This window comes from Pleurodeles waltl, chromosome 3_2 (genome assembly GCF_031143425.1).
Source record: "Pleurodeles waltl isolate 20211129_DDA chromosome 3_2, aPleWal1.hap1.20221129, whole genome shotgun sequence".
Classification (NCBI taxonomy): Eukaryota; Metazoa; Chordata; class Amphibia; order Caudata; family Salamandridae; genus Pleurodeles; species Pleurodeles waltl.
In genome coordinates this window covers 69,491,685-69,635,863 of record NC_090441.1, presented here as the reverse complement: position 1 = coordinate 69,635,863, position 144,179 = coordinate 69,491,685, and positions in this window count along the sequence as shown.

Here is a 144,179-nt window from a genome sequence, read left to right as displayed (position 1 = left end):
TCCCCATTATAACAAAGATGTTTCCAATGCAACAAACCTGCCTCTTTCAGGGGAATAGCCAGGACATCTTTAGTCCACTCCGGGGATCCAGTGGAATCCCAAATCGGTGCATATTCATTATAATATGACAACTTCGTAATCTTCCTCACGTCATACCACAACACTGCCCAATCATATAAGATCTTAAATCAATTTTTTTTAAAGAACTTCGGATCCCAAAATTTATACAAAAAACTTCTCTGAGCCTTCTGGCCTTCCATCATAACAGATAATACCTGCCCCAGCTCAGAGCGATGACATGCAACAAAACTCAGTCCTACATTTTTTAACAAATATGCCCATCCATAGTACTGTATATCAGGAGCTGCCAGCCCACCTTTTTCCCACTTTCTCCTGAGCTTTTTCCATGATATACGAACACCATTTGATGCCCATATAAAATTACTGATTTTCCCCTGCAACTTCTTTAAAGCAACCTTGTTAAACATTACTGGCAATGCATTAAAAATGAAAGTTAATTTAGGGACTATCACCATTTTTACCACATTAATCCGACCTATTATAGCTAGTGGGAGATTTAGCCATTTCCTTAGTAAAAGGTCCACCTCCCTCGTAACCCGAGCAAGGTTTATTTCCGCCATTTTACATAAATCCTGTGTCACCGTAATCCCCAAATATTTAACTTCTTTTTTACATTTGCCACCTCATCATTTAGTTCCATGTTCCACGCCATAACATCAGTCTTTTGATTGTTAACCGCATAACCAGAGATCCCCTCCAAAATCCTCTGTTAACACCTGTAGAACCGGATTAGCCTGGCTTAGATTCGCTGTGCAAATCATTAGATCATCCGCATATAAAGAAACCTTCTTAACCAGGTCTCCACACCGGAAAGGCAGTATTCTCTCATCTCTCCTAATTCTACAGGCTAATGGTTCAATATACAGATCAAATAATAGGGGGGATAATGGGCACCCCTGTCTCGTCCCTCTTTCTATCTTTACTAAAGGAGTAAGTGTACCATTAACCAATATTCTTGCACTTGGGTCCTGATAGATCTTCTTCAGTATTCTAATAAATTGACCTCCGATTTTATATAATTCACAAACCTTCATCAAATAACTCCAATTAACCCTATCAAATGCTTTTGTTGCATCCACCATTACCACCACCAAAGGCATATGTAATGACGTAGCTAAATCAATCAAGCCTACCAATCCCTGTGTCAAATCCTGCATGTGCCTACCCTTCAGAAACCCTCTCTGGTCTGTGTGTGTAAGTTTTCCCATCATCATAACCAATCTATCAGCCAGGAGTTTAGCAAAGATTTTATAGTCATAATTTAACAGTGAGATTGGGCCATATGAATCACACTTCCTGGGGTCCTTACCAGGCTTTAAAATTAGCGTGATAATCGCTTCTTTCCAAGATGGAGGAAGATCCTCCTCTCCCCCATGATCTTGTCACATAATTGCTTCAGGATTTTTTAAATGCTGCTACCCAGAGCTCGATAAACCTCCATCGGTAACCCATCTGGTCCTGCTGCCTTCCCCAATTTACCAGCTGAGATAACCCTTTGTACCTCACTAAGCCGTACCGGCTCATTAACCAACCTTCTCTCCTCTTCACCCAGGGTCTGTAGCTCTAATTCCCCAAGCCACTCCTTCAATTTCTCCTCCGACGGCTTCAAATCTTCCGTATATAGATCCTTAAAGAAGTTAAAAAACCCCTCTTCCACCTGCTCAGCATCTTTACTAATCTCACCCGAGTTCTCGTCTCGAATTTCTGTCACCCAATTCCTAACCCTATCTGATTTTATCTTCCAGGCCAACAATTTACTACAATTCTCACTATACTCGAAATGCACCACCCTATTAGCTTCACATCTCAATTTAACCCTGCGATCCAAAAGAGCTGCCAACTCCAAACTAGCTGTCTGACGTTGCTTATCAAAGTTGTGCAACCCCTCACCCTGCTCCTTACTTATCATTCCCTGCTCACATTGTCGTATTTGAGTCTCCAACCTACTTATTTCTACATTATATAATTTCCTCCTAAATGCAGCAATCGTAACCAGACAACCCCTCAAGAAGGCCTTAAATGTGTCCCAAACTATTGCCAAGGGGGCTGAACCCAAATGTATCCTAAAAAATTCCTCTGAATCCACCCGCAGTTCCGTGACCACCTCATCCTCCAGAAGCAGGGTTCTGCCTAGAGTCCACCTATTTTCCCTCCTTTTTGTTGGCAATCTAAGAACTAAACTAACCGCCGAATGATCTGATAAATGGGCCCCAATATTACAACTGATTCAACCAAGCCCCTGAAACCCATATCCAACAAAAAATATTCAATTCTGGAATGATGCCGGTACTTCTTGTTATAATAAGAATAACCTCTCTGTGAACCCCTTTTATCTCTCCAAACATCATATAACCCCCACTGGGACATCATTACCCAGATCTGACCCTGTATTTTCTCATTTACTTTAGACATACTACCCACTGATCTATCTAATTCGTAATTCAAAACAACATTAAAATCACCTGCCCATATAACTGGATCTAAATATTGTAAAAAAGAATCTGAGAGTTCCCTTAAAGGGCCTACGTCATCCCTTTTAGGACCATAATATCCTACCAAGGTAAAGCGATATTGAAAAGCCGACAGCCTCCCCACCACCCACCTCCCCGAGTTATCTATGGGGCCTTCCTGAAAAGTAATACTAACATGTTTCTTAATTAGAACAGCCACTCCTTTACTACCACTCAAACAGTTTGAGCTGGCTATCTGCTGGACCCACCCGCATGTCTTAAAAACTTCAAAACATTCCTCCCTGGAAAGATGAGTCTCCTGTAAAATCAGGACGTCGAACGGGACATCTCTCAAATATTGCACCAACCTTTTCTGCCTACTCCTTACCCTGAGACCATTTACATTCCAGGACAGGAATCTCAAGTTCTTCACCACCATTTTCCGTGATCCAAGCCGCCTACCTTCTTCCACCCCCCCAACCCTCCCCCACCCCCCAGGTCCGCCTTCCACACTGAGGATCTTTTTATCCCATAATATACTCCCCACCCAGTGCTCACCATCACCGCCCCTCCCTTCCTTCCCCCAAACTACTTACACCAAAAATAATCTTTTTTACCAGTAGTACCCACCCTACCCAGTGTCCCCCTCCACCCACCTCCTGCACCCTACCTAATCCCCCTTCTCCCCTGGGAACCCACCCAAACATTAACCTGACTCAAGTTCAGAGGGGGGATCGCAGCTCCTGAATTAGAACCTTACTCACAATACCTCCCTACTGGGGGAACACTCCAATCTTAAGTTAGACCTGCCTCGTTCCTGCCCTCTTTCTCAATTTTCATAATCAACTTGTCCACCTCCTTCCAGTCTGTAAAACTACACAGCTTATTATTTACCATAACTTTTAGAGACGCAGGAAATCTCAACTGAGCTGTAGCGCCCAGTTTTCTCAGAGTATCTATTCTTTTTCCCAGCTCCCACTGTTTATTCAAAGTCATGGCCGCAAGGTTTGACCTGATTTCAAAAGGGGATCTGTTAACCATCAACAATTTCTTTTTTAGTGCCTGGGTGAGAATATGTTCCTTCAAGGAGTATGTCTGAATGTAAGCTAAGATTTTCCTTGGTCCAACCCTGTTGGAAGGCATTTTAGCCGGAACCCGGTGCACCCTTTGAATGTCTTTGGCAATATCTTCCTCTGACATTTCCACATTCACCTCTTGCTTTATCAGATGTGCCAAAAACCCTTTTAAGTCACCTTCTTCCAGCCCCTCTGGGACCCTAAGAAACCTCAAGTTGTTGCTCCTCAAATTATTTTCCAGAGATTCCATTTTAGCCATCACCCCTATTTCTCCTTCTTTTAAACATCTTATCTGCTCCTTATTTTCTTCTACCACCACTCTTAACTCCCCTACTTCCTCCTCCAAGGCGGCAGTACGCCCTGCCAGATCGTCAATTTTCTTCCCCAGATCTTCACAGAGACACCTTATCTCCACCTGATTGGCATTAGATGTCTCAAAGCTGTTCTTCAGTTCCATGGATAATGCTTTTCACATTTTCGCAATTGATTGCCCATTATCCTCTCCGACAGGTTAAGAGACCTGCACCACATTCGCTTCAGTTTGCCTTTCTATGGAATTCACAGGAAGCGGATGTTGTAACCCACTTCCCCCATCCACCCGGGGGTCTGAGCCTCTGCCCTCTGGCCTAGCGGCCCCCTCTAGTCTGTCCATTTTGTCCAACTCTTGTGTACTTGCCCCTCCGGCTAACACCCTGGGCCCGCCTGGCAATAATCGAAAATACGACCTAACTGAAGGGGTGACACGTGCTTTCCTGTGACTCAGCCCACCAACACTCTTTGAATCCAATTGCCTCCCTACAGATCTATTATCTTGCGCTACTTTATTTTTCACAAATGACGGTTTCTGAAGCGAGGGGACTAGACCTTCAGTTTCCACTTTTTTCTTACTTTTCTTAACGCTGCGGAGGGAATACGCTACTTGACCAGCACAAGTACTAAAAGCCACCTTCCTCCCTTCTTTCCTGAACCCCACCTGCCCCTTTACCCTATCCACCATAAGTTCTAATAAAGTTTCTACAAAATTTATAACATTAACCTGAAAAAAGCCTTCCAATCTTGGTGCTTTCCTACCAAACTCAATAGTCCCCAGGTCCTCTGCCAGCTGGACACTCCTGAAGCACCTGTTCTTCTTGCTTCCCCCACTATCCACGCTTGTGCTGGCTCTACCTTGATTCCCCAGAAGGAAACACGAGCCACAGCCTCTCTGACCCGGTTGAGCTTCAGAGAGGCACTCAGCAACGGAACTCCGTGCTCCCAGGAATGCTGTCTCCCCGCCAGCATCTTCATCCTCGCTGTCCTTTGCTGCAGCCAAAATCAGAGAAAAAAAAAAGAAAAGAAAAAACAGAGAGAAAAGAAATCCGATCCCTTCAATCAAGGTTCCATCACAGTAAGGGATTATGTTAACCGCACATTGTTTTCCAGGAGCGGCGTTCCCCGCAACCGGCTACTCAGACGGCCGCCATGTTCCCGAGCCCCACCCCCGCTTGGTTTATTTTCTGTACAATTCGCCTTTTTCTCATAGTAATTTTTGTTTTGTTTTTGTTACTTCATGTTATTGACATTTTCAATTTTCAAGTCACATTTTCCTTATCATCACTGCATTCCATCCTCTTTCGTATAGATGCTGGATGCAGTAAAAGTGACACTTGCTGTCTTGTAAAGAAATAGAGCTCTTTAGTTAAACTCCGTAGACTTGTTCTTTGGCATACCTCATACTTTGTAATACAGCTATTATGTCAGTGTTGTTGGAAGTGGTAAGCAGTCTGTTACTATGCAATTTGTTCTTCTCATGACCATTGGCTAGCAGGTGGTATGAAGATGTGCATTTGTGTTGTATGCATGAGGTGGACAAGAAAACGTTTGTGCTGTTGTGAATTTTACATCATTATCTCTGATTGTAGTTGCTAAAAAGCCTTCTACATAGGAAACATTTTTCAAAAACTGAAACACATCAGTTCCATTTGCTTCTTCAACAAATGTACACTCAAACCACTTTGAGTAATAGTAATATCAATAATGTCTATGTTCTTCTGTTTGAGCAAATGGACCCAGGAAGTCTATACTATTCCCAGAGTGTGCCATACCTATGCTGGTGTGTGCAGAGGTTTTAATGATGAGACACTAGTGTACATAATTTTATTCACTGTGTTACACACAGTAACATTTGAAATGTAAATTTCACTACAAGTGTCCATCCTTGGCCACCAAACACGTTTTGTGAGGCATCTACTGAAAGGTCACTTAATTCAAAGCAAAGACTTATTTTCTTGTTAAATCTGAGACCACACAGGGGTGAACCCAATTGTGGTATCTTCATGTACTGGGCATCTCATCTCTATCTGTAGAATGCTATTATGTAAAAGGTTGTTGGAGTCTTGTGGGGATTCTGGAAGGTGGGAGGAGAACTGGTTGAGAGGAGGAAGATAGTGGGAGGTGTTGTGAGCTGCTGGATCGTTTATTGTGGATGAGATAATTACTTTGGACTTAATAAAATCCCATTAAAACAACCTACTTTGGATTATAACTTCACATTGGCGACGAGGATGGGATACGTTGGTGAAATTATCTCAACACAGATATTGGAACTTCTACTTTGAACACAGAACAGGAGCTCTTATATTGGATGACTTTATTTTGGATCCAACAATTGAAACAACAAGGTATGTGGCAAAAATAGGAGGACTTGTAAGGATTTATTTCCATAATTCGTTCTTTGGATTGTCTGACTTAAGCCCTGTCTCCTAAAAGAAATGACTTGGAATTAATAACTGTGATTTACAGTCTATGCAGAGGGCTTAATTGACTAAGGTCAGGTTTGCTGTACAATTTCATCAAGTTTAATAATACTCTATGGACTTGATGTGTTAGCCTTACCAACAGTTGCCGCACGACGCCGGTATATTTTTGAATATTTTGCTCACCGCGTGAAGCTGGCACGCGTCGTTTTCAATTGCCTGGTTCTGTGATTGATGCGAGCGCTCGCGCTTCCTCTGAAGCTGCGTTCCATCTCGTGCGCTCAACGATTTCCTAAATAAACAAACAGGAACTGCCGCGTGTGTGTCTTGTAAAGTGGAGCACGAGCGCACGCGCTTCTTCTGAAGCTGCATTTTCATCGCGTGCGCTTGCCGATTTATAAACAAACAAAGACGAACTGCTACGATTCACTGCGCCTCCCGGATTTTCAGTGCAGATGTTTAAAATGTTCCTTGGGCATTTTCTCAGTGTATAAACACAAGAAATACATTTACGAGTATTTATTACAGCCTCATTTTCATAAAACAAGACGAACTCAACGTAGAAAATAGCCTCTTCGTTTTGTGTATCACATTAAGGGCTCAAAGGTACTAAATGTTTGCTTGTATTTTAGACTGAATTTGGGGAAGACTATAAAGTGAAGGAGCCGTACATTAGACTTTACATTTTACATTTTAGTTCAAACATGCAGAATATACCACCTCCTCCTTTTTTCTTAACTGTACCTGGAGATGCTCTTATAATTTGGTCGAAATGGAAAAAGTAATTTCTTCATTACACAAGAGTTTGTGGTTCATCTATATCTAATGAAAGGAAAGTCTCACTCCTCATGCATTGTTTGGGATGTGAAGGCTTGGAAGTCTTTGAAACGTTACCTGAGCCTGAGGATGAAGGGGCAGAATTAAATGAATTTGAACTTTGCATAAAGAAACTGGATCTTCATTATCTTCCAAAGATTAGTACAATTTTGGAACGCTACCATTTTGGTATGAGAGAACAAGGACAGAATGAGTCTATAGAGTAATATATAACAGCCTTGAGGAAATTGGCTGCAACTTGCAAATTTGGGGTGACTCTTGAAGAACGCATAAGGGATCAGTTTATGTTGAAGTGCTCCAGTGACAAAATCAGACAAGAACTTTGGAGTAAGGATGATCCTACGCTTCATGAAGTGATAACTATTGCTAAAGGTGTTGAGCACACGTTGGCGTGTGTTGGTGAATTAGAGAAAAATAAGTATCCTTCTGTGAATAAAATTGGTCCGAAGAATGAATCACAAGAGAACAATGTTTTAGAGGTTGATGGAAAGAAGGATGAACTTAAGTTATCACAGATACAGAAATCTAAGTTTAAAGATACAAAATGTTTTCGATGTGGAAACCTGGGTCATTTTGCGTCTTATAAAGAATGTCCTGCAATTGCTGCTGTGTGCAAATTATGTGGAAAACGTGGACACTTTGCAAAATGCTGTAGATCACCAAAGGAATTACCTTCTACTTCTATTAAGGTGGTGCAAGACCGTATCTTGATGGTGGAGGACCGTGTCACTGAGAAGAAATATCCTAAGGACATTGTAAACCTGGGGGGTGTTATGTGTGAAGTCCTTTTTGATTCAGGAGCTTGGTTAACTCTTATGTCTAACGAAACATTTGATAAATATTTGAGTCATTCAGTGAAACTAAAAAATCCTGATGTGGTTCCAGGGGGTTATGGTGGCCAAGCTATAGATCTGAGGGGATATTTCGAATCTAAAATAGAGTTTAAATCTAATTCTATTGTGGGTAAAATATATGTACCAGTAAAAGGTGACAGTGTTATTAGCTGGCCACATCAGAAGGATCTTGAAGTTATTTTGGATCCTAATAATCCTACGCCTGTGATGTTGAAAAAAGATTTAAAAAATGATGTTAACAGAATATGTAAGATATCTGATGTGGTTAGTGACAGTGTTTTTCCAGATTTTGTGAACGAATTCAAGAGCGTGTTCACTGATACATTGGGATGCCTTACTAAGTATGTACACCGTATAAAGCTTAAAGAAAATGCAGTACCAATCGTGTGCAAGGTGCGACCCATACCAATTTCTGTTAGGGAGGATGTTCAGAAAGAACTACACAGGTTGTGTCAGTGTGGTATCATAGAACCTGTTGAAGCCTCGGAATGGGTTTCACCGGTAGTGGTGGCACGTAAACCATCTGGTGAAATTCGTCTCTGTGTGGATTTGAGGAATCTCAATAAAGCTGTTGTTAGTGATGTATTTCCTCTTCCCAATATCTCTGAGATGGTAACTTTGTTGCATGGAGCTAAATATTTTAGTACATTAGATTTAGCTTCGGCATACCATCAGATTATGCTCCATGTGGATTCTAGGGATCTCACGACCTTTATTACACCTTTTGGCACTTTCAGGTTTGTGAGGATGCCTTTTGGGTTGGTTTCAGCTTCCTCGGTATTTCAACGTGTGATGCATGATTTGTTTGGCTCAGTGGAAGGAGTGAAGTATTTTCAGGATGATATTTTGGTTTTTGGTCAGACAAAAGAGGAACATGATGTGAGGGTTAAGGGAGTTCTTAGAGTGTTGGGTGATCATGGTCTTACGTTGAAACTGAACAAATGCCATTTTGCGAAGGAGGAGATAGAATATTTGGGACATAGAATTACTTCTTTGGGGTTGTATCCCAAAAGAGAGCTGGTAGAGAGTATTTTGAATCTGCGACCGCCTGAGAGCAAAGAAGAGCTTCAGGCTTTCTTTGGTATGGTGGAATTTCATGGGAAATTTCTTCCAAATCTTGCTGCCAAAACTGAAAGTATGCGTAAATTGCTAAAGAAAGGTGTTAGTTTCAACTGGTGTGAAGGTTGTGAAAGGGAATTTATTGAGGTTAAGAATAGCTTATCTAAGGTAGGGTGTTTGAAATCTTTTAATCCTAATGAACCGTGTGTTGTTATGACTGATGCTAGTACTAGAGGTTTGGGTGCTGTGCTTCTACAAAAAGGTGATGTACATGATTTAAAACCTGTGGCATATTGTTCAAGGACTTTAAGAGGTTCAGAACAGAATTACTCAACTATTGAAAAGGAAGCTCTGGGTGTTGCTTGGGCGATAGGGAAATTGAAAAATTTTGTATGGGGAAGATCCTTCAATGTGTACACGGATCACAAACCATTAGTTGAGGTGTTCATGAAAAAGGGCCTTGATCAAATTTCATCCAGGATTAGTAGATGGGTAGTAAATTTGCAAGATTTTGATTTCAAGGTATTTTACGTTCCAGGGGCATGCAATAACACGGCTGATTGCTTATCAAGACTTACGTTGGTTTCAGAGGAGGACAGTTCTGAGGAACAGGAGGATAAGTTTAGTGTGTGTAGCATTACGGAGGGAGTTATTAGTCATGATGAATGGGTACGTGAGGTTGCTAATGATCCTATTCTACAGAGTGTATGTGATTTCATAAAGAGCAAATGGAAATTTGCAAATTTAAGGAACTCTGAAAAATTAAAAGGATTTTGGATGATAAGAGATGCATTGTCAATTTCTGATGGTGTGTTACTACGTGGTCAAAGACTAGTAGTTCCTGGTACTTTGGTGGATAGGATCATTCAACTTGGACATTCTGGTAATCAAGGAATAAGTAAAACCAAATCAAGAATTTGCTTGAATTATTGGTGGCCAGGAATGGATGTGGGTATAGAAAGGGTGGTCAGGGATTGTCCTGACTGTTGTAACAGTGACAAGATCTATAGAATGAGAGTACCATCGATGTGTATCAGAAGTCCGGCTAAAAGACCGTGGGATATTGTTGGCATGGATATCGTGGGTCCTATTTATGGTAGAGGTGGGATTAGCTATATTTTGGTTTTGGTCGATCATTTCTCCAGGTGGGTGGAGATCGGTATTGTGCATAGTGTTGAAACCAAGAGGATTATAGTTCTTCTGGAGGAAATCTTTGCTCGGGAGGGTTTTCCCAATGCTATTCTCGCGGACAACGGACCACAATTTGTTTCCAAAGAAATGGAAGAGTATCTCATGAAGTTGGGAATTAAACACAAGTTGTGTTCCCTCTATCATGCTGAGGGAAATGGAATTGTTGAAAGATTTAACAAATGTGTCAAAGAATGTGTTCAATTAGAAATGGCAGCAAGAAGATGTTGGAAGGAAGGATTGAAGAGATTTTTGATGGCTTATCGTTTTACTCCACATACTTCCACAGGGGTTGTTCCGTTTGAGTTGTTTAGGGGAAGGAAGGCTAATACAATGCTGGTCCCTGGTTGGGTTGGTGGAGGCAAGAATGATGCCGTGTCTTGGTCTGGTAGAATACATGAGGAGAAGGCGGCGGATAGGAGGAAGGATTATTTTGATATGACGAAACGTACTTGTGATGTGAATGTGGAAGTTGGGGACAAGGTTCTGATTAAGAGACCAACCTTTGGTAAAAGTGGGAGCAGGTTTTTGGGACCATTTACTGTTATAAAGTTGTTTCGAAATGCTGTAAAAGTGTGTGATGGAAGAATTTGGAATTTCAATCGCATTGTTGTGTCTAAAAAAAAAACGTGTGTGTAAAGATTCCATGTTGAATCTTTTCCTTGTTTATTATTCTACTTCTCTATATGCGTTTTTTTTTATCTTAGTATTATGATATTGTACAAAGTTTCTGCTGTTACATGTTTTTGTTTATTCTGTTTGTTTTGGGGGGAAAGATGTGTGGTATCTTCATGTACTGGGCATCTCATCTCTATCTGTAGAATGCTATTATGTAAAGGGTTGTTGGAGTCTTGTGGGGATTCTGGAAGGTGGGAGGAGAACTGGTTGAGAGGAGGAAGATAGTGGGAGGTGTTGTGAGCTGCTGGATCGTTTATTGTGGATGAGATAATTACTTTGGACTTAATAAAATCCCATTAAAACAACCTACTTTGGATTATAACTTCACACCAGTGTAAGGGAGTAGGGCAAAAGTAGGAATACACTGCTCCAGTGCTTGGTGATAGTAGCAGCTTGGAAACCCAGTAGTCATGGGGACATATTTCTGAAGGATACAGCAACACCTCTATAGGTAGAGATGAACATAGAGTTAGTGTGACAATGAGATAACAAGATTTCAAAGTGTAAGAGTTGCAGCAAATCATACACTAAGTAACTCACAGATTAATTGAAATCAAATGCATTAATGAACCCAAGGAAGATGAGGAACCGATCTTGATCCCAGAGGGGCGACTTCAACAAAGCACAGAGTGGCAGGAAGGAAAAGAAACTATCAAGTAATAACCAAGAAATGGTCAGGAGAGGACTAGAAAGGTAAAAAAACAAAAAAGTGAGCTGAGTGTGAACTAATGAAACAAGAAAAAAAGTCAATGCAAAAACAAGAAGTTGCCAGGCACAGACCAAAGGAGGTGGTTCTCTTTTATGAAGTTTCTCTCCTTCATGAACCAGATGTGACCTAGCAAATTATAAATTTATATGATAGCATGCATCCTAGCCAAGCCTCAGTACGTCACACTTTCCATGAATCATTTCTCCTAACAAATGTAACTCTGCCCTGCTCTGCATAAGAGCATGCAGTGAGTATGTATAACTCATTTTCTGAGTTATATGTTGCAGTAGGAACAATGTATTGTTAATATAGGGAGAAACACCTTGGTGGGTGTCTTTATGAGTAGATGGTCCCACTGTGTTGACCTTGACAAGTTTGTCTCTGAGTGTTCAGTTTGTTTTTGTTCTGTCGTGGTGACCAGACTTCTGTCTGAGATTGGTTATGAGAATTAGTCTATGGCCATACACAAATGCCCATCTTCCACTGAAAGTTTATGTTTTGCTAACAAAATGTCTAATGTTTCCAAGGTTACTGTCAGAAAGCATGCCAAGCTTGTTTCTCTTCGCTTTTGTCAGCATCCTCATCAACAACAGTGTTAGAAATGATACAGTTATCAGACATCAGTTAGTCGAATATTACATAAACAGTCTACAGTATAGAAGCATTTTCTTGCCAGGTATAAAGTCAACCTTATTTCGGTGCTCATTAAAGTGTGCAGCTAGTTGTGTCAATCTTGCAGAGCATCTTCACATTGTAATCACCAGCCATAATGTTATGACCAGAGTAAAGGAATGTGCAGATATCCCATAAGCCTCCCAGTGTCTTAGTGCCCTCAGTCCTGTGTGTACTGCAAAAGTTGGGGATGTAGGATGAGGGAAAACAGGGTTAGGGTGAACAAAAAAACAAAAAACATTTTTCCGGCAGCTCAGGTAATTAAGTCAGGAGCACACTTCTTCCTATACAAGGCAGAAAGCACAATGGACAAACAATCTCCATCACTGAACCGGTGACCATCTCCACCACCCCCTAAAACAGCCATGTGGGGGCCCCTAACACTCTGTGGTGCAGGTGGAGAAGTTAACAAGACAGGAATTTTCATTGTTGTGGAACATAGCTTTCCGCTGACTGTGGTCTCCCCATGGAGAAGTTTCAAATACTTTGTTTTTTGATTACGTAAGCTTACTCTGACATTCTTTAACAAACATACCAGGTTTCTCACAATACAGATATAACTTCTATACACATCTTCTTTCTATTTCTGCTTATAAAGTGGGCAAACAATGTCTAATTGCATAGGTTGATGAAGTTGTGGGTTTCTATTTTCATCTACTTTTGGACATACTGCCAATATTTTTGTTCAGGTAGACATTGATCTAATTCCACCGCCAAACTTATAAGCTCCACACAGTATCAGAAGTTTCTACTACCTATGCCAGCACATTCTGTGATTAACTTGGTAAACCTTGATAAAGAAGAATAATATGTTCACATCAGGCCATCCAGTCTCAACGATTAAATGATGAAGACCCATATTTATACTTTTTGACACAACTCAGCGCTAGCGCAGATTTTCATCAAAAAGTTTAACACCGGCTAATACCATTCCAACGCGCCAGCTGGGCGCCTTATTTAATGAATGATGGTAGCCGGCGCTGCGGGCTGGTTAGCGTCAAAATAAATGGCAGTAACCGGGCAGCGGAGGTGAAGGGAAGAATGGGGGTTGTGCGCCAAAGAATGGTGCATGTCAGGTTAGAGTCACAAATATTGGCTCTAAACTGACTAGCGCCATTTTTGGGCGCACAACCCCCATGGAAATGACTCCTGTCTTAGCAAAGACAGGAGTCATGCCCCCTGCCCAATGGCCATGCCCAGGGGACTTCTGTCCCCTGGGCATGGCCACTGGGCACAGTGGCATGTAGGGGGTCCCAAGTTAGGCCCCCCTATGCCACTAAATGTGTTTTTTAAAAAAAATACTTACCTGCACTTACCTGCACTCACCATGGATGGGTCACCCCATCCATGGGTGTCCTCCAGGGGTGGGCGGGGGTCACAGGGGGTGTCCCTGGGTGCAGGGAAGGGCACCTGTGGACTGCTTCCATGGTCTCCCACCATGGAAATGAGCCCACAGGTCCCTTAACGCCTGCCCTGACCCAGGCGTTAAAAAATGGCGCAAATCCTGCTTGGCGCCATGTTTTAAGGCCCGCCTCCTCCTTTGCGTCATTTTGACGCCAGAGGATAAATAAGGCGCACATGCCTTAGAGTCATTTTTTGCACGGGAACGCCTACCTTGCATATCATTAGCGCAAGGTAGGTTTTCACATACAATAAATGGCGCACACTCCATAACTTTGGCGCTAGATGAGTCATTATCCAGAGAAAGTGTATGTGAGTTTCCTCAAACATTTTTCGCATTTGCTCGCTGAAGGCAGAAAACTTATACACTAATGAATCATTCCTCTCACCAAGGGACACTCCATTTAGCAGCATTTCTGTGAAGACTAGCATAATGAAAGATACGTTGGTTGTATAATCAGGAAATATCATAGGATTGCATGGAACTAATGTACCTTTAGCATTTCGCTTGTTCTCCGATTTTCTGTGTTGAAGTGAGAGACTGGCCACCTTAAAGAAACTGCAACGTAAATAACATCCTTGTAAACAATCCTATATAACAATCAGCCTTAAGTCACTCTATAGTAAGTATAAGTACCAATGTGTGTATTCTGTATTGGTAGTATATATTTGTGATAGACTTGGCAAACTGTATTGCAATAAACTTTCCTCCGTATTGTATAGTTCACACTGAATACCAATGTATACTTCACTACCATCACCACTACCTTAAATATATTGGAGCTTATTAACAAAGGAAAATGTGCATATGAGTAAATCTGCACATTCAATTGTACAAAATTACTTTTACACTTAAGAATTAAACAAAGTGCCCTCTTTTTGGTTATTCACCTTTTCAGAGTGTAGATTTACTACAAAGTGTAGACTTAAATTTCTCCACACCCTGAAACAGGGGGTTGAGCAGTGTAAAGCCCACAGATCTAAAAAGGACCCAAAACAGTAGTAAATGTACTGTAGTTCAGACCTGGAGTAAGTCCAGTGCCATACATGAGCAACCACTGGTACTGCAACATTATTTCCTCTGGGGTTCTATATTAAGTCACTGGCTCCTTTATTGTATATCAGAGGGTGATGCTGTACCAGTAGTTGGCCATATGCGACTTTGGACTTATTGTAGGTCTGAGTTGGAGTATATATACTACTGTTTTGGGGGTGTTTCTGTTTGTAGTAACTTTAGAAGCCTAGTTTGTGAATAGTAAAGCCTTCCTTTTTTGTCAGTTGGTGTATGTCCCTCAATTCCTAGGCCCTCCCTAAATCCCTTTAAATCTCCCTAACCTCTCTACCCATTTAATAGTAGGAATTCTCCTTTCCCTAGTCATTCCCCAGTCCCTCCCACGTTTTCACCTAGGTTGTAAACATGCTTGTTCTTTCAAACATGAAATTGAGTAATGTTACAAAATGGCTATGTTATCTTAGTACAGTACTGTCTCTTAATATCACTCTAAAACAATTGATTCATGCTCAGATTCATATTGTGGCAGATGATCGAAGATGTAGTCCTTCACTGTCTAAGCAATGAAGCAGAATTGCAAATTTCTTTTCAGCTGCAAACATTTCACCATCAACAGCAGTTGTTTCATTTTTTCATTATTTTTTCCTGTTTTTTCATTTCTCAATGGACACTCTGGGTGATTGCAATCTAGGAGGGAAATGAGGACTGTGAGATTAGTGTATGCTGCAGTCATGGTGGACTGTTGCTACTCTGCCCTGGTTTGACCTTCAACAATGTTCTGCTCCATGAAACACATGCCACCTCTGGCACATCATTTTTTCAAAAGACATTACAACTGTCAACACCAGAGCAGTACGCGCTCTATTGGCGACAAAAATGCAAAAACCCAGCACTCTCAAAACAAAGTAATTTATGCATTGTGCTGATATGTTGTGGTTTAACCTTTTACATTGCAGACTTCAATCCTGAAAACCTATGATTAATATGCTTACAAATACTGTTCCTTTGCAATTTATTTGCTGCAGGTTTTCAGAGTGTGTTAGGGTGTGGCCCCTTTCCAGGGCCTTCCAGAGACTTTCCCTGCAACATGCCTGGGCGTGGTTCTGGGCTGGGCCAAGACTCTATAAAAGAGAGCCAGCCCAACTCCCAGTGCTTACTATTCAGAGGTCCCGGTGCAGAGCTGCAGCTTCTTCCTGAGCTCCTGTCCCGGCGGCCTATTTGGATCTTCCAGTCTTCTGCCCTAATCCTTCATTGGTGATCATTGTTTCAGGCGGTAAGACGGTGGTTGGACTGTCCCGACACCGTTATTTAGAATTTTCATATTCTTGGTTTAAATTCTTAAATGAGTAACAGATTACTTGCGCGCTACCATTTCTTGACATTTATATGGTAATTTACAAATAGGCAAGACACGCGATTTATTTCATAAAGGTTTGACTTTGTTATTCATTGCGCGCTACCATTTCTTGACATTCACATGGTGGCTTAAGAATTGGCAAGACGCGCAATTCGTTTTACGGTGTTTAAACATTGTTGTCCATTGCGCGCTACTATTTCTTGACATTTACATGATGTTTTATGAATTGGCAAGACGCACAACTCGTTTCATGAGCATTTAACCTTGTTGTTCATTGAGCGCTACCATTTCTTGACATTTTACATGGTGGCTTAAGAATCGGCAAAAGAAGCGCGATTCGTTTAATTGTACTTCGATCTTGTTATTTATTGTGAGCTGTTATTTCTTGACATTTACATCGTGTTTTACGAATCGGCAAGACGCTTGATTCGATTAATGATGATTTGACTTTGATATTCATTGCGTGCTACCATTTCTTGGTATTTTACATGGTAACTCTCGAATTGGCAAGATGCACGATTCTCTCCTCAAGTTTAATTCATGTTGTTTATTGTATGCTACTATTCTAAGATATTTATTATGTAATATTCGAGTTGACAAGTTATGTGATTTGTTTTCTGAATCCATATTGTGTTATCCATGGTGCACAATCCTTTTATGGTGTTTACTATATATATATATGTATACCTGCAATATGCGCAATTTGTGTTGAAACATTTTAAGAGTACACAGAAGGCCTGAGTTTCTAGATGCAATATTGTATGTTCCTAGTATACATTCTCAAAACAGGATTTATATGACTGGTTTAAAATTTAGTCAGAATGTTTTTTCTGATTCTCATGTAAAGGAAAGTACTTGAATAAGAAAGTTTTCCTTTAATTCACCTTGGTTCTCCTACAGGTATCCGGCCATCTTGAAATTTAGTCATTTTAAACTTAACTCTTAGATTGTTCATGTTTTCAGAGTGACTAGGCTTAGAATCATAGTCTAGTATTGATTTCAGGAGATATAATTTTCATATTGTGTGTTCTAACCTTTTTCTTACTACAGGTCTTCTTCCCAGCTGTTCCCTTCCTAATCCCCTCTTCCCCTCTTGAACTCTCTCAGTCTCTGTGATTTATCTATCAGAGTTTTGGAGCTGTTCAGTGGTGGACATGTTGGGAACGTGCACAGTGGGAGACTGCCTGAGGTTGGAAGGTCTCATCAATAGGCATCCTCACAAGTGGACCTGTGTGGCATTAGGCATGTGTTTGGGCCTGGAAAGAAAAGTTACCCCAAATTTTGATTTCTTTTAGGAAGCTCAGCATATTCTAGCAGAGATTGTCTCAGTGTGCTATATCTGAAGAGTGTGCCATGCATAAGTACAGGTAGTGCAAATGGCAGTCTGAATGGGAGCTTGCAGTAAAAAGGTTTTGGGAACCTGCAAAACCTCTGAGCTGGTCGACGTAGGAGATGTTATGTCATGTTTTTAACTTTTTATGTCTCTGTTGGATGGAAGTTTGAAGTTCTATGTTGGAGAGATTTCCACGAAATATGGACCTTGAATGGAAATTCAACTTATCAACTACAAAAATATTCTGAAGGTATGATAAATATGAATGCATATATATATATTAATGTGTAGATAAACTTATAAATATACTAAATCTACTTACCTATATATACACTTACGTTCATGATATTTTAGTTGCCAAAATTGTGCCTACAAGATTTTTGCAGTACAGTACTTTTGTAGTCTTTATTCTAACATATATCCGATGGTAGGGTGCAATGTTGGCAAGGCAAACTAGTTTTTGGGTCCAATACTGATGTATAGGGTTCTCTGTAAAGATCGATCCGCCTAAAAGGTAGTCAAACAGCAATTGAACTGACAAAACAAGCTAGAGTTTCAGATGCTTTTCTAACATTGCAGCTCCCGAAAACACAATGTTCTTGCACATGAAAATACAAGAAATAGTCCAAGTCTTAGTCCTTGATGCACAAAGAATGTGCACAACCAATGTACAAAGAATGCACAAATAATGTATTAATTCATGCAATTTTATTGTAAATAAATCAAATTAATAAAAACTTTGACAACACTGTCCTTGTCACTGGAAGTTTGTTGTCCAACATACTTCAATTGTCCCTGGTACGCTTGTAGGTAGATCGATAATTGGTTATGACGATAAGATCAGAAATCATCTATCATATTCAATATCTTTCACAATCGCTTCTACTTACTGTCTTTTAAGGTCTCGTGGTGATCGTTTCTATGAGCATGCTCAAATCAGTTTTTTGGACCAAGGCAGCAGGGTCACCCAACATTCGGAGAGGATCCATCCTGTGGTTGTCTTCCAAAACTCAGGCACCATCTTCAACCACAATTATTTGCATCTTTGATGTGCTGCTACAAGAATGTGTGTGGCCTGCAAGTGGACTGTGCATGCATCGCTGCTGAACCGCTACAAGACGCACCGATGAGCCACTACCAAATCACACAAAGAACACTTCAGGACAAGTGGATCATGGTCACAGCGTTCTGAAGACTGCATCAGGTTGTACTGGTTGAATATTGTCCGTTGGGTTGGAGTACAAAAAGTCCTTATTAGCGGGATATTGATGATCAGTCTGCCTCCATTCAGACTTGGCATGTGGGTATTGGCAATGCACATTTGAGTTGTTACTTTTGAGTGGAGCTAGTAGAGTAGCCTTGTCCTCATTTCACTGTGAGACACCTGTTGGTAACATTGCAACAGCTGTGACTTTTCTAACAATTTTAACTTTTCCAAACTGCAGTTACATTTAAAGTCTTGTCCACAGACTAAAGGTGCTCATTCAATGACGTGCGGCATTCTTCTTTTAAGTGTGAAGACTATTCTGGCACTTTGAGATGATAGTGTTACAGGCCAGTAGTTTGCTTGCAAGTAGCAGGACAAAAGATGAATCCGGGATGTGATTGTGAGGTTTCAGGACAGTGTGGAATGGTGGATCTGCTGCCTCTCTTAAAAAATCCACATCCTCAACATATGCGTGGCATTGTGGTTCTTTTTTGTGTTGGATGCTATTGCAGGTAAGGCAGGAGGAAACTGGTCTCTGATCAGTTGCTGTGAAAACTTAAGTGCAGAGACTGAAATGCAGGAGAAGTTACGTACCCTTTGTTCTCCTGCATGGTCATCGTGAATGTGCACCAGAGTAGAATAAGTACTTGGGGCTGGCTTAATCTATTGATCACCCTCTCTAGCCTTTATCTCCTGGGAAAGGGTCAATCCTCGTTCATAGATCCTTACCTGCTGAGGATTTCTTGACTGCTTCTTAAATGTACTGTTGGTGACAACTCCTTACCTGCTCTTCATTGTCACTGGGTACATACGCTTTTTTCAGAAGCTTGTCTAAAGATTCTGATCTAAAGAAGGATCTGTCCTTCAAATTATCTACAAGTTTGGAAGAATTTGGGAAAAGGTCTCTTCAGTTTGCTGTCAGACACCGAGGTTAGTGAAGGCTGGGTGGTTTTCATCCCTTTCATCTGTTGTGTGCTCGTCCATGGTTCAGTGATTCAGTCTCAGTATTTTGAGAGTTTTTCAGTGTTGACATCTTCAGACGTGATCAAGCCAAGTCACTGACTGCAGCTGGTTCTCTTCTGTGACATAATGAAGAGTGAAAGCGGGGCTGCATACTCAAAGACATTCACATTCGTTAGTGAGCCTAGTTCTCTTCCTCACACTCCAGGCCTGGGGTTCACTACTGGGCACTGGCAGTTCACTCTCTGTTTTTTTCATGTTGTAAGGACATGGCATCATCTTCAAATTAACGTCAATATGTTGTCTGCACTGTGCGGTACCTTCTGTCTTTGCACAGAGGGAGCGTTCCCATGTTAATTCCCATAGACTTTAGACATGCCTGCAGCCCGAGCCACTGGATGGAATTACACCAAATCTGGAAGAAAGGTAGCTTTTGGTCCTCAGTAGTTTAGGAGAAATTAAAGTAAATCCAAATTTGTATATTTGTAGGGTTGTTACAAATTTTGGAATAATTCTGATCTCGTGCAGAGATCTAATTGGCTGCAAAACACTTCAACCAAGAAGCCGAGTCAAAAAAAAACAAAAAAAAGAAGAAAAGGGGAAAAAACAGAAACAAAAAAGAAAAGGGGACAGGGTACAGTTACCCTAGCCCCTAGCCTTGGCCCAGGGGTCCCACATGACCCCCAGGGCGCAAAAACATTTTTTTCTAAAAAATTGACAGTGAAAATTGCAAATATTTGTGATTTTTGCAGTGATTTAAAAAGAACAAACAAAGCAAGCGTGGTCTCCCGTGCTTGCTTTTATGTTTTGCCCTGGTGTGGGCCAGGTCCTGTGGGCATATTATTTTAAGGAGGGTGACGCATGCCCCCCCCCACAGCTTACTAAAGACCCAGCCAAGTCTAAAAAAAAAATAGAAAGAAAAAGGGGACAGGGTACAGTTACCCTAACTCCCTAGCCTTGGTCCAGGGGCCTCCAGGGCCTTACAGGGCTAAAACAGATTTTTTTTTTTTTAAATGACCATGAAAATCAAGAATATTTGTGAGTTTCACTGTGATTTAACAAAACAAAAGCAAGCACAGTCTTCTGCGCTTGCTTTTATTTTTTGCCCCAGGGTGGGCCAAGTCCTGTAGGCATATTATTTTTAGGAGGGTGATGCATGGGGCACCCCTCCTACCGACCCAGGACCACCATCTTTCTGGGGCTATTGATATAAAGTATGCAGGGGCGCTTGTGCCACGGTACCACAACCTTCCCGGTACAAACTTCTAAATGAATATAAGGAGGGGTCCTGCGCACCCCCATCCCCTAGGCCCCAGGAACAGCCCTGTGTATTGGGGCCCGCCACCTACCCAGGGCTATGCATATAAAGTATGCAGGGGGTACACCCCCGTACCCCAGGGACCACCACTGCCCTGGAGCAAACTTCTAACTAAATATAATGAGGGGTCCTGTGGAACCCCGCCTCCCCCTGGGCCCCAGGAACCTCCACCTCCCCGGGCTATGAATATAAAGTATGTTGGGGGACATGCCCCCCCACATGCCCTGGGGACCACCACCTCCCCAGGGCAAACTAAATAGAAACTAAACAAACAAAATAAATATTAGGGGGAGTCCGCAGGGCACTGGGGACTGCCACCTCTGCGGCACTATGCATGTGAAGTATGCGGGGGCCGCACACCACCTGCACCCCTAGGACCACCACTGCTCTAGGGCAAACTTCTAAATAAATATCCCCCGCATTCCCCAGGGACCACCATATCCCTGGGGCAAACTACTAAGTAAACATAAGGCGGGGTCATACAACCCGCCACCTACCCGGGGCTATAGAATTAATTAGACAGGGGGTTTGTCACAGACTCATGGCTCCTGGGATCACCACCTACTCGGGGCTGCATGACCCCACTCATGGAGCCTAGACACCCCTGGGGACTGCCACCCCCCAGGGCCGGCTCCTGCTACCTCCAGAGGTGCACACCCTTGGGAAGTGGCTGTTTGATTTTTCAGCAAGCAGGAGCTGTCAGAGTTTTATCAAACTACATGCCCCATAATGCCTTAATGTGGGGTTGATGGGTATTTATATATATCTATATATATAGAAAGCAAGGAAGGACTGTGATCAAGACTTGTGTAAGTGGAAGTGGAAACATGTTGGCGTGGAGTTGTGGCATTACATTTGGAATAAAGGAATTGGCATAATTAATCTCCCTGGAGTGTCGTGTATATATATACAGAAAAAAAGAATAGGGGACAGGGTACAGATTTATATATATAAATATAGATATAGATAGCTATCTATCTATATGTATAGATCTATATCCATATATATATCTATGTATATGTATATATAGATATATGTGTTCTGATGTAGCCTCCCACAGTGTTCTAAAGAACAACTAGAGTGCTAACAATCTTACTTATGACAAAAGTGTAGCACATCTGAAGCCATCTTGATTGAATCAAAGTGGCAAAACTTAAAACATTTAGGGCCTTATTTTATATTTGGTGGACAGGAAAGCTTGTCTGCCAAACTCCCAACAGGGTGGCTGCGGCCGTAGTTGCGACCACCCCGCCGGACCTATTAGGTGTTTCCAGCTAGGCTGACGGGCAGAAACTGAGGTTTGTGCCCATCAGCCTAGCAGGAAACAGGTGACCGCATTGTTTTCGGCTCGTAATTGGGTTGGCAGCAATGCTGCCGCCGCAGGGTGCACAAGCACCCTGACAATGTTCACTGTCTGCACAGCACACATTGAACATTGCGAGGGTGCTGGGCAGGGGGCCCCCTGCACCGCCATGAAAAGGCTGGTGGAGAATGAGGTCGTGATCAGCATGGCGGCACTGCCTGGGTGATTGCGATCATCGCCACCGCCAGCCCGTCGGGATCTTGGTCTGACTGCCAGCCTCGTAATGAGGCTCCTAATTTAAAAAGGAATAACCTGAGAGGGTTCATTTTATTATAGAAGTTATGCTTAGTGCTTTAGAAAGAAAAATTAGGACTAGTTTTAAGTGAGTTCTCAAATATCTTCCTCTTCTATTTCATTAAAACATTCAGATATGCAGGCTGAAACATGCACTTTCAACACCAGCAGCAGACTGTCCCTGGTGATCAACAGCTCTACTACAGTGTTCTAATAAGCAACTAAAGTGCTAATGTTCTGAATTCATGCCAAAAGTGTGGCACATCTGAATGCCATCTTGATGGAATTGAAGTGGAAAACTGAAAGCATTTTCTACAGGGGATACTGAAGTAAATAAGGGAAATTAGGGAGCTTCATAAGAAATAAGTCTGCCAAGATGGCCTCCAGAGAAAAAAAGCCCAAATGTAGCACAAATAACACCCAAATGTAGCCCAAGTATATCAATGAGAGAAGTGTGCAAAAACACTTAGGGCCTCATTTACTAAGAAGTGGTGCAGCGCTGCCCTAAGTTTGGCAGCACTGAGTCACTTAAAAAATGCAGGGATGCGCCTTATTCAATACAATACGGCACTCCCTGTGTTTTCCCTAGCACTGGTGCTAAAATTAGCTGCCTAGTGCAAACACAGGCACCATTGTGCAAGAGTGCCTGCGCAGCAGGAAATGATTGTTTATGTGCAGGCAGGTGTCCTTTCCTCCACATAAACAATCAATAATGGCAATTTGCTAGTCCTATGTGTGCTGCACAATTCAGCACACATAGGAGTAGCAAATCATCATTATTTAATGATTGTTTATGTTCAGGAAGGGACACCTTCCTGCACATAAACAATCATTAATGGTGTTTTGCTCTTCCTATGTGTGCTGCAGAACGCAGCAAACACAGGAAAAGCAAAAACAAGAAGAACTAAAAGTATTTCTCTTCGTTGTGCCATGTTAACGCTACCCCTGGGGTGGTGTTCATTTTTGGCGCTGCCTCAGGGTTACCAATCCTCATACATCTATGGCAGTGTCAAAATGCAATTGGTGTTGCAGTGAAACGCCCACAGCAACACGCATTGCAAGCCCTTTTCAAGCAAAGTGATGTGTGTAAATAGGCTGTATTTATAAAGCAGCGTTATGCCACAAAACGTGGCTTAACACCGTTTTGCAAATATGGGGTATGGCATTACGCCACCGGAACGTTGGTAAAAGTGACGTTCCGGTGGCGCAGAGACCTCGTAAATGAGGACTTAGGGGGTCATTACGACCCTGGCGGACGGTGTTAAAGCTGCGGTAATACCGCAAACAGTGCGGCGGATAAAAAATTATGACCCTGGCGGAAACCGCCAAAAAAGACAGCCACTTTAACACACCGCCCACCACGGCGGTACAGACAAGCAGCGCGGCGGTCACCGCCAACAGACAGGCGGCACACAATGTACCGCCCATAGTATTACAACCCGCCAATCCGCCACCTTTTCCTGGGCGGATTCACCGTGGATAAAAACACGGCGGAAACAGCTTTTGCAATGGGAAAACGCTCACTTGAACACATCCCACGAGGAACGAGGACTCCATGGACCCGGAACTCCAAATACTCCCTGCCCTTGTGTTTCTGCTCCTCTACGACCAACATCTACGTAGGCGCCGAAGACAACGGTGAGTACTGCACCTACGACATGGGGGAGGAGGGAGGCAAAAGTTAGGGGGACACCCACCAAACACCCCCACCCCCAACCTCGCATAATACAACATACACACCATTGCATTCACAAAAATCACAGTAACAACCCACAACCCCCCCGGAAGAATGCAAAGACAAAGCGAAATTCGGTCAAACATTGTAATGTGGCAATATACATGTCATACAAAAATATACAGATATATATGAAAATCAGTCATAAATATATACATTACGAGAAGTAGTGCAGATATGTACATAACAATGTCCGTGCACCAACAGTCCAAAAATGCATGGGCGAGGCCCACAAAGGATACCTGACCACAATCGGAGAGAACACTGCAGGGGCATCAGATAGAAATACTACAGGCACCTCAGGGGGAAGGGAAGGGGGCGCACCTCAGCCGGATGACTGCAAAGCCAGATCCACGACGGGGCTCCATGTCCATTGATGTATCCTGGGAAGTGCAAAGCCACAGTCTCTCAAGTCTCTACAGTGGGTGGCTTGCCCACTGTGCCATCCTGGGGAGTGCAAAGCCACAGTCTCTCAAGTCTCTACAGTGGGTGGGTTGCCCACTGTTCCATCCTGGGGAGTGCAAAGCCACAGTCTTTTAAGTCTCTACAGTGGGTGGGGTGCCCACCGTGCCATCCTGGGGAGTGCAAAGCCACAGTCTCTCAAGTAGATGCAGGTCTCCACTGGTTCTGGAGGGGGACTGGTGCCCAGACTGGATGAGTCTCCCGTGAAAGTTCCTGTCCTGTCACTGTCCCAGCTGCACATGGGATAAGGATGCCTGATGTGGCGGTCTATTCATTCCTACCCGGTGCTTGCCCTGTTCAGCGGTCTTCACCATGGCGGTCTTTGCCCTGTTCAGCGGTGCTTTGACATGGCGATTCTGGACTGTTCAGCGGTGCTTTGACATGGCGGTTCTGGACTGTTCAGCAGTGCTTTGCCATGGCGGTTCTGGACTGTTCAGCGGTGCTTTGACATGGCGGTTCTGGACTGTTCAGCAGTGCTTTGCCATGGCGGTCTTTGCCCTGTTCAGCGGTGCTTTGACATGGCGCTTCTGGACTGTTCAGCGGTGCTTTGCCATGGCGGTCTTTGCCCTGTTCAGCGGTGCTTTGCCATGGCAGTTCTGGACTGTTCAGCGGTGCTTTGCCATGGCGGTTCTGGACTGTTCAGCTGTGCTTTGCCATGGTGGGTCTGGTACGGACATTGGTGTGTGGAATGACGTTCCCTACACTGCGCATTGGTGTGTGGCATGACGTTCCCTACACTGGGCATTGGTGTGTGGCATGACGTTCCATCATAGCCCACCTGGGCTGTGGCAGCCGGGGCCCTCCTGGGCCTTGAGTCCGGTGGTGTCGGTGGTCTCCTGACCAGTGATGATACTTGTGCCCTCCTGGGCACTGACTCCGGCGGTGGCGGTGGTCTCCTGACCAGTGACGATACTTGGGCCCTCCTGGGCAATGACTCTGGCGGTGGTCTCTGGACCAGTGACAAGACTTGGGCCCTCCTGGGCTGTGACTCCGGCGGTGGTCTCTGGACCAGTGACGATACTTGGGCCCTCCTGGGCAATGACTCCGGCAGTGGTCTCCTGACCAGTGACGATACTTGGGCCCTCCTGGGCAATGACTCTAGTGGTGGTCTCTGGACCAGTGACGATACTTGGGCCCTCCTGGGCAATGACTTTGGCGGTGGTCTCTGGACCAGTGACGATACTTGGGCCCTCCTGGGCTGTGACTCCGGCGTGGTCTCCTGACCAGTGACGATACTTGGGCCCTCCTGGGCAATGACTCTGGTGGTGGTCTCTGGACCAGTGAAGAGACTTGGGCCCTCCTGGGCTGTGACTCCGGCGGTGGTCTCTGGACCAGTGACAATACTTGTGCCCTCCTGGGCACTGACTCCGGCAGTGGCCTCCTGACCATTGACGATACTTGGGCCCTCATGGGCAATGACTCTGGCAGTGGCGGTGGTCTCCTGACCAGTGACAATACTTGTGCCCTCCTGGGCACTGACTCCGGCAGTGGCGGTGGTCTCCTGACCAGTGACGATACTTGGGCCCTCCTGGGCAATGACTCTGGCGGTGGTCTCTGGACCAGTGACAAGACTTGGGCCCTCCTGGGCTGTGACTCCGGCAGTGGTCTCTGGACCAGTGACGATACTTGGGCCCTCCTGGGCAATGACTCCGGCGGTGGTCTCCTGACCAGTGACGATACTTGGGCCCTCCTGGGCAATGACTTTGGCGGTGGTCTCTGGACCAGTGACGATACTTGGGCCCTCCTGGGCTGTGACTCCGGCGTGGTCTCCTGACCAGTGACGATACTTGGGCCCTCCTGGGCAATGACTCTGGTGGTGGTCTCTGGACCAGTGAAGAGACTTGGGCCCTCCTGGGCTGTGACTCCGGCGGTGGTCTCTGGACCAGTGACGATACTTGGGCCCTCCTGGGCAATGACTCCGGCGGTGGTCTCCTGACCAGTGACGATACTTGGGCCCTCCTGGGCAATGACTCTGGCGGTGGTCTCTGGACCAGTGATGAGACTTGGGCCCTCCTGGGCTGTGACTCCGGCGGTGGTCTCTGGACCAGTGATGATACTTGGGCCCCCCTGGGCAATGACTCCGGCGGTGGTCTCCTGACCAGTGATGATACTTGGGCCCTCCTGGGCAATGACTCTGGCGGTGGTCTCTGGACCAGTGACGACGGTGCTGGCGGTTGTGTCTTGACCGCCGGAAATGATGGCGCACTTCTCCGCCGTGACACTCACAACAGGCTGGGCAGACTTCCTCTGGCCCTTCCCCACCTTTGGTGGAGTCACAGCTGACTCTCCAATCCCCTTGGAACCCATGTGAGTTGTTTTCCCAACAGGAGTCTTCACACGGTCCAGTCGTCCACTCTCCAATTTTAGAGCCTTTACAGGGGGTGGGCTGCCAGTGCCTTGGCTCCGGGTCACACTGCCTGCCCTGGTGGGCGGTGCACTCCACAAACCTTGAACAGGCACCACTGGTATTGGAGGCTTTTTGGCTGAGGCGCTACGACGGGACTGATGAATTGGAGGGGGGGAGGGTGGGGGCAAAAAGGTCAACTTTACAGAGGGACAGTTTCTGACGAACACTGGGATGGGTAGTTGGAGGGGGCCTGGGAGTGGAGGAAGAGGAGGTGGTTGTCGGAGGTGTCACTTTAGGTGTTTTGGGTGCAGGTGCAGGTACTGGAGGCTGTCGTGAGGTGGATGGATGTTGGCTGAGTGATTGCCGGCGTTTGTATACTTTGGGAGGGGGCGTCACAGACACACTGGGAGAGGACACAGGGGACGTGTAAATGGGAGTGGAGGTGGTGAGTGCAGGTGAGCGGCTTGTGGTGCTGGGTCTCCTTGTGCGATTGTGCGTAGATGTGGTGCATGCAGGTGTGTGTAGACGAGACTGGGAGCGAGGAGGGAGAAGAGGAGGAGGGGGACACAGTGGAGGCAGTGGATGTTGCTGTGTCTGTATGTGGGTGAGGCTTGCGTGAGTGCCTGTGGGTTGTTTGGTGCCTATGTTTGCTTGAGCTACCTGTGTGTGCTGACTTGTGTGCATGCTGGTCTGTAGGTGTGCTTGGGATGGGCTGGGGTACAAGAGATTGGGTCTGGGTGGAGGAGGCTGGAGGGGGAGGCTAGACACAGGGACAATGGCTGCCATCAGTGCTGAGGCCAGAGATTGCAGGGTTCGCTGAAGGACAGCCTGACCAGAATGAATGCCCTCCAGGAATGCATTACCATGTTGCAACTCTCGTTCTACACCCTGGATGGCATTCACAATGGTAGACTGCCCAACAGTGAGTGACCTGAGGAGGTCAATGGCCTCCTCACTGAGGGCAGCAGGGGTGACTGGGGCAGGGCCTGAGGTGCCTGGGGCGAAGGTGATGCCCACCCTCCTGGGTGGGCGGGCACGGGGAGAAGGCTGAGGGGCTGCTGGGAGGGCGGTGCTGGTAGGGGAGGTGGCGGCTGTACCTGTAGAAGTGGGGCGCACAGATGGTGCCGCCACCACAAGGGAGCCCCCATCGGCGAACGAATCTGTGTCGCTGCTTGGTGATCCGGTGGCTGACGTGAAGCTCCCCTCGCCCTCCGTCCCACTGGTGCATTCTGAGTCCGTGGTGTGGCCCTCCATGGCCATGTGGGATGCAGCTCCCTTGTGCTCCGGTGCCACTGTACCTCCGCCTGATGATGCTGATGTACAAAAGGACAGGGAGAGCAGAAAAAGGGGGGGAGACAGAAGAAAGAGAGTTTTAGTGCATGACATACCGCTACCGTTGGCGGACAAGACAGACACAGCAGCCCCCTGCATTACGCCGTGCTCCTGCCCTCTGCACATGCAATTTCTGGGATATGACCTACATGGCAATGGTGGACATCTGCGCACATGGATGCCACAGGGGCAAATATACCTCGACTTGGCACTCTGCTGAGGTGGGGTAGAGTGCCATATGGCCTACATTACGGAGGGGCCTTGCCTACAGAACTCGCCCTGGCCTAGGGATGCCCACAGCCCACCTCCCCCACCCAGACCCCTCCACTGCACGCAAAGTCCACAGAATGAGAGTGTACTCACCCCCTTCTGTCTGCTGTGATGCCCTCAAGTGCCCATCTAACTCCGGGTAGGCCACTGCCAGGATCTGGAACATCAGGGGGGTCATGGTGCGACAGGCACCCCTCCCACGTTGGGAGGCCATCCCCAGCTGAGCCTCTGCCGTCTTCTTGCTGCAGCAGCGAATGTCCTCCCATCTCTTACGGCAGTGGGTGCCCCGTCTCTGGTGGGCCCCCAGGGTCCGGACCTCCTTGGCGATGGCACGCCAAATGTCCCTCTTCTGGTGGGCGCTGACCTACATGACATGCACAAGGAAAGAGGAACAGTCATTACCAACTGCACCGTCGTTGTGAGTGGCCCCCTCCCTACTCTGGCCATGTGGCCAATTCATTCCCATGCATTAATGTGCTATGAACTCTGCCCCCTTCCCTCTTCCAACCAGCCCTCTACACCCAGGCCTAGCCCATACAACGTGCTCCCTGTGTACTAACCTGTTGGTCTGGAGGACCATAGAGTAGCGTGTACTGGGGGAGGACCCCGTCTACCAGTTTCTCCAACTCCTGTGCAGTGAAGGCAGGGGCCCTTTCCCCAGACGCAGCAGCCATCGTCGCTTCCAGACCGAGGTCACAGCAGCACTTGCAGTGTAGGTCCTCTCCTGTCGAAGGTCAGGTATCTAGTGATTGAACAGATAGAAAATGGCGGTGACGTCCGCGGCGGTGACGTTCGCGGCGGTGCGCATCATCACCGCCGGCACACCTGTTCATTGGCTCCTGGGACCCATAGGGTCCAATGTTAACCAATGCAGCATTGCGCCGCGGTCTACGACCGCCTACTGCGACGGTGTGCAACGCCAGCGCAGTTACCCCACAATCCCATTGTCCCAGTTTAGAGGTCAGGCAGCCGCCATTTCAGGGGCCCACATGGCTTAATTTACCTCTGCGTCACACATAGCTAGGCCTAAACTCAACACACATACAGGAAGGGTTTTGTGAGTGGTGTAGTCTTGTGTGTAACTGTGGGTACATACCTGGAGGAATTATGACTGATTCGTCGCTGTTGTCCTTTGTAGGCACCGTCAGCTGGGACAGTTGAGAAGATGGCGGAATCCTCCGGTGTACCGACCGCTGGTGGACCTGTTGACAATGGAAGAGCGACATGTCATCGTCACCTACCCGTTTGACCGTGCCACAATCCAGGAAGTATGTACCCAGTTGGAGCCAGACCTGATGTCACCAATCCGCCATCCGACTGGAATCCCCCCTGACGTGCAGGTGCTGTCAGTGCTCCATTTCCTTGCAAGTGGGTCTTTTCAGACAACAGTGGTCATGGCATCAGGGATGTTCCAGCCTATGTTTTCCAACGTGTTGTCCAGAGTGTTGTCTGCCCTGCTGAAACACGTAAGGAGATACATCATTTTCCCTGAGGTGGCAGATTTGCCTACAGTGAAAGGTGACTTCTATGCCCTTGTACATATCCCCAACGTCATAGGTGCCATTGATGGGACCCATGTAGCTCTGGTCCCCCCCACAGGAGTGAACAGGTGTACAGGAACAGGAAGAGCTATCATTCAATGAATGTCCAGATGGTATGTTTAGCAGACCAGTACATCTCGCAGGTAAATGCTATGTTCCCTGGCTCAGTGCATGACGCCTACATCCTGCGGAATAGCAGCATCCCTGATATGATGGGTCAACTCCAGAGGCACCGTGTATGGCTATTAGGAGACTCTGGTTACCCCAACCTGTCCTGGCTATTGACCCAGGTGAGGAATCCCAGGACCAGGGCAGAGGAATGGTACAATGAGGCCCATGGGTGGACTAGGAGGGTGATCGAACGCACCTTCGGCCTCCTGAAGGCCAGGTTCAGGTGCCTCCATATGACAGGTGGATCCCTATTCTACTCACAGAAGAAGGTGTGCGAGATCATCATCGCCTGCTCCATGCTTCATAATCTGGCTTTGCGACGCCAGGTGCCTTTTCTGCAGGAGGATGATCCAGATGATGGTGTTGTAGCAGCTGTGGAGCCTGTGGAACCTGTGGACAGTGATGAGGAGGAAGCTGAGGAAGAAGACAACGACAACAGGGAGTCAGTCATACAGCAATATTTCCAGTGACACTCAGGTGAGAACATTTTCATGTTTGACATTACATTAACTTTCACAGGTCTACCTCTATCCTGTCTGTCGGTTTCAACCACTATTTGGTAACTGAGTTGTACCTTTCGATTACAGTTTCACAGGTGTGGTTACCAACGTGTCATCTGCTTGCATCCTTCAAGTACTTGTGATGTGTGACATAGGTATGTTAGCTTTACAATAGGAAACGCATTATCACACTGTCATTGATAATACATATTTACTAAATCACAGACTGACGCCAGATTGTTTTGTGTTTCAAGGGTGTTTATTGAAGTGCTAATTATTGGAGGGGTGGTAAAATGGTGATGGGTGATGGTGGAGGAATGTCCATGGCAGAGTCCAGTCTATTAGTCTCACAGGTGCACTGCCCATCTGGGCATAGGAAGTGGAGCTGGGGCTGTTTAAGTATGGACAGGGTAACAAGGTGGGACAGTGGGAGGACAAACAGGGTGGTCTCATTTCCTGGCAGGGGTCTTGCCATCTTGCTCTGTCCTGTTCCTGGATCTCAGGGACCGCTTGCGTGGTGGTTGTCCGTCTGCAGGGGGTGAGGTGCTGGTGTGATGGTCCTGTGGCGGGGCGTCCTGTCCACTAGCGCCGGCGGAGGTTGTGGGCAGTTCATCGTCCTGGCTAGTGTCAGGGGCCCCTTGGAGTGCCACGGTGTCCCTCAAGGTCTGCTGTATGTCCTTCAGCACCCCTACGATGGTGCCCAGGGCAGAGCTGATGGTCCTGAGCTCCTCCCTGAACCTCAAATACTGTTCCTCCTGCAGGCGCAGGGTCTCCTGCAACTTGTCCAGGACCGTCGCCATTGTCTCCTGGGAGTGGTGGTATGCTCCCATGATGGAGGATAGGGCCTCGTGGAGAGTGGGTTCCCTTGGCCTGTCCGCCCCCTGTCGCACAGCAGTCCTCCCAGTTCCCCTGTGTTCCTGTGCCTCCGTCCCCTGGACCGTGTGCCCACTACCACTGCCCCCAGGTCCCTGTTGTTGTTGGAGTGGTGGGTTAGCCTGGGTTCCCTGTAGTGGTGGACACACCGCTGATTGACCTGTCCTGGGTAGGGAGGTTTGGGCCTGCTGGGTGGGTGCTGTGCTAGTGTTACCAGAGGGTGGAAGGTCGGTGTTGGGCTGTGCCTGTGCAAGGGGAACCGACTGTCCTGAGGCCCACGATGGACCGGGCTGGTCATCAGGATCCAGTAGGGCAGAGCTGCTCCCATGTTGTTAGTTGTGGGGGAGGAGGTGGGGGTCCTCTGCCAGTCCTCTGAACCGCGATGTTGTGCCTGGAGACCGTTGAACGCACCTTCCCCCGTAGGTCGTTCCACCTCTTCCTGATGTCCTCCCTATTTCTTGGGTGCTGTCCCACTGCGTTGACCCTGTCCACGATTCTTCGCCATAGCTCCATCTTCCTGGCTATTGATGTGTGCTGTACCTGTGAGCCAAATAGCTGTGGCTCTACCCGTATGATTTCCTCCACCATGACCCTGAGCTCCTCCTCGGAGAAGCGGGGCTGTCTTTGGCGTGACATGGGGTGGTGTGTGTGATGTGTGGGGCGGTGTGAGTGTTGATGTGTGTGGTGATGTGTAGTGGTGTGTGGTGTTTTGTGCGTGGATGTGGGTTGGGTGATGGTGTTGTGTGCCTCTGTATGGTGGTGCTGTCTTGGCTGTGCAGTCTCTCTGGCCTTCGTCTCTAATTTGTGGTCGTAGGGGTTTGTGGGTGAGGTGGATGTGTGTTTTATATTGTGTTGGGTGTGTGGGAGTGGTGTTTGTATGTGTGTCAGGTGTGCGTATTTGGAATTGTTCAATGTGGGGGTGTTTTGGAGATGTGTGTGTATTTTGAGCGCGGCGGTGTGTACCGCCAATGGAATACCGCGGTTGAAAGACCGCCGCGTGGATTCGTGGGTCGCAATAGCATGGGCGTGTTTCTGTTGGTGTGGAGGTGGAGGTTTTGTTTTCGCCAGTTTATCACTGACCTTTGGTGAGTCGGTGTTGTGTGAGTGTCTGAATTTCGGCGGATTCCGAGATGTGGGTCATAATAGCTGTGGCGGGATTCCGCGGCCGCAGCGGTGTATTGGCGGTCTTCTGCACGCGGTAAGCGCCTTCTACCGCCAATGTTGTAATCACCACCTTAATTATTTTTTTTATGCAGATTTATATAGCGCAGACTTGACCCGAAGTTATTGCAGTGCTTTACATGAGCATCAGTTACATTACACAAGGACACATTCATTTTGGTTTTAGGCATGGGGAGATTAAATGATTTGCTCAGAACCATAGGATGTTGAGCTGATGCCGAATCTCGACCCTGGTTCCCCAGTTGCAAAGTCTGCAGCTCTAGCCATCATGCTGCATCCTCTCCTAAGTGTAACAGTGATCAACTAAGTAAAAAAACATAAAGATTGCAAATAATTTAAAAGTATTTGTCTCTATTTGAGAACTAAGTAAATATGCACGAACCATAATTTCTAAGGGAATAAGACCCTCTCATGTTTATAATTTCTAAAGGAAATGCTTTAGGTATTACTGTTTTGACTACATCAGGATGACGTCAGGCATGTAGCACTTTTATGATGGATATAGAATGTTAGCAATCTAGTTGTTCATTAGAATACAGTGGGGAGGAAGCGGTCAAGGGAACGAATGCTAGTAATTAAGGGCAGGGAGGAATGGCGCAGAAGCAACAAGTTGACGGTGCTGGCCAGGCGCGAGGGGCAGTGTCAGCATTATGGACCACAGTGGGCAGAGGAAATGGGAGCAGGGGCAACAGACCAACCATGCAAGACAGGCAAGAGATGCTGTGGCAATATAACAGACCATTGAGGGCAGTGGCTGTAGAATCATACATGCCAACAGACACGATTCAGGCAGACCCAAAATGTCTTTATTTTATCTGTCTCCTGCCTAAAATCTCCTCTTTTTCAATGCAAGTCAGTGGGGAAAATCAATTCACCAGTTTTTTTTTTTTTTTTTTTTTTAATTCTCACTCTTACCAAGGTCAAACTTTTGGCAAGTATGCCAAATTGGATCACTGAAAGCAGAAGGAATGGGGTAGAGATATGGATTTGGATAACAGAGGACAGGAGGAAGATGGGCAGGGGCTTAACTGACCTTACAAGGCAGGCATTAGGGGTCGCAGCAGCCCAATACACCACACAGGGCTAGCAGGGCGCAGTGCAGTACAACGGACTATGGAAAGCAATAGGGAGATGACAGGCCATGCACATGGAAACAGAGAGCAGAGGGGAAAGAGGCAATGACAGCAAGCTGACCATACTGGATGACAGAAGTTGCAGATCATGAAGGGCAGGAGGAGGGTGCATGGGCATGACAACATACCAGACAAGGCAGGAGGGAGAGGATAGGTCCCTGCACATGGAAAATGAAGGGGGGGGAGCAAGGTGACATATCAGGAGAAGCAAGCTGTCTATGGAGGGCAGGCTGGATGGGCACTAGAAGCACAACACACCTTGGAGGGCAACAGTGAAACTCTAATGGCATACACAGAGACAATGGAGGTAAGGCGGGAGGGGGTCAGGGGCAGCATGCTGACCACACAGCGCAGGTGGGAGGGGCTGTGGTAGCAGAAAAGACCATGCATTGCAGGGTGAAGGGTTAGTGGCAGCACAACTACCATGATGGGCAAGAGGGAGGGAACAGGGGCATGCACAAAAGACCACGGAGGACAAAAGGGAGGGTTAGGGGCTGGACATAGACATGAGATGGCAGGGGAAGGGGCTTCACAACAGACCACACAGGGCAGGCAGGAGGATCAGTTGGAGCACAACAGAGAATGAAGAACAGATGGGAGTGGTGTCAAAATGGACCATGGGGGACAGGAAGGAGGGGATAGGGGCGTGCAACTCGGACAGGCAGGGTGGAGGTGGCAGGGACAGATGGCAGCCATATGATCACGTTAGGCAGGAGGGAAAGGCAGTGGCAGCTCAACAGAATGCTCAGAGTAGACAGGAGGGGCATTGGCAGGACCATGGAACATGGTGAGCAAAAAGGAGGGAGCAGGGGCATGCACACACACACATCGGAGGGCAGGGAGAAGGAAGATAGCAGAAACCTCAGTATAGAGGCTAAGCAAGAGGGCAATGATGGGGCATATGGCTGGGCAACGGAGGGCAGGAGAAGTGGGTACATACAAAAAGCTCAATGGAGGGCAGGGGCAGCACATTGAACCATGCAGGGCTGGAGGACTGAGGCTTATACATGAACTTGTACAACAGAGGGTAGGGAGGAGGTAGATGGGGCAGCAAGCTTACTGTTCAGAGCTGTGGCACAACCACATCCACACGGGGCTGTAATGAGGGAGCAGGGGCATTGACTTGGACAATGGATGGCAAGGAGGAGAGGTGCAGGAGCAGCAAGCTTGAATGGGGCCAGCACAATGCCAGGGCAGGCCATAAAACATAAACATAAAAACATGTATAATTCAATCCAAAACATTAAATAAATCACAAACAAATACTGTTGGACTTTTTTGCTTATGTAGGGTCATCCCCAATCTTTTTGCCTCTTGCCTCCTATATTTTCTGACCTGTTGCTGTTGGCTTTTGAACTCTGAGCACTTTACCACTGCTAACCAGTGCTAAAGTGCATATGCTTTCGGTGTAAATTGTATGTAATTGGTTTATCCATGATTGGCATATTTGATTTACTAGTAAGTCCCTAGTAAAGTGCACTAGAGGTGCCCAGGGCCTGTAAATCAAATGCTACTAGTGGGCCTGCAGCACTGGTTGTGCCACCCACATAAGTAGCTTTGTAATCATGTCTCAGACCTGCCACTGCAGTGTCTGTGTGTGCAGTTTTAACTGTAAATTCGACTTGGCAAGTGGACCCACTTGCCAGGCCTAAACCTTCCCTTTTCTTACTTGTAAGGCACCTTAAGGTAGGTCCTAGGTAGCCCCAAGGGCAGGGTGCAGTGTATGGTTAAGGTAGGACATATAGGCCCTCATTCCAACCCTGGCGGTCTCTGACCGCAAGGGCGGAGGGCAGCGGAAGCACCGCCAACAGGCTGGCGGTGCTTCCAGGGCTATTCTGACCGCGGCGGTAAAGCCGCGGTCAGAAAAGGGGAACCGGCGGTTTCCCGCCGGTTTTCCCCTGGCCCAGTGAATCCTCCATGGCGGTGCTGCTTGCAGCGCCGCCATGGGGATTCCGACCCCCTTCCCGCCAGCCTGTTTCTGGCGGTTTTCACAGCCAGAACCAGGATGGCGGGAATGGGTGTTGTGGGGGCCCCTGGGGGCCCCTGCACTGCCCATGCCACTGGCATGGGCAGTGCAGGGGCCCCCTAACAGGGCCCCATACAGATTTTCACTGTCTGCTTTGCAGACAGTGAAAATCGCGACGGGTGCCACTGCACCCGTCGCACCCCTGCAACTCCGCCGGCTCCATTCGGAGCCGGCTTCCTCGTTACAGGGGCTTTCCCGCTGGGCCGGCGGTCGATCTTCTGGCGATCGCCCGCCGGCCCAGCGGGAAAGTCAAAATGACCCCCGCGGTCTTATGACCGCGGTGCGGTCTTTCGGCAGTTTCCGACTGGCGGGCGGCGCCCGCCGCCCGCCGAAGTCAGAATGAGGGCCATAGTAATGTGTTTTGTATGTCCTGACAGTGAAATATTGCTAAATTAGTTTTTCACTGTTGCAAGGCCTGTCCCTCTCATAGGTTAACATGGGGGCTACCTTTAAATCCGATTAAAGTGTAAATTCCCTTTGGGAGAAGATGGACATGTGGAGTCTGGGGTCTCTGAGCTCACAATTTTAAAATACATCTTTTAGTAAAGTTGATTTTAAGATTGTGTGTTTGAAAATGCCACTTTTAGAAAGTGAGCATTTTCTTGCTTATACCATTTCTGTGACTCTGCCTGTTTGTGGATTCCCTGTCTGGGTCAGTTTGACAGTTGGGATGGCTGCACCTCACACTAGACAGTGACACAAAGGGAGCTGGGGTGTAGCCTGCATATCCTGATGAGCCATCTGTGCTAGGAGGGAGGGAAGGAGTGGTCATTCACACCTGAAAGGGCTGTGCCTGCCCTCACACAATGCAGTCTCCAACCCCCGGTGAGTGTCTGGGGCCTGGACTGGGCAAGGCAGGATTTCTCATTCCAAAGATACTTTACTTTGAAGTAGGCCTACTTCAAAGGAGAAATTGGGTATAAGAAGGGCACCCAAAACCACAGACTTTAGAAACACTTCTGGAACCAAGAGGAACCTCTGCCTGGAGAAGAGCTGAATAGCTGAGGAAGAAGAGCTGCCATGCCTGTGACTGTGCTTTGTGGAGCTATCCTGCAGTTGCTGCTTCTGCCAGAGTAAGAAGGGAAAGACTGGACTTTGTGTGCCTTCCATCTTGAGAAATAATCTCCAAGGGCTTGATCTAGAACTTGCCTCCTGTTGTTTGAAGTCTCAGAAACAGCAAAGACTTCTCTCTGCCAGCACCTGGAGAGACTCCTACTTTGCCCTGTGGTGCCCATCCAGTTCCTGGGACCCTGAAAGGAGAAGCTGGCAGCCTAAAGACAAGAAAATCTACGCACAGAGCGCTGTGCCGGGAAAAGATTGACGCAAATCCGATCTGCGGCTGTAAAAACGATGCGCCGCCAGCTCCGCAGCTGAGAAACGACGCTCGCAGGAAACGCGACCGAAAACTCAACGCACGGAGCAGGAGAAACGACGCGCAGCATCGCTGACGGAGGCTGGGAGATCACAACCTGCGATGCGGGATTTTCGGATCATCGTGTGGCTGGATTTTTGACTCAAGTACCGCCATGCAGAGTTATTTTTGACACACACCCGCCCGTGCGGGGTTATTTTTGACGCACACCAGGTACATTTTCACTCTAGCAGCGCTAGTGTGTTTTTAAAACAACTTAAAGACTCTTTTTGATTTTTAATTGATAACTTGACTTCTGTATGGTGGATTTTTGTCCTTTTGGTCTTGTTTTGTTTAGATAAATATTTCCTATGTTTCTAAACTGGTGTTGTGTCATTTTGTAGTGTTTTCATTAAGTTACTGTGTGTGTTGGTACAAATATTTTACACCTAGCACTCTGAAGTTAAGCCTACTGCTCTGCCAAGCTACCAAGGGGGTGAGTAGGGGTTAGCTGACGGTGATTCTCTTTTACCCTGACTAGAGTGAGGGTCCTTGCTTGAACAGGGGGTAACCTGACTGTCAACCAAAGACCCCATTTCTAACAAATACAATATATTTTTTTAAAGAGACATTGACAGAAAAATACTATAAAAATTAAAAAAATGAATAGAAATATAAACAAATAGTATAAAATTAAAATTACAAATACATATTACTATTAAATATATTTAATCAATATGGCATCTGGGAATAATAGACATACTGGTCCTTGTGGTGGTGGTCAGGACCGCCGCTGCTGTGGCGGTCCAACCACCACATTAGGACCCTGGTGGTCAGACCACCAGGGTACCTCCAGCACTGCCTGGATCCATGATCCCGACAGCCTGGTGGTAGTGGAGATTGCAATCAGCCAGGGTGGCACTGTATGCATGCAGTGCCACCCTGCTGATTACAACCTCGTTCTCCTCCAGCCTTTTAATGGCAGTCTTACAGCCATGAAAAGGATGGTGGAGAACAGGCGGCATGGGTAGTGCAGGGGACCCCCTGACCAGCACCATCGCAGTGTTCACTGTCTGCATTGTGAGGGTGCTGGTGCAACAGTAAGGAACACATTGGGCATCAGATGGGTAAAATTTGTTATTCCCACTCCAGTCTGTGCAACAGTAGAGAAAACGTTAGACTTCAGAGGGGTTAAATTTACCATTTCCACTCGAATCCAAGCAGCAGTAGGTAAACTACTTCACTTCAAACACATTACATATTTGATAATCTTAATAGTTTAAAAAACAAATAAAACTCTTAATCTAAACATTATTACTTACATAATACATATATATATATACATATATATATATATATATATATACAATATAAACACATTAAACAATTTACAAAAGTCAGAAACAATGTCATAATTATTGTCAGTTGAAAAATATTTGTTATTTAATTATTACTTAATTAACTTGCCACCCTAAACCCCTACAAACTTAACAACCCATACCTAAAACACAACTAAATTAAATAAGTATAATACAATTTAAATTTATTGATAATCAATTACACATTAATTGGTAATTAATTATTACTTAATTAACTTTCCACCCTATAACCCTACAAATCCAGCAGTCCACACCTAAAAGATAACTAAAATATATAATTATTACACAATTTACATAATTATTATTAAATTAAATATGGAATTATACATTATTAAATATTTTATGATTACATAATTAACTTCCTACACTATACCCTTACAGGCCCAGCAACCTGCACCTAAAATATATTTAACTTAACCAGTATTACATAAGGTACATAATTAATAATCAATTAATTATTTAATCATACATTAATAATTAAATGTTAATTCACTATTACGTAATAAATTTCCCACCCTAGACCCCTACCAACCCATCAGCCCACACCTCAACTATAAATGACATATATGATTACACAATTTACACAATTAATAATCAATTAAATAATAAGTAAGACATTTAAATTAATTGTTAATTATTTATTACCTAATTAAGTTCCCACCATATACCCCTGCAAATGTACAAACTCACACCTAAATATAAGCACAATAAATCAGTATTACAGAATGTTCTGAATATCAATCGTATAATTACTTCAAAATTATTAGTTAATTCATAATAATTATTACTTAATTAATTTCCCATCCTATCCCCCTTAAAAACCCAACAACCGCTACCACACTATAAATTATTATTAGCAATTAAATTAAAATTTTAAATCACTTAAACCATATTTAAAAAAAACTAATAACAAATTTACAAACAATAGTAACGCATAAAATTCATAAATGAACGAAAACATTACCATAATTAAAAAAAAATTTTTTTACAACTATGTTATTAAAAACAATATTAGCAACGATATTCTTAACACCATTACTTACCTGAAAAAAATTACATTTTTGAGGATATTTCCACATCAAGATATTTTTGTATCACAATATTCAATGCAATATTTTGTCCAAATATCAAATAAACTGTTGATATGGCAAGGACATATATTTTGTTTTCATTAAAAAAGAAAAGAAAATCTAGGTCCGGTTATTCAATATGAGACAATTAATGCTCTGCAATTACAGCATGAGGTGAGAGCACTATCCCATGTAAAGATGAATTCAAACTTTTAAACACTAAGGGGGTGATTCTCACCCTAGCCAGAGTTCCCCCCTCCAAAATACCGCTCCGCGGTCGAAAGACCACTGAGGGTATTTTGCACTGGGTTGGCGGGCGACCGCCAAAAGGCCGCCCGCCAGCCCAGTGCAAATCATCCTTCCCACGTGGACGCCGGCTCAGAATTGAGCCGGCGGAGTGGGAAGGTGCGACGGGTGCAGTGGCACCCGTCGCGTATTTCAGTGTCTGCAAGGCAGACACTGAAATACAAAGTGGGGCCCTCTTATGGGGGCCCCTGCAGTGCCCATGCCATTGGCATGGGCACTGCAGGGGCCCCCAGGGGCCCCACGACCCCCATACCGCCATCCTGTTCCTGGCGGGCGAACCGCCAGGAACAGGATGGCGGTATGGGGTGTCAGAATCCCCCATGGCGGCGCAGCAAGCTGCGCCGCCATGGGGGATTCCCAGGGCAGCGGAAAACCGGCGGGAGACCGCCGGTTTTCCCTTTCTGGCCGCGGCTGAACCGCCGCGGTCAGAATACCCTGTGGAGCACCGCCAGCCTGTTGGCGGTGCTCCCTCCAACCCTGGCCCCGGCGGTCAGAATGACCCCCTAAGGCCCCAATTTGATTACTCGTGGACGGAGTATTTGTAATTGGCGGCCTGGGTGAGGACTTTACGTTCACCAGGCCCGGAATACTCCACCTAGCAGTGCCTGCTAGGCGGTCATTTACAAAACCATTGGCTTGAGCTGCTGTCACAGTGGTTCCTGTCAGTGCATTTTACTGTTTGCTGCAGGGCTGCATCATAGGTACGCAGCCCTACAGCAAACAGTATTCTCTTTGTCTTTTCAAAAAGAAGATCCCAAAAGGGGAGTTTTTTCAAAGAAAAAACACATGCTCCCCTCGTCACTGGAGACTTCTCCCACGGGGAAGGGAGCATTAGAATGGTTTTACTTTTAGGAACAGTAAAGGACAACTACATGTGCGACCCCCTAAATTGTGTGGGTGATCATGTGGCCATTTCTCTGACAGCCCTTACTCCCCAGGGTCATTGGAGGGATCACAGGAGAGACAGAGTAGTCTCTACAGCGTTTAATTTGAAGGTCTGCCGATATGTAAATGCAGCAGGCAGACCACTATATAAGCAAAGAGGGTACTCCATCGTTGTTATGCACACATAAACAGCTTTGGTTATTGACTGAAACTAGACATTTCAGACAGACATTACGGGCATTTCTGACAGCAGGCTATTGAAATGTGCAGGAATACGATTCAACTTTACACTGAAGCAGAGACTTCCTGCATTAAATTAATTATATATGCTCTCCGTGCCCCATGGAGTACCTGCATGTGTATCTTTAGTGTGGTGCAGACCTCCGGGGCTAGGTGCAGGGGCACAGTTTCAGTGCCACAATGGGACACGCACTATGCCCCAGCTTGAATAGCAGAGCTTCCAACTCACAGGATAACACGATATCAGCTCCCATCACACGGTCATCGGGTGAGGAGCCAATGTTACACGGTGTGCGCACAATTCGCTGGAGTCCCTGAAGAGAGCAGGTTTCCAGCTAACTTTTTGGAGGTTATGCTCAGCCGATGTCCATTACGAGGTGTTCGGTGGCAGCCTCAAAGCTTTGCTGTTGGTCTTTTTCTGTCAAATGGGAGAGAGGATTTGAGGCAGTGGCTTGAAAGTGCCTTGGGTTGAGACGGGAGACAGGAGGGTTAAAGGTTACCCAGGGATTAACAAGTCCCTCTTTTCAAGATGTTCCTTCTCGCTAAACTATAAAGGTGCAGTCGCCTGCCTCCCCGTCCCTTTCAACGTGAAATTCCTTGACCCTCCTCAGCTGCTGCTGTGTTAAACAGGGTCACATACCTCCACCAGGACACCTTGCCAGGCCCAGCATTATAACTGGAACAACATCCCATATCCATCAGGACTGCCTCAACACTGTTCCAATTTATAAAAGAGTTGAAGACTTGCCTCTTTAATCAACACTACATCACAGTGCATTAAATGGCCACAACTCAGCTTCCTGTCCTATTGCTGATTTGAGCCTGCTATTGACCATGTACAGTGCCCTGCTGCCTTTTGGCTAAATTTGTGCTATATAAATAATGCATACATACATAAATAAATACATTTGTACAAACGTACCTACATACTACTGCTAATTAGCCTCTTAGAGCTTCAGGCAGAAAAAGCATAGGTTTCTAAAAGTTTTACTGGGCTTGTATATTTATCAAAGTACAACTTCACAATTGAAATGAATTTTTCATAAACATTAAAATAGTGGTTGAATGAACTTTGAGGCTGCATCTAAACCAATGAGACAAACAAATGAATTTTAATTGTACTTTAACTTTTACAAGTCACCGCCTTACACATTGAAAATAGCTTTTGATTGCTTGTCACAGTATGAAAATGCCAACCCTAATTTCTTACATGTTTCACTTTTAAACACTAGGCAATCTACTTTGTGGGCTGCAAGACTTACTTGGGAGTGACTTACCCAATGTTTAAAAGTAGAGTTCCATCCTGTCAAAATGTGTTATTTTGACAGGTCTGCCTGCAGGTTTCAAATCTGAAGCAGTCAAGCTACTCATATAGGCCTGAACCCTTGTTTTTCTTGTCAGCTTACTGGATGACACAACGGGGCTCATTTACAAGCCCCTTGCGCTGCCGTAGCGTCATCTTATTTAAACTACGGCGGCGAAATACAGTCCCCCACCCCATGCCATATTTACAAACTGGGTGCAATGGTACCATTGCGCCAGTTTGTAAACCCTTGCATCACATTATACCTGCGCCAGGTATAATGTATGCCAGGGAGGCGTTCCCCAGCTAGTAGGCCCGCAGGAATGGCGCAGTGAAATCTATAAGATTTCACTGCGCCATTCTAGCGTCATTTTCTAACGCCTGCTCAGAGCAGGCGTTAACATGATGCTAGGCTGTTTTCAATGGGCCTTCTCGAGCTTTGCTGGCCTAGCATCAAAATGTTTGACGCTAGTCCAGCAAAGTGCCACAACTGCGTCAGAAATTCTGATGCAGCTGTGCTAACAAGCTCCATGGTGTGTTGTATTGTAAATACAACACTACCATAGTGTTGTTAGGGGGGTGCAGGGCGGTACAAGCAAACTGCTACATCATGAGCGATGCACCAGTTTGTTCTACATGAAGCCCTATATGTGCTGCAGTCCTCAGGTGGCAAGTTGAGTGTGAAACTAGTGATTAGCCAATGTAGCCAATTTTATCATGTTTATGGGGTCAGAGCACGTACACTAGGGCTGGCCTCAATGCCCCAGTGCTAAAAGTTAAAAAACGAGGAGCATAAGTCCACAAACAATGGGGGTGACCATGCAAAAAGGGGCATATTTTTAATGCATCAGAAAAAGTGATCAAACTATGGTGCCTGTCAAAAATGGAGCAGTTGTCCTCACCTTTACTAGAGCCTGGTCCAAATCACAAATATAAATTTCAACCAAGATGGTTGTGATTACACACCCCTACCTATCTCCTCTCTCACAACCTATCCTGGGTGTCAACTTAGTAGGTCCAGTTAATCTCACCTATGCCCAACTGGCATACTACAATTGCTACAAATAATAATGAGCCAACCTTGAGTGCCTTAGTCCATAGTATTAATACAGACTGTTGATAATTTAATAGCACTGAAGGCTGAAGACAAATCTATGAATGCAGAGACAAAGCACCAAGTTTGATTGCCGGTCTTGCAATTTTATCCAGTGCCACTACAGTCTGCATTGTAAACATAGCCACCATGTTAGAAATTGGGTTTCCGGTTAGCAGAGGTATGCAACTTGTCCAAGAAGAGACCACAATTTTAGTCAAGGTAAATCAGATACACACTATAAAATAACCTGTGCTCCCCCTCTGGTAGCTTGGCACAGAGCACTCAGGCTTAACTTAAGGGGCTATGTGTAAAGCATTTGTGCAACACTTCAAACAGTAAAACAAGTAAAACACAACACAAAAAGACACTGCACCTAGTTAGAAAAACAGAGTTTAATTTTATGAGTAAAACAAGACCAAAATGCACAATTCAATATGTAGAGGTCGAGATATGATTTTTTAAAGATTAAACCTCAATATAGTGCTTAAAAGCATAAAGCGCCAACCGGGGATTTCTGGTCACGCTAGACAGGGGTAAATCCAAAGGTTCAGGCTAACCATGATGGAGGTAAGTCCCGCTGAAGTTTTACCTTCTCAGAATTGAGCCAAGAGTCCTGTTCACAGGGAAGAAGTTCGCCGGGAGCAAGTAGAGTGTTGGAAAATGGGTTATTGGTAAGGGCAGGTAAGTATCTACACTTAGCAATAGGCCACCAACCTCCACTTAGGTCCAGTCAGGTCTCAGTAAATTAAACCCAGCTCAATACTTGGTAGCTTGTCAACGAGCGTCAAGGCTTAACTTAGGAGACAGAGTGTAAAACATTCAAATATCACAAAAAAGTACTTAAATAAAACACAGGAAAAGGTTTAAAAATCCAAATCCAATTCTTAACAATACATTATATTTGTATCTTTAAAATGACACAAAAACGAATAAAATCGGATAAGGGGAAACAGAGATATGAATTTTTAAAGAATCATTGTTTTTAGTGCCTAGAAACAAAAAGCGCCAATCTGGTCATCTGGTCGCACCTCGACCGGGGCAAAGTCAAAGTTTAAGGCCGACCGTGATGGAGCCCGGCTCGGTTACAGCCCGCGGGAGTTCTCAGTCAAAAGTTTACCTTCACACTTAGTCGTTTTTCTGAAGATTTTCTTCAGCGGGACGAACCTGCCAGTCCAATCCGACCTCCTAGAACTCTTCTCCAGATAAACGTCACGGGAGCCCTTGTGGAGATTTTTACAGTTGTTTTTTCAAGGTGAAAATCCTTCGACTGGGGTAAACCTGGATCTTGATCCGACGTCCTTGGAGCCCTTCTCGGATACGCTGGCTGGGAGGTCCCGGTCAACTTTCTACGTTCAGACTTAGGGGGTCATTCTGACCCTGGCGGTAATTACCGCCATGGCGGAGGTCGGCGGTAGCACCGCCAACAGGCTGGCGGTGCACCGCTGGGCATTCTGACCGCGGCGGTTCAGCCGCGGCCAGAAACGGAAAGTCGGCGGTGTTCCGCCGACTTTCCGCTGCCCTTGAGAATCCTCCATGGCGGCGGAGCGCGCTCCGCCGCCATGGGGATTCTGACACCCCCTACCGCCATCCAGTTCCTGGCGGTTCTCCCGCCGGGAACAGGATGGCGGTAGGGGGTGCCGCGGGGCCCCTGGGGGCCCCTGCAGTGCCCATGCCAACGGCATGGGCACTGCAGGGGCCCCCGTAAGAGGGCCCCAAAAAGAATTTCAGTGTCTGCCTAGCAGACACTGAAATTCGCGACGGGTGCAACTGCACCCGTCGCACCCTCCCACACCGCCGGCTCAGTCCTCGTGGGAAGGGTGTTTCCCGATGGGCTGGCGGGCGGACTTTCGGCGGTCGCCCGCCAGCCCAGTGGGAAAGCCAGAATGACCGCTGCGGTCTTTTGACCGCAGAGCGGTCTTTCGGCGGGAACCGCGTGGCGGGCGGCGACCGCCGTCCGCCGCAGTCAGAATCACCCCCTTAGTCTCTTTTTTGGAGATTTTCTTCACCGGGACGAACCTGCAAATCAGGCCGGGTCGTGGTTGAGGCAAGCCGGCTAGAGTTGCAGCGGCGGGTCGGTCTCTCTATGGAGCTTTTTTCCAAACGTACTCCAAACTTCTGGATCTTCTCCCAGATGTTCCTTTAAGGTTCTTTTGGGGTCCACAGCTCACCCCAAGGTTCCAGAAGCTCTGAGATGATCCTTGTGGGTGTGGACTATACCTCCCAGAATGCACCTAGCGCAGACTCTTTTTTGGCTACTGGACAGTAGTCAGCTGGTCGGTTTCTTCAGGAGTTGGTGCAGGCGACTCTGGTTAGCAATTTTTCTACTGTAGCAAACAGGGAGTCCCTCCTTGAACCAGTTGAAGCCATGCAAAGTCCTTCTTGTGGTGAAGCCCAAGTGTGCAGCTGGTGCAGTCCTTCAGAGAGCAGGGTCCAGGTGCAGGCCAGGGGTCCAGCAGGGCAGTCCTTCTTCCTCTGTACATCTTCCTGGTAGGGATCTGGTAGGGAACTGAGGTGTGGGTGCAGGTCTGCCAGTTTTATCCTTGCTCCTGGGTGAAAAACAGGGGGGTCCTGGTTCTCCAATCAGGTGCAGGGCCCTTCCCCCTGTGATGACCACTTCCTGGGAAGTGTGGCAAAAAATCAATCCCAGGAGGCAACATTCCTCAAAAATCCATCAAGGCTGAAAGTGATTTTTGGAGGTTACATCTGGCTGAGCCCACCCACTGGTGTTGCAAAAAATCCTAAACACACCCCTCTCCTAATCTAACCAAGGGGGCACCTAACTGTCTGGGTTTGCAGGATGTAGGGGTGTTGCTGGGTTGCTCCAAATGTCCTTCTCTGCCTTTGAAGACCAGTTTGGCAGCCCTCCCCATTCCTGCCACACCATCTGCTGAGGGGAGATCTCCTCCCACAGGCACACCTCTTTGTGTGAAGCCAGGCCACTTCACACCTCATCAAGGCAGCCTGGCCAGGCTGCCAGAGGCTGGCCAATCAGAGCACAGCAACAAAAGCACTGCAGGGCTGAAGTTGGCAACTTTTCAAGTAAAACTCTTTACCTGAACAAGTTATATTAAATCCAACAACTGGAAGTTGTGGGATGTATTATAACAATTAATTTGATACCAAACTCTTGGTATCCATTACTTAAGGGGATTTTAAAAATTAAAATAAAGTCTCCCCATTCTAGCCTATGGAGGCCATTCACTACAATGAAGGAAACAAGAATTTGGCTGTTTTACCTAACCAGGGCTTATAAAACTATTTGTATAAGGTCCCTGCTTATAGTTACATGGCACCCAGCCCTAGGGGCACACAGGGCACACCTTAGGGGTGACTTATATGTAAAAATGAGGTAGTTTAAGACTTTGGAACTACTTTGAATTCCAATGTCGAATTTGCATATAACTTTAATTTTAAAAGCAGCCAGGAAGGCAGGCCTGCCTTTAAAGTGACACTGGGCACCTCAGCAGTGCACCTATGGGTGCACTACCTATGCTGGGGTCCCTAAACCTACATGCCCTACCATATACTAGGGACTTATAGGTAGGTTGACTTAGCCAATTATGATTAGCCTAATTTGCATACTGATGTTACACAGAGCTCAGGCCATGTGACTGGTTAGCAGTACCCAGGGCACCATCGGAGTCAGGAAAACATCAGCAAAAAGTAGAAAATGGGGGCAAAAGGTTAGGGGGCCTCTGCAATCAGCCCTGTTCTCTCACAGAGAGCATCACTGGTAGTGGTCTGCAGGTGTGAGGAGTCGGTCGGTTGTTGCGGATGGGTAGACTGGAGCCTCCCGATCGCAAGCAGTGATGCTTGCTGTGCAAAGAAACAAACTTGCTGTGGCTCGCTCAGATTCTTCTGAAAACAGCGCAGTTCTGGTGTGAGCAGGCCCATGGTCGCAAAGAATACAAAAGTTTGCTTTCAGGAGCCACAAAACCACTTTCAAGGGCCCAGGACTGGATGGGCACCTCTTTGGAGTCAGGAGCTGATTGAAGGCTGGTGCAGGAGCTGTAGCAGGTAAGTTGGAAGTCTTTTGTGTCCCTGAGACCTCAGAAGAACAGGAAGCAAGCCAGCATGCTATTGGAGTCACTCTGGTTCTGGGTTGGAGAGATTCAGGCCCAGTCCTTCTCACCTCCAGGCACTCACTACAGAGGCTATGCAGCCCTTGGTTACGATGATTTCGGGGAGAGAGCACATACACTTTAGCACTGGTTAGCATCAGTAAAGTGCTCAGAGTCCTAAAGCCAGCAAAAATGATGTCTGAAAATTGAGGGAGGCAGGCAAAACGTTGGGGGGATGACCAGCATAAGGCTGTCAGGTGTAACCTCCATGAGAGCGGAGTAGTGTTGCCCCTCCCATGGAAAGCAGGAAACACAAAAAATACAATAGTAATAAAACAGATTTATTGCCACTTTATTTTTCAGATTGGCAACAGCCAAGTCTCAGGGTTAGGCAGAAGCAGGGAGGAATACCTTGCACTTCAGTTTAAAGTGCACATGTCACTTTGGCCGGCTGTTTTGCGATGGCGAGTCTGGCAAGCGCACTTTAAACACTCCAACCCAATCTGTCTTAAACAGCTGGGTAGAGAGTAAGCACAAACCCCCAGTGCTTTAAGGAGTGTCGCCCCAGCGTGCTTCAGCCAGTCCTGGTGCTTCTCCCATTATGAGGGAAGCATCTGGATTTGTAGAAGGGAGTTGCTGGCTGGAGCTCTGGGAGCCTGTGCTGCTGGGATGAAGAGGACCACCAAGCACGAGGAAGTAGGTAAGTCAAACTTTTTATTTTTTAAACTTTGTTTAACTCACTGACAGGCACTGTGAAAAAGTCGCAGTGCCCTCAGTCTCAACTCCAGAGCTCTCAATCATGGCCTGTTATAAATACTGCTTGAAACAGACCACAATTGAGAGCTTTGACTTTGAAACTAAGGACACTGCTGTTTTTTGTGCCCATCTGTGAGTTACATATTCTACCGTATTCCCACCTGTTTTGGGTGGCCGTGGCCGCCACTGTATAACACACTGTGAATTCAGTCTGCCTGGGTGGTAAAATCTTACGTTTATTAACCCATTCCATAAGGTGGTCTCCCAGGACCCAAACACTCTGGCACATGTAGATAACAGAGAAAATAGTTTTTCAGCCCCTGCGTTTTTCTGTCTTTTCGTGGATACATTTTAACTCTTAGACTGATCCTAGCCCACCAAACAAAAGAAATGTCACCCATTGAATTCAGTGAGATCACCTACCTAAAGACTTCCTCACCACCCCAAAAATGCCTAATCCCCCGTGATTTTAATTAGCCTCCTGAAGCTCTCATTCTCACCCTTCTGGAGACTCAAAAGGTTGCGAAGTATGTAGACATGCTGTTCCACGCAGAGAAAGTAGTTTAGCAAATTCTTTTTTAAGCTACCAGTACCATGGGCGTAGGAAGTGTGGGGGACGAAGGGGATGTATCCCCCCCAGATTTTGGAGGGTGGGGGATACGGGGGACGAAGGTGGGGGGGACAAGGGGACAAAATAATTTCCCCTTTTACATCTATTATTCAGAGGGCCATTAGCGCACAAAAGCGCTAATTATAATAGCCCTGTAGGGACCATCCTCCAATCTGATGGGAACAGAATGAAGGTGAGTCAGGAGGCCCCCTGCGCCCTCTGCCCTTTTGTTTGTCCTGTTCACAGCTGTGGGTATTAAGGGTGCTCATAAGAACAAAGGGCACGAGGGAGGTGGAGAAAAGAGTTTTGGATGATTACTGTCTGCATCACCTGCTGCCGCCTTGAAGAGGAGCACTCCAGGATGCCTTCAAGAGGAGCTGCAGGACAATTAGGAAGATCTATAGAGGAAACAGAGTCCCACTCAGCCTGATACCTGCAGGCTAGAAAGGAGACTCTGTGAAACACAATATTTGTATTTGCCTAAGATCACACCAGTTGGTAGAACAGTGAAGTCGAGATTGAGCCCAGATTTTACCTTTTCACACAACAATTTAGCTATTAGAAGTGTATATTTTTCTAACATTTATGTTTAATGTTTTGTCATCTAGGTAATGAAGGGCTTGATTACAGCTTGGCTAACAGGGAGAAGCCATATTTCATTTTGGGCCGTTATGCCTAGCGTTATAATTTATGTTGTTATCTTTACATACTTAAGCATATTGAAGTATATTATCTTTTCTCTATCTTTTCTTCACTCTACTCTGAAACAATTTACCCTATGCCACTGCACCCTACGCCACTTTTCTCCACTCTGTGCTACTCTACGTCACTGCAATCTATTCTGTACCACTCCACTCTACACCACGCCACTGCAATCAATGCTATTCTACTCTAACCATTGTACACTACACCCCTGCACTCTGCCAGTGCACTCTTCACCACTTTACTCAAAACCAATGCACTCTATCCCACTGCACTCTATGCCAATCTACTCTGCACCACAGCACTCTATTCCACTGCTTTCAATGCCACTGTACTCTGCGCCACAGCACTCTATGCCACTGCACTCTATGCCACTCTACAATACACCACTGTACTCTGCGACCCTCTAATCTGCAACATTGCACTCTCTGCCACTGAACTCCACGCCACTCTACTCTGCACACTGCACTCAGTGCCACTGTACTCTGTCCCACTGCACTCTTTTCTGCACCACTGCACTCTAATCTACTCTACACCACTCCACTGTAGGGCACTTCACTCTACTTTCAAATCATCTCCTCAATGCCACTGCAATCTACGCAACTCAACTCTATGCTATGCCAGTCTAATCTATCCTGCACCACTCCAATGTACCTTGCGCCACTCCAATCTGCTCTGCACCGCTCCATGCTACTGCACTCTACATCACTATGCTCGACTCTGCAACAATCCACCCTTCACCACTATACTGTACTCTGCAGCAATCTACTCTATGCCACGGCACTCTATGCAACTCTATTCTACTCTGCACCACTGTACTCTACGCCACTCTTCTCTACTCTGCATCACTCTATATCACTGCACTCTACACCAATGCATTCTATGCCACTCTACTCAACAGCACTGCCCTTTATGATACTCTACTCTGCAACACTGCACTCTGCCACTGAACTATACTCCTCTCTACTCTGCACCACGGCACTCTACTCTGCACCGCTCAACTATATGCCACTCTACTGCACTCTACACAAATGTACTATATGCCACTACACTCTATGTCACTCTACTCTGCATCACTGCACTCCACCACTGCACTCTACACCAGTCTACTCTACCTTGCACCACTCCACTCTAGCATGCAACGCATCACTCTATGACACAGCACTCTGAACCACTGCAATCTATGCTGTGCCACTCCACTCTGCTCCCCTCCACTCTTCACCACTCTACACTACTGCACTGTACGCTAAACCAGTGCAGTATTCGCCAATGCACTGTACACCACTTTACTCAAAACCAATGCCCTCTATACCACTACACTCTACACCAATCTACTTTGCACCACTGTACTCTATGCCATTTCACTCTAGATCACCCAACTCCACTCTATGACACTTTACTCTGACATTACACTCCATGATACTAGACTCTGACACTCAATTCCATTAAACTCTAACACTTTCTCCACTCTGTAACTCCCTACACAACTCACTATACGCCACTCCATTCCACTTTACTCCACTCTATGCCACTCCACACCACTCTATGCCACTTCAATCTACAATACTCTATTCAACGCCACTGCACAACCCTCTATTCCATTCCACTATACAACAATGTACTATGCTCAACAACACTCTACCTAACTTTCACTGTGCCAGTTCACGTTACTTTACTTCACTCTACTCCAGTTCACTCTTATTTATGCCTTTGCACTCTACGACACCCTGCCATTTCACTCTATGACACTCTATTACACTGTGACACTACTCCACTCTACTACTACTTTATGGCATTGGCATTTGATTAGAGATTCAGATCTCCATTGATTGCCTTCTCGCTCATATGACACGTGGGTCAGATTTATCTTCACCGTTTTAGTTACAAGCACTCTGTAACCCTTTTAACTCAAGCTTAACGGAGGCTTAGGATGATACTGATACTTGTCTAGGGGATTGAAATATCATCGGCCAAAGTACCTTGACTTGAATTTGTGATATTGCACATAAGTTGGCATAAGCATAGGTACTATGAGCTAATGACTTCTTGATTCACTATTTGAGTAATTCATGTAAAAGTCGGTGTATAAAAGCTTGTAAATCATTATTGTGGATGCTAACCTTGTAGGAAAGTAGCCTCTTTCTAGCTTTGTTACCCCCCACATTTGGCCTGTTTGCCAGTGTGTTTGAGTGTGTCTACTGGGATCCTGCTAATCAGGACCCCAGTAGTTATGCTCTCTCCCTTAAATTATGGTTGTTGCATACTGGTAATCCAGTATTTCACCCAAAATTGGCATACTGGTGCCCCCTTAAAAGACCCTAGTATATGGCACTTAGGTACCCAGGGCATTGGGGTTCCAAGAGATCCCTATAGGCTGCAGCATTTCTTTTGCCACCCATAGGGAGCCCATGCAAAGGCTTCTGCAGGACTGCCATTGCAGCCTGCTTGAAAAGGTGTATCTACCCTTTCACTGCCAGTTACACTGCACCAGGTCACTTATAAGTCACCCCTATAGCAGTCCCTCCAGCCCTAAGGGCCGGGTCCAAAGTACCTGTGTGTGAGTGCACCCCTGCCCCAGCAGAGGTGCCCCACGACCTCCAGGACCATTTTCCCCGACTTCATGAGTGCGGGGATGCCATTTTACATGTGTACTGGAAATAGGTCACTACCTATTCACAGCTACATAATGGTACCTCCGAACATAGGTATGTTTGGTATCAAACATGTTGGAATCATACCCCAAGGCTTTTGCAAGCATTGGTTGTATGATTCCATGCACTCTGGGGGCTCCTTAGAGGACCCCCAGTATTGCCATTCCAGCCTTCTGAGGTTTTCCAGGCAGCCCCTGCTGCTGCCACCTCTCAGAAAGGTTTCTGCCCTCCTGTTGCTTGAGAAGCTCAATCCCAGGAAGGCAGAACAAAGGATTTCCTTTGGGAGAGGGGAGTTGCACTCTCTCCCTTTGGAAATAGGTGTTACAGGCTTGGGAGGGGTAGCGTCCTTCCCCAGGCCACTGGAAAGGCTTTGAAGGGCACATTTGGTGCCCTCCTTGAATAATCCAGTCTACACCGGTTCAGGTAACCCCAGTCCCTGCTCTGGCACGAAACTGGACAAAGGAAAGAGGAGTGACCACTCCCCTGTCCATCACCACCCCAGGTGTGGTGCTCAGAGCTCCTCCAGAGGGTCGCTGGGTTTTCACATCTTGGATTCCAAGTTGGCAGCGAACTCTGGGAGCATCTGAGTGGCCAGTGCCAGCAGGTGGTGTCAGAGCCGTCCCCTGATAGGTGCTTACATGTTTAGCTGACCAATCCCCCTTTTGGGGCTATTTAGGGTCTCTCCTTTGGGAGGTTCTTCAGATTCAGATTGCAAGACTCCAGCAGGAATCCTTTGCATCCTTTACTTCACCTTCTCACCGAAGAAACTGCATCTGGACCCTCCAGGAACTCCACAAACATCAACAACGAAGCAAAGACGACTTCTACAACATTGTATCTTCTGCTCTTGCCAGCAAATGCAACTGTTTCCCGGCATGTCTTCAGCCTGCACCGGAAGAATGAACGAATCTCCCTTGGAGTGAAGGAGTCACTCCCCTGCTTCAGCAGGCACCTCTCTGCAACAACGACCATCTGCGTGGGTCCCCTCTCCTGAAGAGTTGCATGGATCCTGCATCACAGGTGGTGGACTGAAGTGGTCCTGATGGTCCTGATGTCCTACTGTCCAACTTTGGTGGAGGTAAGAGCTTGCCTTCCCACGCAAGACAGTACCCCTGTGCACCACGTGTTTTTCAGTTGCCAAGGCTTGTTGGCATCCTTCTATGAAATTCTTTGTCCACAATGAAGCTCCGGCCCCCAGCACTCCTTCCTGCGATGCACAGCTTCCTGAGTGGTTCTCTGGTGGCATGGAATCCTTTGTTTTTGTGCTGCATGGGCCTCCTTTTGCAACTCCTTTGCCCCATGCTGAGGGACTCCTGTGTGCGCTGGCTGGTCTTCTGTGGGCTCTCTGAGTTGCTAAGAGCCCCCTCTGACTCCTCCTCCTGGGTAGAGTCCACCAGGTCCCTCCTGGTCCCAGGCAATGCCATTTTCCGCTAACCGTGAGCTTTGCGTGTGCCAAGGCTTGTTGGAGGAATCCAGCAAACCAGACTGCAATCATCCATCCTGTGTGGGATATCATCTGCACCAACCAGGAACCCGCATTCATCTTCTTGGGTGCAGTACTGACTGTTGTTCTTCACCAGTGGTTCTTCTTTTGAACCTTGATTCGGGTTTGCAGGGGCTACTGTCCTCCCTGGACTCTTTTGTTCTTCTTGGACTTAGTCCCATTCTTCCACAGGTCTTTAGGTCCAGGAATCCACCCTTTGTGTCTTGAAGTATCTTCTGGTTCTTGCATTATCTTCTTTCTCGTGCTCTTGTGTGTTCTATGAAAGTTATTGTGATTTACTCCTGCTTTCCTGGGCTCTGAGGTGGGTTCTGTTACTTACCTTTGGTGTTTTCTAATACTCCCAGTGCCCCTCTATACTCCACACTTGCCTAGGTGGGAATCCGACATTCGCATTCCACTTTCTTAGCATATGGTTTGTGTTTCCCCTAGGCCCATTTCTAACCATTGTGATTTTCTCTATTGCTGCATACTAGTGTATATAATTGGTGTATTCCTTACCTCCTAAGTGAGTATAGTCTCTATGGTATTTTTGGCATTTGTGTCACTAAAATAAAGTATCTTTATTTTTGTAATACTGAGTATTATGTTTCATGTGTGTGAGTACTGTGTGACTACAGTGGTATTGCATGAGCTTTGCATGTCTCCTAGCTAAGCCTTGGCTACAGCTACCCCTAGAGAGCCTGGCTTCAAGACACTCCCTATATTTCACTAAGGGATAACTGGGCATGGTATAAGGTGTAAGTACCATAGGTACCCACTACAAACCAGGCCAGCCTCCTCCAAACCACTGTACTATGTAGGTTACTTTTTAAATTGTTCTTGTAATTGGTGACATTGGGTCATCCAGATAACTTGTGTAATGCCCGAATACCAGTCCTTCTCGATTTCCCCTGTTGCTGTTTTCCCACTACATTTGATCTTTTATATTTTGATTGAATAAATGCATGAAACACTCCATTTGAATACTACTTTAAAATCATTGTTTATGGGAGTGGTGTTGCATTTTATTCAAGGGACCCCTGTTCCTTTAAAGTTAGTTTACTGCTCCATTATAGGACACTCTACTTACTCCATGACACTACACCACACCAGTCAATGACACATCATTCACCTTTATGCCATTAACTTTGAGCCATGCTGAATAGTAGTTTCACTAGTGTACATCATGGCTAAAACACATTGGCAAAGGCAATAGAACTTGCATAGGTGAGACCTATTGGCTTTGCCAAGGCTTGTTTATAAGGTATGAACTTCAAGGTGACGTACAATATCCTATATCTTTATGTACGCAGGGGGTATTTTACCCCATATAATACATAGTCACACCACCAACTTTCCCACAAACCACTTAAAACCTTAGTGCATAGATTCTGTCATTCCAAGCTATTAAAGTAGAGCAAAGAAAGAAAAGCAACATTCCTTTTTTTGCTTTAAACAGCTGCATTAATTATGTTCTGGAACCCAATCTGCCTTTTACCTTGGCTGCTAGCTGTGGTAGAAGGCATTGTAATGTCAGAACTCAACTGTAATAACCCAATCCTAGTCATTTTCTGATGTATTTTCTTTATAATCAGTGAATGTCTTTTCTTTATACGCAGTGACTTGGTGCATCACAAACAGCCATTTCTAAATAAATTTGTGACTGCAATTTATACAGAGATTAGAGAATCCATGTTTATATAGCCTGTAACTCCAAGAGCTTCTTCAGTTGAAATGCTTCTAGTTATAACTGATGTGGAGCTGAGCATCCCAAGATCACACACAGGAGTAGAAGTGTTATTAGAACTATGGTTTCCGAGCACAGTTTACAACTGTTGTACCTAATCGCTTTTGATATCTCCTGTGCGGTTCCAACTGGCATGAGGCGAAGGGCATGATGGGTATGGGGCACAAAGGGTATGTTCTTACTTTTTACCCTTCTACCTTTATTTGCTTGGTGCATGAAGATACAAGGTTAATCAACATGTTATTTTCACATTTGAGCTAATTTCTTTGTGAATGTAAATAACAATAAAAGATACTTTCAGACTGTGAAAACATGCCTTCCTTTCTCCCTATTTCACTTCCAATATATATGATTGTGTATATTTATCGGAGCCTGCAGTTCGTAAACAACGAGCGATTTGTATAGGGTTGATTGAAAGTCCCCAAGGCTGTCCCTGTCCCCCCCAGAAATTTATTGGCTCCTACGCCCCTGACCAGTACTACATAGGGTCCCTCCTGCCTCCTCAGGGTCAAGTGACAAGTAGCTTCTCTTGGAACTCCGTGATATTTTTTTAATAATAAAATTCCTCTTGTTGCTTGTTCCTGTACAAACCGCACTGTTTTGCAATTTATTGCAGCAACAACCTAGAGTCTTTCTAAATCCCCACATTACCCATGTGTGGACTTTCCCTTTCTAGGTCTGGCTGGACTCTGTTCACTCACTGAATCCGTGGCCTTTAGTTTATTTTGCGTAATTTGACAACAGACGTCTAGCAGCACACCCTGTCCCCACCACCCCTCAGGTTCGTTTGTAAGTCTAAGTATGAAGGGGACGGGGGCCGGGGTGGGTGTGTAGACCCGCACAGTCTAGCATCCTCGCTCAAGACCATGGCCAAATAGCTAATACACACAATGTGAGCCAAAGCTTCAGGTGTTCAGTCCTCCCCTAGCGAATTTGTGCCAGTGGAGAGGCCCACCACAGAGGATGCGTGCGATTGGTGGGTTTCCTTAAGGGCGGACTCGGGGGAGGGAGTATGGGATGAAATCAACAGGTGTGCACCCACATACATAGTTGAAACAACAATGATGTTTATTTTATTTAGGCAGTGGTGCTGGCTGGGCACACCCACTATTTTCTCAGGGTGGTCCACCCTGACATCCACCTTGACAAGAAGTTGGGCCCCACTGTATAAGGGACTGAACTCCTCCTGGTGTAATTTAATTTTCAAACACCGGTTCACATTCAGCAGTACCTGCATGTGGTCTGCTTTTGATCTGACCAACAACGTGCAGACAGGGGTGTTTCCTATTTCGGACTCCAGCTGGACCCATAACAAAGACCTAATTTAAGTAGCCATCAGGCCTAGTTTTGTTGGATAATCCTGGCTGAGAGCTATCTGAGCCTCACACCTAGATGCAAATGCAGTGGAGGGCAAGCAAAGGCTCAAAGCTCTGTCTTCACAAGTAAAAGAGAGGCATGTTTTTTACTTTGTTCAGACCTTGTATATAAGAGATATGAATGTACTGTAATAATGTCAGATGTTTTGGTCGGTCCCAGTATTTACAGAAAATAATAATTTAAGTACTATTATTTTTTTTATTTATTTTATTGCGCTACTCATCCTAATGCAGAGCTCTTTACATTACATGTACATATTACATGGATAATAAATCATACAAGTTTGTAAATCATTGTACAGGATATGTTACATAAGACAGTGTATGTTAGGTGTACGAGTCACATATCATCCTTCATAGCTCACTGTGCCATATTAGGATTACAATGTAACTTCAAGTAACCTAATAACCTATCTACATAAAATTTAAATCTGTAATCTGTATTTTACGCAATGTGCTTTGCAGAAGACACATTAACCCTCTATGCTACTTTGAGACAAAAATGGGACAAGACAAAACAAAGATCTTTCCAGTAAATGCATTAACCACCAGAGTTATCTTACTATCATTATTTCCTCAGATTTTCTGGGAACACAAAGATCTCTGCAGCAGGTGACTAAACTCCAAAAGATATTTTAAAATACAGACTTTGCACCCAAGTAGTTAGTACAGATTTACTGTCACATTTCTCTTTGTTTCCAATTTCTTTGTGTCAGAGTTTAAAAAATAATAAATGTATAAGTTGAGGTCCTGATTTTGCATGAACGTTGCATCACTCTTCTGGCACATCGTGCTGCAAAATGTATTTTGGGTTTAACAGTGCCACACAAATCCTGTTTGAATGGTATTAGAAAAAAAACAGACAAAAAACTAACACAAGGTGGCACATTGCCCTGCCTTGCATTACTTTGCATCAGGTAGGCATTACATGGGTGTTGCTTTCTCGTTTCCATGCATGCACCTATGTATTTTGACGCAAACCCATATTTACAAAGATTTGTAAACATAGGTTTGCACCAGACTGGTGAGTCTACTTGAGGTGGGCAGAACAAGGAGAAATATCTTTATTTCTCTGCGTTATTTCCTCTTTGTAAGGATGCTGCATTCTGCAGCACACATAGAAAGAAGAAATAGCCTCATTGAATAGTTTCTGCATGTTTTTTAGAATTTGTTTTTTTTTAACTTACGCGAAACAGCGCATTGTGCTGCCTTGCATTACTGTGTATTAGGTAGGCAAAACATGTAGTGAATCGGTAATCACATACCCATGTTTTTGTGTACAAATAAATATACACAGCCTTCACAAGGCAGATACACTAGCTTTCTCTGGGTCAGCTCTTGAGTCCCACTTTCCTGTCAAAGGACTATGTTTATACCCGATTCATGTGAGGCAGCATTCCAGCTAGGCTACACTAGTGAGTTCAAGTCTTAGAAGTTCAATGATGGCTTTGAGAAAGTCAAAGTGCTTCAGTGCCATAGCATGTCAGTAGCAGTAAGTTGTCTCCGAGCCCTGGCGGCCCATTATCCTGTCTTACTTGCGCTCACTGAAGTGGAATGCCCTGGCATGTTTCTGCGGCCTAGTGGTGAACAGAAGTCTGGATGCTACGGTAGAGGCAGCAGGCGTTCACTTGCTCCTCCGCCTATGTGCTACGCCTTCCTAAATCTAAAGGCAGGGTTTGGGCCCTCCTGGATTGTTGGGTAATTGAATTGTTGCTCTTCCCGCGCAGGTAATGGCTTGCTTCTCCTTCACAGCTGCATGTTATAGGGCAATGGCCTTCTCAATTCACCTGAATCCACCTCCCCGCCGGGCATATGGGGTTCGTAACAGCACATACAGAGAAACAGCCCCTTCAGGTCATAGCATTGAATAGGGCGACAGCCAGGGTGAAAGCCCTCAGACATCACTGTGGCCCCCAACTGGCATACAGCATTCATGGGCAGCACACACTTTGTGCAATTCATCCATTAAATGCACATCTCCTTATTTCTCCTATTTCACATCAAAAGTTAATGTTTGGTCTTTAACTCTTGGCGGATGAGGTTAGAGTGTGGCTGGCAGGCAGACGTCATATGAAAGTCAAGAGTCTAGTGCATTCTATAGGTGGCCTAGATTCTTAATATACATGGTGCAACATTACAGCCTATCAAACATAAAAGAGAGATTGGCGTAAGATCACAGAATTTGACCATTCTGGGAAACCGGGATTGATCCCAGGCTTTCTGCTTTCACATTGTTCATTTCAACCATTTGATGGACATCTTTTTATTTCTCCTATGTTTCCTGTTTCACATCACAAGTTAATGCTTTGTTTGTAATTCTTGGCACATGAGTTTGGTGGCAGGCAGATGCTGCAACTGTGCATTTTTCACTTCAAATAAGAACTGCCTTACATAATCCTGATTGCTCCTTCATGACCAAAATATTTCAGTTTTGTGCAGAAGTAACTAAATCCGTCACACCAAATCAAAAAATGATTTCCAAACATTTGATATGATGTGCTCTATTTACCATTTCCAATCACTATGGCCCTCATTCTGACCTTGGCGGTCTTTTCGCAAGACCGCCGAGTTACCGCCGCGGTGAAGACCGCCGACCGCGGCGGTGTGCCGCTGTGCGCATTCTGACCGCTGGGAGCGTTCCGGCGGAAAACCGCCAGCAGCCACACTGGCGGTCGGTGGGAAAGTGGAGACTGGTCAACCTCCACCGCCACGCCAGCAGAACACCGCCCACAGAATTACGACCCACATTTCTGTGTGGCGGTCTTCTGTTGGCGGTCTTCTGTTGGCGGTCACGTCCCTATGGCTCCCGTCGCCTCCCGGAGGACCAACGCACAAGGTAAGTTGATCGTCCGTGAGGGGAGGGGGTGGGGGGGTGTTGTGTGATGTGGGCGTGCATGGGGGTGTGCGTGTGAGTGTGTAGAGGGGGTGTGTGAGTGCGTGTATGCGGGCGGGGGGTGGTGCTGTGTCTATGGGTAATGTGTGCTGTTCGGCAGGTGCGCATGTCGGCATGTATGTGTGCGGGTATGTGCCCCGTTGTGTATGTGTGTGTAGGGGGTGTGTATATGTGCATGTTGGGGGTGTGTGCATGTCGGGGTACATGTATGTGCATGTCGGGGTGGGGGTGGGGAGGGGGTTCGTACCACCTCTGGGGGGTGGCAGGGGGGTGGAGGGTGTGGGGGGAGGACTCGGGTGGGTAGTGGGGGGTGGGGGAGACCCCTATCAGTGCCAGGGAAGGAATTCCCTGGCCCCGATAGTGCTTACCGCCATGGTTCGCACGGCGGTTCCCGCCCGCAAGAAACCGCGGCGGTAGGCAGGGTCATAATACCCTTGGCGGTCTTGGGACGACCGCCGGGCCGGAGTGCGCAAACTCCAGCCCCGCGGTCATGACCGCCGTGGCGGTCGGAGTGGAGAAGTAGCGGTCGGTCGCGGCGGGGACCGCCGCGGTCAGAATGCCATTTTTAATACCGCCGGTCTGTTCGCGGTCCGACCGCCGTCTCTCCGCCGACCGCCAGGGTCAGAATGAGGGCCTATATGTTGAAGAGCTGTTTTTCTCGAAAAGAAGACAAGTTGCCTTCTTGTAGCTCTAGAAATTTGAGAGCACTGGATATGGCTGTGTTAAATTGTGCCAAGTTGTTACCCTACAAGATATGATTGGTCCTATTTTCTGCCCTTCTCACACCTACCTACAGCAGTGATGTACTGTATTATAACACAGTAACACAGGGTAGCTTTGTTGTTATGATGCTCTTATGTCTAGGAGACTGATGTAATTCAGAGTTTGCTATGTTTGAAATGCAAGATCATGTGTGCTAACTTAAGGCTGGTTCCTTCAGGATGAGGTTGCATTGAATAGGTGAGCCCACAGGTCACCATGTTGACAATGTAACATGTCTAGGATAAGCAAAGTTCTTATTAGCGAGCATAGCCTAGTGTAGATTCTGATTACTGGCCATAGTTAGTGGTGTCACTCGCTGTTCCTACATCTCCCCACTTGGGTAGTTTTTCTATGCAAACTAGTGATAGTTCCTTTTGAAGGTCTATATTTTCTTGCAAGTGCTAGTTGGGACTGGACTTGTATGTGCCATTTTCTTGTGCGTTACCTTTATCACCATTTGTTTCTCATCATTGGATACTGGGTGGCTTACACTTATTTTAATGTGGAGCTGATTACTTTGAAATTGATGGTTCATTCTTTGTGGGAGTACTCTGGTGGTACTGATTTCAGGGTCAGCTGCCAAGTTGCACTGGTGAATATGAGGGTAATGTAGTGAAATGGGGTCTTTGGTTGGCAGTCAGGTTACCCCCCTATCCAAGCAAGGACCCTCACTTTAGTTAGGGTGAAGAAGAATCACCCTCAGTTAAAGCTCACCCCCTTGGTAGCTCGGCACGAGCAGGCAGGCTTAACTTCAGAAGCAATGTGTAAAGTATTTGTACCAACACACACAGTAATACAGTGAAAACACTACAAAATGACACAACAAAGGTTTAGAAAAATAGGTAATATTTGTCTAAACAAAACAAGACCAAAATGACAAAAGTCAAGATATGAATTTTCAAAAGAATAAGAGGGTCATTCTGACCCTGGCGGCCGGTGGCCGCCAGGGCCACCGACCACGGGAGCACCGCCAACAGGCTGGCGGTGCTCCAATGAGCATTCTGACCGCGGCGGTTCAGCCGCGGTCAGAAGCGGAAAGTCAGCGGTCTCCCGCTGACTTTCCGCTGCTCTTTGGAATCCTCCATGGCTGCGGAGCGCGCTCCGCAGCCATGAGGATTCTGACCCCCCCTACCGCCATCCAGTTCATGGCGGGAAAGCCGCCATGAACAGGATGGCGGTAGGGGGGGTCGCGGGGCCCCTGGGGGCCCCTGCCGTGCCCATGCCAATGGCATGGGCACGGCAGGGGCCCCCGTAAGAGGGCCCCGAAAAGTATTTCAGTGTCTGCCTTGCAGACACTGAAATACGCGACGGGTCCCACTGCACCCGTCGCACCTTCCCACTCCGCCGGCTCGATTACGAGCCGGCATCCTCGTGGGAAGGTCGTTTTCCCCTGGGCTGGCGGGCGGTTTTACTGGAACCGCCCGCCAGCCCAGGGGAAAACTCGTAATACCCGCCGCGGTCTTTTGACCGCGGTGCGGTAATTTGGAGGGCGGGATCCTGGCGGGCGGCCTCCGCCGCCCGCCAGGGTCATAATGAGGCCCTAAGAGTCTTAGGGGGTAATTATGACCCCGGCGGTCGGCAGTGGTAATATGGAGGAAAGTACTGCCAACAGACTGGCGGTACTTTCCTCCATATTATGACATTGGCGATTTGGCTAAAGCCAAACCGCCAATGTACCACACCGACCGCCACAGCGGTAACGGCCGCCGGGCTGGAGACATCAATCTCCAGCCCGGCGGCCGTCACTTGCCCGCCTGCGGGATTATACCCCACCTACCACAATGGTTTTCATGGCTTCCTTACCGCCATGAAAACCATGACGAGACAGGCACTATCAGTGACAGGGAATCCCTTCCATGTCACTGATAGGGGTCTTCCCCACCCCCTCCACAGGTTCCCTCCTTTCCTCTCCTGACATCCCTTCATACACGCCCCTCCCTGCACACATGCATACACACACCCATTCCCACATTCATTCACACATGCATACATTCATTCATGCACACATCCACACACACTCACATACATATACGTAGACACGCATTCACACAACTCAACATACATGCACCCACACCCCCAAACATGCACACACATACAACACGCAATACACGCACGCACAGACGTACACACACACACCCACGCACCCCCACAACACCCCCCACCGCCCTCCCCTGTCAAAGCACCCACTTACCTGTGTCCAGGGGGTCCTCCGGCAGAAGACGAGGTGAGGCGCTGCTGCCAGCAGCAGCGTCCGCCAGTAAGAACACCGGCACGCGTATTCATTCTCATAATACGGCCTGCAATGGTCTACTGGCGTGGTGCTGCTGCTAGCAGCAGCGCCACCTTACCGCCATGCACCGCCATGGCCACAGCCAGATTTCTGCCATTCTTCTGCCAGAAATCTGGCTGTGGTCATAAGATGGCGGATGGCAGAAGCCGCGGCGACAGTCTTTTGGCGGCCGTCGCCGCAATGGTAGGTGTTTTTTACCGCCAATGTAATAACGAGGGCCTTAATCCTTAGAAAACAGTGAGAATGCTGTTGTTACACAAAATACCTGGTTAGCATAAAAAGAGAAGAAGCACGGGTGAGCGTGCATTGAAAAAGTCAGCAATGTGTTGATTCCTTACTCGCAAGTGGGGCCGTGCATCATTTCTTTCTCCGGTCAGGTCGGCGATGCGTCGTTTTTCTCCCCAGCAAGAGAGCGATGCATCAATTTCCATTCGGGCACCTCAGATCCACGCAGATGCGGGTTGACTTGGACGCCCAGGGACGATGTGTGGAAAATCCAGTCGCACGGTATCAGAAAAATGCGCTGCGTGGGGTTTGCGTCATTTTCAGCCTCCATTAGCGGGTGTTGCGTGCCATTTCTCCAGCTTCGTAACATCGACCTTCCAGCCATGATGCAGATGGAGCAGAGATTTCAGCCGTGAAGCCGGCAGCGCGTCGTTTATCAGCAGCGTCTTGGAAGGTGTGTCGAAAATTTCCCCACACAGCGGTCTGTGAGTGGATTTTCAGATCTTGTCTGCCAACTTCACCTTTCAAGGGCCCAGGAACTGGATAGGGCACCACTTGGCGGGGCAGGAGTCTCAGCAGAGAGTCCAGGTGCTGGCAGGGGAAGTCTTTGATGGCCCTGAGACTTTAACAACAGGAGGCAAGCTCAGTTCAAGCCCTTGGAGATTCTTCTAAAGAAGGAATGCACAACAAAGTCCAGTCCTTTTGCCCTTTCACAGGCAGAAGCACCAACTGCAGGATAGCCTGACAAAGCACAGTCACAGGCAGGGGCCTCACTTCTCCTCAGCTCTTCAGCTCTTCTGCTTGGCAGAAGTTCCTCTTGAATCCAGAAGTGATCTAATTTTCAGGGGTTTTGGGTCCACTACTTATACTCCTTTCTGCCTTTGAAGGAGCCAAACTTCAAAGGAAAGTCTCTGTTGTTTGTAAGAACCTGCCTTGCCCAGGCCAGGCCCCAGACACACAGCAGAGGGTTGGAGACTGCATTTTTTGAGGGCAGGCACAGCCCTTTCAGGTGTGAGTGAGCATTCCCCCCCCCTCCCAGCACAGATAGCTCATCAGGATGTGCAGGCTACACCCCAGCTCCCTTTGTGTCATTGTCTAGAGGACAGGTGCAAACAGCCTAACTGTCAAACTGCCCCAGACAGGGAATACACAAACAGACAGAGTCACAGAATGGTTAAAGCAAGAAAATGCCTACTTTCTAAAAGTGGCATTTTCAAACACACAATCTAAAAGCAAACGTTACTAAAAGATGTATTTTAAATTGTGAGTTCAGAGTCCCTAAACTCCATATTTCTATCTGCTCCCAAAGGGAATCTGCACTTTAATAATATTTAAAGGCAGCCCCCATGTTAATGTATGAGAGATAGGCCTTGCACAGTGAAAACCAAATTTGGCAGTATTTTGCTGTCAGAACATATAAAACACATTACTATATGCCCTACCTTAAACATACACTGCACCCTGCCCATAGGACTAGCTGAGTCAGAAGAAGCAGCAATGGATAGTGAGAGACGGCGGGGATGTTCCGAGTATGGAACTCCCCAGAGGAGAGCGTGCTCCGAAGGACGAGAAGGGGCAGCAGTAATGTGACATCATCTTAGAGCCATGAAATGTTGTTGGGGGGGGGGACCAATACAAGCAGCCAGTGGCCGCAACAGGACCGGGGGTGAGTAGACCTATACTCCTGGGTTCCCGTTAGGGAGAGGCCCGAGTGATGCCCTCTTAACAGCTGTAGTATTATGCAAAGGAAGCTTTGAAAAAACATGACAGATGCAAGGTTAATTCCGTTATGGTTTATTGTTTTCTAGAACTGGCTGCACAGCACGTTAAACAACATAAATAGAAGCAAATCAAAAACCATCATCCATTTAAACATTAACAGTCCAATCGACCTTGGTGCGAAGTTCTGTTTATTAAGCTAGGTTTAGCGAGCATTAACGCTGTAAAGACCAACTGCTGTTTTTACAAATACATCCCTTGTGTTTAGAACAAGAGACACATTCCAGCATGAGGGCAGATGGCTTTCAGTGATTTGTATATTATTAGATAAACTGTCCTCCAAACTTGCGTTTGCTTTATTCGGGTGATACAACGAAGTTTGAAGGCTTTAACATCTGTGCTGTGCAAATGTTCAACGATGTGAAACGTGACATAGCCGACTGTAGGTTCATCTACGGTATATATGTGGGTCCAAGCTTTGCATGTAGCCTAGGCCCTTTTTATTATGTCTGGCTTCCTGGTCACATATTCCGTTGATGTTCCCCCTACCATCTTCCCCCACCCGCCTCAATGTTGCGTTTCAGTGACCTTGTCTTTCTAGGTTGTGGAGTTAACAATCTTGCAGCGATGCCAGGCAGAGTGGGGTGCGCAGGGCAAGCAAGGGTCCCTGGGAAGCAGGGGGAGGAGATCGAACACCACTAGTTTGTTTTTGTTTCAAGGTCTTGACATCAATGAAAACATTAAAAAGACTGCACGCAAACTCATAGACACAAGAAAACAAAAAAAATCAAAGCGGTACAGGCAGGAAAAATACCGCAGGTGTGGAAAAGAGGGAGAGGCTGGCACGAGAGCTGAGCATACGTAGAGACTTGTGAGCAGCTTTGATGTGCTCCATGCAACTAGCTCTAACGGTTAGGGTGGGTGGAACAACACAGAATCTCACAGTCTTTGTGTAACTTCGCAAAATTCTTCAGAGTGCAACTCTGTGAATTCCACCCACCCATAAAGGAAGCTTTACACTGACAAAAAGCAAAATGTCTTTAGGTGCAGCTTCAAAAGCGTGAGTCTTCTGCCTAAATCAGGACTGTTTGCATGTAAATTCGTAATGTGCTCAAATGTACTCATGATAGACCTGCTAAACATATGTGTGAGGTCTGAAGATGTCACTTCCTGTAAAGTCAAGGCTTGTGGTGCCACCTCCTATGATGCCATGTGCGATTTCCTCTGCCATAATGTTACATGCTGTGATGTCACTTGCATACTGCCTAACTTGGTTAGTCCCCCCATCTTTTTTTAGGACTTGTGCCCGGTGGAGTGACAGTTAATGATACATTTTTGAGGGGGTTGATTTGGACTTCCAAATTATGGGTTCCATGGGACGTTGCTTAGAGGTGAGATAAGGAGTGCCCTCCGCTGTGGCTTTGGCAGATGCGAGGTGTCTGTGCCAGGGCAAAGGAGGTGAAGCAAAGGTTTCTGTATGGTTGGTGGAAGTTCAGGTGATGGTTCATGTATGCAGGTCCTTGGTCATTGAGGGCTTTTTAGACGTGGGTCAGTAGTTTGAATTGCCATTTTTTCTGGATGGGGAGCCAGTGGAGGTTCCTCAGGTGTTGGGTGATGTGGGTCTGTTTGGGCAGGTTGAAGATCAGTATGGCTGCTGAAATCTGTATCATCTGGAGCCTTCTCATGACTTCAGTGGTGGTTACTGCATGCTGTGAATTGCTGTAGTCCAGATAGCTTGTGATTATAGCTTACATGACTGTTTTTCTGGTGCTTGTGGGGAGCCATTTGAAGATTCTTCAGAGCATGCTGGGGGTGTGTTCAAGCAGGCTGAGAAGACTGTGTTGTTCTGTTGTTTAATGGTGAGTTTGCAGTCTAGGATGATGTTGAGGTTGCATTGTGGTCTTTTGGTGTGGGGGTGGGTCTGAGTTTAGCAGGCCACCAGGTGTCATTCCAGAGAGAGGGATGGTTGCCAAAGATCAGCAATTCGGTTTTGTCCGTGTTGAACTTCTGACAGTTTCCCTCCATCCAGGCTAACATCTAAAAACAGCGTGTTTCCTCCCAAAGCGCCCGGCAAACCTGCTTTGGATGTGCTTTATACTGAGTTATGCTACGATACAATGTGATAGAAACAAACTTGCTATCACAACAGGGTTTTCTATTTCTCATAGCATTAGAAATCATAGCAAAGTGTTTCAGTTGTAGTATACAGAGAGCAAAAGGCAGTGTTTTAAAATGAGCAGGTACTTTCCGGCAAGAGATTAGCCAGAAAATTAAAATACTCCCCACTTTGAACCAAAGCTCTTATGACACAAAAGAAATTAAGCAAGTCATTGCAACCCTCCCCAGAATACTTGTCTCTTCCATCAAAGCATCTATGCATTCATCTTTTCATCCTTTCATCCACACACTCATAACCACCATTTCATTTTTACATTCTGTTATCCATTCGTTCTTTCATCCAACATTCAGTCTGTCACCATTCTATCCATCTGTCTGCCCATCCATATCGGAACCTATCCATCTATCTTCAAACCTATCCATCAAATATATCCATCTTTTCACACAGTCATCCACCCCCCTTCGTCCATTCATCCACCCATCCATTCTTTCAGTCATCCATCCATCCTTTTGATCATCCACCCACCCTTTTACTCAAAAATCCTTTCACTCCATACATCCATCATCCCTTTCACACAGCGATCCATCCTTTCACTCATCCATCTACCCTTTGACTCTAATCTTTCTACTCATCCATCCATCAGTTTACCCTTTCACTGAGCCTTCCATCCATCTTTCACTCACTCATCCATTCATCCACCCTTTCACTCATTCATCCATTCATTTGCCCTTTAACTCATCCACCCTTCCACCCTTTCATCCAGCCATTCATCTACCCTCCGTTTCACTCATCCATCTATTCTTTCAATCATCCATACTTTCATCTATCTTTTCACATATCCATTCATCCATCCTTTCACTCATCCATCCATCTACCCTTTCACTCAATCCATCCATCCATTTACCCTTTCACTCATCAATTCATCCTTTCACTCATCCATCCTTTCTCTCATCATCCATTGAACCATCCATTCATCCTTTCACTTATCCATCCATTCTTCTTCCCTTTCACTCATCCACTCCTTCACTCATTCATCCATGCATCTACCCATTCACCTTTTCACTCACACATCCATTCATCCACCCATCCATTTAACCTTTCACTCATGCATCCAACCTTTTACTCACTTACTCATCCATCCAACCATTCACCCTTTCACTCTTCCATCCCTCCACCCGTTCATCTAGCCATCCATCCTCCCTTTCGTTCATTCATCCATTCTTTCACTCATCCATGCATCCATCCATGCATTCATCCACCCTTTCACTCCAGCCACTCATCCATCATCCATTTACCCTTTCATTCATCATCTATCCTTTCGCTTACTCATCCATCCATCCTTTCATACATCCATTAACCCTTCCTCCCATCCATCCACTTACTCGCCTTCCCGCCCTTTCTCGTTAATTATGATCCTTTGTCTGCCGGGTTGCAGACAGAAGAGGCCCATCAAAAACCCCACCCCACTGTAGCTGCTAAAGCGGAGGTTCACAAAGCCCCTGCTGTCCGGTACCGAGCACTTGCACTTCTCAGCACTACTACTACCATACATTCAATGGAAGAGTACCTGTACTTCTTAGCACTCCTCCTACCATACATTTAATGGGAGAGTGGTTGCATTTATTAGCAGTCCTAGCATACATTTAATGGGACAGTGCCTGCATTTATAAGCAGTCCTATTGTGCATTTAATGGGAGAGGGCCTGCACTTCTCAGCACTCCTATCATACATTCAATGGGAGAGGGCCTGCACTTCTCAGCACTCCCACCATACATTCAATGGGAGAGTGCCTGCACTTCTCAGCACTCCTACCATACATTTAATGGAAGAGTGCCTGCACTTCTCGGCACTCCTATCACACATGTAAGGGGAGAGTGCCTGCATTTTTCAGCAATCCTACCATTTAGTTAATGGGAGAGTACCATCACTTTTCAGGAGCGATCTTAGAGGGCACTTTCCCGCTATTTAGATTTAAAAAAACTGCGTGGCACTATCAGTCTCGTCTTTAGCTGGGTGCTGTGTAAGAAGTTCAAATGCAACTCCTGCTGTTCGAATCTTTTACCAACATTAAAAATTGCACTGTGGGTATCTAAAAAGAAAAGGGATGTAGCACACGTCAGACCCTCTCCTCCTGCACGCAGGCTTGTAGAATGGTGAAGCAAATGAGCACAGGGGAGGCAGAACCACATCTCTGATTGGCTCGTTTTTGGCTCGGGGGTCAGTGGGGCTTTTACTCGCTGTACCGGCTCTGGATGATACCGAGCTGACACTCAGACGTGCCGCAGCTTTGTACACACCAATATTCTCTAACAAGGGCTGTGAGGTCGGGCGGTCGCTCACCAGTCATCCTGACATTTCTAAGAACTGTTTTTTGTTTGCTTTTGAAGCAGCCATGGGTTGTGCTGTGGGACTTCTGCTGCCGCTGCCAGTCTGTTTACAGCCACAGAGAAGTCCAAAAGCGGGCCTGGCCAGATGGTAGGGGGCGAGGAATGAGCAAAAGAGAAAAGCATTGACTGCTGCACAGTCGTTTGTTTCCTAAAAGCTCAATCGATGTAAAACCATAAAACTGAATAAAAACAATTGGTTTCTTATGCCCCTTGTGGCGTGGGACTCATAATAAAACAGTTAACACCCGGCATAGTGTTTGCTACTACAGTTCTATAGCAATGCACGTATCAAACTGATGCTTTATGGTGTTATGGCCCGACTACAATGCGTCGGAGGAACAACAACAAATTCATCAGCAGGAGGATGTGAGGGCCGATTCCCAGAATCCACTTTAGGATGTTTTTTGGTCTGCAGTGGACCCTGCTATGAAATCACGTATGACGCTATAGGCTCTTCTGTAACTGCCTCATTTGGTAAATTCCTTTCACTGTTAACGCAATGTCATCGGGAAGTGGCTTACAAGTGAATTTCTCGACGCAGAATAGGAAAGTCTCTTGGATAACGAGGCAAGGCGGTATCACGATACAGCAAGTTCTAAGCTATCAAGTTCCAGAGAGGCAGCATTCTCAAAGAATGGGCTTGTATTTGAAAAACCTGAAGGAAGGAGCGTTGGACTGATTGGCAGTTTTCAGGCTCTCAGCCAGGCAACAAATAGAGGCCTTAAAAGTCATTGCACTTCGAGAGGAGCGAGCACCAAACTTGGAGACACCAAGGGCCAGATTTACAAGGCCCTAGTGCCTCCTTGCGCCACATTAGCGTAATTTTTTATGCTAATGTGGCTCAAGGAGCCAATTGTCACCGCACCATATTTTCAAAGTGGTGCAATGCATGCATTGCGTCACTTTGTGACCCCTTGCGACACATTATGCCTGCATCAGACATAATGTATGCAAGGAGGGCGTTCCGGTGTTAGAAGGCCCGCAAAAATGTCGTCATTTTTGACGCCTACTCAGAGCAGGCGTTAAAATGACGCACCCATTGAAATCAATGGGCCTCCTTGCACTTTGCTACACTAGTGGCCATTTTTTTGTCGCAAGTGTAGCAAAGCACCACAATAGCATCAAAAATATTGACACTATTGTTCTAATGACCACCATGATGCACCATATTATAAATAAAATGCACACATGGTGTTGTTAGGTGGGCCAATGGCGACGCAAGAAAAGTGGAGCCTCAGTATTTATGCACGACTTTCTTGTGGATCTGGCCGCAAGTTTGATCTTTGCCATGATTCAGTGCAGCCAGAGAGTGATGGTAGGAAGGCAAATACCATAAAAGAGCACCTTCAGGAGAATAAGGAAAATCACTATATGTCATATTCCTTTAACTAACCAGCCACTCATAACTAGGAAGAGTGAGGAAAATAAGGGTATTAGACCGGCAAGCAGCCAGTCATGCTTCTCTCTGAGAGAAGAAAAAAAAACGCACACAGATTAAGGAGAGAAGGACCCACATGTGATGGAAAGGGACTGCATATCCAAATCACGTTTAATGGAGGAGAGGCAGAGAAGAGTGGCTAGTTTGGTTGGAAGTTCCTTCGAATGTTGGTTGGGTTCATAAAGCCAGAGGAAACAGTAAAGAACTAGGTTGATGTCCCACTACAAAGAGTACCTTGGATGAAAGAGGCAGATTCCTCGCATCAATCTACAGACTAAGGGATCTTTTAAAATAAAGATGGACCTCACCAGGGGGTGACCTAAGCAAACCCTTGACGTGTACACATTAATGGTGTCAGAGGAAAGACCATCGGTGTGAAGGCAACCTAAAATATTGACCACCTGTGAGGAAGGAATTGATTCACACATCATTCTGCCCAATTGTGTCAGATACTTTAGTAGGCTCTTCTAGTGCTGGGTGTCAATGAAGCAAAAACAGGTCTGGAATTCTCTGATGATAGTCTCAAAAATTAGCTTTAACTCTTGAAACAGACTAGGCCAAAAGGAGAAAGTGGCCCTGGAGCTCTAGAGTGTGAAGGCTCCCTGAGGGATCCTGCAGAATGTTTGGGTGGTTGGGAAGCAGATGGGGGAGTATCTCATGCACACTCCAATATGGTAGGACATCATGCCTCAGGATGCCAAAAGGGGGTCACTGGGGCTAGACGAGTCAGACAAATGTGATTATGGACCATAATTCAGGGAATCATAGAAAACTGAAAAAACATAGATCTGATAGAAGCTTCAGTCTTGGAGTTCGGTGTCTGTTGCCTGGTACTGGTGCCTGCCCATGAAGTGGTGAATTTTGTGGCTCAAGTGGGAGGGAAAAAGGTCCACTTCTAGGGGTCCTCATAGGTGCAGGATTGCCTGAAAGACCATGGGATCTAGCATACAGTCACTGGGCTTCCTCAGGTTCCTCGAATACCAGTTGGTGACAGAATTGGAGAATCCTAGAAGTAACTCCACTTGGAGTGTGAGGTGTCTTGCCAGGCAATAAAACAAGAAACCCTTTGCTGAGACAGCTAGATTCCTTGGCATGGTTCCTCTCAACTTGTTATAATGGACGTCAGATATGTTGCTTATCTGAAAGAGAATGGTGCTATGGTAGCGCACCTAAGGGTAATGCAGTGGCACAAAAATGCATTTGAGTTATTACATTTCTCATTCACAATCAGGACAAATGGACTTTAGTAACTGTGCAGTTCATATATTGTGGTGACAAATGCGGTGTTCTCAAACATTCTGAAAGGCAATTTTCGCTCTAGAAACATACATAAAGGTATCCATAAAAGTAAGCTACCAATGCAAGGTGGCAAACGCAGCAAATGAATATCCATGCTAGTAGGACATCAGGTCCAACAGGTGCCCCTGCGAGGTAGCAGTGTCCAAAGTGTGGTGATTGGAATAACCTTCCCCAGAACCTCACAGCCAAGTAACAACCAAAGGCTCCACATAGAATATCCTCAGCAACACACAAGAAACAAACAACACTCATAAAAAAGTCGGAATATGAAAGACTATCAGCATACCCGTATTTCATAGATTAATGCGTGTGCAAATACATATTTGTAATTAGCTTATTTATGCAGATTTCTTTGCAGGGGAGGAAATCCACGTCAGTTTGTTTTGGTCCACAGGAGCAATCCTACCAATCTATGACTATCATAGATATCCAGGAATGCTCCTGAGGATGCTGTAAATCCATAAAAAACACAATTGTTCCAAACACTAGAGAAAAGCTCAAAGCTTTGTGAATCATCTCAAAGATATTTCCTTTTGGTGAGAGGAGGGGGGTGCACCGATAATGATGGCTATTCAAATAAAAATATTGAAAATTGGCACCTTATTTTCTAGAGATCAACTGGAACCATACTCCACATTCTGGGGCTTCGGCTGAAAGCACCTGACATAAGTTAGCCTTTTTCCTCAACAGTAAAGCTAGATCATAACTCCGAACAGCGGCTTCAGAATGTGCCTTCACTGGATGAAAACTGTGTTGGTGCCACCAATTGTGCTACTGGTTCTAGATTCTTTTGCATTTGACACACAGCGACTTAAGCAAACTATACCAAGTGGCTAATATGTGGTATTCACAAAGGCAGCCAAACATCCCTGTCTTAGAATAGTCTGTTAGTCTGGGCAGTTTTCTAGGCAGTACAAGAGCTGAGTATCACATTGACAAGTCTAGGTCAGCCCCAAACATTATATGTGATCTCATGGAAAATATAGGCCCTCATTCCGAGCCTGGCGGGCGGCGGAGGCCGCCCGCCAGGCTTCCCCCCTCCGAAATACCGCTCCGCGGTCGTAAGACCGCGGAGGGTATTCCGAGTTTTCCCCTGGGCTGGCGGGCGGTCTTCACAAGACCGCCCGCCAGCCCAGGGGAAAACTCCCTTCCCACGATGACGCCGGCTCGTAATAGAGCCGGCGGAGTGGGAAGGTGCGACGGGTGCAGTTGCACCCGTCGCGTATTTCAGTGTCTGCTTTGCAGACACTGAAATACTTTTAGGGGCCTCTTACGGGGGCCCCGCGACTCCCCCTCCCGCCATCCGGTTCCCGGCGGGAGAACCGCCAGGAACTGGATGGCGGGAGGGGGAGTCGGAATCCCCATGCCGGCGCAGCATGCTGCGCCGGCTTGGAGGATTCCTTTGGGGCAGCGGGAAACCGGCGGGAGACTGCCGGTTTCCCTTTACTGACCGCGGCTAAGCCGCCGCGGTCAGAATGCCCCGCGGGGCACCGCCGGCCTGTCGGCGGTGCCACCGCGTCCCACGGCCCTGGCGGACTTGTTCCGCCAGGGTCGTAATGACCCCCATAGTGTATCAGGATATATATTCCACTGAACTGGTTGTGGAACTTTGCAGGGTGATGTCTGGGCCCTTCAGCCAAACATCTGGAGAGGAAAGGGGAACAGTATAAAGATGACCTCCTGACCAATCCTACTTAATTAAATCTGTTGCTACAGCATCCAGGGCTAGTCTCCAGCTGAACAAACACTTATTGAGTCCGGAAGTCCTCATCTTCGGCTCCACCCCCTCTGCATGGGAAGACGCCTAGTGGCCTGCCAATCTCGGAACCGCTCCGACTCCCACTGACCACGCACGCAACCTAGGATTCATCTTGGACCCCTCACTATCCATGACCCAGCAAGTCAATGCCATTTCCTCCTCCTGTTTCAACACCCTCTGCATGCTCTGAAAGATCTACAAATGGATACCCACGAAACCAGAAGAACAGTCACCCAAGCCCTCGTAAGCAGCAAGCTGGACTACGGCAATGCCCTCTATGCAGGAACCACGCCAAACTCCAGAAGAGGCTGCAATGCATCCAGAACGCCTCCGCACGCCTCATCCTGAACATCCCCTTCCACTGCCACATCACAGACCACCTGAAAAACCTGCACTGGCTCCCAGTCAACAAGAGAATCACCATCAAACTCCTCACCCATGCTCACAAAGCACTGCTCAACACCGGACCAGAATACCTCAACAGACGACTCTCCTTCTACACCCTGACCCGGCATCTCCGCTCCGCCGACCTCGCAAACCGTCCCACATGTCTGCAGAACTACAACCGGCGGCAGAGCATTCTCGTACCTCACCGCCAAAACGTAGAACACTCTTCCCACCCACCTGTGCTAGACCAAAGACCTCCTTACCTTCAGGAAATTTCTCAAGACCTGGCTGTTCGAGCAGTAGCAGTACCTCCCTCCCCACCTTCTTCCCCCTCCCCGCCTCAGCGCCTTGAGACCCTCATGGGTGAGTAGTGCGCTTTACAAATCCCTGATTGATTGATTAAGATTTGAGATGCAAATCGATTCATGACTACAAGCTTCAAAATAATCTTGAGATATAAAAAACACAATGAGGAACAAGGGAATTGGCGAAATCCCTCAAGTGCCTGGAATGCAGTATCTACCTAGCAAGATAGTCTGTGTGGAGAAAGCTGACTCCTTTACATAGTAACAATGCCCCACAATGCTATAAGAAAAGAAATTAAAGTTAACTAACCTAATAAATCTCAAAGTACATTGGCAACATATCAGCATGCCTATGGATAACGGCTGGAGAACAGGATACTTATTTTTTTATCAGAAGTAGCAAAAAGGATGGGTAGGGGTCATAGTACTCGTACTGATTCTTGATTGTTTTCCTACTTCCCTTGCTTTAGTAGACCTTTCCCAAAACCTGATGGGAAGTGTAGCTTTTATTTCTTTGGCAGCTATTAAAAGGGTGCCAGGATTGGGCAAATACTAGAAGTCTCTGGTCTTGCCATAAATCATAGCATGCAGAATGCCAGGGGGCACATTAAAATAGGCCCATCTTGACAGTGGCAATGCTGCAGGTGGATAAGCATGCATAGGCAGTGACAGTAGACTAGACAAGAAGGCACATAGAAGCAGGATTGGTAAGGGGTAGCAGGTGGGATATGCAGGAAGTGATGGCAGAGCAAAGGCTGGTGTTAATGGGGTGTATCTAGTGAAATAGGCCTGACCACAACCTATAAAAAACAGTAACCATTTTGCACATTTCAGGATGCAGAATCTGATGAGACTCGCACCACTGTGTGATGCAGGAGAATAAATTCAGATGAGGCCGATGCCTGACTTGCTCTACCCCACCTGGTCCATGAGAATCTCATTCTAGAGCAGGAAAATGTGATAAGAAAGCAACAGTGACACTCATGCAGTGCATTCACCAAGAGCTCATAGGAGTTAGGTTTGAGGCCTAATGTAGCACAAAACAGCATGTATGCACAGTGGGACACACAAGCGAGAAAGCTGTGCACATTCAGTAGCGAAACAAGATGCTGCATAACTACAGAAAATGTATCAGCCATCCCCCCGAGTTCTCTGCTATTTACGTGTAGCACTTGGTGCTCTACTCACTGGTAGCAGCATTAAGATTAATCAGAATGCAAATGATAAACAGCTCTACTTCAAAGTCTCCTCTGCTTCAGATATTCCAATGCCTCTAAAAGTGCCTGCACACCATCCAGACCTGAATATCCAGCACCTACTTGAAGTTCAACTCAAAAAGACAGATTTCCTGTTGTTTGACAAGAACAAGAAACAGTTAAAACCTGTCTCAGTGACTTGATGACTTCGAACCCCAAGTTTCTCCAAATGCCAAGGCACTTGGATCCACAATGGACACCAGCCTCACCCTCAAGGAACACATTGCCAAAAAACAAAGATGGCCTGGTACCAACTTTCTCTGCTAAAGAAAGTGAAACTTTTTCTTCCAGAAAGTGACTTCAGAACTGCAGTGCAAGAGCTTGCACTTTTGCATGTGGATGGTGGTAACGCCCTGCCAAAATCTTTTCATTTTATGTGACTGAAATTGCCTCTGCTTCAATAGATGTCAATGGGGAAAATCCTTTCCCCTGATTATTTTTCAAAATCTCCCACTTCCCTGTTCTAAAATGTTGTCATGCACGCACTAGACCGCTGTCATATGGACAGACTGAAGCTGTACTTCTTAACCCCCACTGGTGACTGTAGAAGATGACTTTATCTATCAATACTGAGCCTGGTGGAAAATGCTATACTCATCAGCAGTGTGGAATATTCAGGATGTACTAACATTGAGGCCATTATGGAAAAAAGTTATTTTCTTTTTAAAAATAAAGGATCACAGATACAGACAAGAAGAACAATTCTATTGAGTCGCATATACCATATTCTTTAGTTGATCCATTTCTATCACACATTTATAAATTTTGCAGTAGTTATACAAAAAGATTAAAACTACAAATATAAATTGCACTAAGGTCTCTAGTTCTCAAAAATGTTGAGGCAAATTTAGTGTGATCTAATTTCACTGGATGTTTTAATATGTTTCAGAAAGTGTTTGACCTGACATGCCTTAGGGTGGTAACGCCTAACTTTTTGACTGCCTCCCTCCACTTTTTGGACCCTGTTTTGCTGGCTTTTAGACTCTGCGCACTGTACCACTGCTAACTAGTGCTAAAGTGCATATGCTCTCTCCCTTTTTAAACATGGTAACTTTGGTTCATACCTGATTGGACTATTTAATTTACTTATAAGTCCCTAGTAATGTGCACTATATGTGCCTAGGGTCTGTAGATTAAATGCTACTAGTGGGCCTGCAGCACTGGTTGTGCCACCCACTTAAGTAGCCCCTTTAACCTTGTCTCAGGCCTGCCATTACAAGGCCTGTGTGTGCAGTTTCACTGCCACTTCGACTTGGCATTTAAAAGTACTTGCCAAGCCTAGAACTCCACTTTTTCTACATATGTCACCCCTAATGTATGCCCTAGGTAACCCATAGAGCAGGGTGCTGTGTGGGTAAAAGGCAGGACATGTACCTGTGTAGTTATATGTCCTGGTAGTGTAAAGCTCCTAAATTTGTTTTTACACTACTGTGAGGCCTGCTCCCTTCATAGGCTAACATTGGGGCTGCCCTCATACATTGTTGAAGGGGCAGCTGCTGATCTGAAAGGAGCAGGAAGGTCATATTTAGTATGGCAAGAAAGGTAATAAAAAATCCTGCTGACTGGTGAAGTCGGATTTAATATTACTATTCTAGAAATGCCACTTTTAGAAAGTGAGCATTTCTTTGCACTTAAATCTTTCTGTGCCTTACAATCCATGTCTGGGTGGGCTTGGTTGACATCTCCTTGTGCATTCACTCAGACACACTTGCATAGATCTGCATTTTGAATGGGTCTTCCTGGGCTGGGAGGGTGGAGGGCCTGCTCTCACACAAATGACTGCCACCCCCCCTACTGGGACCCTGGCAGACAGGATTGAACTGAAAGGGGACCTGGTGCACTTCTTAGCCACTCTTTGAAGTCTCCCCCACTTCAAAGGCACATTTGGGCATAAAACAGGGCCTCTGCCCTACCTCATCAGACACTTGCTAGAGAAGAAACCTGAACCAGAAACTACATCCTGCCAAGAAGAACTGCCGGGCTGCTCAAAGGACTCACCTGTCTGCTTTTCTACAAAGGACTGCTGCCTTGCTGTTGGCCTGCTGCCTTGCTGAACTCTTGTCTGGCTGTGAAAGTGCTCTCCAAGGGCTTGGATAGAGCTTACCTCCTGTTCCCTGAAGTCTCAGAAGCAAAAAGACTTCTCTTTTTCACGTGGACGCTTCGTGTGCGAAATTTTTAACGCACAGCTTGTTCCGTGGCGAGAAAAATGCTGCACACCGACGCTGATCGATGCGACGCCTTCGGGACGACCGGAACTTCGACGCACGACCCCCCAAGGACCACGCCGCCCGACTTCTAAAGGAGAAATTGACACAACGCCTGCCGTGAGAGCGAAACTTCGACGCACAGCCCCGCAGAACGACACGCAGCCGGAAAACAAGCAGGAGAATCCACGCCCAGACCCGGGGCATCTGGTAATCCCGTGACCCATAGAAAGAGACTGTCCGTGAGCCGGAAAACGACGCACGACGCACGACTTCCCCGCGTGAAAAATAGCGACGCAAGTCCGTGTGTGCTGGGGAGAAATCGACGCACACACTTTTTTTCCACGTATCTCTTCTTCTGCGGCCCTTTGCAGAGATTTTCCACTCCAAACCAGGTACTTTGTGCTTGAAAGAGACTTTGGGCCTGATTCTAACTTTGGAGGACGGTGTTAAACCGTCCCAAAAGTGGCGGATATACCACCTACCGTATTACGAGTTCCATAGGATATAATGGACTCGTAATACGGTAGGTGGTATATCCGCCACTTTTGGGACGGTTTAACACCGTCCTCCAAAGTTAGAATCAGGCCCTTTGTTTGCTTTTTAAAGACTTAAGACACTTTATATCACTTTTCAGTGATATCTTTACAAATTCACATTGCAACGTTATTCGTTTTGACCTACAAATATCCTGATAAATATTATATATTTTTCTAAACACTGTGTGGTGTATTTTTGTGGTGCTATATGGTGGTATTGTATGATTTATTGCACAGATACTTTACACATTGCCTTCTAAGTTAAGCCTGACTGCTCGTGCCAAGCTACCAGAGGGTGGGCACAGGCTAATTTTGGATTGTGTGTGACTTACCCTGAATAGAGTGAGGGTTCTTGCTTGGACAGAGGGTAACCTGACTACCAACCAAAAACCCCATTTATAACATTGGTGATCAACGGTGAGGATAGGACTTGTATTTGTGCAGTGACATACAGAAGCTAAGTATTTCACTACCTACCCACAGTTGAAGGTCAACTTGATTTTTATCTCTTTTTGCAAATTCGTTTTTTCCTGACAATTTTCAAAAACTAAATCCTCACTCAACATGTCTCTGACTGGGTCTCAAATAGGAGACTTTGACCTAGTCCTGTTGGATACATATACGGTGATGTTACCACTGCAATTGTGCCCCCTTCCAGACCAGGGAGCAGTGTCTCTGTGCAAAGCCTGATCGCAGAGGAAAGGAGAGAGGAAAGGGAGTTCCAATTGCAAATGGCAAAACTGAAAATTGAGGCTCAACAGGAGGAAAGAAGGGCAGAGAGAGAAGCCAAGCAAGCTGAGGCTGAAAGAGCAGCCAAACAGATTGAAGCTGAAAGAGCAGCCAAACAGATTCAAGCTGAAGCTGAAAGGGTAGCCAAACAAGCTTAAGCTGAAAGAGCAGCCAAACAGGTGGAAGCTGAAAGAGCTTTGGCTGAAAAGAAACTATTGTTGGTTCATGAACTGAGTCTCAAGGAGCTGGAGATCAAGGTGAGACAATCTGAATCCAGCAATAATGGTGGCAGCATACAGACAGGACCTGCTGGAGAAAAGAAGGTTTGTATACCCAAAAATGTGGTGCCCAATTTTGTGGTGGGAGATGACATAGATAAATGGTTAGCTGCTTATGAAGTTGCACTAAGGGCTCATGAGGTTCCTGAAGGGCAATGGGGGGTAACTATGTGGGGTTATGTGCCGCCATTGGGGAGGGACACACTTCTCACATTGGATCAACCTGATCAAAACACATACCCACTTCAGAAAGCCACTTTACTTAGCAAGTTTGGGCTGACCCCTGAGGGATACCGTCAGAGGTTCAGGGACAGCACCAAACAAACTACACAAACATGGGTAGATTTCTTTGACCTTTCCAGTAAGGCACTGAATGGATGGGTGCGGGGCAACAAACTAGATAATTATAAAGGACTATGGCCCTCATTACAACTTTGGCGGGCGGCGGAGGCCGCCCGCCAAAGTTGCTCTGCCAGAATACCGCTGCGCGGTCCAGAGACCGCCGCAGGTATTCAGAGTTTCCCGCTGGGCGGGCGGGCGACCGCCTTAAGGCCGCCCGCCCGCCCAGCGGGAAACCACCTTCAACAATGAAGCCGGCTCCGAATGGAGCCGGTGGAGTTGAAGGCGTGCGACGGGTGCTGCTGCACCCGTCGCGCTTTTCAGTGTCTGCAAAGCAGACACTGAAAAGCTTAGTGGGGCCCTGTTAGGGGGCCCCTGCAGTGTCCATGCCATGGGCATGGACACTGCAGGGGCCCCCAGGGGCCCCAAGACGCCCGTTCCCGCCGGCCAGGTTGTGGCGGTAAGAACCGCCAGAGCCAGGCCGGCGGGAAGGGGGTCGGAATCCCCATGGCGGCGCAGCATGCTGCGCCGCCATGGAGGATTCCCAGGGCAGCGGGAAACTGGCGGGAGACCGCCAGTTTTCCCTGTCTGACCGCGGCGTTACCGCCGCGGTCAGAATGCCATGTGGAGCACCGCCGGCCTGTCGGTGGTGCTCCCTCTGCCCTCCACCCTGGCGGATGCAATCCGCCAGGGTCATAATGAGGGCCTATATGACTTGATTCTGAGAGAGCATATACTCAATGTTACCTATACAGAGTTGCGCCAGCACTTGGTAGATAGTAAGCTGACTGATCCCAGGAAACATGCTGAGGAGGCGGACCTCTGGGTTAGCACCAGAGTGTCCAAAAAGGTACCTGGGGGGACTCCCACAAAGGTGGTCAGGGTTCCCAACAGAAGAAAGAGGGGGGAGATAAACTTACAGATAAGGAATTCTCAAAAGGCCCCCAAAAGAATTCCCAGGGAGGGGGTGGCAACCATTCCTTTTCCAGATTTGGGAAAAAGCCAGGGACATATGATAGGTCAGGGAAATCCAACCCCAAATGCATGGAGTGTTACCAGTATGGTCACTATAAAGGCGACCCCCAGTGCTCCAAAAGGGCACCGTCCACCACCGGACAGGCACCTGTGTTGACTAGTGTAGTACTTGGAGGGGAAATGGACCCAGATAGCTTTGGGAGCAGGTAGAGATTTCCCTAGTGTCCCTGGGAGAAAGAGAAATGGTGCCCAAAGCCCACATGCCCCGAAATACTTCCAAGTACAGGCAGTGGGTCACCATTGATGGGCAGAAGGTGGAGGCTCTGCGTGACACAGGAGCCAGTACGTCTACTATCCAGAGTAGGCTGGTGTCAACAGAGCAGATAGTCCCTAATACATTCCACCAGGTCATAGTCGCTGACAATCGTGAGAGTCACCTACTGGTGGCTCTGGTTCCCTTTGAGTGGGGGGGGGGTCTCTGGTACTCTGAAAGTAGCTGTGAGTCCTGCCATGCCTGTAGATTGTCTGTTAGGCAATGATCTTGAGCATACTGCTTGGAAAGAAGTAGAGCTCAGATCTCACCTGGAGATGTTAGGGTTACCTGAGTGGGTCTGCATGACCACACGGTCCATGGCTGCCCGGGAAGGGAGTCAAGGGCGTCTGGAGCCTGGAAAGATGGCCCAGACAGGTGCAAAAAGGGGGGGCCTGGGGCGCGGGAAACCCGCCTCCAATGTTCCCACGGTGGTAGACGAGGCCCCTGAGGAGGAGGAGGCCCCTGAGCCAACCGGGGAGGACATAGCTGCCCTGGGTAACCTACCTGAACTTTCTGGCTGGCAAGTAGAGGGGGGCCAAGCAGGGAAGCATTCTGCAAGGCGCAGAAAGAATGCCCCACCCTTGAGGGTCTGAGGAAGCAGGCCACAGACCACACAGCAGGTGACGCCTCTGGCGCTCACCATATTTACTGGGAGAATGATCTCCTTTACAGTGAGCGTAGGATTCCAGGTCCTGGGGCACACCGTGTGCTGGTGGTCCCCCATTGTTACCGGGAATTCCTACTAGGCCTGGCTCACGACATTCCCCTGGCAGGACACCTGGGCCAAGACAAGACCTTTGACAGGCTTAACACTCACTTTCATTGGCCCAGAATGAGGAAAGCCTCAGATAACTTCTGCAGAGCTTGCCAGACCTGCCAGGCTAGTGGGAAGGCAGGGAAACGGCTTAAAGCTCCCCTGCTCCCACTCCCAGTCGTTGGCACCCCCTTTGAAAGGGTGGGCATCAACATTGTTGGTCCCTTGGACCCCAAAACTGCCTTGGGCAACAGGTTTATCATGGTTTTGGTGGACCATGCCACCCGCTATCCAGAGGCAATACCTCTGAGAACAGTGACTGCACAGGTGGTGACCAGAGCCCTGTTGGGAATATTTACCCGTGTGGGGTTCCCTAAGGAGGTAGTGTCTGGCAGGGGCACAAACTTCATGTCTGCATACATGAAGACCCTGTGGGATGAGTGTGGGGTGACCTACCGGTTTACCACCCCTTATCATCCTCAAACCAATGGGCTTGTTGAGAGATTCAACCAGACCCTGAAGGGCATGATTGGTGGCCTGACTGAGGCCATGAGGCGTAAGTGGGACTTTCTCTTACCCTGCCTGTTGTTTGCTTATAGAGAGGTGCCCCAGAAAGGGGTGGGGTTCAGCCCCTTTGAGCTTCTCTATGGTCACCCTGTCAGGGCACCCCTAAGCATTGTTAATGAGGGCTGGGAGAAAGCTCCCGAGGCATCTCCCCAGGATGTGGTCAGCTACATGCTGGCCCTCCGCAAACAAACCCAACGCTTCTGGAAGCAGGACCAGAGTAACCTCGAGGCCAGTCAAGAGGTGATGAAGGAGTGGTATGACCAGAAGGCCACTCTAGTTGAGTTCTCACCTGGAGACAAAGTTTGGGCGAGGGAGCCAGTAGAGCCCAGGGCTCTCCATGACCGCTGGACTGGCCCCTTTGAGATCAAGGAACGTAAAGGGGAGGCCACTTACCTAGTGGACCTCAAGACCCCTAGGCACCCCCTAAGGGTCCTTGTGAGAAAACAGGGCTGATTGCAGAGGCCCCATAACTTTTTGCCCCCATTTTCCTCTTTTTGCTGGTGTTTTCCTGACTTTGATGGTGCCCTGGGTACTGCTAACCAGTCCCAGGGCCTGTGCTCTGTGTAAAATGGATATGCAAATTAGGCTAATTATAATTGGCTAAGTTAACCTACCTATAAGTCCCTAGTATATGGTAGGGCATGTAGGTTTAGGGACCACAGCATAGGTGGTGCACACCTAGGTGCACTGCTGATGTGCCAAGTGTCATTTTAAAAGCAAGCCTGCCTTGCTGGCTGCTTTTAAATTAAAGTTATATGCAAATTCGACTTTGGAATTAAAGGTACTTCCAAAGTCTTAAACTACCTTATTTTTACATATAAGTCACCCCTAAGGTGTGCCCTATGTGCCCCTAGGGCTGGGTGCCATGTAACTATAAGCAGGGACTTTATAAAAATAGATTTATAAGCCCTGGTGAGGTAAAAACAGCCAAATTCGTTTTTCCCTCATTGAAGTAAATGGCCTTCATAGGCTAGAATGGGCAGACTTTATTTTAAATTTTAAAGTCTCCTTAAATGTTGCATACCAAGAATTTGGTATCAAATTAATTGTTGTAATAAATCCTACAACTTCCAGTTGTTGGATTTAATATAACTAGTTCAGGTAAAAAGTTTAGACTTTACCTAAAAAGTTGCCAATTTCAGCTCTGCATTGTTTTTGCTGCTGTGCTCTGATTGGCCAGCCTGCAGCAGCTTCTGCCAGGCTGCCTTGATGAGGTGTGAAGTGGCCAGGCTTCACACAAAGGAATGTGCTTGGGGGAGAGAATCTCCCCTCAGCAGATGGTGAGGCAGGAAGGGGGAGGGCTGCCAAACTGGTCTTCAAAGGCAGAGAAGGACATTTGGAGCACCCAGCAAAACCCCCACATCCTGCAACCCCAGACAATTAGGTGCCCCCTTGATTAGATTAGGAGAGGGCAGGAGAGGGGTGTGTTTATGATTTTTAGCCACACCAGTGGGTGGGCTCAGCCAGATGTAACCTCCAAAAATCAGATTCATCCATGTTGGATTTTTAGAGACTGTTGCCTTCTGGGATGGATTTTTGCCACACTTCCCAGGAAGTGGTCATCACAGGGGGACGACCCTGTCCCTGATTGGAGAACCAGGGCCCCCCTGCTTTTCACCCAGGAGCAAGGATAAAACTGGCAGACCTGCACCCACACCTCAGATCCCCACCAAATTTCAAGAAGAAAGAACTTAAGGAGAAGAAGGACTGCCCTGCTGGACCCCTGGCCTGCACCTGGAACCTGCACTCAGAAGGACTGCACCAGCTGCACACTTGGGCTTCACCACAAGAAGGACTTTGCCTGGCTTCAACTGGTTCAAGGAGGGACTCCCTGTTTGCTACAGGTGAAAAATTGCTAACCAGAGTCCCCTGCACCAACTCCTGAAGAAAGCGACCAGCTGACCACTGTCCAGTGGCCAAAAAGGAGTTTGCGCCAGGTGCATTCTGGGAGTTGAAGTCCGCACCCCCCAAGGACCATCACAGAACTTCTGGACCCTTGGGGTGAGCTGTGGACCCCAAAAGAACCTTAAAAGAACATCTGGGTGCAGCCCCAGAAGTTTGGAAAAGATTTGAGAATTTTTGGAAAAAAGCTCCAGAGAGGGACCGACCCGCCGCGGAAATTCTAGCCGGCTTGCCTCAACCGCGACCCGGCCTGACTTCGTGGTTCGTCCCGGTAAAGAAAAACATCCAAAAAAGAGACTAAGTCCGAAGGTAAAAAGTTGACCGGGACCTCCCAGCCATCGTATCCGAGAAGGGCTCCATGGACGTCGGATCAAGATCCAGGTTTACCCCGGTCGAAGGATTTTCATCTCGAAAAAACGACTAAGTCCGAAGGTAAAAGTCTCCACTGAGGAAACCCACATCGCGTATCCGGACAAGGGCTCCAGGAGGTCGGATTCAACTGGCAGGTTCGTCCGGGTGAAGAAAAACTTCAAAATAAAGACTAAGTCAGAAGGTAACTTTTTAACCGAGGCCTCCCGCGACCTGTAGCCGAGCAGGGCTCCATCGCGGTCGACCTGAAAGTTTGACTTTGCCCCGGTCGAGGTGCAACCAGATGACCCGATTGGCGCTTTTTGTTTCTAAGCGCTAGAAAAGTAATAATTCTTTAAAAATTCATATCTCCGGTTCCCCTGAACCGATTTTAATCGTTTTTGTGTCATTTTAAAGATAAAAATATAAACTATTTTTATAAATTGGTTTTGGATTTTTAAACTGTTTCCTGTGTTTTATTTAATTACTGTTTTGTGATATTTGAATGCTTTACACTTTGCGGGTCATTCCGACCCTGGCGGTCGGTGGCCGCCAGGGCCACCGACCACGGGAGCACCGCCAACAGGCTGGCGGTGTTCCTACGAGCATTCTGACCGCGGCGGTTTAGCCGCGGTCAGACGCGGAAAGCCAGCGGTCTCCCGCTGACTTTCCGCCGCTCGTAGGAATCCTCCATGGCTGCGGAGCGCGCTCCGCAGCCATGGAGGATTCCGACTCCCCCTCCCGCCATCCAGTTCCTGGCGGTTCTCCCGCCGGGAACCGGATGGCGGGAGGGGGAGTCGCGGGGCCCCTGGGGGCCCCTGCCGTGCCCATGCCTATGGCATGGGCACGGCAGGGGCCCCCGTAAGAGGGCCCCTAAAAGTATTTCAGTGTCTGCAAAGCAGACACTGAAATACGCGACGGGTGCAACTGCACCCGTCGCACCTTCCCACTCCGCCGGCTCTATTACGAGCCGGCGTCATCGTGGGAAGGGAGTTTTCCCCTGGGCTGGCGGGCGGTCTTGCGAAGACCGCCCGCCAGCCCAGGGGAAAACTCGGAATACCCTCCGCGGTCTTTCAACCGCGGAGCGGTATTTCGGAGGGGGGAAGTCTGGCGGGCGGCCTCCGCCGCCCGTCAGACTCAGAATGAGGGCCTTTGTCTCCTAAGTTAAGCCTTGACGCTCGTTGCCAAGCTACCAAGGGTTGAGCTGGGATTAATTTACTGAGACCTAACTGTACCTAGGTGGAGGTTAGTGGCTTGTTGTTAGGTATAGGTACCTACCTGCCCTACCAATAACCCATTTTCCAACATAATTGGAAGCAGCGACGGGATCCTGTACTTGTGTTCAATATCACGTTACAGTTTTAGGTAAAACAAATTAAAAATCCTTTAAATTGTCCTAGTGCAAAAATTGTTTTTAATTTTTAATTTGGATTAATTTCAATTATTGAATTTTTGTAATTTTTCTAAATTCTTGTTTCCAATTTTTGCAAAAAGTTTTTGTTGACACAAAACTAGGGAACCATGGAGCTTGATCTGGCTAGCCTACCCACACTGACAGTAGTCCATCTTAGGGGGTTGTGTATTGAAAGAGGGTTGCCTGCAACCACTGATCTCAGGAAGCAAATCCTGATCACATCCCTGACAGCATGGGCTGAGGCCCAAGAGGTAGAGTCAGAAGAAGCTCCAGAGGAGGGAGAAAGAAGGGAGGATGCAAGCTCTAACCACTCAGGGGAGGGAAGGCATCTGAGCCCAAGTGAGGATGAGGAAGAACGGTCCTCAGTAAATACAGTCACTAGGGGCAGATCCAAAGCTAGTGGTGGGAAGGGGGTCCTTTCAGGAGGAGAGAACCCATCCATCAGAGAAAGACAGCTGGAGGCCCAGCTAGCATACATAGCTTTGGAAGCAGAGAAGCTGGCCCTAGAAAAGAAAAAGTGGGCATACAAAGAGAAAAGAGATGGAAGCAGCGATAAAGAAGCTGAGGTGTCCATGGGTGGGGAAGTTTGCCCCAGATTACCCAAGGGGGTAGTTCCTGCTTATGTAGAGGGGGATGACATAGATAAGTGGCTGGGGGCCTTTGAGAGGGCACTCCAAATGAGAAGGGTTAGGCCTCAATACTGGGGTTCCCTTTTGTGGGAGTTGGTCCCCAACTCAGGGAGGGATAGGCTTCTGACCTTAAGGGGGGAGGAGGCAGATTCATACCCTAGTATGAAGAGGTGCTTAGCCAAGAAGTTTGGTCTGACCCCAGAGCAATATAGAATGAAGTTCAGGGACACCCAGAAGGTCAGTACCCAGTCTTGGGTTGACTTTGTGGACATTTCACTAAAGGCACTAGAGGGCTGGATTATTGGTAACAAAGTAGATACTTATGAGGGGTTATACAATCTGATCATGAGAGAGCACATCTTGACCAATTGTACCCAAGAAAGGTTACGCCAGCATCTAGTGGACTCTAAGCAGACCAACCCTAGAGAGCTAGGGGAGGCAGCTGATGAGTGGTTGAGAACCAGGGTGGTTGTCAAGTCCCAGGGGGGAGACTCCAAGAAGGGGGGGACAGGTCCCCAAAAACCTAAGGAGGGAGGTGGTATGCCCACCACAGAGACTCCCTCTGTACCCCAGAACCCTAAGAAGGAGGAGAGTAAATCCCACTCCCACTCTGACAAGCAGAGACAGGGAGACCCAGGGTTAAAAAAACTATTGGACAGTAGGGCTTGCTTTGACTGTCAGCAGACAGGTCACTTCAGAGGAGATGCAGCCTGTCCAAGGAAGGTGGTTAGCACTGGGCTGTCCAGTGTAGCCATAGAGGAGGATTCCTCAGATGATGAAGTCCTCCTAGCATTGTGCTGGGAGACAGGACCAGATGGTAAGCTGGTGATCCCTGAGGGTGGGAGTAGGCACTTCCACCACATTCAAGTGAATGGGATCCCTACCACTGGCCTGAGAGACACCTGTGCCAGTCACACTATAGTGAGTGACCGGTTAGTGACCCCAGACATGTATGTCCCAGGAAAGACAAAGAAAGTCAGGATAGCCACAGGGGAGGTCACCTCCAAACCTGTAGCCATAGTGCCCCTAGAGAGGGAGGGTATCCTTGACTGTTTTAGGGTGGTAGTCAGTGCTGACCTTCCCCTAGATAGTATCCTGGGCAATGACCTCCCAGAGGTGAGTCTGGTCACAGATGGGGTGGTCGCCCAGGGCGCCCCCCCAACCCAAAGTCCTGGGGAGTCAGTCCCTACAGTTAGGAGACAGGGGTCCCCAAGAAAAGGAAAGAAGAAAAGGAAGGGTAGGCCACTCTTAAAGAGAGTTCCAGGGAGCCAAGGGCCTTCTGCCCCAGTAAGGGGGGAGCCCAGAGTTGGCACTGGTGAGGCCTCACCTGACCCCAAGGAAGTCCTGAGTAGTCAGGCAGCTGTCCAGATGCAAGGTGTTGCCCCTGCACTGACAGAAGGAAGAGTGGAAGGAGGGTGTCTGCCACAGGAGGTGGTAGCCCCCCACTCTAGACAGCTAGAGGGGTGCCAGGACCCCAAAGATGCCCCTAAAGCAGCTCAGCCACCTGTCAGTGGAGAGCTTAAGGTGTGGTTCTGGGTACTGACAGCTGTCAGTAGCCTCTGCTGGGTGCTAGCCTTCCTGGCAGCAATGTACTTGGCCTGGGAGGCAGACCCCAGGGCCAATAGCAAAGTAGGCCCCCTGACCCTATTGGTCATGGTGGGGTTACTCAAGTGTTGGGTGACCTCTTTGGGTAAGCTAGGTGTTGCCCTAGCAAAGTTTGGAGTAGGGGAGGTGGGCACCTCACTACCCAAGTTGGCAGAGAGAAAGGAGGAAGACCCCCCTAGAGGAAAGTTTCAGTTTGAGTTGGGTCCTTTTACTGTTGGGATGGCTTCACTACCCATAGGGAGTGACCCTGACAGGAGGAAATAAGGCAGAGTAGGACCTGCAAAGGGACAGCCAGTTTTCTTCACTGTCTTCCTCGCCTAACAAGCCAGGAAGACTCTCCCAGGGTTGGGCTGAGTCTCCTGGGCGTGTGGGCTGGGGGGGGTTGTGTGAGAAAACAGGGCTGATTGCAGAGGCCCCATAACTTTTTGCCCCCATTTTCCTCTTTTTGCTGGTGTTTTCCTGACTTTGATGGTGCCCTGGGTACTGCTAACCAGTCCCAGGGCCTGTGCTCTGTGTAAAATGGATATGCAAATTAGGCTAATTATAATTGGCTAAGTTAACCTACCTATAAGTCCCTAGTATATGGTAGGGCATGTAGGTTTAGGGACCACAGCATAGGTGGTGCACACCTAGGTGCACTGCTGAGGTGCCCAGTGTCATTTTAAAAGCAAGCCTGCCTTGCTGGCTGCTTTTAAATTAAAGTTATATGCAAATTCGACTTTGGAATTAAAGGTACTTCCAAAGTCTTAAACTACCTTATTTTTACATATAAGTCACCCCTAAGGTGTGCCCTATGTGCCCCTAGGGCTGGGTGCCATGTAACTATAAGCAGGGACTTTATAAAAATAGATTTATAAGCCCTGGTGAGGTAAAAACAGCCAAATTCGTTTTTCCCTCATTGAAGTAAATGGCCTTCATAGGCTAGAATGGGCAGACTTTATTTTAAATTTTAAAGTCTCCTTAAATGTTGCATACCAAGAATTTGGTATCAAATTAATTGTTGTAATAAATCCTACAACTTCCAGTTGTTGGATTTAATATAACTAGTTCAGGTAAAAAGTTTAGACTTTACCTAAAAAGTTGCCAATTTCAGCTCTGCATTGTTTTTGCTGCTGTGCTCTGATTGGCCAGCCTGCAGCAGCTTCTGCCAGGCTGCCTTGATGAGGTGTGAAGTGGCCAGGCTTCACACAAAGGAATGTGCTTGGGGGAGAGAATCTCCCCTCAGCAGATGGTGAGGCAGGAAGGGGGAGGGCTGCCAAACTGGTCTTCAAAGGCAGAGAAGGACATTTGGAGCACCCAGCAACACCCCCACATCCTGCAACCCCAGACAATTAGGTGCCCCCTTGATTAGATTAGGAGAGGGCAGGAGAGGGGTGTGTTTATGATTTTTAGCCACACCAGTGGGTGGGCTCAGCCAGATGTAACCTCCAAAAATCAGATTCATCCATGTTGGATTTTTAGAGACTGTTGCCTTCTGGGATGGATTTTTGCCACACTTCCCAGGAAGTGGTCATCACAGGGGGACGACCCTGTCCCTGATTGGAGAACCAATGCCCCCCTGCTTTTCACCCAGGAGCAAGGATAAAACTGGCAGACCTGCACCCACACCTCAGATCCCCACCAAATTTCAAGAAGAAAGAACTTAAGGAGAAGAAGGACTGCCCTGCTGGACCCCTGGCCTGCACCTGGAACCTGCACTCAGAAGGACTGCACCAGCTGCACACTTGGGCTTCACCACAAGAAGGACTTTGCCTGGCTTCAACTGGTTCAAGGAGGGACTCCCTGTTTGCTACAGGTGAAAAATTGCTAACCAGAGTCCCCTGCACCAACTCCTGAAGAAAGCGACCAGCTGACCACTGTCCAGTGGCCAAAAAGGAGTTTGCGCCAGGTGCATTCTGGGAGTTGAAGTCCGCACCCCCCAAGGACCATCACAGAACTTCTGGACCCTTGGGGTGAGCTGTGGACCCCAAAAGAACCTTAAAAGAACATCTGGGTGAAGCCCCAGAAGTTTGGAAAAGATTTGAGAATTTTTGGAAAAAAGCTCCAGAGAGGGACCGACCCGCCGCGGAAATTCTAGCCGGCTTGCCTCAACCGCGACCCGGCCTGACTTCGTGGTTCGTCCCGGTAAAGAAAAACATCCAAAAAAGAGACTAAGGCCCTCATTCTGACCTTGGCGGGCGGCGGAGGCCGCCCGCCAAAGTCCCGCCGTCAGGTTACCGTTCCGCGGTCGAAAGACCGCGGCGGTAATTCTGACTTTCCCGCTGGGCTGGCGGGCGGTCGCCTTCAGACCGCCAGCCAGCCCAGCGGGAAAGAGGCTTCCACGATGAAGCCGGCTCGGAATCGAGCCGGCGGAGTGGAAGCTGTGCGACGGGTGCAGTTGCACCCGTCGCGTATTTCACTGTCTGCGCAGCAGACAGTGAAATACATGTAGGGGCCCTCTTACGGGGGCCCCTGCAATGCCCATGCCAGTGGCATGGGCACTGCAGGGGCCCCCAGGGGCCCCGAGACCCCCCCTACCGCCATCCGGATCTCGGCGGTCCGACCGCCGGGATCTGGATGGCGGTAGTGGGGGTCGGAATCCCCGCGGCGGTGCAGCAAGCTGCGCCGCCGCGGAGGATTCAATGGGGCCGCGGTACACTGGCGAGACCCCGCCAGTGGTGCCGGTCCGACCGCGGCTTTACCGCCGCGGTCGGAATCCCCATTGGAGCACCGCCGGCCTGTCGGCGGTGCTCCCGCGGTCCTCCGCCCTGGCGGTCAAAGACCGCCAGGGTCAGAATGAGGGCCTAAGTCCGAAGGTAAAAAGTTGACCGGGACCTCCCAGCCATCGTATCCGAGAAGGGCTCCATGGACGTCGGATCAAGATCCAGGTTTACCCCGGTCGAAGGATTTTCATCTCGAAAAAACGACTAAGTCCGAAGGTAAAAGTCTCCACCGAGGAAACCCACATCGCGTATCCGGACAAGGGCTCCAGGAGGTCGGATTCAACTGGCAGGTTCGTCCGGGTGAAGAAAAACTTCAAAATAAAGACTAAGTCAGAAGGTAACTTTTTAACCGAGGCCTCCCGCGACCTGTAGCCGAGCAGGGCTCCATCGCGGTCGGCCTGAAAGTTTGACTTTGCCCCGGTCGAGGTGCAACCAGATGACCTGATTGGCGCTTTTTGTTTCTAAGCGCTAGAAAAGTAATAATTCTTTAAAAATTCATATCTCCGGTTCCCCTGAACCGATTTTAATCGTTTTTGTGTCATTTTAAAGATAAAAATATAAACTATTTTTATAAATTGGTTTTGGATTTTTAAACTGTTTCCTGTGTTTTATTTAATTACTGTTTTGTGATATTTGAATGCTTTACACTTTGTCTCCTAAGTTAAGCCTTGACGCTCGTTGCCAAGCTACCAAGGGTTGAGCTGGGATTAATTTACTGAGACCTAACTGTACCTAGGTGGAGGTTAGTGGCTTGTTGCTAGGTATAGGTACCTACCTGCCCTACCAATAACCCATTTTCCAACAGTCCTCCATCACAACTGGCTCAAACCTCACTTTGAGAGGTCTGAGGTCAGTATGCTCCTGGTCACAGATGAGGGCATGGAAGAGGAGAGTGAACCTCTCCCCGACCTCCTCGCTGTCAAAGAAGGGGATGGGTCAGTAGGGGGTGTCATTCTCTCTGACTCCCTGACTCCAACCCTGAGAGGGGACTGTTATGAGCTGTTAGAGCAGTTCTCCCCCCTGTTCTCCCTTACTCCTGGACTAACCCACCTCTGTGTGCATGACATTGACACAGGTGACAGTTCCCCTGTAAAGAACAAAATTTACAGGTTGTCGGATAAGGTGAAGGCCAGCATCAAGGAGGAGGTCTCCAAGATATTGACTTTGGGGGTTATTGAGAAATCCAGTAGTCCCTGGGCCAGCCCTGTGGTATTGGTTCCTAAGGCTACTGCCCCAGGTGCAAAGCCAGAACTCCGGTTCTGTGTGGACTACCGGGGTCTCAATTCAGTCACCCGGACTGATGCTCACCCCATCCCCCAAGCTGACGAGCTCGTTGCCAGGCTAGGCGCTGCCAATTTCCTGAGTACGTTCGATCTTACTTCCGGGTACTGGCAGATTGGCCTGACTGAGGGGGCTAAAGAAAGATCCGCTTTTTCCACCCCTGATGGCCATTACAAATTCTGGGTGATGCCATTTGGGCTGAAAAATACCTCCACTACCTTCCAACGGTTGGTTAATGGGGTCCTAGCTAGTAAAGATGCCTTCTGTGCAGCTTACCTGGACGACATAGCTGTCTACAGTTCCAGCTGGGAGGAACACCTGCTCCACCTCAAGGAGGTACTTCAGGCCTGACTATCAAGGCTAGTAAGTGCCAGATTGGGCAGGGTTCCGTGGTGTACTTGAGACAACTAGTAGGTGGTGGCAATGTGCAGCCACTCCAGTCCAAGATTGAAACTATCAAGGCCTGGCAACCACCTAGAACACAGACTGAGATGAGAGCCTTTTTGGGCCTCACTGGATACTACCGCAGGTTCGTCAAGGGCTATGGTACCATTGTGTCCCCCTTGACAGAACTCACTTCCAAGAACCAACCTAGGTTGGTGAATTGGACAGAGGCCTGTCAGAAAGCCTTTGATTCTCTGAAGGACGCCATGTGCACGGCCCCCGTGCTCAAGGCCCCTGACTTCTCCCAGGAATTTATTGTGCAGACAGACGCTTCAGAGCATGGTATAGGGGCTGTTCTAGCACAGCTGAATGAGGAGGGCTCAGACCAACCAGTAGTCTTTATTAGCAGAAGACTATTACCACGGGAACAAAGGTGGAGTGCTATTGAGAGAGAAGCATTTGCTGTGGTCTGGGCACTGAAGAATCTAAGACTCTACCTGTTTGGGACTCACTTCCGGGTTCAGACAGACCACAGGCCCCTCAGATGGCTCATGCAGATGAGAGGTGAGAATCCAAAACTCTTGAGATGGTCCATTTCCCTACAGGGGATGGACTTTACGGTGGAGCATCGCCCAGGGGTTGACCACACCAATGCTGATGGTCTCTCCAGATACTTCCGCCTTTGCGATGAGAGATCCCAGGAGGTCGGGTAGCTCTCCCCACTTTCAGCTATGGGGGACACATGTTAGACCTGACATGCCTTAGGGTGGTCACCCCTAACTTTTTGCCTGCCTCCCTCCACTTTTTGGACCCTGTTTTGCTGGCTTTTAGACTCTGCGCACTTTACCACTGCTAACCAGTGCTAAAGTGCATGTGCTCTCTCCCTTTTTGGATCATACCTGATTGGACTATTTAATTTACTTATAAGTCCCTACTAATGTGCAATATATGTGCCTAGGGCCTGTAGATTAAATGCTACTTGGGCCTGCAGCACTGGTTGTGCCACCCACTTAAGTAGCCCCCTTAACCTTGTCTCCGGCCTGCCATTAGAAGGCCTGTGTATACAGTTTCACTGCCACTTCGACTTGGCATTTAAAAGTACTTGCCAAGCCTAGAACTCCCCTTTTTCTACATATAAGTCACCCCTAATGTGTGCCCTAGGTAACCCCTAGAGCAGGGTGCTGTGTGGGTAAAAGGCAGGACATGTACCTGTGTAGTTATATGTCCTGGTAGTGTAAAACTCCTAAATTCGTTTTTACACTACTGTGAGGCCTGCTCCCTTCATAGGCTAACATTGGGGCTGCCCTCATACATTGTTGAAGGGGCAGCTGCTGATCTGAAAGGAGCAGGAAGGTCATATTTAGTATGGCCAGAATGGTAATACAAAATCCTGCTGACTGGTGAAGTCGGATTTAATATTACTATTCTAGAAATGCCACTTTTAGAAAGTGAGCATTTCTTTGCACTTAAATCTTTCTGTGCCTTACAATCCACGTCTGGCTGGGCTTGGTTGACAGCTCCTTGTGCATTCACTCAGACACACCCCAAACACAGGGTACTCAGCCTCACTTGCATAGATCTGCTTTTTGAATGGGTCTTCCTGGGCTGGGAGGGTGGAGGGCCTGCTCTCACACAAATGACTGCCACACCCCCTACTGGGACCCTGGCAGACAGGATTGAACTGAAAGGGGACCTGGTGCACTTCTTAGCCACTCTTTGAAGTCTCCCCCACTTCAAAGGCACATTTGGGCATAAAACAGGGCCTCTGCCCTACCTCATCAGACACTTGCTAGAGAAGAAACCTGAACCAGAAACTACATCCTGCCAAGAAGAACTGCCGGGCTGCTCAAAGGACTCACCTGTTTGCTTTTCTTCAAAGGACTGCTGCCTTGCTGTTGGCCTGCTACCTTGCTGAACTCTTGTCTGGCTGTGAAAGTGCTCTCCAAGGGCTTGGATAGAGGACCAAAAAGACTTCTCTTTTTCACTTGGACGCTTCGTGCGCCAACATTTTTGACGCACAGCTTGTTCCGCGGCGAGAAAAATGCTGCACACCGACGCTGAGCGATGCAACGCCTTCGGGACGACCGGAACTTCGACGCACGGCCCCCCAAGGACAACGCCGCCCAACTTCTAAAGGAGAAATCGACACGACGCCTGCCGTGAGAGCGAAACTTCGACGCACAGCCCGCAGAATGACGCACAGCCGGAAAACAAGCAGGAGAATCCACGCACAGACCCGGGACATCTGGTAATCCCCGCGACCCATAGAAAGAGACTGTCCCCGCGCCGGAAAACGACGCACGACTTCCCCGCGTGAAAAATAACGACGCAAGTCCGTGTGTGCTGGGGAGAAATCGACACACACACTGTTTTTCCATGTATCTCTTCTTCTGCAGCCCTTTGCAGAGATTTTCCACTCCAAACCAGGTATTTTGTGCTTGAAAGAGACTTTGGGGGTTATTACAACTTTGGAGGAGGTGTTAATCCGTCCCAAAAGTGAGGGTAAAGAGACGGATATACCACCAGCCGTATTACGAGTCCATTATATCCTATGGAACTCGTAATACGAATGGTGGTATATCCGTCACTTTTGGGACGGATTAACACCTCCTCCAAAGTTGTAATAACCCCCTTTGTTTGCTTTTTAAAGACTTAAGACACTTTATATCACTTTTCAGTGATATCTTTACAAATTCACATTGCAACTTTATTCGTTTTGACCTACAAATATCCTGATAAATATTATATATTTTTCTAAACACTGTGTGGTGTATTTTTGTGGTGCTAAATGTGGTATTGTATGATTTATTGCACAAATACTTTACACATTGCCTTCTAAGTTAAGCCTGACTGCTCGTGCCAAGCTACCAGAGGGTGGGGACAGGCTAATTTTGGATTGTGTGTGACTTACCCTGACTAGAGTGAGGAAAACGAGCTGCACTTAGAAAAAAAAAAACGAAACCTTTTGTTTCTGATTTTTTCAGGGCAGGTAGTGGTCCCTTGGACCACTGCCTGCTCTGAAAAAATAATTTTGGGTCCAGTCACAAAGGGGAAGGGGTCCCATGGGGACCCCTTCCTGTTTGCGAGTGGGTTACCATCCACTTCAAGTGGATGGTAACTGCGACTCCAATTGCGACCGCGTACGCGGTCGCAAATGGAATTGTATACCACTGCGACTCGCAAATAGGAAGGGAACACCCCTTCCTATTTGCGACTTGGAAATGCATTTTGCGAGTCGGTTCCGACTCGCAAAATGCATTTCTACATAGCAAACACGCATTTGCGACTCGCAAACGGCGATTTTCGCCGTTTGCGAGTCGCAAAGTGTTTGCTACATCTGGCCCTTAGTCTGATATAGCACACTGTGTGCTAATTTGCATTTAAAGAAAACATATTTAATACTTAAATAGTGTTCACTGAGTAGTAACCAGCAAGTAATTCTGAAATCACACAGTAGGTTTGGACCTTTCTGACAAAAATGAAACCAAAATAGTGAATGTATTCTTGGGGTAATCAGCAAATCATTCTCAAAGCACCAGGAGAAAATTCATAATGTTAAAAAGAAAAGATGCCTGTGGAGGTCTTCAAATCACGTTCAAATCATCAAGAACAATTGGATCTTATCAAGTGATCAGATACTTATTCTTAAATCCTCCTGAAGTCATCAGGAACAGTCACACCTTGTGAAGTCATCAGATACTCATTCTTAAATCCTCCTGAAGTCATCAGTAATAGTCACACCTTGTGAAGTAATCAGATACTCATTTTTAAATCCTCTTGAAGGCATCAGAATTAGTCACACCTTTTGAAGTCATCAGATACACATTTTCAAGTCATCCGCGAATCATCAGGCTCAGGTTTCTAAACTTTGCTGCTGACTTCAAGAGCTTGATGATGTCTGATGATGAGGAAATGATCTCTATAGTAGTTGGATGATCTTCCAATGACTCTGGGATGGCTTCTAAAGTAATCCTGTATGACATGGGAATCGATGTAAAACCATAAAACTGAATAAAAACAATTTGTTTCTTATGCCCCTTATGGCGTGGGACTTATAATAAAACAGTTAACACCCGGCATAGTGTTTGCTACTACAGTTCTATAGCAATGCACGTATCAAACTGATGCTTTATGGTGTTATGGCCCGACTACTATGCGTCGGAGGAACAACAACAAATTCATCAGCAGGAGGCTGCGAGGGCCGATTCCCAGAATCCACTTCAGGATGTTTTTTGATCTGCAGTGGACCCTGCTATGAAATCACGTATGACGCTATAGGCTCTTCTGTAGCTGCCTCATTTGGTAAATTCATTTCTCAGTTAATGCAATGTCATCGGGACGTGGCTTACACGTGAATTTCTCGACGCAGAATAGGAAAGTCTCTTGGATAACGAGGCAAGGCGGTATCATGATACAGCATGTTCTAAGCTATCAAGTTCCAGAGAGGCAGCATGCTCAATGAATGGCCTTGTAGTTGAAAAGCCTGAAGGAAGGAGTGTTGGACCGATTGGCAGTTTTCAGGATCTCAGCCAGGCAACAAACAGAGGCCTTAAAAGTCATTGCACTTCGAGAGGAGCGAGCACCAAACTTGGAGACACCAAGGGCCAGATTTACAAGGCCCTAGTGCCTCCTTGCGCCACATTAGCGTCACTTTTTTACGCCAATGTGGCTCAAGGAGCCAATTGTCACCGCACCATATTTACAAAGTGGTGCAATGCATGCATTACGTCACTTTGTGAGCCCTTGCGACACATTATGCCTACGTCAGACATAATGTATACAAGGAGGGCGTTCTGGTGTTAGAAGGCCCGCAAAAATTGCGTCATTTTTAACACCTGCTCAAAGCAGGCGTTAAAATGATGCACCCATTGAAATCAATGGGCCTCCTTGCACTTTGCTACACTAGTGTCAATTATTTTGTCGCTAGTGTAGCAAAGCACCACAATAGAATCAAAAATATTGACGCTATTGTTCTAATGACCACCACGATGCACCATGTTATAAATAAAGTGCACACATGGTGTTATTAGGTGGGGAAATGGCGACGCAAGAAAAGTGGAGCCTCAGTATTTATGCACGACTTTCTTGTGAATCTGGCCCCAAGTTTGATCTTTGCCATGATTCAGTGCAGCCAGAGAGTGATGTTAGGAAGGCAAATGCCATAAAAGAGCACCTTCAGGGGAATAAGGAAAATCACTAAATGTCATATTCCTTGAACTAACCAGCCACTCATAACTAGGAAGAGTGAGGAAAATAAGGGTATTAGACCGGCGAGCAGCCAGTCATGCTTCTCTCTGAGAGAAAAAAAAAAACACATGCACACAGATTAAGGAGAGAAGGACCCACATGTGATGGAAAGGGACTGCATATCCAAATCACGTTTAATGGAGAAGAGGCAGAGAAGAGTGGCTAATTTGGTGAGAAGTTCCTTCAGTAGTTGGTTGGGTTTATAAAGCCAGAGGAAACAGTAAAGAACTAGGTTGATGTCCCACTACAAAGAGTACCTTGGATAGAAGAGGTAGATTCCTCGCATCAATCTACGGACTAAGGGATCTTTTAAAATAAAGATGGGCCTCACCAGGGGGTGACCTAAGCAAACCCTTGAAGAGTACACATTCATGGTGTCAGAGGAAATACCATTGGTGCGAAGGCCACCTAAAATATTGACCCCCTGTGAGGAAGGAATTGATTCACACATCATTCTGCCCAATTGTGTCAGATACGTTTGTAGTCTCTACTAGTGCTGGGTGCCAATGAAGCAAAAACAGGTCTGGAAGTCTCTGATGATAGTCTCAAGAATAAGCTTTAACTCTTGAAACAGACTAGGCCAAAAGGAGAAAGTGGCCCTGGAGCTCTAGAGTGTGAAGGCTCCCTGAGGGATCCTGCAGAATGTTTGGGTGGTTGGCAAGCAGATGGGGGAGCACACTCCAATATGATAGGACATCATGCCTCAGGATGCCAAAAGAGGGTCACTGGGGCTAGACGAGTCAGGCAAATGTGAATATGGACCGTAATTCAGGGAATCATAGAAAACTGAAAAAAACATAGATCTGATAGAAGCTTTAGTCTTGGTGTTTGGTGTCTGTTGCCTGGTCTTGGTGCCTGCCCATGAAGTGGTGAATTTTGTGGCTCAAGTGGGAGGGAAAAAGGTCCACTTCTAGGGGTCCTCAGAGGTGCAGGATTGCCTGAAAGATCTAGGGATCTAGCATACAGTCACTGGGCTTCCTCAGGTTCCTCGAATACCAGTTGGTGACAGAGTTGGAGAATCCTAGAAGTAACTCCACTTGGAGCGTGAGTTGTCTTGCCAGGCAGTAAAACCAGAAACCCTTTGCTGAGACAGCTAGATTCTTTGGCATGGTTCCTCTCAACTTGTTATAATGGACGTCAGATATGTTGCATATCTGAAAGAGAATGGTGCTATGGTAGTGCACCTAAGGGTAATGCAGTGGCACAAAATTAATTTGAGTTATTAAATTTCTCATTCACAATCAGGACAAATGGACTTTAGTAGCTGTGCAGTTCATATATTGTGGTGACAAATGCGGTGTTCTCAAACATTCTGAAAGGCAATTTTCGCTCTAGAAACATTCATAACGTTATCCTTAAAGGTAAGCTACCAATGCAAGGTGCCAAACGCAGCAAATGAATATTCATGCTAGTAGGACATCAGGTCCAACAGGTGCCCCTGCGAGGCAGCAGTGTCCAAAATGTGGTGATTGGAATAACCTTCCCCAGAACCTCAAAGCCAAGTAACAACCAAAGGCTCCACATAGAATATCCTCAGCAACACACAAGAAACAAACAACAATCATAAAAAAGTCGGAATATGAATGACTATCAGCATACCCGTATTTCATAGATGAATGCGTGTGCAAATACATATTTGTAATTAGCTTATTTATGCAGATTTGTTTGCAGGGGAGGAAATCCACGTGAGTTTGTTTTGGTCCACAGGAGCAATCCTACCAATCTATGACTATCATAGATATCCAGGAATGCTCCTGAGGATGCTGTAAATCCATAAAAAACACACTTGTTCCAAACACTAGAGAAAAGCTCAAAGCTTTGTGAATCATCTCAAAGATATTTCCTTTTGGTGAGAGGAGGGGGGTGCACCGATAATGATGACTATTCAAATAAAAATATTGAAAATTGGCTCCTTATTTTCTAGAGATCAACTGGAACCATACTCCACATTCTGGGGCTTCGGCTGAATGCACCTGACTTAAGTTAGCCTTTTTCCTCAACAGTAAAGCTGGATCATAATTCCGAACAGCGGCTTCAGAATGTGCCTTCACTGGATGAAAACTGTGTTGGCGCCACCAATTGTGCTACTATTTCTAGATTCTTTTGCATTTGACACACAGACACTTAAGCAAACTATACCAAGTGGCTAATATGTGGTGTTCACAAAGGCAGCCAAACATCCCTGTCTTAGAATATTCTGTTAGTCTGGGCAGTTTTCTAGGCAGTACAAGAGCTGAGTATCACATTGACAAGTCTAGGTCAGCCCCAAACATTATATGTGGTCTCATGGAAAATATAGTGTATCAGGATGTATATTCCACTGGACTGGTTGTGGAACTTTGCAGGGTGATGTCTGGGCCCTTCAGCCACACATCTGGAGAGGAAAGGGGAACAGTATACAGATGACCTCCTGACCAATCCTACTTAATTGAATCTGTTGCTACAGCATCCAGGGCTAGTCTCCAGCTGAACAAATCCTTATTGAGTCCGGAAGTCCTCATCTTCGGCTCCACCCCCTCCGCATGGGATGACTCCTAGTGGCCTGCCACTCTCGGAACCGCTCCGACTCCCACTGACCACACATGCAACCTAGGATTCATCTTGGACCCCTCAATATCCATGACCCAGCAAGTCAACGCCATCTCCTCTGCCTGCTTCAACACCCTCTGCATGCTCCGAAAGATCTACAAATGGATACCCAGGAAACTAGAAGAACAGTCACCCAAGCCCTCGTAAGCAGCAAGCTGGACTACGGCAATGCCCTCTATGCAGGAACCACGCCAAACTCTAGAAGAGGCTGCAACGCATCCAGAACGCCTCCGCACGCCTCATCCTGGACATCCCCTGCCACTGCCACATCACAGACCACCTGAAAAACCTGCACTGGCTCCCAGTCAACAAGAGAATCACCATCAAACTCCTCACCCATGCTCACAAAGCACTGCTCAACACCGGACCAGAATACCTCAACAGGCGACTCTCCTTCTACACCCTGACCCGGCATCTCCGCTCCGCCGACCTCGCCCTCGCAAACCCTCCCACATGTCCACAGAACTACAACTGGCAGTAGAGCATTCTCGTACCTCACCGCCAAAATGTAGAACACTCTTCCCACCCACCTGTACCAGACCAAAGACCTCCTTACCTTCAGGAAATTTCTCAAGACCTGGCTGTTCGAGCAGTAGCAGCACCTTCCTCCCCACCTTCTTCCCCCTCCCCGCCTCAGAGCCTTGAGACCCTCACGGGTGAGTAGTGCGCTTTACAAATCATTCAATGATTGATTGAGTGCGATATGAGATGCAAATTGATCCATGACTACAATCTTCAAATTAATCTTGAGATATGAAAAACACAATGAGGAAGAAGGGAATTGGTGAAATCTCACAAGTGCCTGGAATACCGTATCTACCTACCAAGATATTCTGGGGCATATTTATACTCCGTTTGCGCCAAATTTGCGTCGTTTTTTTCGACGCAAATTCGGCGCAAAACTAACGCCATATTTATACTTTGGCGTTAGACGCGTCTAGCGCCAAAGTATGAGGAAAGAGCGTCATTTTTTTGCGTGAACGCCTTCCTTGCGTTAATGAGATGCAAGGTAGGCGTTCCCGTCTAAAAAAATTACTGCGACGCAAATGCGTCGTATTTATACTCCCGGGCAAAAATCACGCCTGGGAGTGGGCGGGGCAAAAAACCCTGCATTTGCGCCTCTTTTTAATGCCTGGGTCAGGGCAGGCGTTAAGGGACCTGTGGGCTCAAAATGAGCCCACAGCTGCCCTCCCATGCCCCCAGAGACCCCCCCGCCACCCTTGCCCACCCCAGGAGGACACCCAAGGATGGAGGGACCCATCCCAGGGACATTCAGGTAAGTTCAGGTAAGTATATATATTTATTTTTTTTATAATTCTTTTTGGCATAGGGGGGCCTGATTTGTGCCCCCCCACATGCCACAATGCCCAATGACCATGCCCAGGGGACAGAAGTCCCCTGGGCATGGCCATTGGGCAAGGGGGCATGACTCCTGTCTTTACTAAGACAGGAGTCATGTAAATGGCGTCTGGGCGTCGTTAAAAATGGCGCAAATCGGGTGGAGGCGATTTTTTTGCATCAACCTGACTTGCACCATTTTAAGACGCCCTAACGACATTTTTCCCTACGCCGGCGCTGCCTGGTGTACGTGTTTTTTTTCCACGCACACCAGGCAGCACCGGTCTGCTAGCGCCGGCTAACGCCATTCAATAAATACGGCGCCCGCATGGCGCTTCAGAATGGCGTTAGCCGGCGCTAAACTTTTTGACGCTAAACTGCGTTAGCGCAGTTTTGCGTCAAAAAGTATAAATACGGGCCTCTGTGTGGAGAAAGCTGACTCTTTTACATAGTAACAATGCCCCACAATGCTATAAGAAAAGAAATTAAACATAACTAACCTAATAAATCTCAAAGTACATTGGCAACATATCAGCATGCCTATGGATAACGGCTGGACGACAGGATACTTATTTTTTTATCAGAAGTAGCAAAAAGGATGGGTAGTGTAGGAAAGTACCATCTTGCCTGGCATGTTACCCCCATATTTCACTGTATATATGTTGTTTTAGTCTATGTGTCACTGGGACCCTGCCAGGTATGTGCCCTGTATGTGTTCCCTGTGTGATGCCTAACTGTCTCACTGAGGCTCTGCTAACCAGAACCTCAGTGGTTATGCTCTCTCTGTTTTCCAAATTTGAATTTGTCACTAAGAGGCTAGTGACTAAATTTACCAATTCACATTGGAATACTGGTACACCCATATAATTCCCTAGTATATGGTACTGAGGTACCCAGGGTATTGGAGTTCCAGGAGATCCCTATGGGCTTCAGCATTTCTTTTGCCACCCATAGGGAGCTCTGACAATTCTTACACAGGCCTGCCAGTGCAGCCTGAGTGAAATAACGTCCACGTTATTTCACAGCCATTTACCATTGCACTTAGGTAACTTATAAGTCACCTATATGTCTAATCTTCACCTGGTGAAGGTTGGGTGCAAACTTACTTAGTGTGTGGGCACCCTGGCACTATCCAAGGTGCCCCCACATAGTTCAGGGCAAATTCCTCGGACTTTGTGAGTGCGGGGACACCATTACACGTGTGTACTATACATAGGTCACTACCTATGTACAGCGTCACAATGGTAACTCCGAACATGGCCATGTAACATGTCTAAGATCATGGAATTGTCACCCCAATGCCATTCTGGCATTGGGGGGACAATTCCATGATCCCCCGGGTCTCTAGCTCAGAACCCGGGTACTGCCAAACTGCCTTTCCGGGGTCTCTACTGCAGCTGCTGCTGCCAACCCCTCAGAAAGGTTTCTGCCCTCCTGGGGTCCAGGCAGCCCTGGCCCAGGAAGGCAGAACAAAGGATTTCCTCTGAGAGAGGGTGTAACACCCTCTCCCTTTGGAGATAGGTGTGAAGGCTGGGGAGGAGTAGCGTCCCCCAGCCTCTGGAAATGCTTTGATGGGCACAGATGCCATAAGCCAGTCTACACCGGTTCAGGGATCCCCCAGCCCTGCTCTGGCGTGAAACTGGACAAAGGAAAGGGGAGTGACCACTCCCCTGACCTGCACCTCCCAGTTGAGGTGCCCAGAGCTCCTCCAGTGTGTCCCAGACCTCTGCCATCTTGGAAACAGAGGTGTTTGTGGCACACTGGACTGCTCTGAGTGGCCAGTGCCAGCAGGTGATGTCAGAGGCTCCTTCTGATAGGCTCTTGCCTCTCTTGGTAGCCAATCCTCCTTCTTAGGTAGCCAAACCTCCTTTTCTGGATATTTAGGGTCTCTGCTTTGGGGATCTCACCAGAAAACGAATGCAAGAGCTCAACAGAGTTCCTCTGCATCTCCCTCTTTACCTTCTGCCAAAGGATAGACCGCTGACTGCTCAGGACGCCTGCAAAACCGCAACAAAGTAGCAAGACGACTACTAGCAACCTTGTATCGCTTCATCCTGCCGGCTTTCTCGACTGTTTCCAGGTGGTGCATGCTCTGGGGGTAGCCTGCCTCCTCTCTGCACCAGGAGCTCTGAAGAAATCTCCCGTGGGTCGACAGAATCTTCCCCCTGCAACCACAGGCACCAAAAGACTGCATCACTGGTCCTCTGGGTCCCCTCTCAGCACGACGAGCGTGGTCCCTGGAACTCAGCAACTCTGTCCAAGTGACTCCCACAGTCCAGTGACCCTTCAGTCCAAGTTTGGTGGAGGTAAGTCCTTGCCTCCCCACGCTAGACTGCATTACTGGGTACTGCGTGATTTGCAGCAGCTCCGGCTCCTGTGCACTCTCCCAGGATTTCCTTCGTGCACAGGCAAGCCTGGGTCCCCGACACTCTAACCTGCAGTGCACAATCTTCTGAGCTGTCCTCCGGCGTCGTGGGACTCCCTTTTGTGACTTTGCGTAGACTCCTGTTCACTCTTCTTCCAAGTGCCCAGTCAGGTACTTCTGTGGGTGCTGCCTACTTCTGTGAGGGCTCCCTGACTTGCTGGGCGCCTCCTCTGTTTCCTCCTCCAAGTGGCGACATCCTGGTCCACAGCAGCACCCAAAAACCTCTACCCCAACCCTTGCAGCTAGCAAGGCTTGTTTGCAGTCTTTCTGCGTTGGAACACTTCTGCAAGCTTCATCGCAATGTGGGACATCCATCCTCCAAAGGAGAAGTTCCTAGCTCTCTTTTTTCTTGCAGAACTCCAAGCTTCTTCCAACAGGTGGCACCTTCCTTGCACCCTCAGCTGGCATTTCCTGGGCTCCTGCCCACTGTCAACACTGTCACGAGTATTGGACTTGGTCCCCTTGTCTTACAGGTACTCAGGTCCAGAAATCCACTGTTGTTGCATTGCTGGTGTTTGTTCTTCCTGCAGAATCCCCCTATCACGACTTCTGTGCTCTCTGGGGGTAGTAGGTGCACTTTACACCTAGCTTTCAGGGTCTTGGGGTGGGCTATTTTTCTAACCCTTACTGTTTTCTTACAGTCCCAGCGACCCTTTACAAGCTCACATAGGTTTGGGGTCCATTCGTGGTTCGCATTCCACCTTTGGAGTATATGGTTTGTGTTGCCCCTATGTGCTCATATTGCAATCTACTGTTACTTTACATTGCTTGCATTACTTTTCTTGCTATTACCTTCATAATTTTGGTTTGTGTACATATATCTTGTGTATATATCTTATCCTCATACTGAGGGTACTCACTGAGATACTTTTGGCATATTGTCCTAAAAATAAAGTACCTTTATTTTTAGTACTTCTGTGTATTGTGTTATCTTATGATATTGTGCATATGACACCAGTGGTATAGTAGGAGCTTTACATGTCTCCTAGTTCAGCCTAAGCTGCTTTGCCTTAGCTACCTTCTATCAGCCTAAGGTACTAGTAACACCTCTTCTACACTAATAAGGGATAACTGGACCTGGCACAAGGGGTAGGTACCTCTGGTACCCACTACAAGCCAGGCCAGCCTCCTACATTGGTTTTGCAGCGGTGGGATAAGTACTTGTAACTACTTACCACTTTGTCATTGTGTACTTTTCATAAGAGAATAATATACAAAACAAGTTCAGTGTATGTACACCGAACCAAAAAGTTTTGCTTTTCTCCTCTTAAACTTTTTGCTAAGTTCTGAAAAGTACTCTAAAACTTCTAAAAGTTTTTAAAAAGTTAGAAAAAGTTTTTTCTCTGTCCTTTAAAAAGTTCTGAAACTTTTTCTTCCTTCTCATTGTCTCTAAACCCTTTACTATCATGTCTGTAGAAGACTCTACTCTTAAAATGGTCAATACTACTTATGAAAATTTGAATTACAAGAGCCTAAGGAGTCTCTGCTTAGATAGAGGTTTAGTGATCGGAAAGAACCCTACAAAAGAGTTTCTATATAACATGCTTCTTGTGAATGATGAGTCCCAAGCAGGCACTTCAAATGAGAGGTTAATAGAAGGTTCCCATTCTGACTCAGGGGATCTCCTTGAGGTAGGTGGGGAGGGTTCTGTTCCAGATCTGCCCCCTAGCAGGACACCTAGTAATGTTGGTAGTAATGGAGGTTCCCATCATGGTAGGGGAGTCTTTATTCCTGGAGGCCAAGTTATTAGGGTTCAGTCAGTTAGGGATAGATCCCCCTCTGTTGTTTTCAATTTATCTTCTGTGTCCAAGCATTCCCAACCCACCTACCCTGAAGACAATATGTTAGAAAGGGAACTCAAAACGTTGAGGGTTGAAGAGACCAGACTGAAGCTTAAACAGCAACAGCTGGCCTTAGATAGGGAATCCCTAGACCTGGAGAAGGAGAGACAGAGATTGGGGTTAGGACCCCATGGTGGCAGCAGCAGTATTCCTGATAGTAACCCTGTTAGAGAGCATGATTCCAGGAATCTGTACAAGATAGTCCCCCCTTACAAGGAGGGGAATGACATCAACAAGTGGTTTGCTGCACTTGAGAGGGCCTGTATGGTACAGGGGGTCCCTCAAAAGCAGTGGGCTGCTATATTGTGGCTATCTTTCAATGGAAAGGGTAGGGATAGGCTCCTTACTGTTAGAGAAAGTGATGCTAACAATTTTGCAGTTTTGAAGGATGCACTCTTGGATGGATTTGGCTTAACCACTGAACAATACAGGATTAAGTTCAGAGACACCAGAAAAGAGTCCTCACAAGACTGGATACACTCTGTTGACTGTTCAGTGAAGGCCTTGGAAGGGTGGTTACATGGCAGTAAAGTTTCTGACTATGAAAGCCTGTATAATCTTATTCTGAGAGAGCATATTCTGAATAACTGTGTCTGACTTATTACACCAATATCTAGTGGACTCAGATCTGACCTCTCCCCAAGAATTGGGAAAGAAGGCAGACAAATGGGTCAGAACAAGAGTGAACAGAAAAGTTCATACAGGGGGTGACAAGGATGGCAAGAAGAAGGATGGTAAGTCTTCTGACAAGGGTGGGGACAAGAGTACAATTGAGTCTTCATCAGACCCACAAAAATCCTCTGGTGGGGGTGGTGGGTCCAAATCCTCCTCCAATAATCAACTTAAAAAGCCTTGGTGTTATTTGTGTAAAGTCAAAGGCCATTGGACAACTGATGCCAGTTGTCCAAAGAAAAACACCAAGCCTCCCACTACCACAACCCCAACTGCAAATTCTAGTGCCCCTAGTAATAGCAGTGGTGGAGAGAGCAAACCTACTAATAGCCAATCCAAGGGAGTAGCTGGGCTCACTTTTGGTAATTTAGTTGGGGTTGGTCTTGTTAGGGAGACCACAGAGGCTGTGTTAGTCTCTGAAGGTGCCATTGATTTGGCCACCTTAGTTGCTTGTCCCCTTAATATGGATAAGTACAAGCAACTGCCCCTAATAAATGGTGTTGAGGTTCAGGCCTACAGGGACACAGGTGCCAGTGTTACCATGGTAATAGAGGAACTGGTGCACCCTGAACAACACCTACTTGGTCAGCAGTACCAAGTGACAGACACTCTTAGCCACCCCATGGCTGTTGTGAATCTCAACTGGGGGGGGGGGGGGTTACTGGTCCAAAGAAAGTTGTGGTTGCCTCAGATTTACCTGTAGAGTGTCTACTAGGGAACGATTTAGAGACATCAGCTTGGGCAGAAGTGGAGTTGGAGGCTCATATAGCAATGCTGGGCATTCCTGGGCATATTTTTGCTTTGACAAGGGCTCAGGCCAAAAAGCAAAAAGGACAGGGTAACTTGGATCCTGGAACAATGGACCAAGTGCTCCTTAAAGCTAGGGGTAGCAAGGGTAAATCCCTACCCACTATCCCTCCCTCTACAGATGATTCTCCTTCTGAGGAAGAATAATTTCCTCCCTGTGCAGAATCTTCACCAGATGAGCTGGCAGCAGACACTGCTGAGCTTTTGGGTGGAGGGGGGCCTGCCAGGGAAGAGTTGAGTGTGGCACAGCAAACCTGTCCCACATTAGAGGGTCTCAGACAGCAAGCTGTCAAGCAACAAAATGGGGATGTCAGTGACTCACATAGAGTTTACTGGGAGGACAACCTCTTGTACACAGAGGCAAGGGACCCAAAACCTGAAGCAGCTAGGAGACTGGTCATTCCCCTGCAGTACAGAGAGTTCCTCCTAACTCTGGCACATTACATTCCTTTGGCTGGCACTTGGGCCAGATCAAAACATGGGAAAGGCTTGTCCCCCTGTTTCACTGGCCTAGGATGTCAGAGGACACAAAAGATTTTTGCAAGTCTTGTGTGACCTGCCAAGCCAGTGGCAAAACTGGGGGCACACCAAAGGCTCTCCTTATTCCACTACCTGTGGTTGGGGTCCCCTTTGAAAGGGTAGGGGTTGACATAGTTGGCCCCCTTGACCCTCCTACTGCTTCAGGCAATAGGTTTATCTTGGTGGTTGTGGACCATGCCACAAGATATCCTGAAGCAATTCCTCTAAGGACCACTACAGCTCCTGCAGTGGCAAAGGCACTCCTGGGAATCTTTTCCAGGGTGGGTTTTTCAGAAGAGGTTGTATCAGACAGGGGTAGCAACTTTATGTCTGCATACTTGAAAGCTATGTGGAAGGAATGTGGTGTAACCTACAAATTCACCACTCCTTATCATCCACAGACTAATGGACTGGTAGAGAAGTTTAATAAAACTCTCAAAGGTATGATAATGGGACTCCCTGAAAAACTCAGGAGGAGATGGGATGGCCTGTTACCTTGCCTCCATTTTGCTTACAGGGAGGTACCCCAGAAAGGAGTGGGATTCAGCCCCTTTGGACTCCTCTTTGGACACCCTGTAAGAGGTCCACTAACACTTGTGAAGGAGGGTTGGGAACAACCTTTAAAAGCTCCCAAACAGGACATAGTGGACTATGTACTTGGCCTAAGATCCAGAATGGCCGAGTACATGAAAAAGGACAGTAAAAACCTTCAGGCCAGCCAAGAGCTCCAAAAGCAATGGCATGACCAGAAGGCTGTTCTGATTCAGTACCAACCAGGACAGAAGGTGTGGGTATTGGAGCCTGTGGCCCCAAGAGCATTCCATGACAAATGGAGTAGACCCCATCTGATTGTTGGGAAAAAGGGAGATGAGGTTTTGTGTAGACTACAGAGGTCTCAATCAGGTAACAAAAACTGATGCTCACCCTATACCCAGGGCAGATGAGCTAATAGATACACTGGCATCTGCCAAGTATCTAAGCACCTTTGATTTGACTGCAGGGTATTGGCAGATCAAATTGGCTGAGGATGCTAAACCTAAAACTGCATTTTCAACTATAGGAGGGCACTACCAATTTACAGTGATGCCCTTTGGTTTGAAGAATGCACCTGCCACTTTTCAGAGGTTGGCGAACACAGTCCTGCAAGGGTTGGAGGCTTTTAGTGCAGCATATCTAGGTGATATAGCTGTCTTTAGCTCCACCTGGGATGAGCACCTGGTCCACCTTTGGAAAGTTTTGGAGGCCCTGCAAAAGGCAGGCCTCACTATCAAGGCCTCAAAGTGCCAGATAGGGCAGGGAAAGGTGGTTTATCTGGGACACCTGGTAGGTGGAGAACAGATTGCACCACTGCAGGGGAAAATGCAAACAATCATGGATTGGGTTCCCCCTACAACTCAAACCCAGGTGAGAGCCTTCTTAGGCCTCACTGGGTATTACAGGAGATTCATTAAAAACTAAGGGGGTGATTCTAACTCTGGCGGGCGGCGGAGGCCGCCCGCCAGACTTCCCCCTCCAGAATACCGCTCCGCGGTCGGAAGACCGCTGCGGTGATTCTGGGTTTTACACTGGGCTGGCGGGCGACCGCCAAAAGGCCGCCCGCCAGCCCAGTGTAAAACAACCTTCCCACGAGGACGCCGGCTCCGAATGGAGCCGGCGGAGTTGGAAGGTGCGACGGGTGCAGTGGCACCCGTCGCGAATTTCACTGTCTGCAATGCAGACAGTGAAATTCTTTGTGGGGCCCTCTTACAGGGGCCCCTGCAGTGCCCATGCCATTGGCATGGGCACTGCAGGGGCCCCCAGGGGCCCCACGACACCCCATACCGCCATCCTGTTCCTGGCGGGCGAACCCCCAGGAACAGGATGGCGGTATGGGGTGTGTGAATCCCCATGGCGGCGCAGCGAGCTGCGCCGCCATGGAGGATTCAAAAGGGCAACGGAAAACCGGCGGGAGACCGCCGGTTTTCCACTTCTGACCGCGGCCGAACCGCCGCGGTCAGAATGCCCTGCGGGGCACCGCCAGCCTGTTGGCGGTGCCCCCGTCATTTTAGCCCTGGCGGTCGATGACCGCCAGGGTTAGAATGACCCCCTATAGCTCCATAGCAGCCCTACTTAATGATCTCACTAGTAAGAAGATGCCTAAAAAGGTATTGTGGACAGCTAGCTGTCAGAAAGCTTTTGAGGAGCTCAAACAGGCCATGTGCTTTGCACCTGTCCTAAAAAGCCCATGTTACTCCAAGAAATTCATTGTTCAAACTGATGCATCTGAATTAGGGGTAGGGGCAGTCTTATCACAACTGAATTCTGAGGGCCAGGATCAACCAGTTGCTTTTATCAGCAGAAGGTTGACCCCTTGAGAAAAGCGTTGGTCTGCCACAGAGAGGGAGGCCTTTGCTGTGGTCTGGGCACTGAAAAAGTTGAGGCCATACCTGTTTGGCACTCACTTTATTGTTCAGACAGACCACAAGCCTTTACTTTGGGTAAAACAAATGAAAGGTGAAAATCCTAAATTGTTGAGGTGGTCCATATCTCTACAGGGAATGGACTATACAGTGGAACATAGACCTGGGAGTACCCACTCCAATGCAGATGGACTCTCCAGATATTTCCACTTAGACAATGAAGACTCATCAGGTCATGGCTAGTCTTATTGTCCTTCTTTTGGGGGGGGGGGTTGTGTAGGAAAGTACCATCTTGCCTGGCATGTTACCCCCATATTTCACTGTATATATATATTGTTTTAGTCTATGTGTCACTGGAACCCTGCCAGGCAGGGCCCCAGTGCTCATAAGTATTTGCCCTGTATGTGTTCCCTGTGTGATGCCTAACTGTCTCACTGAGGCTCTGCTAACCAGAACCTCAGTGGTTATGCTCTTTCTGCTTTCCGAATTTGTCACTAACAGGCTAGTGACTAAATTTACCAGTTCACATTGGAATACTGGTACACCCATATAATTCCCTAGTATATGGTACTGAGGTACCCAGGGTATTGGGGTTCCAGGAGATCCCTATGGGCTGCAGCATTTCTTTTGCCACCCATAGGGAGCTCTGACAATTCTTACACAGGCCTGCCAGTGCAGCCTGAGTGAAATAACGTCCACGTTATTTCACAGCCATTTACAATTGCACTTAAGTTACTTATAAGTCACCTATATGTCTAACCTTCACCTGGTGAAGGTTGGGTGCAAAGTTACTTAGTGTGTGGGCACCCTGGCACTAGCCAAGGTGCCCCCACATAATTCAGGGCAAATTCCCCGGACTTTGTGAGTGCGGGGACACCATTACACGCGTGCACTATCCATAGGTCACTACCTATGTACAGTGTCACAATTCCATGATCCCCCGGGTCTCTAGCACAGAACCTGGGTACTGCCAAACTGCCATTCCGGGGTCTCCACTGCAGCTGCTGCTGCTGCCAACCCCTCAGACAGGTTTCTGCCCTCCTGGGGTCCAGGCAGCCCTGGCCCAGGAAGGCAGAACAAAGGATTTCCTCTGAGAGAGGGTGTAACACCCTCTCCCTTTGGAAATAGTTGTGAAGGCTTTGGAGGAGTAGCCTCCCCCAGCCTCTGGAAATGCTTTGATTGGCACAGATGGTGTCCATCTCTGCATAAGCAAGTCTACACCGGTTCAGGGATCCCCCAGCCCTGCTCTGGCGCGAAACTGGACAAAGGAAAGGGGAGTGACCACTCCCCTGACCTTCACTTCCCAGGGGAGGTGCCCAGAGCTCCTCCAGTGTGTCCCAGACCTCTGCCATCTTGGAGACAGAGGTGTTTGTGGCACACTGGACTGCTCTGAGTGGCCAGTGCCAGCAGGTGATGTCAGAGGCTCCTTCTGATAGGCTCTTACCTCTCTTGGTAGCCAATACTCCTTCCTAGGTAGCCAAACCTCCTTTTCTGGCTATTTAGGGTCTCTGCTTTGGGGATCTCACCAGATAACGAATGCAAGAGCTCATTAGAGTTCCTCTGCATCTCCCTCTTCACCTTCTGCCAAACGATCGACCGCTGACTGCTCGGGACACCTGCAAAACCGCAACAAAGTAGCAAGACGACTACTAGCAACCTTGTATCGCTTCATCCTGCCGGCATTCTCGACTATTTGCAGGTGGTGCATGCTCTGGGGGTAGCCTGCCTCCTCTCTGCACCAGGAGCTCTGAAGAAATCTCCCATGGGTTGATGGAATCTTCCTCCTGCAACCGCAGGCACCAAAAGACTGCATCACTGGTCCTCTGGGTCCCCTCTCAGCACAACGAGCGTGGTCCCTGGAACTCAGCAACTCTGTCCAAGTGACTCCCACAGTCCAGTGACTCTTCAGTCCAATTTTGGTGGAGGTAAGTCCTTGCCTCCCCACGCTAGACTGCATTGCTGGGTACTGCGTGATTTGCAGCAGCTCCGGCTCCTGTGCACTCTTCCAGGATTTCCTTCGTGCACAGCTAAGCCTGGGTCCCTGGCACTCTAACCTGCAGTGCATAACCTTCTGAGCTGTCCTCCGGCATCGTGGGACTCCCTTTTGTAACTTTGTGTGGACTCCTGTTCACTCTTCTTCCAAGTGCCTGTTCAGGTACTTCTGCGGGTGTTGCCTGCTTCTGTGAGGGCTCCTTCACTTGCTGGGCACCCCCTCTGTCTCCTCCTCCAAGTGGCGACATTCTGGTCCCTCCTGGGCCACAGCAGCACCCAAAAACTTATACAGCAACCCTTGCAGCTAGCAAGGCTTGTTTGCAGTCTTTCTGCGTGGGAACACCTCTGCAAGCTTCATCGTAATGTGGAACATCCACCCTCCAAAGGAGAAGTTCCTAGCTCTCTTCTTTCTTGCAGAACTCCAAGTTTCTTCCAACAGGTGGCAGCTTCCTTGCATCCTCAGCTGGCATTTCCTGGGCTCCTGCCCACTGTCGACACTGTCGCGACTATTGGACTTGGTACCCTTGTCTTACAGGTACTCAGGTCCGGAAATCCACTGTTGTTGCATTGCTGGTGTTTGTTCTTCCTGCAGAATCCGCCTATCACGACTTCTGTGCTCTCTGGGGGTAGTAGGTGCACTTTACACCTAGCTTTCAGGGTCTTGGGGTGGGCTATTTTTCTAACCCTCACTGTTTTCTTACAGTCCCAGCGACCCTCTACAAGCTCACATAGGTTTGGGGTCCATTTGTGGTTCGTATTCCACTTTTGGAGTATATGGTTTGTGTTGCCCCTATACCTATGTGCTCATATTGCAATCTACTATAACTTTACATTGCTTGCATAACTTTTCTTGCTATTACCTGCATAATTTTGGTTTGTGTACATATATCTTGTGTATATATCTTATCCTCATACTGAGGGTACTCACTGAGATACTTTTGGCATATTGTCATAAAAATAAAGTACCTTTATTTTTAGTACTTCTGTGTATTGTGTTATCTTATGATATTGTGCATATGACACCAGTGGCATAGTAGGAGCTTTACATGTCTCCTAGTTCAGCCTAAGCTGCTTTGCCATAGCTACCTTCTATCAGCCTAAGCTGCTAGAAACCCCTCTTCTACACATGAAACAATGGCTTCTACTAGTGAATTTATTATTTTGAGGATAGACTAATGATTTCTTGCACTTAAGTGTTTATAAAGTGTGTAGGGCTAAGGATGTCTCCGTATGATGATAGATTGGTGGATCGTATAATTTTCAATCGAGATTGGGGATTCCAATGTTTGAAAGCATTGCTATTTTATTGTATATAATATCAGGAATATTTCTTCAAGTGCAATTTTCACTAGCATGCCAGAGAAGAATTTTGCAGTGTTATAGACCATGCAGATGAACAGGGATTTTAAGACTTTTAAGTATGGTACATTAATCTCATTTGCGACACACATGGTGAGGAGAGTGCGTACAAATCAGGCCTGGTTGTATACTATCATGAGAGCCCTAAAACTTTAGAGTGTGTGGAGATGCGTTTAGGGTGCGTTACCGCCAGGGTTTTCGTGTCAGGGCTGCAAAAACCCTGGCGGTAAGCACCCTCCTAATACAGGCCCGTCGGTCTGCCCACACTGACGGCGATTTGGCTGTTTGCCGTCGGCCACACCACCTTGCTCCTGATACGGCGGTATTCTGAGTTTTGGTGGTGTTGTAGGATGCTCCATATAAAGGAGCTGCTCTCTGCTCATACTTGGGACCTACCCAAAGTTTCCTGCTTCCTTTTTTTTTTATAATTTATGTAGACCTCAAAGCCCAAAAGGGTGAAGCCTTCAGAGGCCTCTGGGAGGGTCGACTGATGTGTAGATTCTAAGATAAATGCCCTGTGTCAATCTAAGCAGGTAATGATAACTGGTCCGTAATCTGTCTTCCAACAAAAGTGCATGTTTGTCTTGCAATACCGTCCAATCAAAAAAAATCATATGGTACATATGCAATAAGAAGTGAGTTCTTTACTTACTTGGGAGTACTGCGCTGAGACATCACCAAGTCACCGACCACTGCACTTGCTGAAAAGGCATGTGTTGAACGACCGGGTAGGCCCATCTGGTAGCCCGGAATGCCTGTTTCTTCTCATGACTTCATCTCCAGAGAGGAATCTCAAGGGCCCTCCCAAATCCCACACCTCTAGTTTGACTGCTAACTAGTGCCTGGCGTACCACCCATGACTTCTGGTAGACACTAATCCTCTGTCCACATAGGATCCTTCCTCTGTGTTTTAACCTTGAAGCAAGCCTCTGCTCCATACAGAGGAACAGCATTGACAGTGCCATGTCTTGACTGAGGAATTGACATTGCAAAGGAGTTGGCACCTCACACCAGTGTTGGGACTAGTGGGTGTTGACCAGTTCTTTTTTTTTTTTAACTCTGTAATACCATTTTGCGGCCAAGAACCCAGAGTCTTGAGCCTGAGAGATTGTCATGCTACCTTCCATGCCAAATAAGCTTCCAAGCTGGCAACGCTAGATGGCAGGAGTATGCAAAGCATGTGCATCTATGCTCTACCAGCTGCAAACTGATTGAATAAGGGATAACTGGACCTGGCACAAGGTGAAAGTACCTCTGGTACCCCCTACAAGCCAGGCCAGCCTCCTACAGGTAGCGGTCATAATACTCGTACTTATTCTTGATTGTTTTCCCACTTCCCTTGCTTTAGTAGACCTTTCCCAAAATCTGATGGGAAGTGTAGCGTTTATTTCTTTTGCAGCTATTAAAAGGGTGCCAGGATTGGGTAAATACTAGAAGTCTCCGGTCTTGCCATAAATCATAGCATGGAGAATGCCTGGGGGCACATTAAAATAGGCACATCTTGACAATGGCAATGCTGCAGGTGGATAAGCATGCATAGGCAGTGACAGTAGACAAGAAGGCACATAGAAGCAGGATTGGTAAGGGGTAGCAGGTGGGATATGCAGGAAGTGATGGCAGAGCAAAGGCTGGTGTTAATGGGATGTATCTAGTGAAATAGGACTACCAAAACCTATTAAAAACAGTAACCATTTTGCACGTTTCAGGATGCAGCATCTGATGTAACTCGGACCACTGTGTGATGCAGGAGAATAAATTCAGATGAGGCCCATGCCTGACTTGCTCTTCCCTACCTGGTCCACGAGAATCTCACTCTAGAGCAGGAAAATGTGATAAGAAAGCAACAGTGACACTCATGCAGAACATTCACCAAGAGCTCATGGGAGTTAGGTTTGAGGCCTAATGTAGCACAACACAGCATGTATGCACAGTGGGACGCACAAGCGAGAAAGCTGTGCACATTCAGTAGCGAAACAAGATGCTGCATAACTACAGAAAATGTATCAGCCATCCCCCAGAGTTCTCTGCTATTTACGTGTAGCACTTGGTGCTCTACTCACTGGTAGCAGCATTAAGATTAATCAGAATGCAAATGATAAACAGCTCTACTTCAAAGTCTCCTCTGCTTCAGATATTCCAATGCCTCTAAAAGTGCCTGCACATCATCCAGACCTGAATATCCAGCTCCTACTTGAAGTTCAACTCAAAAAGACAGATTTCCTGTTGTTTGACAAGAACAAGAAACAGTTAAAACCTGTCTCAGTGACTTGATGACTTCGAACCACAACTTTCTCCAAATGCCAAGGTACTTGGATCCACCATGGACACCAGCCTCACCCTCAAGGAACACATTGCCAAAAAGCAAGGATGGCCTGGTACCAACTTTCTCTGCTAAAGAAAGTGAAACTGTTTCTTCCAGAAAGTGACTTCAGAACTGCAGTGCAAGAGCTTGCACTTTTGCATGCGGATAGTGGTAACGTCCTGCCAAAATCTTTTCATTTTAGCTGCCTGAAATTGCCTCTGCTTCAATAGATGTCAATGGGGAAAATCCTTTCCCCTGATTATTTTTCAAAATCTCCCACTTCCCTGTTCTAAAATGTTGTCATGCACGCACTAGACTGCTGTCATATGGACAGACTGAAGCTGTACTTCTTAACCACCACTGGTGACTGTAGAAGATGACTTTATCTATCAATACTGAGCCTGGTGGAAAATGCTATACTCATCAGCAGTGTGGAATCTTCAGGATGTACTAACATTGAGGCCATCATGGAAAAAAGTTATTTTCTTTTTAAGAATAAAGGATCACAGATTCAGACAAGAAGAACAATTCTATTGAGTAGCATATACCATATTCTTTAGTTGATCCATTTCTATCACACATTTATAAAACTTGCAGTAGTTATACAAAAAGATTAAAACTACAAATATTAATTGCACTAAGGTGTCTAGTTCTCAAAAATGAAGAGGCAAATTTAGTGTGATCTAATTTCACTGGATTTTTTAATATGTTTCAGAAAGTGTTAGACCTGACATACCTTAGGGTGGTCACCCCTAACTTTTTGCCTGCTTCCCTCCACTTTTTGGACCCTGTTTTGCTGGCTTTTAGACTCTGCGCACTTTACCACTGCTAACCAGTGCTAAAGTGCATATGCTTTCTCCCTTTTTAAACATGTTAACCTTGGATCATACCTGATTGGACTATTTAATTTACTTGTAAGTCCCTAGTAATGTGCACTATATGTGCCTAGGGCCTGTAGATTAAATGCTACTAGTGGGCTTGCAGCACTGGTTCTGCCACCCACTTAAGTAGCCCCTTTAACCTTGTCTCAGGCCTGCCATTACAAGGCCTGTGTGTGCAGTTTCACTGCCACTTTGACTTGGCATTTAAAAGTACTTGCCAAGCCTAGAACTCCCCTTTTTCTACATATAAGTCACCCCTAATGTGTGTCCTAGGTAACCCCTAGAGCAGGGTGCTGTGTGGGTAAAAGGCAGGACATGTACCTGTGTAGTTATATGTCCTGGTAGTGTTAAACTCCTAAATTCGTTTTTACACTACTGTGAGGCCTGCTCCCTTCATAGGCTAACATTGGGACTGCCCTCATACATTGTTGAAGGGGCAGCTGCTGATCTGAAAGGAGCAGGAAAGTCATATTTAGTATGGCCAGAATGGTAATACAAAATCCTGCTGACTGGTGAAGTCAGATTTAATATTACTGTTCTAGAAATGGCACTTTTAGAAAGAGAGCATTTCTTTGCACTTAAATCTTTCTGTGCCTTACAATCCACGTCTGGCTGGGCTTGGTTGACAGCTCCTTGTGCATTCACTCAGACACACCCCAAACACAGGGTACTCAGCCTCACTTGCATAGATCTGCATTTTGAATGGGTCTTCCTGGGCTGGGAGGGTGGAGGGCCTGCTCTCACACAAAGGACTGTCACACCCCCTACTGGGACCCTGGCAGACAGGATTGAACTGAAAGGGGACCTGGGGCACTTCTTAGCCACTCTTTGAAGTCTCCCCCACTTCAAAGGCACATTTGGGTATGAAACAGGGCCTCTGCCCTACCGCATCAGACACTTGCTGGAGAAGAAACCTGAACCAGAAACTACATCCTGCCAAGAAGAACTGCCTGGCTGCTCAAAGGACTCACCTGTCTGCTTTTCTACAAAGGACTGCTGCCTTGCTGTTGGCCTGCTGCCTTGCTGAACTCTTGTCTGGCTGTGAAAGTGCTCTCCAATGGCTTGGATAGAGCCTGCCTCCTGTTCCCTGAAGTCTCAGGACCAAAAAGACTTCTCTTTTTCACTTGGACGCTTCGTGCGCCGAAATTTTCGCCGCACAGCTTGTTCCGCGGTGAGAAAAACGCCGCACACCGACGCTGATCGATGTGACGCCTTCGGGACGACCGGAACTTCGACGCACGGCCTCGCAAGGACAACGGCGCCCGACTTCTAAAGGAGAAATCGATGCGACGCCTGCCGTGAGAGCGAAACTTCGACGCACAGCTCCGCAGAACGACGCGCAGCCGGAAAACAAGCAGGAGAATCCACGCACAGACCTGGGACATCTGGTTATTCTCTGCGACCCATAGAAAGAGACTGTCCGCGCGCTGGAAAATGACGCACAACTTCCCCGCGTGAAAAATAACGACACAAGTCCGTGTGTGCTGGGGAGAAATCGACGCACACACTATTTTTCCACGTATCTCTTCTTCTGCGGCCCTTTGCAGAGATTTTCCACTCCAAACCAGGTACTTTGTGCTTGAAAGAGACTTTGTTTGCTTTTTAAAGACTTAAGACACTTTGGTGGTCATTCTGACCCTGGCGGTCTTTGACCGCCAGGGCGGAGGACCGCGGGAGCACCGCCGACAGGCCGGCGGTGCTCCAATGGGGATTCCGACTGCGGCGGTAAAGCCGCGGTCGGACCGGCACCACTGGCGGGCTCCCGCCAGTATACCGCCGCCCCATTGAATCCTCCACGGCGGCGCAGCTTGCTGCACCGCCGCGGGGATTCCGACCCCCCCTACCGCCATCCAGATCCCGGCGGTCGGACCGCCGTGATCCGGATGGCGGTAGGGGGGGGTCGCGGGGCCCCTGGGGGCCCCTGCAGTGCCCATGCCACTGGCATGGGCATTGCAGGGGCCCCCGTAAGAGGGCCCCTACATGTATTTCACTGTCTGCTGCGCAGACAGTGAAATACGCGACGGGTGCAACTGCACCCGTCGCACAGCTTCCACTCCGCCGGCTCGATTCCGAGCCGGCTTCATCGTGGAAGCCTCTTTCCCGCTGGGCTGGCGGGCGGTCTGAAGGCGACCGCCTGCCAGCCCAGCGGGAAAGTCAGAATTACCGCCGCGGTCTTTCGACCGCGGAACGGTAATCTGACGGCGGGACTTTGGCGGGCGGCCTCCGCCGCCCGCCAAGGTCAGAATGAGGGCCTTTATATCACTTTTCAGTGATATCTTTACAAATTCACATTGCAACTTTATTCGTTTTGACCAACAAATATCCTGATAAATATTATATATTTTTCCAAACACTGTGTGGTGTATTTTCATGGTGCTATATGGTGGTATTGTATGATTTATTGCACAAATACTTTACACATTGCCTTCTAAGTTAAGCCTGACTGCTCGTGCAAAGCTACCAGAGGATGGGCAAAGGCTAATTTTGGATTGTGTGTGACTTACCCTGACTAGAGTGAGGGTTCTTGCTTGGACAGAGGGTAACCTGACTGCCAACCAAAAACCCCATTTCTAACAGAATGAATGAGACATTTATCCATTTCAGAAGAGCAGTCCGCAGTTGAAGAAGAGATCTCTGGTCTCACGCTGCAAGTCCTTTTCAGTAGTCAGAACATCAGTGTCTTCCTTCTGCTTTTTGTTTGTGGCTGAGGTTAGCTGAGGGTGAAAACCCTCAAGTCATGGTATTGAAAGATGTTGGATTAGCAATAATGTGGAGAAATGCATGGAGTTGAAGGTGTAGCTGAGGTGCAGGTGCAGTGTGTGCCTCCACTGCAGCGCACGCATGGTTTGCAGTCCATGACCTGCAGAGGAAGCTCTCCATGGGCGGACTGATACACCTATTCCAGCAATAAAGTGGCAGGAGGGCTGGTGAAGAAGAAATACTCCTCTGGGCTAAACCAAATGAACTGACAGTTCTGCCAATGAATGGATGAAGGAAGCCGACTCGGAGCCTACATATGGGAGCAGTGTGACAATATTTACTTTACTTTCTCAACGTTCATCTTCACCATTTGAGATAGGAGTCTGCCCCTCGTGAGAGCCAAGTAAGATTGGAACACTGCAAGCTTGATAGATAGGCCCCTGGTGAAGAGCTGAGACTCAAACCGCTTTGAATGGAAATTAATTAAAATCCATTGATATTAGAAATAAATTATGAATCTTATGTTAAACGAAGAAACGAAAGTGAATGATTAACAATGAAAAATGGACCAAAGGAATCATAATAACGATTGTTTTTATTGACATTTTAACAGCTTTCAAGAAGCTGGAGTCAGGTATACATGTTAGAACACATTATTATACTGTTGCCAAGTTTCTAGCTCGACATTTTTTAGGAAACAGTAGAGAGAGTTTAAGGACCACAGACCCTGTCCAGAGGCACGCTGCAAAATACTTCACCATTTGTAACAAAATGTCAAATTAGCAGAAACAGGTGCAGCATTCGGTGTGCAAATACTGCGCGCATCTGTATTGTTATTTGAACATCCCTGGCAGGACCTGGAATCTGCCAAACTGCGCCCACTACTGGTGCTCTGGGGCCAGGTCCTTGTCAGTGGCAGCTGCCAAACTACGGAACAGCCTTTCCGTAGAAAATAATCAGAAAAGGACTGACATGCTAGCTTTTTAATCAAAACGTTTATGTTATGTTGGTCTATTGTAGCTGGATGTCAATCTGAGGTTATGTTGTTTACATCTACAGCAGCCTGAAGGATAGTAGAAATGTGCAGTGAATGAAATTAACAGAACAACATTGTCCACCTCATATATCGGTCCCACATTGTCCCATCAGCCAATAACTTGTGTTTGAGCCAATAGTAGTTCACAACTAATGTCTAGTAATCTTACCTATTCTAGCCCAGCCATTCTGATCTCCTGTTAATTGCAATTGGTTTACCCTTTGGCCTGTGAAATGCTGGACTGTAAAACGAGTTTATTTGCTTTGCTGTGGATTGGGATCATTGCCCCTTTCTCATAATGTATCTCGAGTTACATGCCCTGCAAGATTTTATGACTAGTGCTCTCATTCCTGAAAGTAAATGGTGCGGATTCAGCAAAACAATGGAGGCTTATTAGAATCTTGCTCGAGGGGGATAATCTTCTCAAGAAGATACAATTACTAAATGCACAGTTGGAGAAGAGGCATCTGATGTCTGTAGAACACAGCAGAAGATAGAAACCTTTGGACACAACCACAGTATGCCTGTGCTCCTGTGTTCCCTGGACACCAATGGGCTTATTTACAATCCCCTTGCATTTCTGGTGCGTCACTTTTTATATGGGAAAAAGTGGCGCTGCAGCGGAGCAAGGGGCTTGTAAATAAGGCCCCAAAGGTCCACGAAGGTCCTCTGCCCTGAATTCTCCTAAACTATTTCTTGTTTCATGTGTTTATAGAATGTTGAGTCAAAGAAGCATCCTAAACACATAAAGTAATGTGCTTACACACAGCAGTACAAGGGCACTTCTTGCTTCTGACGTATGCCACACTTCATCCACAGGTCCAACCTATCCTGCAGAGACTATGCTCCTTTCCTCCACTCTTAGGTTTCACATTACGAATGTTTGCCCCAGGAATCAACTTCTGAAGAGTGTTGCGAAATGTGATCCTTGTTATAGAGAGAAAGAGAGAGGGGAGAGAAAGAGTAGTGGTGTACCACATTTTGTTGGATAGTTTCAGTTCGGTTTTGTTCTGAAAGGGGTTTGAGTAGCTGTGAAAGAGAAACCTCTACATAAGCTAGTTTACCAGTTTCACTGACAGTGACTATGACTACTGGAGTCTTTTTGGGAAAGGGAAACTCATGAAGGAAGTGAAAGCTTGTGTGTTTCACTACTCTTTCATGGATGACTTGTCAATGCCAGAGTATGACCCACTGTGATGGAAATGGCAACAAAGCTTGGAACCACCTCCACCCAGCACCCAACATGTCAGTGACCAAAGCTTGGTAGCCAATACTACTGCTGGCAAAGGCTACACACCTGATAAAACAGTGGGCAGATAATGGTTTCCTAACACCATCAATGAATAATGTCTGTGATCCAAAGACAACTTTAATGAATAATAGGAACCAGTACACCAAATGGCAATTATAACCAGTGCTTAATTTGTAAAAATTGCCAGGACCCTCGTCAAGAGGCCACTGCAGCTTGCACTACACATTGCCCCTGCCAGTACTGCCACTGACAGTATCAATACAACTACTAACCCAGTGGTGGCGCACGGGGGTTTAGCAGACACAGGCTCCCAGCCTGCCCTTCGGCCAATCCTGATGCTGCTCAGAGCAGCATTAGGATTGGCTGGGAGCAACTGTGTTTGGCCGGCCCGAGAAAGCTGTCCAAGCATACACGTGCAGTGTGGGGAAGTGCACTCCTCATCATCCCCACTGCCCGCTCCTTTAACAACGAAAGGATGATAAACTTAGTTTATAATCCTTTCATTGTTAAAGGATTTGCAGCGGTTGCTGCTGGCAGGGGGCGACGCACCTCCGCCATAGCGGAGGAGCCGCCACTGTATTAACCATCACAATCCACTCCTACATTTACATGCAGGCCCCTTGTCAACAGGAGCACTGAGCTGCTGTTTACCTGACTCAGCACTAACAATAAAAATAAGTTAAATAGCCCGGCACACATTTATTTCTTTTTTTTTTTGGAAAGGTAAGGTATCATACAACAAATACAAATGAGAAAACAAAACAATTTTAGCCCAGCAGGGGATAAACCTTTGGGAGACACATGACCATCTCTTTACATGATGACATACCATTTTGATTTAAACATTTAATTATTATGAGCTAACATCCAATCCTGAAATGCCCCCCAAATTACCCTCCCTTTCCTCCTTGCATGTTTCCCTTTACGTTCATATAATGCTATCTCCAGATGATACACAGCCAATAATCTGGCCAACCATTGCTGCCAGGACGGAGGTCGGACATTAAGCCAGGCGGATGATATACACAATCGAAATACTGCCATGGCCACAAAAATAAATGCTTCATACAGATTGTCCGTTTCGCCACTAACCCCTAGGACCATTACCTCAGAGGAAAGGATTAAATCATATCCCAGAACTTCTTTCAATACAGATTGAATACCTTCCTTCAAATCCTTCTATTCCCCGCATGTAGCCATGACGTGTATAATATCTGTTCCATACATCCCACATCTTGGACAGCTTGTTCCCAGCAAGCTGCCCCATTTGACAAGATGAGCTGGGGTATGATACAGATCAAATACGGTTTTATAATGTTGCGCTTGGAGGGAGGAGGAAAGTAGAATAGTGTGTCCTAATTCTAATGACCTTAAAAAGATTTTACTCCCATCTTCCAATTTCTTACTCCACTTTTCACAATTCTTCTCTAAGTCATCGGGCTGTTCTGACATTAGTAATCAATAGATTGACCTAATTGATATATTAGGATTAGCCAAAATATCATCCAGCACTTGAACACTCCTAAATCCCTGCACCCCTCCTGTTTTCCTTAAAAGGAAGTCTCGTATCTGTAGATATTTAAAAAAATCCCTCCGCTCTAAACCATAACACTTCTGTAAATCACCAAATGCCTTAACCCCGGAATTGTCAAAGAGATTCCCCAGCCTCTCTATTCCTACAGAGACCCAGCTTGCCATACATTTATCTTTAAATATGTCGGGGAGCAATGGATTCTTTTCTATCATGGTATACCAATTATATCTGCCAAATCCTTTCTTTTTATACCATGGCCGCCAGCATTTATAGGCCGCCTCCAATACCTTATACCGAGTTTTCTTGTAGTACCCGGGCTCATGAAATGTTACCAGGCACCCATTAGCTGCTGCTCCTATCTGCAGCTCATATATATTAGGGCAGTCCTCTTCATGTATCCCTTCTTTTTTGGAACCCCATAAAGGGCGCATATACTGAAAGGCTGCTGCCATTTGGTATAATTTTATATTCGGTAAAGACCACCCCCCCCCTTTCTCGGGGGAGAGACATAAATTTACTTGCTCTTCTACATTTACCATATGCCCATATGAATCTCATAACCACTCTATCTATCTCTTTAAATCTAGGATTATTAAAGCCCAACGGTATAGCCCGAAACAAATACAGCAACTTAGAGAGAAAAATCATTTTTACCATATTACACCTCCCCATAATAGTTAAATGTAAATTATTCCATCTGCACATATCTTGTCTTGCTTTAGTAATTATGGGATCCAGATTTAACTTAACAATTTCTCCTACTTGTGGCGTAATATCTATGCCCAGATATACTGCATGATCCACCCTTCGAGTATCCTGAGTGCTAGTGTATTGATTAATCAGTATCTGCGTTTTATCTTTATTTAGAAGGTAACCAGAGAATCTTCCGAACTTCATTGCCACCTTTTCAACCTCACTCAATGCCGGATCAGGGGTGGGAGTTAATATAGCAATATCATCTGCATAGGCTAGTACTTTTATATCCCATCCCTGCCTATGAATTGGTGGAATCTTGTTGTTATCTTCGATCTGTCTAAGCAAAGGATCTATATATACAGCAAACAAGAGTGGAGAGCATGGACATCCCTGTCTAGTACCTCTCTTAACCGGGACACTCTCCGATTGTCCCCCCATCAGTTGTATTTTTACTGCCGGTGATCTATATAGGGCCCTTATTGCTACAATAAATTTCTTCCCTAGCCCATAATACTCCAATACATGCCATAAATACTTCCAGCTCACCCGATCAAATGCCTTTTCCGCATCAAGTAATGCCACTGCCATCGGTTCCTCATCCACTTCTGTAGCATCCAAAAGTGCTATGATTCTTCGAATATGATCGGTGGTATCCCTTCCTGGGACAAACCCATGCTGTCTAGGGAAAACTATCTTCCTAATCACCAGAGATAGTCGAGCGGCTAATATCTTTGAGTATATTTTAGTATCGCTATTGATTAGTGTAATTGGCCGGTATGACGCCGGATTTGATGCGGGTTTCCCTTTTTTCAAAAACATTACTATATTAGCCGTATCCCATGATGGAGGAATTGCCCCTCCACTCTGCACCTGAGTAAACAGCTCTAACATTACCGGAAGCAGAATGGCTTTAAATATTTTATAAAATTCTAGAGGAATTGCATCGGGACCTGTGGCCTTACCAATGGCTAAATCACCCAAAGCTTTATCAATTTCCAAGATATCTATCTGTTCCCCTAGGCTTAGGATATCACTCTCCGTTAGTTTGTTAACTTTGATGTGGCTTAAAATTTTTAACATTTCTTCCTCTGAGTATATAGATGTGTCATCATATAATTCCGTGTAGTATCTGTGGAAAACCTGCCTAATTTGATCCACTTCAACAACCATTTGTCCTTGCCAATCTTTAATCCCTCTAATAATCCCGGATGCTGTTTTCTGGCTTGCCCGTATTGCTAATAAACGTCCTGCTTTTTCTCTGAACTCATATCCTAATGAACGCTGTGCTAAATATTTCTCCGCTATTTTTTGGGTCAGAGTTTCGTTAATTGCAGCTTTAGCTATTAAAACTTCCTCCTGGGCCTTTTTTACATCACCCCCCGTTTCTATTGCTGAAGCCAGTTGTCTCTCCAACCTACTTAATTTCATTCGAAGATCTTTAACTCTGTTTTGGGTGTTTTTTTGCTTTATCATGCTAAAACTCAATGTTTCACCACGTATTCCGGCTTTTAAAGTATCCCAGACTATCTCTACCGGAGCTGTCCCTTGATTAAACCCCAGGAATTCAGCTAACCACTTGCTCATGAGTGTACAATATTCCGGGTTCCTAAGAAGTCCTCTTTCAAATGTCCACCTCCTCTCCTTTGGTTCTAACCCATCCAATTCCAATTCTAGTACTAAAGGATTATGATCTGATACAACCCGCGGATATAGCTCCATCTTACCCTGGTTTAATAACACAGGAGAGATCAGAAAATAGTCAAGTCGTGCTACTTTCACATGTGGGGCAGAATAATAAGTATATCCAGGATCTGGCTTACATAATCTCACCCATGCGTCCACTAATCCTAGTTCTTTCTGAATAGCGACCATTGCATTATATACTCGGGGTTTCCGCCCTTGATACTTCTTTGTAGGAGCTAAAACATCCTGTAATCCCTCCCAGGATCCATTAAGATTACAATCACCACATAGAATATACGGGGGGGCCCATCCTGTTAATTCTATAGCCAGGGTATCTAACACTGTTGAGTCATCCGTGACCGCGCCATATACCGAACAAAGTGTAAAGCTACCATGTCCATAGCCACATTCTACAATTACCCATCTCCCTCCCCTATCCGCCTTCTGCCTAGTAAAATTTAATTTATTAGTCCGATCTAATATCGCCACCCCTTTAGTTCTACCCTCTTGTTCTGATCGAACAATTACTTTCATACCGAGTGTGCCCAAAATTCCATCATTCTTATATTCCACATGTGTCTCCTGTAGGCAGTAAATGTCTGCTTTAAAAGTTTTAAGTTCCTCTGCAACTTTACTTCTTTTACGAGGGTCATTTAACCCACATATATTAATCGAGGCAATTCGAAGTCTAACCATTTGCTATTTCAGGTTTCCTTTCTCTCTTTTTGTTCTCACAGGTTTTTATATCTAACTGCACTTTCTCTTGAATTTCCCACTCGATTTGTCCACCTCCTTCTATCTCTCCTACCCCTGGTTTCTGCTGCTCCCCTTGTTGCATTCCTACTCCCCTTTTTTTCCATTTTACTCCCCTGTTTTCTATCCTTTCCCTCCCCTCCCCTCCCCTTCCCCTCTTCCTTCGCCTCGTCCGCAACCCCTCCCTCCTTACCCTTTCCCCCATCTCCCCAACCTCCGCCCCTCCTCCCTCCCCTCCCTTCCCCAGGCCAGTCCCTACCACCCCCTTCCCGAGTGTCCTCCCTCCCCGAGACTGGCCCACCATCCTGTGGAGCAATCAGACCACTCATGGCCTGAATGTTAGCGTTGTGTCTGTGCGCCCCCACCCACCAGTTACTGGAGCACTTTTGCTTTTCCAAGTAACTTTATTTCGCTATCTGCCCCCCATCACATATTCCTTTGCTTTAATCTCAGACGTGAATACTTCTGTTTTCCCATTCAATATTATTTTGAGACGAGCCGGGGCTAGAAAATACGCTTCCCCGCCTTTCTCTAAGACTGGTTTAATAAGTTGTCGGAGCCGCCATCTCCGTTCCACAGTGGCATGACAAAAATCAGGACGGGTGAAAAAAGTCACCCCATCAACAGTGCGAGGAGTATTTGGACGGGTTTTATCCAAGATCTCCTGCCGTAATAAATAATTCCCAAAATAAGCTAAAACTGCCCTAGGGTATTTAGAGTCCGCGCGTTGGCCCCCCTCTCGCCGGTTTGACGGAAACCTATGTACACGCTGCAATTCATTCTCCCAACTCCAGCTCCCTAGTTCCGGGAAGGCATTGCGCAAAAAGTTAATCATGTATGTCCTTATATTGTTTCCCTCTAGCCCCTCTGGTATGCCCAAAATTCGGAGATTATTTCTTCTCTGCCTATTCTCAAAGTCTTCCAATTTCCACATTACGTCCGTCAGTTGTTCGTCCTTCATAGTATTCTGTTCTTTTAGATTGACAACATCCTCCTCGACTGCTACAATCCTTTCTTCCATTAAGGACAATTTAGATTCAATTTCTGTGCATGATTTTGCTACTTTGCGCACTGTCCCCTGTAGTTTCTTCGTAGCCACCCTTGCACGTCGACTTTCAATCCTAGTTTCTGTCTGCAGCTCTTTAATTGAACTATAAATTGATTGCAGCATTCCTACCTCAGCCCCCATTGCTGACGGACCATAAGTGGGGGGGCCTATATCTGATTCCTTGTTGCCATTAGCTGAGCCCTGAATAGTTATAGATGAAGAATCCGTGAGTCCGATACCTGAATAGTCCCATTTCAAAGTTCTACCGCCCGAGGCTAGCGCATTTTCTAGGGGCCCCTGGGCACAAGGCCGTGTGTTAACCACTTTACGCTGTCGGCGCAGCTGTCGCACTGTAGGTTCATTGCTTGAAGTTTTGTTTTCTGTCTCCGATGTTTCGCTATCCTCAGACCCGCCAAGACTATGATCGCCACTGCTGAGATCAGACTCTTCCGTCAGAGAGTAAAATTTATCACTATTGTCTTTCCCCCATTCCACCGCTTGGGGGTCTTTTCCTGCCATTTTACTCGGGTTTTTGGTATTTGAGACAGTCTTATATAGGTTCTCTCCTTCTGTTAAAGGTCTAAATATAGATACACCTCCTTCCCCCTCCTGATGTTCCAATCGTTCAGACCAGTCATATTGTTGTGCTTGAGGCTGCCTAGTTTTGGCAGTAGGGCCGGATTTCTTTTCCTTTACCTCCGTCTGGTTGTCTTCCGCCTCAGGCATACTCTCCGTGCCTTGTTTAAAGTTCACAGGAGGATCATTATTCATTTTACCCCCGCTTATGCTGCTACTGTTCGGAAGAGAGTCTATTCCTACCATCTCATCGAGGGGGGTTAAATGAGCAGACCGTATATCCTGTGCCCCCCCTGCAAGAAAAGTTATGATAGTAGATTGACTTTTGCCCTTGACCTTAATTTCAGGTGGGGGGGTAATACTAATATTCTCACTTGTCTTAACGCTACTCAACATATTTTCCCCGGCTGGTTTAGCTGCAGTTGTCATCAGGCGTTTATTAGTTCCCGTCAGCTCTCCTTTGCCTCGGCCAGCCCGTGTCACTTTTACACCTTCTATCTTTTCTATCCTTTCTCCCAGATTCCGGAAGGGCTTGGGAGGCATCTTGTTCTTTAGTACATGTGCCAATAGCCTAAATAGTCCTTTTACCCCGGACGATACTACGGCTGAATCCGCGATTATTTGTTTTGCCAAGTTTTTCCAGAGCCATAAGGGGGTATATAAATGCAAACCGGAGTTATTTTGCAGCATCTGAGATCTCAGATATTTATTCTCTCTTAGTATTATTTCCCCCTTCTTTTTTCCCCCTTCTTCCCCCCTTTCTCTTCTTCTTTTTTTTTTTTCCCCCTTTACCTCTCCACTTTACCCATTGTTCTTCTCTCCCCTTTATTTTTTATCCTTTCCACCTTACTGTAGAATGGGGCGCACCTGGAATGACTGTTTCCGCCTGATTTCCATCCGAACTGTCTGTCTGCTCTTCTTCCTGGTTTTCCTCCTGGTAATTCACCAGTCTGCTCATCTGGGTGAAAGCAGAGTTCTCATCCCGATAATCTTTTTCTCCTTGGTCCACACAACTGCAAAAATCTGGTTCTGGAAAGGACTCTTCAACCCCTTGTGCCTGGGGGGTCGCAAAAGGACTGTCCAAACACTTGTACAGCCTCACCGTGCAGCTTTTTCCCAAACGCCACTAACTTGATGCAGTTTCTTGATTCCTCCGTGCAGGAAAAGAGAAAAAAAAAAAAAAAAAAGAAACCCGACAAGCCGAGATCGGCCTGGTTCACTGCTCCGCTCCGTGACGGCCACCTCGGAGCCGCTACACCCTCCACTCCCCCCGGAGGCAGAATCGCGGGGGAGGGAGAGAGAAGAAAGCGGGCCGAGTTCGGCCCCGATCCACCGTCCGGCCGTTTCTGGCCGTCTGGCCGTCTGGTTGGCCGCACCGCAACGGCCGCCTCGGCCGCCGCAGCCGTTTATGCCGCGGGGGAAATACGGGCCTCCTAGGGCTAATCCTGCCCGGCTGCTCTACTACGGCCGTCGCGGCCGCCGTGCCTTCGGCTCCCCTTCGGCTTCCCTGATGGGCGGGACTGCGAGAGCGCAGTTACGCCGACGCTGACGCCATGTTGCTCCTCCACGCATTTATTTCATGGTTAATTTGTTGATAAAGAAAAAAAGTAACTAGGGAGTCCTGCCCTTAACTTTCATTTTTAAAGACATCTTGCAGCAAAAGTGTACAAATATGACCGTTGCTTCAAAATTCAAAAAGTGTATTTAACATGCAGAACCTATTCACCTTAGTACAATTGATTATATCAGTGCATTGAGAAGTATTAATTTAAAATTGAATTTAAAAACTTTATTTCATGCATCTACCATGACAATAGCACCAATAATGAACTAAAGTGGCACGTCAGATGTTATGTGCACTCTTTGAGTGGTCTGAGTTCCTATTATGCATGAACAACATTATAGTTCAATAAATCAAACACAGGGGAAGGTTTTGTACAGTCCATCCTCTGAAATCATACATTTCGAGGTCCTGTTATATGTGAAAATGAAGAAAAAAGAGGGAAACCAAAAATAAACAATTACCTAGGATCACACAATTTGGTAAAGTGGGGAAGCTAGGATTAATCCCAGGTTTTCTGGCTTCATATTGCTCATTTCAGCCTCTTCATGTTTATCCGCCTACACCCACCTTACCACCAATCCCCTCAACCCCTTTGCTCGACCGCCACCCTGCTGGCATCAATGTGACACTCGAGCACATCATAGACCAAACTTTATGGCCTCTGCGAAAATGTTTGAGAGTACTCATGGTTTAAACTGAGTCAGTCCTCTTCATTGATACAAATAAGCATACTTCATGCTAACTACTCATCCATTCTTTCTCTTTTTTCTTAAACGCAGAGAAAGTCTTGCTCTCAGAAAGGAACCGGAGGTTATTGAAAGTATCGCTGTGAAGTGTCACATCCTTGCTGATACATTAACCATGGCTATTCCTTGATCATCTGAAACCTAACAACTAGATGTCAAAACAGGATTGTGCAAGGGCAATCCTGCAAACAGTTCCTCTCGGAGCCTGCACAGCCGTGATCGGTCGAATCACTGCCTTGTGTATCAGCAAGGGAATGCATGGGTAAAGATATACAACAAATGCACTGCATCCCCTAAAGAGAGAAGCCTAGTGGGAACCATAATTACAAGTATCACACTTCCCTGGTCAGTGTCTTTGTGCCTCGTGTACACTCTGTCAGTCAATGCAGAAGCTTCCATCTCTGACTGTGGGGCAATCTGCCAGTGTAGATCAAGCTTCTACTAAGAGAGTATTACTCTCTCATTACTTCAGCCTCTTCACCGCAGTGGGAACTTCCCAGGGTGGAGCCAGGGCTCAGTTTCCGAATTTCCCTACAGTGGAGCACTCAACGCTACAGTGAAAGTTGCACACGTGTCCACATTCTGTGACCAAAAAGAGGTAGGTTGTTCAGGTGTCAAAACTGCTAATTAGCATACTAATGACATCTTCTGAAATTACCTCATAAACCAAAAGCACAAAATAAAATCCTAATTGTAACATGGCCTGCGAGAAAACTTCTCTAAATAATTCCTGCCTATGTTTCTGCTGAAAGGAGTTCACAGCACATGCTTGGTAGAAAATAACAGGCCGTCCGCAGCCAAAAGATGTGCGAAAATGCTGTAAACTCGGTCTGCAGCGGGAATGGTAGCCTACTGACTACATCCGCAGGGTATGATAAGGTTAGACATTCAATGGTGCCAGAAACAAAGCTTGGTACCAAGCTATGCAACGTTTATTGCTGGGCACCCACGCAACAGATGCAAAAGCTGTGCCTACCATCACGGAAATCAGCGGGCCGCTCAAACTGTACATTTCAAAATGCACTGCCACATCTTTCATGCTGAGGCCTTGTCTCTACTGCTGCACAGTTTACGTTTTGCAATAGCTCTTTGTGCACAGGAATGGTGTTGCAACGGTGCCCACCATACAATCATTGAGACACATTCCTGTACAATGCAGCACTTCTGCCAGTGGTATCTGTGGCTTTGTAGTGGTTCAAATGTGTGCCTTAACGTGGGCCAAGTGCACCCCCACTTTACTCTCAGGGGAGTGAGCAGTCGAAGGCCTCTCCGGGAAATAGTTTGCAAAGTATAGACTCAGAGCTCAAGCAACCAACTGGTGATTGTCCAGCCCACTGTTTTTCTTTCACGAAAAAAAAGCTCTTTAATCACACCAAAGGTAACATACTGCCTAGAGAAAATATAGCGCTAACTGGTGCACACTACTGGGTCTTCGGGGTTTACTACATAGAGAAATAGGAAGTCTTCGACTAAACTGGAGCTGCAGGCTTACTATGATGAAGTGGGCCATCTTTCCTTTATGTTGTTACCTGTAAACTAGCTTGTAATATTTGACTATGCAATAATTGTATGCGAGTTGCAGTTATCTTTAAAAGTCCCACCAAAACCTGTTTAGCCATCTTAAAGGTTTTTGTTTCTGATGTGTTCAATTTTAACTGATGTGGCACTCACTTGGATTTTCCAAGTGCAGATGTGCAGTTTTTGTCTCTGCAGGGCTAGCAGTTGTCTGTGGTCACCAGAGCTTGTTTGATCAGTCCCGGCTCTTTGCAGTGGCTCAGTGAACGCACTTTAGATGACTGGTCCAGCACTTGGAGTGGTGGGATGCTCCCCATTGTCTCTGGTACTGAATCAAGGTTCTCGACAAAGGCAGAAACCCCACAGATTCTCTGTCTCCCTCTTTGGTGGTCACAGGAGCAGGCACTCTGGTGGCTGTTCAGGTAAAAGAACAGTCTTTCATCAGAAGTAGGGTCAGAGCACACTGCCACCCATGCCAGATCTCAAATATCCTCAATGCATCATGGTAAATGCAGTGCATGATAACACTTACTTCAGCAGTAGGCTTTAATTTTTCACCCTGGTTGGTGCATCCTGTGCTGTGTAACTCTAGACGTGTTTCTGGATTCATTCTTTCATCAGCAGAGAGCAACAGGTAATTTCGGGGGTGCTGGAAATGCTGCCCTTTTCCTTTTGTGATTGGCTGCTTGATGCTTTAGAGGGATAACGAGCTCTGGGATGCACCTGTGCTCTGGTAGTGGTACTAAACCAGAGAAGACTGTAAGCAGCATTGCCAGCACCCCCAAATTCCACTTGTTATTTTCTACTGAAGAAGGACAACAGACCTGAAACACGTCTAGATACACAGGACTGGCTGCACCAACAATGGTGAATACTAAACACCTTCTACAGAAGTGAGTGTTATCAAGCACTTCAGTTATCAAAATGCCTCTGGGCTAATTGTGTACTGACATGCCAGGCAGTGCGCTCCGTCCTCCTTTTGTGATAGGGTCTTTAATCAGGCATATAGGCTGCAAGACCCTCGGATTCACCCAGCTTGGCTCCAGGACACAATTCCTTGGCAATCTGCTTCTTCTAGGCTGCTCTACGCTTTGACTCAGCAGCTGGGCGTCCTCAGGCAGCTATCTCCTGCAAAACGAGGTACACCCTTCTCTCCTCTCGGTAGACATGCAGGCTCCCAGGTCTTAGGCATGGCCACAACTTCTGCAGAAAAATCCACACAGTCACTTTCCTTGCACCTTGAGGAGACTGACTATTGGCTATACCAGCCCTGGATCACAGCAGCTCTTTGAGCACTCTACGGAGTGCCCCAAACATGGCCAGTGAAGCAGCATCAAATTGGAAACAAGTGGGAAGGTTTGGGTCCCAGTTTGATTAATGATTTCGAGACAGGAGAGGTAGATCCACTGTCTACAGTTTAGACACTTGATTTGGGGTGATTCCATTTCATAACTACATCTTCTTTCTGCCTTTCAGACAATTCCACACCAGGTAATTATGATATTGGTTCCAAGCAGGAGTACCCATAACACAAGCACAATAAGTATGAAGGTCTGAATCTTATGGACATCTGTCTTCTTAGATGCATCACTCAAAGGCGTAAGAAAGGCCCAGGCTCTGCCTAGAAACTTTCACCCTTCTAACAACCAGATCTGTTGACTTAACACCAAGCCCCACCGGGAACCAAAGTGTAGTACTCAGGAAGGATGAATCAGCAACACCTTGCTAAATAAGCCACATTGTGTCATTTGAAAACCAAGAGCAATCTAAAATAGATTCCAGGAACTACTGCATATGAACACTCACAACATGGAGTCGTGTTACCAGGTACCCTACACACAAAATGACTAAAAATAGATGTGAGCGTAGGGTCTGGGCATGATGCGCAAGTGGAACTTTACACAAATGTTCCATGGATTAAACAGGCATTGACAAAACCAATAGGTCTAGTGTTGTCCACCAGCCTTGAGGCAATTCTTCTTGTGATTTCTCGTGGTTTTTTCAAAGTTCTGTTGTGCAGGAAGGTGCCAATTGTTCGTCAGTCTAAAAAAACAAACAAAAAAACAACAACATTGACTACAAACAAAAATGCTTTTGGTCCCAAAAAAGCACACATTACCATAGTACTTCTGGCACTGAAGTGAGCTATTATGGGCCTCATTACAAGCTATGGTGGCGGCTGCGAAAAGACCGCCATGTTGGTGGTCATCCGACTGCGTATTAAGAGTCACACTGTGAAGACCGCCAAAAAACTGCCAAAAATCCAAAACTGCCAGGACACTGGAGGGTGGAAAAGAGGAGGTTCCACCACCAGCACTATCAGCCCAACAAAAATCCACCCAGCAGATTACAAGCCTCAAATCACAAAGGCGGTCGTTCTTCCATGGCGGAAAAACATTGGTGGTGCGAACTGCCGTGGTCACAACTCACTACTAACAGAACACAACACCACATTGGATAGTTAGAATGCCCCACAACTGACACACATTCACACACCCGACACACCCACACACTGCACTGTATAACACCCCCCCACACAACCCACAATCTTTTGCAACAAAAATGCCATTCAGAGACACCGAGAGCAGGGAAATATATTGAGATAGCACCCTTGCAGCATAGGCTCACATACACATCACACACAGCACAACAAACGTATTAGACACATAACAAGGACACACAACCCATGACAACCACCTCACCCTCACAGTGAACCTCCCACACCTCACCAATCACCCAACACTGCACCCTTGCACTCACAGCACCCCCACACACTGTCTACCCAACCACTACCATGTCCCCACAAAAACACCCACGTTTCACTGATGACGAGTTGCAGGTCGTGGTGGATGAAATTGTTAGGGTAGAGCCACAACTGTTTAGATCACAGGGCCAGCAAACATTGATTGCCAGGAAAATGGAGTTGTGGCAAAGGATAGTCAGCAAGGTCAATTCAGTAGGAAGCCATCCACGCAGGGACGACATCAGGAAGAGGTGGAATGACCTACGGGGGAATGTGTGTTCCATGGCATTACACCGCCAGGTCGCCCTGCAGAAGACTGGCTGTGGCTCCCACCTCCTCCCCCACAGTTCACATCTTGGGAGGAGAAGGTCCTGGACATACTGCATCCATAAGGCCTGACTGGAATACCTGGGGGACTGGAGTCTGGTAAGTTCCCACAACATCCATGTCACACATTTGTCTTGTCCTGCATGTTACCTCAACACCCAAATACTCCCTAATTAACTGAATGTCCCACTACACCTACCACCTATCCACCCAATGGTCCTCACCTGCATGCCCCACCCCACTCAGCCCAACTGCTCACAAAGCCCTGGGCAAAGGCACCTAAACTACTGGTTAATCATATCACTATGACTCCCAGAATGCACTAACCCATCAATGTGAAAACCTGGCATGTGCATACACATCACATCTAATGCATGTACATCTAAAGTACCAGCCACACCATCTAGATTGTTCTAGTGGGGACCAGTGAAATGACAGCAATGCAATGGCACACTCACAGTAGCAACCAAAGCAAAACACAGCTACAACTCACTTTCCATTCCTAATGGCCACTGATCTATATCCCCTATCCTGAAATAGACTCACCATGGGTTGGAAAGTATGATGGCAGACTCCATGCACATGCACAACATCCAGAGACAGGACTATTACCCTTGCATACTCACACACTGTGTTCCCACTAGGACACAATTGTGCAATGTGCAGCTGTAATGTGTGACATCTAGTGAGCATGACTTATCACTAGGTAGCAGAGCTGAACAGTCATGTCAAGTACCAGAACCCATCCGCAGTAAAATATGTACCATACTTGTATGACAGCTCCCAACATGGAGTATGGAAATCAAGCCACAGAGTTGTATGTACAAAAAAGGTATGCTGTGCAGCATCTGTCAATGTCATTGCAGAGAATCATGTTAAGCCACTGTCTGCATCCGAAAAGAGGTAACCTAACACACTTTCTAAACTGAACTTTGTGTCTCACTTCCTTCAAAGGGAACCCTGCCATTGCCACCATGTAGAGGCTACCAGAGACTGCCAGTCCCCCTCAGGATGAAGGCCCCGGTGCGGAGAACATGCCTGGATGTCTGGACAATGACGAACAACCTGGCCCATCTGGGACACCTGGTCAGACAACAACTCCCTGCCTCACCCTTCCCACATCAACCCCTCCCACCCATGGGCCATCCACAACACATCCAACCAATCACACCCAAACCTGTGCCCAAGGACTGTTCAATCAATTGTGTGCCCCACAGTACAGGGACCTGAATCGAACCTTAACATCCCAGACAATGATGGTCCTGCTACCACTGGGAATAGGCACAGGCACCTGGGGGCAGGGTATGTGGGAGGGATGCTGTGGGCCAGAGGATGGGGCCTTTAGGGGGCTTAACTGACCAGAAAACCATCTCCCAAGTCTTGGGAGCATAATAAAGTTTCCAGGACAGGATGGGCCAAATTATCACCATTTTGGGGGAAAATCATAGGTTGCAGGGGGAATACCACCAGGAAGTCATGCAGCAGTAGCAAGGACACAATGCCACCATGGCTTCCATTGCAGGGGTCCTGAGGGACATCAACACCATCCTGCATGGTTTCTCAACACACCATCAGGCCCCTTCCACTAGCAAAGTAACATCTACCCCAACTACATCAGTGGCAGCTAGTGGGATGGAGGCCCTGCCATGGGAACCACATGCCTTAGACACCCCTACCTCTGTAGTTGAAGAACTCTGCCCCACAAACACTTACGTCCATCCAGACATCCGGCTGGAGCAGATTCCAAGACCAAACCCACTGCCAGGAAGCGAACCTCTCCTGATTTGTCCCCCTTGTGTTCTACTGAGACACCCTGTTGACTGTTCAGAGACATTACTCCATTTTCCCATGGTACAAGAGCACAGAACGTGTGTAACCAACTGTTGTAGCAGCCACTCTGATGAATCCATCTACCATGACTTCACTCATCACCTTCTTATTTATGTGTTCACATTTAATTTGGCTTTTTCCATCCTGAATTGCACAATAAATAACATTTGGACACAGCTATTGTATATGTGTCTTTAATGATACAACAACATTTGTCATGCTTGCCAACTGTGGTCTGGTAATGCCCCCTGAATCGAATAGGCAGTGTTTGAGATTAAGGCTCCCTTGGCAGGACATACGTGACAATAGAAATGTCACTGGACAGATGTCAGAGATGTTGAAATCCAGAGAAAGAGCAGGGTTTAATCAGCATTCCAATTTGCAATTAGAGCATGACAGAGAGTACGATCAGAATGGAAGGCATGGTGGCATACTAAGCACATTTACAGGTAATAGAAGTCATGCCCATGGTAGACTACCTACAAAGCCGGGGCACCCAGTTTGGACCACAGTTACCTGCACCTTGGACAGCAACATCAATGTACAAACACAGCTAGGTCCCAAACCCATCACTAAGTACCCCATTTATTGTGAAGGCACAGGTCATGATGTAAACATCACACATGGGCCACTAACCACAACTGGCACATAACAGACCATTTCACATGCCCCTCAAGCCCACTGGGAATAGGAAAGGATTAAGCAGTCACAACCCCATTTGTATGGAGGAAGCACTAAGAAGGTGCCACCCACTGTGCCTGCATCCATATTATTACCCATCTGTCTGGTACACCTCTCATGGCTGTCAGAAATTACCATTGCCTAAGGACAATGAATAACTCAAGCCATGTTTGCAGAGCCAAACAGGAAATGGCTATATCATTGAGTGGAAGGAAAAGAGAATAAGGGAATGCAAGACACATAGGCCCTCATTCCGACCCTGGCGGTCATTGATAAAGTGGCAGTAATACTGCCAACAGGCCGGTGGTAACTCCCGCCAAATTATGACCATGGCGGCGAGATCTCCAATAGACAGCCAATGTACCACACCGACAGCCAGGGCGGAAACAGCAGCCACCACAACAGTAGCCACCTGCAGCCAGGAGGAACACTGACGCTCACCATATTAAGACACAGCAACCGCCACCTTTTCTGGGGCGGTACCTACGACACCAAAAGCCTGGCGGAAACTGAGCTCAGAAGGGAAAGGGCTCACCATTGGAGACACCAGGAACAGCCATGGAACTTGAACTGCATGTCTTCCCAATGATCTTCTACGTTCTGCTCCACCACGAACACCAACGCCGGCGAAGACAACGACGGTGAGTACAGCCGCCTAGCACACAAGGGAGGGGGGAGGAAAACGAGAGTGACATACACACACGCACAACACACACCCCACACACACACACCATACACACAACCAGATTCATTACAAAAACATTTTTACCCCGTAACTTGGCCGAATAATACAAGGACAAAACGATTTTGCAAAAGTGAATGTAATGAGATCAACACAGTATGAAAAATAAGTTAGGCAAGATAATAGATATAAACATATGTACAGAAAAAGGGACACAGCCCAGTCCCCAATTTGCGTAGGCCACATGGCCACAGGCCAAAGTCCAAGGCCACATATGTCACCTGCTTCAACACGGACAGAAACCTGCAGGGGCATCAGTTGGTAAATAGGCAGGCCCTTCAGGGGGACGGGAGATGGGTGGCACCTCAGCCGGGAGATGTATCAAGACCACTGGTCATGAAGGGGGCAACATGCCCTTTGTGTTTGATCCTGGGGAGTGCAAGGCCACAGTCTCACAGGTGGGTGTCATACCCACTGGTTCTGGAGGGGGCAACATGCCCTGTGCTTGATCCTGGGGAGTGATGGGCCACAGTGTCTCAGGTGGGTGTCATACCCACTGGTTCTGGAGGGGGCAACATGCCCTGTGCTTGATCCTGGGGAGTGCAGGGCCACAGTCTCACAGTTGGGTGTCATACCCACTGGCTTTGGAGGGGGCAGGCCTCACAGCAGCCCATGGAGGCAGGATTACATACCAACCGCCGACGGTGATAGTTGCACAGTGGTTTTGCTGCTGGTGGGGGAGGCTCCTGCCCATCCCCTGCAACCTCGGAGGGCTGCACAGTGGTGGTGGTGCTGCTGGTGGGGGGAGGCTTCTGCCCATCCCCTGAAACCTCAGATGGCTGCACATTGTTGGTGCTGCTGGTGGGGGGAGGATCCTGCCCATCCCCTGAATCCTCTGACGGCTGTACAGTGGTGGTGCTGCTGGTGGGGGGAGGCTCCTGCCCATCCCCTGCAACTTCAGACGGCTGTACAGCCATGGTTGGTGGTGGGGGCTCCGTCACAGTTCCTGGCCCATGCCCCTTGGTCTTCCTGCCGGCTGGTGCAGGCTACTTGGTCTTCCTGGCTGCTGGGGCAGGCTCCTTTCCCTTCTTGCCTGCTGGGGCAGGTTCCTTGGTCTTCCTGCCTGCTGGGGCAGGCTCCTTTCACTTCCTACCTGCTGGGGCAGGCTCCTTGGTCTTCCTGCCTGCTGGTGCAGGCTCCTTTCCCTTTAGGCTGCCTGGTGCAGGCTCCTTCCCCTTCAGGACATGTGGCCTGGATCCCTTTCCACCAGGAGTGGGTGTGGTGATGACTGGGCCCATGGACTGTGTGGCGGAGGTACTTGCCTGGGTACTTCTTACCCTGCCTTTATGTGCAGGACGGGGGTAGGGGTAGGGAAGAGGTGTACTGCCATTTGATGGAGTTTGTTTTGACCAATGACTTTGTGTTTCACCACTGCGCATATTAGTTGCTCAATGTTCACCAGTAGCACATGGTATGTTTTGTTCAGTTGAGCCGCCTATGGGCTTTGACATGGCATTAGCCATTACTTTCTGTATTCAGTTGAGCCGCCTATGGGCTTTGACATTGCATTAGCCATACCTATTGGCTTTGACATGCTGTATCCAGTCTAGCTGCCTATTGGCTTTGACATTGCATGCCTATTGACTTTGACATGATGTATTCAGTTTAGCTGCCTATTGACTTTGACATGCTATTAGATATTCTGCCTATTGGCTTTGACATGATATTATATATTGCATTTTATATTCAGCTTAACTGCCTATTGGCTTTGACATGATATTATACATTGCATTTTGTATTCAGCTCAGCTGCCTATGGGCTTTGACATGATATCATATATTACATTTTGTATTCAGGTATACATTGCATTTTGTATTCAGCTCAGCTGCCTATTGGCTTTGACATGAGATTATACATTGCATTTTATATTCAGCTCAGCTGCCTATGGGCTTTGACATGATATTATACATTGCATTTTGTATTCAGCTCAGCTGCCTATTGGCTTTGACATGACACTAGACATTGCATTTGATATTTAGGTTAGCTGCCTATTGCCTTTAACATGACATTGCATTTGATATTTAGGTTAGCTGCCTATTGCCTTTAACGTGGAGTTAGACATTGCAGTTGAGAATCCAAGCTGTATTTTTCCAAGCTGTGTTTTTGCACCAGAGAACCAAGATGTTTTTCTCACAGTAGACTAGACCTGATAAGAGAGGGTACATGGTGTTGTTCTCTCTGCTTGAGCTTGGGAGCAGGAGTAGTCTTGGAGACCTGGCCAGTCTCCAAAAGGCTTGCTCAGTTTCCCAGGTCTGAGAGGAGGGGGCACACCTTTGTAACGAATGTAACAGGCTGCAGAGGGTCAGATTGAATCTGCCGGACCTCGTGCTGGAGCTTGGCGCCAGCTGCCAGCAATCCCGTGTGGGTAGATGAATCTCTTTCCCGCGGCTGACAGGGGTCATCAGCTTGCAGACCTTAGAAAGATGAAGCTGTACATAGTTCCCACACGGTGAAGTATTTGTTTTGCTTTGCATTCAATATCTTATAAATATAACCTGCTGTGTATATTGCAAACTGATATATTTTGTTTGATTAACGCGGACTTGAAAGCTACTAATTCGTCATACATAAAATATTGTGGTTGGGGAAGAATTAACAACAATAAAAGTCTTCTTTGACCTCAGAAGTGCATTTCTGTTGTGTTATGTTAGTGCTTAGAAACTAGATAAGAGGAAAGCACTACAATTGGTACCAGGAGTGGTGGGTTCGGTCATTAAGAGGTGATTAAGAGGGTGTTGACGAGTTGGTAGATTTCTAAGTGCACACTTTAAAAGTGTAATTGTTTTTGTTGTTTGGAGAATTACAGAAATTGTTTTTTTTGGAGAATCACAGTAGCACGGCAGACCATGTCTGGGAATGCATGTATTGGTAAACTGCCTGATGGTGCTACGAAAAACTGTGAATTGTTTTCTGTTTGGGGAATTACAGAAGAAAATGCATGTGTAGCTAAAATGCCTGATGGTGTTTTGAGAAATAATTCCTGTTGTACATATGTAGAAAACGTGTCTTTTGGAAGTAATGATGACAGAAAGGTTTGGATACCTTTATCTGCTTACAGAGAAATGCAGGAGAAATGTAAGAAGTTGGAACATGAAAATAGGAATTTACGTGAGCAAATTAGCCAGGATACAATAATTCAAAATAATGCTGAAAGTTATAAAAATGAAGAATCTTTCTTTTCCCATTCCAGTAATGAGGGGGTTAAGACAGCTCCGAGCTGCACTGAGTTTTCGTGTGAGCCAGGGTTTTTGGCAGTGAAAGCGCATTCCTTAACTGATAAGATGGACGAGAGAGACCAGAATGTGATTTACGAGTTACCGTTGCAAAATGCACAAGTAAAACGAAAGAGTTTCATTAGCTTGTTTGATTTTTGGAAAAAGAATAGCTCTCATTTGAGAGAAATCCTAACACTTTTGTATATGGTCACTGTGAAAAATTATATGCAGCTGCGCGCTTGTGATTTGGCAAATGAAATAATGCAGACTTTAGGTTTCTGCGCAGTGCAAGAAGGAAATACTTATGTACATGTAATTCAAGAACAAGGGAAGAAAATAGTGCCCCTAGCTAGAATCATACAATGGATCTGGTACTTGCAAGACAGGGCTAGAGTACCACAGGTAAAAAAGTTATCAATGAAGTTGTGTGCACCATTTGAATTCGTGTCTACTGAAGATAAAAAGCATGTTTGTTTTACTAATGATTCATTGACTGAAATGTTGTTTTCTGGCACAGGAGAAGGAATGGAGTTGTATAATGTGTGTCAGATTTTAAAGCAAGAGCTACGTGAGATGTGTCATTTTTACGCCACATGGCTTGTACCTAACTGGTTCAATTACCTTGCAGATGTTAATGAGAAAAATGCAGAGAGAGAAGTGTACACCCAGAATTCTGCCTTAGTAGGGATGGCTAAGTGGGTGCCCCAGAAATGTGAACAGCTGAGAGAAAAAGCCACTTACAGGTGGGCAGAGATGAGAGAGATGCACATTCCCCTAGATTTGATAAAAACTGTGCAGCACGCACAAAAGCAATCTGTCATGCAAGCAGTCACAGAGCAGTTGGGGAGAGGAAAGTTACCAGGACAGAAATGGCAAATTGATCAGGTTTTAGAGAGAGTGATTGCTGCAAATTACCAAGGAAAAATGGAAATTATGCTGATACCTAGAAAAGAATCTGATTCATTCATACAAATTGGAGACAGAATGGCCCAAATTGGCAAAAATGCAGTGAATGGAGGTTTGGTAAAGAATGAGTCTGCCCCAGCCCTTCTGACAGTGCAAGAAAAGGGAAGCTGTGGCGCAGCAGATACAAACCTCAGTGCTGATGTGTGGACTGAAGCCCCAAGTGATCCTCCAGAACCTGCAGAAAATATAACAAAGGGCCTCAAAAACGTCCTGCTGATTATAATACAGGGAAAGAAAGAGGAAGGGTGCAGTTTAAATGAAAAATGTTATTTGCAAGAAAAGTCATACTTGTTTCTTTTGCAGATCCTACCACGTTTCGCCACTGTCCCTGAGTGTGCTGTGTGGTCCCCCTTCCGGTGTGTGCGTGTGGGGTCGGGGAAGGGACCGAATCCCCAACCTGAACCTGGCTGAGTAAAGTGCCAGCACCATGGATCCATTTTGCGCAAACTGCGCCTTCAGTTCAAGTTCAACTTGTTTGATTGCATTCTTCCACTGGAACTAAGCTGTGTTTTTTTTTTTTTTTCCCTCTCGTATGGAACTCTGACTTTTGCTTACCTTCCAGCAAACCTTTCAGGTGGACCGTGCCCCTTTACATGAGTAGAACTCATGCCACATCAAATTGCTAACACTGTTGAATTAGAGACTCATTCAGAGTATAAAAATGGCCCAGTCTTTTCTATGTAGATGTATCTGATGTGAAAGGTTATGAAATCAATGTGTTAATTCACTTCTATTGCTTTACAGGGATTGCTTTGATCATTCAAATGTGACTTGCTGATAATGTTTTTTTTGTGCTGATGTTTTTTTTTGTTTTTGTTTGAAACAAGAGATATGTGAAACAAAAATTCATTGGTCAAAGGGCGGAATGTACTGCCATTTGATGGAGTTTGTTTTGACCAATGACTTTGTGTTTCACCACTGCGCATATTAGTTGCTCAATGTTCACCAGTAGCACATGGTATGTTTTGTTCAGTTGAGCCGCCTATGGGCTTTGACATGGCATTAGCCATTACTTTCTGTATTCAGTTGAGCCGCCTATGGGCTTTGACATTGCATTAGCCATACCTATTGGCTTTGACATGCTGTTTCCAGTCTAGCCGCCTATTGGCTTTGACATTGCATGCCTATTGACTTTGACATGATGTATTCAGTTTAGCTGCCTATTGACTTTGACATGCTATTAGATATTCTGCCTATTGGCTTTGACATGATATTATATATTGCATTTTATATTCAGCTTAACTGCCTATTGGCTTTGACATGATATTATACATTGCATTTTGTATT